The 124,383-nt window shown below is 32.8% G+C and overlaps 1 protein-coding gene across 18 annotated transcripts; it reads left to right on the forward strand.

Annotated features, from left to right (window-relative positions):
• The first annotated feature begins 5,580 nt into the window (after positions 1-5,580).
• LOC143258664 (protein PALS2-like) lies at positions 5,581-119,362 on the forward strand. 18 transcript variants are annotated; one of them, XM_076518012.1, is made up of 17 exons: positions 5,582-5,869; positions 25,180-25,353; positions 32,451-32,551; positions 81,849-81,970; positions 82,441-82,593; positions 83,398-83,553; positions 85,315-85,390; positions 88,148-88,296; positions 89,470-89,601; positions 100,112-100,220; positions 105,153-105,218; positions 108,031-108,192; positions 109,710-109,912; positions 110,614-110,745; positions 111,530-111,571; positions 112,214-112,285; positions 117,054-119,362. In XM_076518012.1, exons 3-17 carry the CDS (start codon positions 32,530-32,532, stop codon positions 117,228-117,230), a joined length of 1,773 nt encoding a protein of 590 aa, XP_076374127.1. In that variant the 5' UTR covers positions 5,582-5,869; positions 25,180-25,353; positions 32,451-32,529; the 3' UTR covers positions 117,231-119,362. The 18 variants fall into 18 exon arrangements, 17 of the variants coding, with proteins under 17 accessions (XP_076374141.1, XP_076374139.1, XP_076374127.1 ...); XM_076518026.1 differs by lacking the exon at positions 81,849-81,970 and having other exon boundaries at positions 5,581-5,869; XM_076518011.1 differs by lacking the exon at positions 25,180-25,353.
• The last annotated feature ends 5,021 nt before the right edge of the window (positions 119,363-124,383 follow it).

The following is a 124,383-nucleotide window of genomic DNA, read 5'->3' on the forward strand; positions in this document are numbered from 1 at the left end:
CATATTATCCTAAAGGCAAATATAGTTATGACTCTAAATGTTTTTACTTTGGTGGATATTATTGTTTTATTGGGATAGCAGTGCAGGATTTTCATAACAAGTGGACTGTTTTTGATATTGCCACACTATAAATCAACGTCACAAAACTATTTGTATAAGTTGTAGGAAGTGAGAAATTAATACATAGAACTTCAACATGCTGCAACAACCGAGTTATATAACATAACAGAAAGGTAGATATGATATACGGTACTGTGTAAAAGCGTAAGGACAAAGTAAAAAATTATATTTTAGGCTACTTTCATAGAACAACGGAAGGTAAATTACAGGTCAAACATAAAATGTTATTATTCTTCATATTTAGTTCAACAGAAACTCAGTGAATTCAGCAAACAGTTGGTATTTTGTGTCCCCCTTTTGCTTTAATAACTGCAGATAGTCTTTCAGGCATTGCTGCAATATATTTAATCAAAGTGTACTTTGGGATTTTACTCCAAATATCTCTAATACACCCCTATAACTTTTTGGAAGTTTTTTTTTATTTTTCAAGTATTTTATCTATCAAATCTCAGATCTACTCAGTCGGGTTGAAATCAGGGCTTTGTGGGAGTCAATGCATCATTTAAATGATTCCAGAAGCTTTTTTTCTCAGCTAGGTACTTTTTTCATAGATAGAATGAACGTTTGAGCGTCATTATCTTCTTTACTAATAATACGCAAACCACGGATCAGTATCTGATGGTTCTTGAACTGGTCCATTATTCCATCTAGTTTGCAAATATCTCCTTTCTCCTCAGCAGAAAAACACCCCAACCACCACCATACTGCTTCTCCCACGCTTCATTGTAGGTGCTACTATAAATTGAGATAAATATTTTTTACCTTTCTTTCATTGGATGTACAACTTACGATTTGAATCAAATATTTCAGTCTCTTGACAACACTTTGAGATCGAAGTAAAGGTTTCTGAACTGCTACACCACCAAATATTTCATTCTCGTTGAGCCTTCTTGATACTGTAGATCTGGACACTTTTCTGTCATTTGATACGTATTTGATTATATCAAAGGCTGCATGAATGAAGATACTTAACATCAGTATCATTGAGTTTAAGTGTTCTGCCTCTTCCTTTCTTATTTTCAAATTTATCTATCTCTTGACAGTATTTGGGAAGTATTTATCTGCATCAATCTGTCGGCCTCCCGCTAGTACAGCGGTATGTCTCAGGATTTACAACGCTAAAATCAGGGGTTCGATTCCCCTCGGTGGGCTGAGCAGATAGCCCTTTGTGGCTTTGTTATAAGAAAAACGCACAAACACACATCAATATGTCGGAGAGTCCAACCAGCATTATGTATAGTATTTATTAAATTCTCTGCTCTACTCTTAAATCTCTACGTTTTTTTGGGCCATGGTATGAAAACAAAACTTAATGTATATAGCATTAAATACTGTTTTTGTCAAGGTTTTTTTGTGGAGTGCTATTAAATTAATTTCTTCTAGCATATACTGGTACCATATGCTAGCTCCTTGTTAGCTTCTTTATACATAGTTAAGACACTGCATGAGGTACCAAGATATTATTTCAGACCATAAATTTGATCAGAATGTTCATTCAAGCAGAACTCCTATGACATGCTTTTGATACAAGTATATGGGTATTCTAAAGAATGATAAGTATCCTCATTCTGACTTATTCAGTTGTCAACAAGGATCAATAAAGCATTACCATTGTGTTGAAATTTATATTCTGTAATGGCATGGAAGAATTAGCCACCTAAAATGGGACAAATGAAAAAAATCCATTTTATTTCCTTTTGTTTTAGATAGTACCTTCTTTTATACCCCAGTTTATTGAAAGTCCTCCTCCCGTGCACTTTTGAAACGAAAGATTCGCTATTGATTGAAACTGTGAATTAAAGAATAATCGATCGAGAACTATTACATTCCTACACTCAATTACACAACCATCTTAAAACATGTGATCAGCTATCAGTCAGTAACCTTTCCTTTCTTTGTAAATCTGACGATGACCGAAGAAGATCGAAACGTTGTTCGCACCTCTACATGGTGCTTTCTCTATCCATACCACCCGTTTTTACATATATAATTTTCAAGAATGGTTTTCTATTAATGTTAAGATTGTTTACCTGGTTCTATCATATGTTGCTTTTTTGCGTTTTTAAACATTTGTCGGAAATATAAGGAAATGTAAAATATTTCTTAGAAGACACAGCCAAGACATTAATGGCTCACCAGATAAAATTAACGACGAATTAGACAAAATAAAACAATACTTCATCAACATCAAAAAGTGTTCTTCACAAACCTTAGAAAACATTACACACACACACCTAGACAAAAAGCAAAATCAACTAACAAAAGTAAATATACCCCATGATTTAAAAAATCACGAAACCATATACTGCTGCATACCATATATTCCCGACATCAGCAGAAAAATAACCAACATTTGGCAAAAACTAGTAACAAAATATGACATTCCAGTTAACAACAAATTTATTCAAAAACCATGCACAAAACTAAGGTCTATATTATGTAAAAACTACCCTGGCAAACACAACACTAACATTATTTATAAAATACAATGTGATAATGACTTCTATATTAGACAAACAAGTAGAAAAATGGAAACCATATTCACAGAACACAAAAAGTCACCTTCACACGTTTTCGAAAACTGCAAATCAGATAAACACAACATAACAGTAGAAAACAACCAAACACTAAATAAAGAAACAAACATAATAAAACGCAAAATTAAAGAAGCCTTACTTATACAACAACTCAAGCTCACAATAAATCAATACAGAAAAACACCTTTATACGTTTATTAATAAATATAATCCAACATCTAAGCACGCCTTCTACTTTCCTGTACTCAGTTACACAACCGCTTTCTAACAGTCAGTTACTTCTTTCTTTCTTTGCGAACCTGAGGATGACCAAAGGAGGTCGAAACGTTGTTCGCTCCTCTACATGGTGCTCTCCTTACCCATACCAGCGGTTTTACATATATAATTTTCAAGAATGGTTTTCTGTTAATATTAAGATGGTTTACCTGGTTCTGTTGTGTGTTATTTTTTTGCGTTTTTAAACATTTATCGGAAATATAAGGTAATCTGAAATATTTCTTAGAAGACACAGCCAAGACATTAATGGCTCACCAGATAAAATTAACGACGAATTAGACAAAATAAAACAATACTTCATCAACATCAACAAGTTTTCTTCACAAACCTTAGAAAACATTACACGCATACACCTAGACAAAAAGCAAAATCAACTAACAAAAGTAAATATATCCTCATGATTTAAAAAATCACGAAATCATATACTGCTGCATACCATATATTCCCGACATCAGCAGAAAAATAACCATGATTTGGCAAAAACTCGTAACCAGTTAACAACAAATTTATTCAAACACCATGCACAAAACTAAGGTCTATACTATGTAAAAACTACCCTGGCAAACACAACACTAACATTATTTATAAAATACAATGTGATAATGACTTCTATATTGGACAAACAAGTAGAAAAATGGAAACCATATTCACAGAACACAAAAAGTCACCTTCACACGTTTTCGAAAACTGCAAATCAGATAAATACAACATAACAGTAGAAAACAACCAAACACTAAATAAAGAAACAAACATAAAAAACGTAAAATTAGAGAAGCCTTACTTATACAAGAACTTAAGCTCAAAATAAATCAATACAAAGGAACACCTTTATACCTATATTAATAAATATAATCCAACATCTAAGCACGCCCTCTACATTCTATACTCAGTTACACAACCGCTTTCAAACGGTCAATTACTTCTTTCTTTCTTTGTGAACCTGAGGATGACCGAAGAAGGTCAAAATAAATAACACATTCTGGAGTGGATTTAGGAAGCAACTGGTGAAAAATCACCTTGAAATGTTTTGTTAAAAGCTTTGTGCTTAATAAAAGTCAGTATTAAATGTAGTGATCTGAGAAAGATATACTGACTGGTTCACTCCCATTAATACTTTTTCAAATACTGTAAAACAAGGAACTAAATTTTACAAGTATAACAATAGTTTTCTGGTAGACAAACCACCAGTAAAACTGTTTACATCATGAATTTTCTTAAACGTATGCCATGACATAATATCGTATATCAAAGGCAAGTTTGTGTACAAATGTACTTTTGATAATAATTACTATTTTACTATGTACTACAAATACATTTTAAAAGAAGAAAATGTTTAGGTGTACATACAAGTTACGCAGGTCACTAACTCTGTATAGCAAATACACGTATTTAAATATACTTAATAATTGCTATCTTACTATGCACCACAAACACATTATATAAAAAGAAAATGTTCTGGTGAGCACACAAGTCCCGTAGGTCCCTAACTCTGTATAATAAATTCATGTATTTAAAAGACAAAAACTGAATTTGTGCTTCAGTTTTTTTTCCACGGAGTTAGTATGAAGAGAGTGCATGTTTTCAAACTTTTCTATAGCATCTACTTCAAGAAATAATAATATAAAATATACTTCATTTATAGCTATCATTAAGTTTTATTATTATATATTGTGCCCCTTCCCCCAGAGGCACAGCAGTGTGTCTGCAGACTCATATCACTAAAAACCGGTTTCGAAAACCGTGTTGGGTGGAGCACAGATAATTCATTGTGTAGCTTTGTGCTGACTTCTAAACAAACAAATTGTATGTTGTTTTTTTATTTTGATATACAGTTTATCTTGAAAAATGTACAGACTGACATAGACGTTTGTTATATATTGCACTAATAGAATATTCTGTGAATCTTGACCTTAATAACAGCTGCTGTTTTGTGAAAAGGTTTTTTCAATTAGGCTTACGACGAAACTTGTCTCTATTCTTATTTTAAAGGGATTTTTAATTGTGAAAATTTGCACTAGCTATGTTATGACGTGTGCTGAATTATATAAGTTAGAAAGGCGAGTTATTACATACATTTTTATGCATTTTTAGAGATCTTGTCTGCTTTAGTCTGCTCCCACCTTAGTCTTTAATACTCAGCTAACCGAGGTTACTTCCAAAATGGTGATATGCGCGTTTAATTTTTTTTTAATTTCGCGCAAAGCTATACGAGGGCTATCTGTGCTAGTCGTCCCTAATTTAGCAGTGTAAGACTAGAGGGAAGGCAGCTAGTCATCTTCACCCACTGCTAACTCTTGGGCTACTCTTTTACCAACGAATAGTGGGATTGACCGTCACATTATAACGCCCCAACGGCTGAAAGAGCGAGTATGTTTGGTGTGATGGTGATTCGAACCCGTGGATTACGAGTCGAGTGCCTTAACCACTTGGCCATCCCGAGCACAACGCCTAGACGAGTTCGTTATTTTTTCACAGTCACGAAAGCTGAATGTATTAAAGTGTAAAGGAAACAGAACAGCTATATGCACAACACATACACAATGATGATTAACTGGTGTTTCAACCATGACTACAGTTAAATTGTTTGGAATACAAGTGAAGATGTATATTATGAGTCATCAAAATAAAATCCATATAGTATGTTTCAGGGAACGGTAGTTGGTTCTACCTTGTACTTACTTGTTTCATCGAAAGCAAAGCGTGCTTAGTTAGCACTACATTTGACGGGTGGATTTTGAAAGAGTGACACGAAAAGTAACCTTTCGTATGTTTTGAATGTGAAATACGTTGTTCTTTGAAGAATGAGTGTTATAGCGTGTACCGTAACTGGTCAGAAATCTACGTAAGGAGACACCTGTTAACAGATAAAAACTTTGTTATCTTACAGTTATCGGTGACTGAAAGACTTTATTAAGAAAACACATTTTGTGAAATAGGTAAGCTTTGTTTGTTTGTTTTGGAATTTCGCACAAAGCTACTCGAGGGCTATCTGTGCTAGCCGTCCCTAATTTAGTAGTGTAAAACTAGAGGGAAGGCAGCTAGTCATCACCACCCACCGCCAACTCTTGGGCTACTCTTTTACCAACGAATAGTGGGATTGACCGTAACATTATAACGCCCCCACGGCTGGGAGGACGAGCATGTTTGGCGCGACTCGGGCGCGAACCCGCAGATTACGAAGCGCACGCCTTAACGCGCTAGGCCATGCCAGGCCCAAATAGGTAAGCATTAAGTGAAAACTATCTTTCCACTTGGTGGTTCTCCGTAGTAAAAGGTCGTTAATTAATTGTATTACGCTATTAGATTTATTTTTCAATGTAAATACTGCTCTAAATGTGCATGTTTAACGAGATTAGATGAAACTGAAGGCGATTTTGTAATTATTGATGAAAACGCATTTCCCAGCGATAAATGTATAATGTTTTAAAATATTTATATCGTTGTAAAATGTAAATAACGTTTAATATACATTAAGTTACTTTACTGATTTGAAGAGTTCTGGAGTGTATAAAACATTCTGAATATTAACACATAGAAAACAACAATGAAAAACTACTGCAATTTCTCATAAGTAACTGTACATATCTAACTATTTAATCTAAACATATTTATATGGGTATATATATATACAGTATTTAGAAAGAGACTATTTCTATATTATGAGGACAAAGCGAAATAGCCACAAAATATAATACTTAAAATTTAGTTTGTTGGCTATCTTGCATAGTAATGCAGTGTTAATAATGTATCACACAAAGAACGTAAACAGCGAAGTGGAATTACAGAAGAAAGTCGTATACTACGTATATATCATGTAAGTACGTACGATATATACACAGGATGTATAATTATTGCACATTTAACCTAAAAAAGTTACCTCAGGAACTGCTTCGTTGCAATTATGAGAGAGTGAGTGACGAAATGAAGACATAGTTGCAAAAAACAGAGACTACGCGAACTTTGGAATAGAAAGACCACAACTGAAATGTCTTAGAAATCATCGTGGACTCTTGGATCTCGCTAAATATTTAACATGAGAAGTTTAGACTATCCAGTCAGTTTCAAACAACAAGTACACTTAAAATAAATCTCCTAATGGAATAGGATTTATGAAAAGTAAATTTATGCAGTCTTGTAAGAGTCAACCATTTTCAACGTACTGTCTTTAAGAGTACTGCGATGGAAATGAATATATGGTCTTCTACGTCTTCCGAAACTGCAGCAAAATAAAACATTGTAGCGCACATTACATGTCAAGAAGACAGTGTCTGAACGTCTGCTTGATAGAGATATAATATGTCTATCAGGTTAAATGCCCTAAAATTCAGTTATCGGATGCTTACAACTTATGATTGTCATACTGGATTAGACCAGAATGTGTATGTAGAAAAGTTAATTCAAAACGTATATTAGCACCATTCTCATTCCCAATTACGATTAGGGACATAGGACATTAAATGACATATAGATGCTACAAGGGACAGCACACAGAGCACATACCCTACCAATAAATAATTGGACTACAGGAAGAATGCTGTTTTATTAAATTTAGTATTACAAAACAAACTTTTGATTCACAGAAACTTTGTAACAAGAACAGTCGCGATGGGATATATTTCTAAGTTAAATTACATGATGGTGATCTAATAATGATGTTATACACATTAGGTCAAAGTTATCTTTGTGACATATCAATGTTTAAATAAATCGTCAACTTATAATGCTGAGTGAGCCCTTAACTTTTATATGATCACACTCTCTTACTCATCATATTTGGGTTGAGTGACATCCAAAGCGTTTCCCGTTATAAACTCAAAAACAGACTAATTCGTCCGAAGCAAACTGCAAACTGTTCAGTTCACCATTCTACTGTTTTTTCACTCAAAGTTTTGCACCCAAAGCGAAATATTATTGTGCACTTTGATTTCACTTTATGTGGTGGAGACTGCTAGTGAAATGTAGCAGAGTAAGACTTGCAGTGGGATAATTAGTTTGTAGTTCTAAAAAATCGATTTAATACTTGATGTAGACTTTTATTTTTCAACACCTTTCAAAGTTTATATGGATCAAGAAATAATGACTATGGTTGAAAGGACAGTAATCTACGTTACCACGGTTAGAGGTATTCCATGTTTGTAGCACACGAGTAATTGAAGATTGAAATGTTAGCATAGGTGGGCTAGTATTTCTCCCACACTCATGTAACCAGTGCCGAATTCAGTAATTATTACTTCTGCAGGTTTAGGTTTGTGGGTTACTTTCTTGTTGGTATCTTGATTACAATTACTGTCGCTTCCCCCACGACTTAGAAACAAGTGTGATAGCATATTAGGCTAAAAGTAGGGTTTCTACAGTCGTGGTGAGCACAGCACAGATATCTCATTGTGTGACTTTGTGTTAAACAACAAATAAACAAAAACCAACTGTTTTCTGAGGCAATTATTGATGTTTATAAGTTGTACCTAACAGAGCACTTTGAAATTAGCTTATGACAAAGACTGTAGCGGAATGTCGTGCATCATGATTCAGGAAACTGTAAAATGTCGTGTATGTTATATTAAAATGATTTTGTAGCCTCACCATGTTATTGCACTCCATGGTGCTACGTCCAGTCATGTTTCATTTGACGACCGTGCATGTCTTCATCAGCCAACTACTGTACAAGGATGACGGTTTACCAGCGCCTGTATCAACAGGAATTCACAGACATTGCATTCGCCGACTTGATTGTTAGTTATTCGTATGGAATAGGCGTGAATACATGTTTTAATATCCAACTGCTTGAGGCATGTGACGACTGATGAATGTGTATCATGAAAACAACTTGTGTACATGTGACTTGCTTCGCTTTGCCAACTTGAAATCCTTCTTAATTATGTTGTGCACAGTACTTAGAGCCATATGGACAGCATTTCCTACTTAACTTTATGTTCAGAGGTTCTCATTTGTTAAAAGAACTCACTCCTTGCTTACCATAGCTACACCCTTGTGCAAATTAATTGAAACAAATGGTCATTTTACAATATTTTCAGCATGGCGGCCGGTGTAGGTTCGCTGGAACCGCTGATTTCCTTTAATAGTCATTTTTTCACACACACGGCATCATTAGCTGTGTTTTGCAATACGGTCGATCTATTTTTGGGATATATGACAAAATTTTGAGGAATATTACGTCATTCGAAATTGCGTTAGTAGGGCAAGGAGACCAGTCAAAAATCTACTTCTTACAAACTCAATAAAGAAAAAACGGTATCATTGGGGTCTGAAATACAAGAACTGGACGCAAGAACAATGGAGGAAGGTGTTATTTAGTGACGAGACTCATTTTTTTTTGTACAGGGTCAAAGAAGTCTGCATGTTCGAAGATCTCCAGGTGAGAAACTTCGAAAATCTCACATCAATCAGTTCGTAAAACATTCCTTGAAGAAGATGTTTTGTGGCTTTTTTAGCTACTTTGGCGTCGGAGGCTTACATATCGTAGAAGGTATGATGCGAGGACCACAGTACATCGAAGTTTTGCAGAGAAGAGGCGTTCCAGAATTGAAAAAGAGATTTCCAGATGGATCTGGAATTTTTCAGCAAGAACTGGCTCTGTGTCACACATCGAAACTTGTGAAGAATTTTATGACTACGACACGAATAAATGTGCTGGACTGGCCTGGAAACTCTCCAGTCTTAAATCCTATTCAAAATCTTTGGGCGATTTGTAAAGAAAGGCTTCAGGGTAAAAACTGTACTACAAAAGATATGCTAATTGAGGCCATAATTGAGGTGTGGTACCGCGATCCAAAAATTAGTAAAGATTGCAGTCAACTCGTGAACTGGATGCCAAAGCGGATTAATTATTTTCTGAAAAATAAAGGCGGTCATATCATGTATTAATTTGTGAGTAATTTTTGGATTCTCAGAAATAAAACGCAAAAAATTGAAAAAAACGTAATTTTCCGTCTTGTTTCAATTAATTTGCACAATGGTGTAGGATATGACTTGTTACAAGTTTCCCTATGCTCCAAGGTTATCTACGTTCGTTTTTTCAATGCCATTAAGTTTAACGAATATCCTTGTTTCAAAATTATTAAATCCTCAGACTGAACGTATCGACAGAATCTGAGTGTAAGAATATTTTGCATTGGAAAGAGGTATTACATATCATCCCCAAAAACACTCAATTTTAAATGTCATTACACTACTAACGTAACGATCAAGCATGCATGTTAAGGGTTTCGTACACTATTTTAAAAACGTGAAATGTATTATTTTGTAATGACCTACGTTTTGAAACTGTCTTCAGGGACTTCAGTTATAACTAATTTCTTACCTGTTATTAGTATATCCTGCTTTCAGTTTCAAATTATCGTATTTGGCATTTCACTTTAGCAAATTAGAGTGGAAATGAGTGGTATATTGAAAGTACCACAAACGTTCATATGCTAGAATATAACTCAGGTAATACGAAACGGGATGCGTGTTCGTCAGATGCACGAATATTGTTTAAAGTTTTCTCTATTTATTGTATTAACTTTATTAAATACACTGAGAATCTTTTTGTCACATGAATTTAAAAGAATACTGTGTAAGCTAACAATGTTTACATTCTTTATTGTTAAGTTTACGCCATTTTTACTAGTAACAGTACAAACTTAGGAACCTTCAATACTCCAGTAAATATCGACGATTGTGGGCATAATATATAACATAGCTTTTCCTCACATTGGCAACTTTTAATATATTAAGTGTTCTCAAATAAATAAAAACAAAATCTTTATAATTACTGTTTATTACATAACTAACTGATTGTGTCTAATCTAACATGTAACAACATCTTTCAAACATATATCAAATAACAATACTGACTACGTTTTAACTAGTACAAATGACAGCTCCATCATAATTTTAAAATATTTACATATCGTGTTGATAAAAGTATCGAATCCAAGCTCTATCTTACAAGACGTTAAACCGCCAGTTGTTGCAATATGTTTTGGTTTGTTTTCTTTATTTGAAGCATAAATTTGTTGCTCGCTTAAAACGTCTTATTTTTCTCAGTTTTTAGACAGGACAAAAACCTTCAAAATCTGTGGGTGACGTTGGTACTTTACTGGTCATTCATCGGGCGTAGATAACTTAAAATAAGCACGAGCAAAATTATCATTTTAAAAACATACATCAGGCCAACGCAATCATAATTTAATGTTACCCAATAGTTGAAATGCGATTATTTTATGATAATATTTTATGAAATGAATAAATATTTTTAGTGAAGCTATAAAATAGTATGTAAATGCAGTGAATTTGATTAGATTTTATCCTCATGGTAGTTAGAACCCTTCAAAATAATAAGAAGAATAAAGTGGAGAAATACTAGATGTTTTATACAAGGTTAACGATTGTCCTTTCAGCCATGTTGGCGCTAGTGTGACGGTCAATCCCACTATTCGTAGGTAAAAGAGTAGCCCAAGAGTTGACGATGGGTGGTGATAATCTGCCTTTACTCTAGTATTACATTGCTAAATTAGGGACAGCTAGCGCAGATAGCCCTTGTGTAACTTTGCGCGAAATTAAAAAAAATATATATCAATGGAAGAAAAGAAAAAATAAACAAAGATGCTAAATTTCTGAGGGAAAAGAAAACGAAGACTAATAAGTATTTTGATATGAATGTTTGGTATTATCAGGTGAACTGGTTTCTCCAAAGTATCAGATAGTTAAACCAGTTAATAAAAGAAGATTCGATCAGCAAATAAGAGAAATCTGTATTTGATAACTTGATGAGCTCCATATTGCGTAAGAAATAAGCAGTTTGTATACGTTTGGAGGATAGTGAAAATAAATTTTATCTGTACAAAACAACAAAAAAAGTTTGCATACCTGCGTAAACAAGTAGACGATCGCCTTTAATGGTAGCGAAATCTTGCCAGCTTTCTGTACCTCAAGATAAACTAGTCACGATGAAAACCAACTAGAAATGAACCAAGTACCCCAGTACTTGTTTTCTTTGTCCAGTTGGCAGCGTCACCTCGTGATCTTTGTTATCTTACAGCAGTTCTCTGTAACATTCAGACAATGTCAACTCGACAAGCAAAGGGTATTGCTCTCATTAATTCTTTCACACTATGTTACTGTTTTAGGACAGAATTGAGATTTTCTATAACAGTGAACAAAGAAACAAAGCAACTAGAATAAGAAAGTCTTAACGACTTCCAAGGTAACGCGTTCATACTAAAACTGCATAACAACTAAATAAAAGAAAACAACTAAAAAATTCCCATGCAACTAAAACATATGCAAAACATATCATGTTCCCTCTTATCACAAATATACTAAAGTTTAATTTTGTACATCTTATTTACATAATAGAAATGTTCATAAATTAAATTAAAATCAACCAAACAACTTTACGTAGAAAATGTTTTGAAATGATTTCTTAAAAATAATCGGATATCAACGACCTGATAAACATTAATTAGAAAACTTTTTATGGTCATAAACAAAATTTGGAACTAAGTTTGAGGAATAGTTTTTTTAGTTTTGAATTTTGCGCAAAGCTTCACGAGGGCTATCTGCGCAAGCTGTCCCTACCATAACAGTGTAAGACTGGAGAAAAGGTAGTTAGTCATCACAATCCACCGCCAATTCTTGAGCTACCTTTTTACCAACGAATAGTGGGATTGACAGCAACATTATAACACCGCTACAACTGAAAGGGCGAACATGTTTGGTGTCACTGGTATTCGAACCCGCAACCCTCAGATTTGGGGTCGAGCTCCTTAACCATCTAAACATGCCAGGCTTTAGGAATGGCAAAAACCACACAAGGCTTGTAATAGATTGAAATGACTTTGATCATTATGTCATTTCTAAAAGAGGACTAAGATAAGAATTTTGCTGTGTTTCAATTAATAAAGAATGTTCAGTTAATCAATTTTAATTATTCCATGGTTTAGTTTTCTAGCAAAATTTGATATGCAAAAGTTCAATAAAACTTCTCGCTACAATCACACGTTAAGTTTACAAAATTAACCTCAAAATTCAGGATTTGACAGAACGAAGAAGCCGAATGAGTGGCTTTGTGCCACAAAACAAACGACTACCTTTGCACATTTACATCACTGTGCAATAGCGATATGAAAGAGTATCAAACTAAATAATACTAAAAGTATGGAATTGGAGTAGAAATGGAATACACTGATATTAAAAATTAAATCAGACAAAAACATTATTATCTTAACAATTATTTAAATTTTCATAGATAAACTTCCATAAACGAAAACAGTTGACTTTTTAAGAGTCACTAACGTTTAATTATACACAATTAAATATAATAATCATTGGCAGTTTCCTGTGTATAGATCTGTATACAACGAAGATTTGGAAAACTGTACTTTATATTATTGCAGGAAGATCTGGGATGATGTAAATATTAAATATGATAATAACTATTATGAATGTAGCGTCAAGTTGTTTGTGGTAGTGAACACATTGATTGTTTGTTTACAGAAAATTACCAGTGGTTAACTATAATTTTGTGAAACGAGTGATATTTATGAATAACACGTACTTTGTATACGCTTTACAATTATATTATCATATTTGAAGCAAGGGAATGAACGGTTTAACGATCCTACTTTTGATATAATGTAAATATTTTATGAAAATGAAATGCCAGAAATTAGAATAAATGAGCTCAAGTTTATACACAACCTAATAACATTAACTTGTAACACCAACTGGCATTTATAGAATTTCAAATCTCAGAAAGATACGACACGATAAAATAAAGATTTTGGATTTAATACAGGATGCATGATTGAATTTTCAGTTTCAGAATAAATATTGTTGTGATCTCTCATCTTTGTATAAGGCCGAACAGAGAATGTAAAGAATGAGAAATATAAGAGTAAATGTAAATAAGATACGTGTATGTATTATTATAAAGTGTTAGCAGAAACGATACCCTACGGGGGCTGTTTCTACTTATAATTACCAATCGTAGTATTCACGTTTCATTGAAGAAAATGTAGAAAAAGTGAACATTTTCAAAGAAAATGTTTTCGTAGCAATAGTACTCAAAGAAAGTGTTCGGGTTGTGTTGATTTAAACTGAAATGTTTTTATTTATTAAAAATGGTTCTCTTTATTGATAAGTTTTAAGAATTCCACTTTTAAGTACTATATTTAGAAATCACATTAATAGAGTTATAATCAAACTCTCACGTAGAATTCTAGTGAAAGTCGTGTTCTTGTTGTAACGAGAATATTTTTATTTAAAATTATGTTCTATATGTTTGTTTTGTTTTTTGGAATTTCGCACAAAGCAACTCGAGGGCTATCTGTGCTAGCCGTCCCTAATTTAGCAGTGTAAGACTAGAGGGAAGGCAGCTAGTCATCACCACCCACCGCCAACTCTTGGGCTACTCTTTTACCAACGAATAGTGGGATTGACCGTCACATTATAACGCCCCCACGGCTGGGAGGGCGAGCATGTTTTGGCGCGACTCGGGCGCGAACCCGCGACCCTCAGATTACGAAGCGCACGCCTTAACGCGCTAGGCCATGCCAGGCCTAGTTCTATATGAAAGAAGGTGTTGCGCATACATAATATATATGTAAAAACGGTTTTTATGGATAGAGAAAGCTCTATGTAGAGGAGCGAAAGTTTCGACCTTCTTCAGTCATTGTCAGGTTCACAAAGAAAGAAAGAGGTAACTGACCGATAGCTGACCACATGTTTGAAGGCGGTTGGGTAGCTGAGTATAGGAATTTCAAATCTAACCTTAATCAACTAAATCATAAAACCTTAATGGCCAGTTCGATGTCATATCTCTCTTTACAGAAGTCTCAATCGCTGAAGCTTGCAAGATAGCTTTAGAACTCTATACCCGAGACCCTAACCCATCAATAGACATTCCCAGCAACCAATTAGCAACCCTAATAGAATTCACCCCGATAAAGACAAACTTCATGTTCAACAACCACAATTATATACAAACAAATGGCCTAAGTATGGGGAATCCAGTATCATCAGTTCTAGCCAATAATTTTATGACACAAGTTGAAACACAAGCAATTAACACAGAATTACATCCACCACTATACTGGTACAGATATGTTTTGTTTGTTTGCTTGTTTGTTTTGGAATTTCGCACAAAGCTACTCGAGGGCTATCTGTGCTAGTCGTCCCTAATTTAGCAGTGTAAGACTAGAGGGAAGGCAGCTAGTCATCACCACCCACCGCCAACTCTTGAGCTACTCTTTTACCAACGAATAGTGGGATTGATCGTAACATTATGACGCCCCAACGGCTGAAAGGGCGAGCATGTTTGGCGCGATGGGGATGCGAACCCGCGACCCTCAGATTACGAGTCGCACGCCTTAACACGCTTGGCCATGCCGGGCCTATACAGATATGTAGACGACACAATTGCGGGATTTACATCTACAACACACACACTTAAATTTTTTCAATCACATTAACTCTATACATCCCAACATTAACTTCACATGTGAACAGGAAGGGAGCAATCAAATATCATTTCTTAACCTCAGAATTAAGGAACCGATACACAATGTAAAACAGAAATCCACTGAAAAATCACCCATACTGGACTGTATATTCCTTGGGACTCAGCACATGAAACAAAACAGAACCTCAACCTACTAAATAAACCAAATAAACACAGCCGTAAAACTATGCTCACCAGATAAAATTAACGACGAATTAGACAAAATAAAACAATATTTCATCAATATCAATAAGTTTCCTCCACAAACCGTAGAAAACATTATACGCACACACCTAGACAAAAAGCAAAATCAACTAACAAAGGTAAATATACCCCAAGATTTAAAAAATCATGAAACCATATACTGCTGCATACCATATATTCCCGACATCAGCAGAAAAGTAACCAACATTTGGCAAAAACTAATAAAATATGACATTCCAGTTAATACCAAATTTATTCAAAAACCAGGTACAAAACTAAAATCTATACTATGTAAAAACTGCACTGACAACACAACACCAACATTATTTATAAAATACAATGTGATAACTGCCACGACTTCTATATTGTAGAAACAAGTAGAAAAATGGAAACCAGATTCATAGAACACAAAAAGTCACCTTCACACGTTTTCAAACACTGAAAGTTAAATAAACACAACATAACCATAGAAAACACCCAAATACTAAATAAAGAAACAAACATAAACAAAGTTAAAGAACCCTTACTTATACAACAACTCAATCCCAAAATAAATCAATGCAAAGGAACATCTTTATACCTATATTAATAAATATAATCCAACACTAAGCACGCCCTCTACATTTCTATACTCAGTTACACAACCGCCTTCAAAAATGTGGTCAGGTATCCGGTCAGTTACCTCTTTCTTTCTTTGTGAACCTGAGGATGATCGAAGAAGGTCAAAACGTTGTTCGCTCCGCTACATAGAGCTTTCTCTACCCATACAAGCTGTTTTTATACATATATTTTTCTCTACAAGTGGGTTTTCTCGTCATTACGGATGCACATACCACAGTTATTTTTCTAATTGTTTGTATCTTGAATATCAAAGAATGTCGGTCTTTTTATGGTGTTTTGTTTGTGATGCCATTCAATGGATGGCAAAAGTGTTTTGGTTACATACATAAATAATGACATACATGCTTTGCCCATTACAGTAAGATTATGTAATATCTTAACACTGGGGCTACTTTATAATGAAATCTTTATAACAAGTTAACTGATATTATTTGGTGACGGCAATGTTTTGTTATTATAATGAAAAAATTAACTTTAAAGAGTCATGGAAAATTGATACATAACGTTCTGAGCTTTTACAATATTTTTAAGGTACATATATAATTCTACTTTTCTTGATGAACACTTTTATACCTGTACTAATTAATAACCTAACATCAAACTGCAACGCCCCCTACAATCCCGTACTCGTTTATACTCTCGTCCCTAAGACACGTGTCCACTAACGGTCACTTGAAAATTCTCTTTGTTAACCTGAAGATGACCTAGGAAGATCGAAACGCTGTCCTCTCCTTATCAATAAAAGTGTTAATACCCATACCAGCCGTTCTGAGATAAAATAGTATTCTACCTTTGTTTTTCATGGCTTTTGATACTGTGTTCATAATGACCTGAATGCTAAGATTAAACTCCACTTTTTAAAATTAAAATATGATTTTTATCTACTTGTAACGTTAATTTTAATGAGATTATTTTCAAAACACTTGTAGCCAAAAATATATATAGTATGCAATAACAATTACAATATTATTTCATCTACAACAGTCATTTAGTCACAATGGCAGTAGATGTTCTGTCTTTCGGCGATAATTAAATGTATTTTCCGTGTGTTTGATTAGGTACGACAGATATCTCCAGAATGTAATAGTTGCAACATCTAGACGTGGTAGGTGTTTGTATACTTTATTAATGTAATAAAATATTGTCGAGCATTTTCTTTCACGCGAAAGTGCGTTTAGAACTACGTTGTAAGAGATAAAAAATGTTCAGTTACTGCATCACATTATTAGTTGTGTCAGTTAAAAGTAGTAAAGTATTATGAACTTATGTTTCAAATAGTAGTATTCATACTTTTAACATATGAAAGTTGAGGGTATAGAATTCGTAAAAATGTATTACTGCAAGAAATTGCTTTGTTATTTGTCATATTTTCATGCCAAAGAGTAGTTCATATTCAGCGATGTTGACAAGTGTTATAACTCAGTTGCTGCGTCCTATATCAACTTTCAGTTGAAGAATAAAGGAACTGATTTTTTAGCGGTTTTCGCAATGGCCATGCCGATAAGATTAGTACTAGCACGTAACTTCTCGTATTATGGAATTTAAAAGTGTATTTCCGTTCCACTGACTTAGGGTTTGATATTTAATATATATATCATTTTTTTAAGCTACTTATTTCCTGTATATACTCATGTAGGCAGACTTGATGCGTCACCATACTTTTAAAAAGATAATTCTAGTGTCTACTGGGTAAATTTTATCTATTCTTTTGTCTTCATATATTTAAAAGGCGCGACTTAATTTAATATAAAATGCCAAAAAGTATACTTTGATTTTTCCTTTTTCGTAATTTGTGGGAGAATTCTCGAACTTCTTGTTATAATGATGTTTCAATCAGGACAAACAACTACGAATCAGACAACTTGTCCTACGCACCTGCTGATTTTCTTAAGACGTGACGGTATGAAGATATGTTTAATCTCTACCGAATGTTACAGTGTTTGTTTTCATCATCGCGATGTAATCCGCTCCTACTCATGTTGAACCTTCCTCGTGTTTTCATATCGAACACATTCTCTTCACAGTTGGATTTATCAGAAGATAGAACTATTACGTATTGCTTTAAAGTAATATTCTCCTTTTCGATATGAACCGTAACGTAACGTTCTTTATACATAACTGTTAAGCACCGTAATGTATAAATAAAGAAGACCTTTAGTTATCTGTTACTGTCTTCAAGAAGACCTTTAGTTATCTGTTACTGTCTTCAAGAAGACCTTTAGCTATCTGTTGCACTCTTCAAATTAGTTACAATAAAGGTTTCATTTTTCATTGGTAAGTTAAGAGTTTCATGGCTTTTAGTCCTAAAAGTGTAGAATAGATATCAATCAATTCAGATTTTTGGTTCAAAAATGAGAACAAGTTATATGTGGTTGTCGTTATTACATTTACTTTATTATTCATATATCATTACAGAGGTTTATGTCAAAAATAATTATATCTAATTTGTTTATATAAATAACTATTTACTTCAATGAGGAACATTTATCGTATTTCGATTTTTGCTCTGTTACTACAAAGATGTTTTGTTTATATCCTATTCACTTCGGAAAACGGTGACGTAATTTGGTATTTATTATTGTGAATTAATCAAGGAACATGACAAAAGAAAGAAGCATTAAAATTCATTAGAATAAATAAAAATTAGAGTCACCAAGTGCAAAGTTAGATTTCTCAATTTTTTTTGAGAGACTGTGTTATAAGAATTAGTGAAATACGGTTATTTTGTCAAATTATTCCAAGAAGGACCTGAGATTGACCTCTTATTAAGAATATGACAGGAGGGTGTATTGTGTTTTATAAATAACACAAATAAACGTTTACTTCATATTTGTAAAATTATTTAATGAAGGATTACATGATAATTCTAGACCTTGTATTTGTTGTAAATTCTTTTATTTTGAAACGAATGTATAAAATTATCTTACACAGTTGATCGTAGTAGTATTTGTAATTTTACATTTTCTTGTGGCAGTTCCAATTTTTTATTTGCCTCTTTCGAGTAGGATTTGTACGCGGAACTGTCAGATGAATGTTTACTAGAGCTGCAGTTTTAATTTAATTTATTACTGCATGAATTTATCTAACCATAGATATCAAAATAAACAAACAATCCGACTTTCACTAATATAACATTTATATAAAAAAAAAGCCTCAAGCAGTTTAAAATGACATACAATATTAAACAGTTTAAGCAAAGTATTTTATCTCCTGTTACGTATTATAATTTATCTCGAACGACTATCCAATTTGCCATGTTACGCATGTTAGTGTTGCGATTTCAAATAGCTGGAACTTTTAGTTTTAATTAAGAAGTTAATTGAATGAGGATATGTATCAACAAGATTGATTCACAGAATTTTATTTCTCAAGACATATGTATTTTAACATTCAAACAACAATACAATTTATAATAACAGTTAGTACAAATAATTGCTTGTATACAAGAGTTTTACAAACTTACAAATAATAGTGAGTCTTCTATCTGGTCTGGAACCGAATCTTTTATCGACGGTTTACGGAGAGCGAATTAATTCCATGATGATACACAGATACACACCTCTTGACGGGAAAGCTAGCTAGCTTTGTTCTTGGCTCGCCTCACGTGGTTTATAAACACACTTTCCACCGAGTGAGATATTTACTGTCCTCGTAAAAATATTAACGTCCGAAGTTAATTCACTAAAGTTAAACGGTCTTTTATGTTCGAAATCTATAAACATTCCTGGTCAAATATCTGTAGTTTTCCAATTAATAAGCGTTTATCACAATTATAGCGTCCGAGATTTATAGTATACTGAATGCAACAAACCATCTACATTATTAAACTGTCTCCCCACGTTGCGATGATTACCTTTTATAAGCTTAAGAGGAGACTCTCTAGGAATTTCAGCTAAGGCAACAATGCTGGTATTTATTTATTTATGTTAATTTTTTATTTAATTTATTTAATTTTTAATTAATTTATTCATATTAATTCTCTTATTTGAACAAAGTACAAACGTTAACTTATTTGAAATAATAGCTTGTCAGTACATGAGGGTCGGGCATGGCTTAATGTTTAATATGACACTACTATAGATATATGTTGTTTAAGTACGCTCTAAACTTTTCGTTTTGGGTTGTTATAACTGTGACAGTCAATTTCGTTATTCGATTGAAAGTAGACAATTATATTAAAACGATTTTTAATATGTAAATTAGCAAGTCACCTGACAACAACATATGTCATCAAAGCAATCGCCAGATAAATACTTAGGAACCCACTCACATTTTACCTGAATTAATATTTATCCCCTTCATTTTACTTTAAATAAGCTAATTTAACCTTATCTAAAAAACTTGTCTTTATTATCACGGGTTTGAAACATTATCTGGAATAAAACTGCCTTTTTTTTTAATACAAGTCTTACCTGTTGACGACTGGATACTATGGGTCAGATATTGTAATTATTCTATTTTCCTACTGTAAAAGTTGCTGTTGTATCTTTGAAGTAAAGAAACAGAATAATGTATTATTTACCAAGGAGTTAATGAAAGAAAATTGACTTAACATTAAAGTAAAGTTTCAGTGCTAGATTTATGTTTATCTTCTTCATTCGACCTTGGGCCCGGCATGGCCAAGCGTGTTAAGGCGTGTGACTCGTAATCTGGGGCTCGCGGGATCGCATCCCCGTCGCGCCAAACATGCTCGCCCTTTCAGCCGTGGGGGCGTTATACCGTGACGGTCAATCCCACTATTCGTTGATAAAAGAGTAGCCCAAGAGTTGGCGGTGGGTGGTGATGACTAGCTGCCTTCCCTCTAGTCTTACACTGCTAAATTAGGGACAGCTAGCACAGATAGCCCTCGAGTAGCTTTGTGCGAAATTCCAAAAACAAAACAAAAAAACAACAACAAATCATTCGACCTTAATCCCATCGCGTTTAGAGGTTGGGAGCTCAACTATTTAGTATTAGGTTTTTGGTTTTTTTACACTTTAGTTGCTGGCCCCGACAGCAATCCAAAGGGAGAACACGTTCGATGATAATGAGGATTCAAACCGCGACTCTCAGACTGTAACTCGAGAGCTCTAAAGATCTACCCATACCATACCTGGTTAACTCATATCACATCGAGAGTTTGCTTATAGAAGTATACAAATATTCCTTAACTGATACCAGTTAGTTTAGTTTACAGTTACAGTTGACGTTGTTTTCTAGAAATGTATTGTAAAGTAAGAAAGTTCCTTAATATTAACAGAAAGGACGTTGGTTATCACGAGTGATTAATTTTAATAAAACAATTACAAGACGCAATAAACGTATTTCGTTAGAGAATCATAATGTTTGCAATTAAGCAATTATATGGGATGAAGTATTTTTTAAAACTGTATGCAACGTAAAACAATAGGAGCGTCAGCAGTAACTAAAACCTAAATTATTTAAACACATCACATGAGTTCTCAACACAAAAAGGTTTATATTATGTGGAACCTATTTAGTGTGTTATATATTTTAAGGAACATTCATGCAATGAAACGAAATTTTAGTTATGTTATTTAGATAAAAGATAAACTTAAATGTTCGCATCTAAAAGTGGAATTCCCAGAAAATTTCTTTCTCTTTTTTTTTTTTTTTCGAAAAACAGACGCCAGGGTGTGTAGCTATAATTCTAATGGTTTACTTATTGGCTCGAGTATGGCCAAGTGGTGATGTATCAAACTAATGATCTAGATGTCTTATTGTAAATGGGTGAGTTATAAGAGTGATAGTCAATCCTACTATTCTCAGTTAAGAATAACCGCTTCAGGATAATTATTTTTCTCAATTTGGACACGTTTTAGGTTTTTAGCTGCACGATACCCTTTTCTAACACGTTCGTTATGTCAAAATGGCATTTATTTTCTACTTAATGTAATTGTTTTCCATATAAAATTACAAACAAAGTTATATATATCTTTGGTGGATTTAATAGAATCATTGCATGCTCTAAGTACCAAAATGATGCAGCCAGATTCGAAGAATTTATTTTAACTCAAGAAATATCGAATTTTTATGTAAACTAAAAAAGAAGCTAGAGGTGAGAAAATTGATTAATATTATAATATGAAAAAATAACAAACATTTTAAGTTAATAAGTCATTAACATGAGGTAATGCTTAATGAAAAATTTGGCAAGCATTAGAATTAGTTTAATTCTTTGCTGTTAAACACAAACTATATGTTGGATAGTGCTCAGAAAGTATATTTCCTGAAATATAATGAAAAGAAGAAATATGCCAAAAAGATTTTGGTAAATGTATATGAAGAAGGACATGTTTCAGAAGTTTCCAACAATAACCTTTTTCTTTTTTTAAGTTGAAAGTTAAAATGTAAGAAAATATGACGGAACAAAACCTTATAATGTATAGGTAAATATCCAAATAATTAACGGATAACGTATTTTGTTGGTAAAATACAACATAGTTTATTGTTTTTTAATTTATTTAATCTTGTTAGGCATCTTTATCATGTATAACAGTGAATACAAATGAATATTTGGTTTGTACCCAATAAAGCCAATATCATCATTCAGAAAAGCCTCAGGATAATTAATTATATTGGTTGATACATCCGTTTAAATAGGTTCAGAATGGTTTCATCTTGTGTTATTAGTCTAATATATTAAATGGGTATATCAAAACTGTTGGAGAGGGTAGAAATATGAACTCGTAGACGTATTAAGCTCGTAGATTAAACTGCCGAGTATTGTCGTTGAAGTATATGATAGAAGGTCAGAAATACCTCACATGTGACTTTCCTAGAAAATCAATCATTATTTATTGTGACATAAATTGTTCTGTGTTTGAAGAATGCCGGCTCACTGAGGTAGGGGTCGCCAAGCGGGAATCGGGCAGTGGGAGAAGGGTTAGAGGCAATGACAATATCGTTCCACGAAGTGGAACCAGAGAACGCTGGCACACTAATAGGCAGAAATTATCCAGAGAAGGCGTTGCTATAATGATCTCATCATAGAGTGTTTCAACATGTGATTAAATCTTTGGTGTATTTTTTTAACCACATGTAAAATTATTATTGGTTTAATATAACGATAAAATGTTCTCAATATAATATTACTTTCGATAACATTATTTTCACAATAAAGACTTTGTAATCTGATCTACATAAAAATACATATTTGTTAAGAACGTATTTATATGAAAGTTTTTCATATCATCAACATATTTGTGGAATCCAAATTTAAACAACAGTTTTTTCGACACTTTTCGATAATAATAGTAAGTATAATAAACACAATTTCGTCCACAAACAGATAATTGAGTTCCTTGTAGTACGTTTTGGTTGTAAGTCCACGTATGACATATCTTATTGATTAATTTTCTTATGAGGAGTCAGTCTTAATGGATCAAAATATTTTTCTTGTTCTTCCCGACTAAACTAAGTATAGATCCAGTGGATACGAGATTTATATAGCTTGAATCATTATTGACAATGCATGGTTATTTTCCTATGCAGTCAGGTCGCCAGTTACTTGCTAAAACACCTTTAAGCTTCTTTGTTACACATAAATATTGAGAGGGTATCAAATCAATTTTTATAGTCTTCACAGCTTTTGAGATATCAGTTATGATGTTTCTAGATTAATTGATTTCTAAAATTGACTGGAATTCTGCATAAGCCAAATCATTTATAGTGTTAATTAAAGCACTACCAAAACGTATTTAAATTCGTAAGTTTCCCTGTTTCACCTAGTTAAAGTGAGAATCTCCAGCAGATAGGTCAAGTGCCAAATGAAATGTAAAGAGTCTGTGTTAATCCGAGCATTCATCATGTCAATTTCTTGATTTTGAAAATGTTTTCCTGTTTCAATGTCTCAGAGCTTGATGTATATAATTCAACAGTAAAATTGAATTGTAAAGGTCGAGCAGGAGTCTGCCGTGAAATTGATAGTGTAATATATAAAACTGCAGAAATAACGTGACGTTTACAGCAGGCTATATTAAATTTTATACCGCTCAGTATATTACTAAGCTTAAAAGGCTGATAGCAGACAATTGACAAATGAATAAATAATAAAATGTTACTTTGTTAAAAATGAACTCATTTAGATATAGTACATTTAGATCTTTTAATATTTATATTATGAAACATTATTTAGTGGAACTGGTATAGGATATGATGAATACTTAGGATGATACAGAATCTTTGCCTTTGATCTGACATGTGATCTATATGCTGGTGATTCACAGTTTAACGTAGTAAAACAGGGAAATTTGTTAAATCAAATACGTTTCGATAGTGCTTTACTAAATATTATAAAGGTTTTTTGCCTAAGCAGAATTCCAGTCAGTTTTAGAAATAAATAAGTCTAAAACGTCATAACTGATAGTCAAAAAGCTATGAAAACTATATAAGCTGACTCAATGCTCTCACAAGATTTAGGTATGTGAGAAGCTTGAGTGTGTATGAGCAAGAAACAAACTACTTGACCGCAAAGAAAAACAACCATACTTTATGAATTTAGAATCAAGTTATATAAACCTTGTAGCCATTGGATCTATATTTACTCCAGTCGAGATGAACACGGAAATTATTTTGATCCATAAGTAAATTCATCAATAAGAACTGTCGAATGTGGACTTACAACAAAAGGTGCTGCAAGGATCATATTCGTCTGTTTGTACACAACATTGTATATATTATGATTTTTTCATTGTCGACACGTGTTGAAAGGAAAACTTATTTAAATTTGGATCCTACAAAGATTTTTTGGTATATTTGTTTTCATGTAAATATATCCTTAATAGATATGCCATTTTATATAGACCAGATTGCAAATTTTTTGTTGGGAAAATAATAAAGAGATGAAAGAGATATATTATGTTCAGAGGGTTTTTGCTATGTTAAACCAATAATACTTTTACATGTAATTCAATGTAGACACTGAGGACGTATTCACATGTTGAGACACTCTATGATGAGATCATAATCGCGGCCTAACAACGCACCTTCTGGTTCCACATTGTAGAATATGTCGTTACTTGCTCTAACCGTCCTCCTATCGCCATGGGACAATCAACTGAGGCGGAATCCTTTGGACACCGAACAATCAGGGTAATTAATATCGTCTCAAAGGAAACGAAAGATATGTTTTATAGAAGTTAGATACGCCCGGGTTTTTTAGTAAAGAAAATTTACTTAAAAACTGTAACTCAGTGGTAAATCTGCGAAATCATCTACTCTTTCCTAATAACGATAATTAGAGTGCTCATAACCTCCAATACATTAAGTTGAAATTTAGTAACTATAAAATGATAGAATGTCAGTTTATACGCTAAGTGTTTTCATTGATTAAGAAAATCTTGCAGATTCACAGGTTAGCATACATTATTAATAAGGAACTTATATACGTGTATAGGATCTTAACACATAAAGTTCTTACAGCTACAGACTAGTAGTTTACGAAATTAAATCCTTTCTAAGTTTATCTCAGGCAATTAACACATCCATTATTATGTGTCAATTTTATGGCTATATAATGTTTCAATATTTTAAAAATGAGAATTAATAGCACCATTTCTTTAGTCTTAAGTTTACTGCCATTAGCTCGACGGTAAGCCTGAAGAGTTATAACGCTAAAAGTCTTTGCTTTAAGCTTAACAATAAACAAAAGTTTCAAATTTCTTTTGTTATTGGTTTTATTATAAGCTTGTCATCATCAATATTTGTTTTTATCAGCAAATGTTTCTTTTTTGAAGGTATTAAATTTAAGATGCAATTTTCATTATGAAACAGTCTACGAATAAAATAGTCCCCCGCTGGTACAGCGGTAAGTCTACGGATTTACAGCGCTAAAATCAGGGTTTCGATTCCTCTTGGTGGACTCAGTAGACAGCCCCATGTGGCTTTGCTGTAAGAAACACACACACACGAAGAACGTAAAATATCAACTAATTTACATTCTTATAAAATTAAAATAGCCTTACACAAACTTCTGTTATATATGTGTAAATATATCAGCAAAATACGACTGAACTGTGCTATAGCTGTTGATTTGTTTGATATTTACAGCATATTTGTAATTTAGTACCTTCCGTATTTACCAAGTATATCGTACAGTTAAGGAAATATTTAAAAGTTTGAAAAGCTTAAGTTTAAAATGGCCGCGTTCTTCTTTCTGAGTAGAGTTAAGAAGTTTACTGTTTAAACGACCGATTGTGAACTCAGAGTAACCCCGGTTCTAGAGCGATAACCATCGTGGACGAATATTCAACTTTAAGTGACCGAAAAAAGCAAAGTCGCTAACCTCGAAGTAATTCGTGTTGCTTACCTAATTGGTATCGCTAACAAGTAGAATAAATTAATGTTACCTAGATATAATTTCAACCAGATTTTTTGAATGTTCATTACAGAAACTTTACAAATGAGAAAATAAATGTAGCTATTAGTGATACAATAAAATCTACACGTTTGGGGAAACACTTGAATATAACAGATTTGGAATCATATTTTATTACAACTGTTACATATTCAGTAATGGGAATGATGTAACGTTTGAAAGATATATTTAGTGTTTTTAGTTGTTGGTGTTGTTGTTCAGTCTGAACGATACCTTGTGCTAATATGAGCTCAAGAGCTCCTCAGAAATTCCTGAGGTTCAGGAGTAACCGTCCCTAATATTGGACTGTTGACCATCATGAGCGAAACTAGTCAGTAGCACACAGCGCCCCAAGGGATGATAAAATCGAAAAATATAATTAACTGCTACTTTTGTAATGCTTCTGCAGTTGAAGGAACGGAGTGTTTTAATTGGAATCACGGCTTGAATCTCAGATCTTTCATTTCATTTGTTTACCAATAATGAAAAGGGTATAAAACCAAAGCAACTTTTTTAATGTTTTTATATTTAGTCAATAATAAAAGTTACTATGAAACGGACAGATACAAATCATTTTATAGTTTATAATAAAATGGGTTGAAATTTGGGTGGTATATTTGTTTTAGTTCATTAACCTGCAGAGAGCATTAGAAGGACAGAGACTCACAGAAAAAAGGGGTACTTTTCAAACATCGCAAGGCAAGTCATTTTTTGGGATGGAGATTTGGGGGAGACTGTGTGAACTGTGGTTTGTCTCTGGTACTCAAAGTGTACTTACAGGTGTCTTTTAGTAGTTGTATACATTTCTACAACTGATAAAAAAGGAACTTTTGGAGCATATAAGCAGAAAGGCGAGGGCTTGAGACCACCCAATTACTTCACCTCTTACTTGTTAGTCAGTGTTTTACTTAGCAATTAAAATAATATAGTATCTGATATGTTTGTTTAGTTTTTTTTTCATTGTAAACACAGCTATGAAAATGGCAGGACATTAGGGACTTTTGTTTATTACAGAGAACGTTCTTAACTAACCGTAATGTTTAGTTAAGTCATTTTTGTCGAATACATTAAAGTTGCAGGCATTCTGTTCTTCTGAGGTTTATTTATTTGTTCTAAAAAATCTCACTCCATAAAGATATTTTTAAATAACATGTTTTAGTACACTTATAACATTTAATACACCTGTAACATTCTTTTTTGTTGGAAAGTAAAATAAGTTCTGATATCTGTGATATATTAATTTTACTTACCAATGAAGTGGTATTTCTATATTTGTGTTTGTTTGATGGCTTAGCACATTAAAAATAAGTCATTTCAAATATCTTGGATAAAGTGTAAACGGTATTAAAAGGAGCTACATGGTGAGTATAAGAGACTTCCAAAGCTTCTGTGTTTCACCACTAGAAAGTACTGAAGCTTAAATATTTTTAGTCGTTTTCTTCAATATTAAGACAACTTAAAATACAGGTTAACAATATGCTTTTAAAGCAGCATGTACTGATTAAGTGTAGTTATTGTAATGTAAGACTTCCTATGATCACTACACTATCAAAGCAGCCTCGCTTTTACAAGCTCGGTTATCAATCAAGGGGAAGGGTTGTATAGAAATTCGAAACTATTGAATATATAACCTTCTTAATAAATGCGGAATACAAAGAATATCATTGATAAAGTGGTTTGCATGATTGTGAGTTGAAAGGTTTCTTTGAATCTATAACTTATGCTGAACTTTCTAAGAGTTCCCTTTGTCCAATGTACTAAAGCATGGTTTAAGTGACGCAGACATTTTATTCAGACAAAGTACCAGAGCATATTGTAAAAACAAAAACACTTTGAGTTATATATAGAAAATAACTTCATAATTGAATCATGTTTTTGATTTTACAAGAAAAATTCATAATATCCTTTTGTATTTTAATATTATGAAAATACAAATACTTATAGTTTAATTTCTGGGAAAATATATTTCAGCTAAACAAAAATGTATTTATCGTTCTTCTTTTTTGCGTCGTAAAAATAAAGTCAGTTCTTGTACATGGAAAAGTAAAATTAAGTAAGAAAAGGGGCATATATATGTACAGAAGAAAAAAAAAACGGCAAAAATATGTATATCGTGCACCGTAGTAAGAAAAGGGATTATATAAACCTACGATAGTTTTATTGTCCTTAAATTGTTTACATATCTATAATAATTTCTTTATGCTGAATCCGAAAATGATATATATTTTTCTCCATTACATATAATTTTTTTCACAAAATGCAATACGTATTTTTATATAAGTGAATCATTTTCAATAAAATTGGGTCACATTTTGCTATGCTTAGGATGGTGACAACCAATGGCTATAGATTTCTCTAGACCTATCACGACGTGAGAGTCTTATCGATCATTCTAGAATCCACAAAAAAACATACCACTAGTATATAAACGGTTAACAGGTCACATAACGTGTCATGTATAGATTTGGTGAGAGATTTGGGCATTTTAAAAGATTCTTCAGATATTTCTGGGTCCAGACTTTGGGCAAAGAACCTAATTTCTACAGGGATATTATTTTACTGGTACGTAAATCGTGACAAAGAGTTTATACAATACTTTTTGAAAGAAGGTTCACTGGTTTATTAAAACAATATTGCTGAATTAATACCAGTGCAAAGAGTCGCATTATATGACGAAAGAGAGTGTTCATTGTTTATTGATTCCTTCAAAAGAAAAATAAAAGGTGTTCTCCTTCACAATGGTAATATATATGCATGTGTTCCTATTGTTTATTCGATTCACTTGAAGAAAACGCACTACAGTCTTGAACTTCTAAATAAGTTCAAATACAAAGAACTTGGTTGGTTACTTTATGGAGACTTAAAAGTCCTTTTATGTTGTTGGGTCAATAATCTGGTTACACAAAGTTACTATTTTTGTGTGTGAATTGGACAACAAAGCACGAAATCAGCACTGGATAAAGAAAAATGTAAACACACAGTCAGTCTGATACCAGGATGTGAAAATTTGGTTGACAGGAAGAAAGACCTATTATATCTACTTCACATATAATTGGGGTTAATGAAATAATTTGTAAAGGTATTAGAGAAAGATGGCGACTGTTTCAAGTATCTATGTGGGCAATTCCCAGCTCTTTCAAAAGCGAAACTTAAAGAAGGGATTTTTATTGGGCCTCAAATTAGGAAATTGACTTTGAATGAAGAGTTCAAAAGGACAGTGTGGAAACTTCAAAAAGAAGCGTGGATTTACTTTAAAGATGTTATTCACAATTTTTTAGAAAATAATAAGGACTCAAGTTACAAAAATACTGTTAATAACATGCTAGATAAATTCAAAGAGTTAGGTTGTGTAACGGATTTATTGCTATACATTTATTTTAATATCTGCTGTTGTTTCAGTTTGATGCATGCGACGTATATCCCGCCTGTTCTCTAAATTTGTAGAAGCTTTTCGCTTGCAAAAATCAACAATATATGTTTTGTTTGTTTGTTTTGAATTTCGCACTAAGCTACTCGAGGGCTATCTTTGCTAGCCGTCCCTAATTTAGCAGTGTAAGACTAGAGGGAAGGCAGCTAGTCATCACCAACCATCGCCAACTCTTGGGCTACTCTTTTACCAACGAATAGTCGGATTGACCGTCACATTATAACGCCCCCACGGCTGGGAGGGCGAGCATATTTGGTGCGACCGGGATTCGAACCCACGACCCTCGGATTACGAGTCAAACGCCTTAACACACTTGGTCATGCCAATATATGTTTTACAAAAACACTAGTGTATCTTCAAATATTATTGAATGTTCGAGAATCTCGCCTTATTGGTATAAATGCTAGCCTAGATACAGAAATAGAACATTGTTTGGGCGCTACAGTCAGCATACTGTAAGCTTCGTAAGTTAAAGTTGTGATTAACATTTATTAATCGAAAAGCTATAGAATTTGAACAGGAACGTTTGAAAAGTTCGAGCATTGCAAACTGTTCAATTTCAGGTAATTAACTTTGGACGTTAGTATTTCTACGAGGACATTAAATATTTTTGTCGGTAAAAAAAAAACAGCTTGTAAGCGGTATGAGACCAGTCAAGAAAATACCGTTAGATAGCTTAAACGAGGTGTAACGATATAAAAGTCAAAATTAATTTGCTAGTCGTAGATCTTATTCGTCCATAAAATATTCAGTTCTAGACCGGATAGAGGACTCAGTATAATTTCCCTTGTATATAAACGAATATTTGTAATAACCGTTATTATAAATTGTATTGCTTTTCCTATAGTAAAATATATTTGTGTTAAGAAATAAAATTGTGTATATCATTCTTGTTGGCAAATATCACAAAATTGATACATATCGAAATTAAATTAACTTCTAAGTTTAAATTTAAATTTCCGACTATTTGAAATCGTAATATGTAATGTACGTAATATAATAAATTGGGATAAATTATAATACGTAACAGTTGTGATACTAGCTTGAAAGTTCATTTCTTACGCTCACATGTTGACTATTTCCTTAAAAATCTCTCTACATTCAGCGAAGAGCAAGGGGAAAGGTTTCGTCAAGACTTCAGAGAAATGGAGAGGTGGTATCAAGGAAGGTGGAACAACAGCATGATGGCTGATTACTGCTGGTCATTGAAACAAGATGCTCCAGACGCAATACAAAAAGAAAAGAAAGACCACAACACGTAGTTTGAGACTAAAAGACGTAGATTTTACAAACAAGATCAAGATGATAGTGATGCGTGTTTTCTTATAGCAAAACCACATTTGGCTATTTGCTGAGTCCACCGAGGGTAATCTAACCCCTGATTTTAACGTGGTAAATCCGTAGACTTACCGCTATACTAGCGGGGGAAGAATAGGGATGCATATCCCTATTTGACATCAATGTTTTCCCATTTTCATCAGTTTGTTCGTATTTTTGTTGAGCAACATAATAATAAAACATATTCATTGTGGTAAACAAAATAAGAATTTGATCCAACCAAGAGTTCTTTTATTTCCAATTTGTATAAAATCCTTACGTCACAGAAGAAAATGTATATTAGTTTCGAAATCCACGTAGCTTAAATATAGAAAATAATTTATTAAAACCCAAACGTATATTATGAATTCTAAATTTGCAGGTCTGTGTTATCAACGAGGGAAAGTGGTTATCATGTATGCTTTAAAAGCAGAATAAATACCAACAACAAAAAAGGTATTTATTACCAACTTTAGTAAGAAAAAACGTATTATTAGTTAGGGAAAGTCGTCATCTCGTGTACTTTAATAATGAAAAATACCATCTACCCCTTTTTAATGGTTACTTTAAATGATTTCATAGGGAACTTCATTAAATATTCATTTAATGCTTTCGTAGTAGTTACACCATTTTTCTGCACTGATGTTTACTAAAGAAAGCTGTCTTCTGCCATGTAATCTTTCTTCGACCAATCAGTTAAGGAGGTATTTTAAAAGAGTCTACTAATGGTGTATATATACATAGTAAATAACGTGGGAGATAACGCTCCATGGACATACTAATGTCTGCTGAAGGCCTAGTAGGCCCCCCAGTAGCTCAGCGGTATGTCTGCGGACTTACAACGCTAAAAACCGGGTTTCGATCCCCGTGGTGGGCAGAGCACAGATAGCCCATTGTGTAGCTTTGTGCTTAATTCAAAACAACAAGACCTAGTAGTCTTATACTGATATAGTGTCATAACTAAATTTCAAGTAGCTACTGTGGAGGCTATGGCTACCAATTTGCCATTAGTTTAATAACTCGAGCTACAGCTTATTTTGTAATTAGTATTGACATAGTTTTGTAACATATATATATTTTTATTTTTAGAGTCCAAAATAATATTCGAGAGAATACTCAAAAACATCTCCCTGAAAGTATAAGTAGCTGAGGTGAAACAGCTAAGAATATGGATGAAGATAGCGGTCATGGTAAGGTGCGATTCTTGTTTTATCCAACGTTACATGACAAATAATAGTAGTACGTGATATAACATAGGAGTAAAGGAGATAGATTTCACACATAATTTTCTAAAATGGTAAAAGAGAGATATAATAAAGTAATTCAGATATTAACTCTACACATCAGCATGAAGTTTAAGATGAACGCAATACTTTTATCAAGTAAAACTTCAACAAGTTGTTGTGTTTGATTTACATATTTTTAAACCAATGAGCTTTTAGCAATTAATTATTTACATTTATTCTGTAACTCATATTTATTTCTCATGAAATTTGTGAGTCGTCCATTTAACCACAAAAACGTATACTTTAAAATCTGCTGCAAAACAATCTATATCCCACAAACGGAGCCATTTTAATTTTTTTTAGCAATAAAAATACCACTGAATCGCTAGTTTATACATATAATACAAGTTAGACTAGATATTTTACAATATTCGAAGCGACAACTGTAACACAAAAAAGAACTCGTAATATATATATGTATAGAAATACAAGAAAGAAGTGGATTTTGTAAGCCTATTGAATTAATAAGGCACGTAAGCTATAGTTAAAACACAACCAAGTACATTTCTCGATATTAGAAAAAGTTGTAGCGATAGTATTTAAACAGAATATGGCCAGGTGGTTAAGGCGCTCGACTCGTAATCTGAGGGTCGCGGGTTCGAATCCACATCGAACTAATCATGCTCGCCCTTTCAGCCATGGAAGCATTATAATGTGACGGTCAATCCCACTATTCGTTAGTAAAAGAGTAGCCCAAGAGTTGGCGGTGGGTGGTGATGACTAGCTGCCTTCTCTCTAATCTTACATTGCTAAATTAGGGACGGCTAGCGGATATAGTCCTCGGGTAGCTTTGCCCGAAGTTCAAAACAAAACAATACATTCTTGTTTATCAGAACTTTCTCAAATACCCAATATATAGGTGTATTCCACATTTTCTAAAGCTTCCTTCGAATGAGCTAATTCTTCCTGAATTAAAATAATGTGAAAACAAAACGCAAACCATGACATGCTCATTTCTATGTTGCTGTATTATCATTTTCTACTTGATAATTAAACATTAGCGTTGCAACACGAAAAGATATTTAAAAAATTTACACACTAGAAATACCACATATATCAATTAATAGTCACGACTTAAAGAACAGTTTTCTATTCGCACTTTTTAATATTGCGCTTATATTAAACGTAGCATATATTTTTTTAAACACTAAATCTCATTGGTATGTGACTTTTTGGGCGAACATGTTTAGCGCGACGCGGGCGCGAACCCGCGACAAACATAAATGGAAACGTTAGTTTAAGAATTGACAAACTTTCCTTACAAGGCAATAGATGGCGATTTTATAGAAAAGATTATTTATTTATCTCTCAAAAATATAACAGTGTTTATTATTTTTGCATAAATAAAGTTAGGTGGTTTTATCAACTGAAGTATATCTTTTACAGACATGAAAATCACGACTAACAAAATGTATCAGACATTTTGTCTGACAATCAAACAGTGTAGATTTTAGGATGTAATTCGTTTCCATCAGGCCCGTATAAGCTGAATGGTTTGAAACTTTATATTGATAAAAAGCCACAGGTATATCAAACAATTTTCTAAGTGAAATTGTTTCTTTAAGTGCATAATAATTCGCATTCCATTACCTTTAAAATCGCTCTATTCACTTTGGAGCCGTAGGTGTGTTATAAGAATAATGACCAAATCCCATTACTTGGTTTGAAAAAAGTAGTCCAAAAAACTGGAGGTACGTGATTTTGTTTAGTTTTCTTCCCTCTAGTCTATCACTTTAAAATTAATTACGACTAGCACAGATAGCTCTTAAGTACCTTTGCGTTAAATTATACAAACAAACAAACTTACTTAAATCAGAAAAAAAACAAGTAAACCGTCGTTCCGTTAGTTTGATTTTAAATTGCGAACAAATCTTCAGCTAACTTACTTGCTATAAACAAAATTTCATGAAGTTAAAAATCAGAGATAGACCACTACTAGTTTCTTTTGTTTTATAACAAAGCCACATTGGACTATCTACTGTGTCTACCGCAGGGAATAAAACCCAAATTGTTGTAAGTTCGTAAAATTCTTGTTGGCTTTCCGGGTAACGCCACTACACCTGATAAGAGTAGTAAGTAAATTAAGCACCACAATAATAAAAAAATTCCAATGAAATTTTTGCTTAGAAAGAAAGAGAGAGACTAGATAAAATGTTTGAAGACTATCAATAAATCAAATTCGATTTAAATGAAGAAGAACAGAGACTGTCAGAGTTGTTTCATAAAAGGTTTTGTTTAGTTTGAATTTCGCACAAAGGTACACAAAGGATATCTGCGCTAGCCGTCCCTAATTTAGTAGTGTTAGACTAGAGGGAAGGGAACTAGTCGTCACCACCCACTGCCAATTCTTGTGCTACTCTTTTACTAACGGATTGAGGATCACACGGCTGAAAGGTCAAGCATGTTAGGCGACGGGGATTCGAACCCGCGACCTTTTGAGTGCGAGTTGAACGTCCTAAAAATAATATTACACACTGGATAATTCATAATTGGGTACGTTCAATTCATGAAGAATGTCTAACTAATTACAGTAATGAAAATATGTCTGCTTACACACAAAACTATACCTCTCTATGGTGTTAGTTTAGACATTACCATACAAAACTACACCTCACTATGGTGTTAGTTTAGACATTACCATACAAAACTACACCTCACTATGGTGTTAGTTTAGACATTACCATACAAAACTACACCTCTCTATGGTGTTAGTTTAGACATTACCATACAAAACTACACCTCAATATGGTGTTAGTTTAGACATTACCATACAAAACTACACCTCTCTATGGTGTTAGTTTAGACATTACCATACAAAACTACACCTCACTATGGTGTTAGTTTAGACATTACCATACAAAACTACACCTCTCTATGGTGTTAGTTTAGACATTACCATACAAAACTACACCTCACTATGGTGTTAGTTTAGACATTACCATACATTATTATACTTTATACTTCTTTTTTATTATTTGAAACTTAAAGTTCATTGTATCAACTCTAAACATAACCATGGTCCATTTCTCAGGCTAAACTGCATCTATCTTCTGATTAGTTGGTTAGGTTTTGGTGATTGTATATTAACTCCGAGAGTTAAAGGGAAAGATAGATGCACTTCACAAACCAATCTTCACTGTTCGACTGGCTTTAGTAAGATATGTCACGCCGCTTATCATGTCCGTTTTGTTTTTGAAAATATTTCTGACCTAGTCTTTCGTGTGTCCAGCGTGGCCTGAGAGTAGTTCTGCAAACTTGTTAATTTTCTTTATTGTTATATCATTGTTTTTACTTTTACACGTCTAACAATTACAAATCATTTAATATAAATTCTACTTCGTTTCATTAATCAGTTATTTTTAGTTACATTTCCTTAACTTATTTTTCATTTTACTTAAAAAGTTCTTATCTTCAAATTCCTCAAATAAACAATAAATTAATAAGGCCTATTTTTGTTTGTTTTCATACCTCCTGTTTTGTGAAGATAAAGTCATATGCGTGTTAATGATCTCTAACTGGCAGTACCACAGAACAGAGATTAACTGCTCTGTGGTATTACCAATTACAGATTATGGCCAGGATCTTGTTTATGTGGAATGGCGGCTTTCTTCTTTTTCCAATTATTATTGATTTTGTATGGAAATGAAGAAGAGGAACAGAGTGAGGCCAAGTTCAAAGAAGGCGTGATGATTTCAGATTGATTCACTCTTTGATATGGTGAGCCTGATAGCTTTCTGCTAACTCCTCTAAATAGATAATTAACTGACCATTGATTGACAGCACTGATTTGCTACATAGGCTACCTAGGGCAACTGTTACTAATAAGAACTTAGAACTTAACATAGAAGCAGGTTTTTACTAATTAACAGTGTGAACTAACCAAATCTAAGAGGTCATAAGAGAAAATTCTTTAGCGTGCTTTTGTTATCAACTTGCAACACCTTTGAACGTCATCAGTATAGTATTTTATTGGTTACACACCAGGAAGAGTTGCAGAAGTTAATGACTACTGTTGGCCAAAGCTAGCATATTGCCATCTGGACTCAATAAAATATGGCTTATTTGTAAGTCCTCTAGAATAAAGATACATGTCCACTACATCAAAGTTAGATCATGAACGTGGCTACAAAAATGGCTGGAGATGAGGGCATTTTCTATAGGAATATACTGCTTTGCTGACTCGGTTTATATATATCATGCTCAACTGACTAAATATCTCGTGTCAAATAGAGTTGATGACCTTGTCTTTCCAAGAAAATTGACAAAAAGCATATTGGCTTATAATATTTTAATGACGTGGTGACAAAAACGCTCCAAGTAAGCTGCTAATTATCTGTACTCAGAAATTGGTATTGCTGAAACTAGGTATTCTTATCTTGACTCTGTAAAACATCTGAAAGAAGAAATAGCGAGTGTTTGGCTACAGGAAGTTCAGGAGCTCAGTCAGAATATAAAGTTGTAAGTGACCACAGGTAAGAACAGGATGAACACCTAAAGTCAGCTTCTGAGACCACTTTATTTGCTGTGTTTGAAGGCTGATCATAAATTTAAAAGAAAACGCCTGCGCTGTTGCGACACTAATTTACAGTACATTATCTCAACATTCAATGACTAAGGTGGTTTTTCAAACCAAATGAAACCAGTATCAGTAGTGCTTCACATAGGCACTAAAGCTACTATAAAGTATCAAGTAGAATTAAAAGTTTGATTACTCCAACGTAAGCAATGTTACGAAAACTAAAAGTAATCACAGATGCATGTACAAATAGCTAACTATCGCAATTATCATTCATCTAGATCACATTTCTTGTATTCTGCTGTAAAATACGAGCACACACAGTACCCGTTATAATACATGTACAAGGAACAACAGCAAAATAACTTTTGTCATCATGACACAGAGTAAGTCAATGTCATGACGTCTCTCCTATTACTATTGCCATTTAGGGGTTCGTGAAAAATTACCTACATCAGATAAATATGAAGAACATGGTACACATTTCAACTGATTAATATATTCTTTGTTAAATTCTCATGTTTTGTTAAAGCAGAACTTCATTACTTCAAAAAGACTAGTACAGTCTTACAAAATCGCCAGGCACAATCTTATTTGGCAACATAAAATTGAAAGTCACAACGATTTGCATAAAAAATTATTGCCAGTTTACAGGAAAGTTTTTACCCTGTTTATAGCATTTGACACAGAACATAACCTGGATGGTCACAATATATAAAGTTTATTTTTAGCATGTTCATTTGTCATAAATCCCAGTTGTCAACAAAATGTGAACCATAAGTCATTTTCCTAAAATTTAACTTTACAGCCTGAGCTGTTTTAGGTGTCTTTCTATCAGGTTTTGCATAGTCTACTCGAAAATTATTCTGCTATTATTTAACTAGATAGATTTAAAACTTATTGAAAAGTGTCGAACCAACATTTCGCTGCCAAATATAATTCAAAGGTCAAACTTAAGCGTTGTAATGCGCTTTTAGCTGCCAATCATTCAACTAGTCAACTGCCTTAACTGTGTGAACATCAAGTTGTTAGCATCCGACAACAACTTAATCACAAGGTACCCCTAAATGGATTAGAATGAAAATAATGTTTGTTTATCTATAATTAAACACAAAGCTACACCGCAAGTATCGAAACCCAATTTATAGCGTTGTAAGTCTGCAGACATACCGTTGTGCCACTGGGAGGCAACAAGAAGAACCAGTTCTTCTTAGACATTGATCTTTCAAAGAATTAGTCATCCTAATTCTGTTCAACTAATTAATCCCAGTCATAATGATTTCATTATCGATTGTTTCGCTACTTATAATCTAATTCCTTACCTACAGCCAAATTTATAACTACAAATGTCATCCTCATCGTAGGCTGAGATTAAATCATATGATACACTACTCTAATTGTCAAAGCTAACCTGTTCATCCATTTATGACTTCTAGGATAACTAGTTCTCTAAGACAGCATTTCTTAATATGAGAAACTGGTTTGCTGGTTCTATGAACTATCGATGAATTCGAAAATGCAATTACAACGAAAAACCATTACGATATACATATGAATATTTTGTATTTTATTTGTTGTTTACTTTCACGAAATCCCATGGAATGCCAAGGTGATTGCGGTGGTCTGACGCTGGTCTGTGGACTTGTTGACAAACACTACTCTAAGCATCAAGAGTGATGCAGAGTTTGAGTTTGATGGCATGTTCAAAGTACATACCTGTGTCATAAAACTGTTGCGACTCATAATTAAGCTGTTAGCTGGACCAGTCCAGCTAGGATTGATTTATTTATTTTCAGCTAAGCGTACTATAGTAATCCGGCTCGAAATTTCATTTGATTCCTGTTTTCTCATAGTGTTTCTTTGATGCATGGTGGCATTACCTATATTTATATGTGTCAACTATAGCAATTTCACCCATCCCACATGTGTTCATAGACTTACTGACATAGTTGTACTGGCGAGAGAGCCATACATCTGATCCACAAAAAATTGTTCTTATTATCTTAAGATCAGGAGATTCGGAGAACAACCAATTGACTGTTGCACAATGTACCATCATGATATATAGTAGATTATCATCTCAGTCAGATTAGTCAAATTTAATAAAAATAAGAAGCATACACTTAACAGTTTGAAATACTCTTTCAGCTAAATTATTAGACTGTAGATGAATTATATGTTAAAGTTTGTATTTTAATCCAATCTAGCACTTGCCATTTGTCAGCAATCAAATGACTGTTGATCCACATGAATCTCGTTAGATGTCCTAAAACATTATATCCACGGAATTTTATACAAAGATCCAATAGTAACTTAGAAGTTCTCTTGAAGGGAGAATCTACAATTTTCCGCAGAGTTTTCCGTAACACGTTTGTTTTGCTATATGTTTGTTTGTTTTTGAATTTAGCACAAAGCTACACGAGGGTTATCTGCTCTAGCCGTCCCTAATTTTGCTGTGTAAAACTAGAGGAAAGGCAGCTAGTCATCATCACCCACTGCAAACTCTTGGACTACTCTTTTACTAAAGAATAGTGGGAATGACCGTAACTCCATAACCCCTTACGGCTGAAAGGATGAGCGTGTTTGGTGTGACGGGGATTCTAACCCGCAACCCTCAGATTACGAGTCGAGCACCTTAACCACATGGCCATGCCGGGCCTTTTCATTTGTGCCAGATATTGAATATAGTACAATGTTTACACCATTTCTCTATATCTTTGCGTAAATGCAACAAATACCAAATAAGCAAATAAACACAAACTACCAAACTTTGTGCAGTAATACTGCAGTTTCTGACGGTTTGTGACGCTTCACTTCCTGCCTGACAACTACAATCTTAGCTACGTATAATTTTAAGTCCTTCAGTTGAACACTCTAACGGTTTTAACTGATAATTTAAAGTATTTGTTCACTTGCAACATGTTCAACACTGTTATGGTTCATTGTTACTGCTATTATATTGGCTTTCACTCTTAAGTATCCAGGATCTGAAAAATTAATCATTGGACATACGTTTCGTTGTCTGGCGAGATAATCTGTTGGAATTTCTATACTGTTAACCTGGTTATTGTACAGAGAAGTTTAAGTCTTATAACTTCATTGTCAAAAGTGTAATTTGTGAAATGTATTAATTACTTTATTTGTGTATGACACATTCAAATGCTGAACTCTTTCCCTATAAGTAGTGATAGTGGTCTCGTTTAACAAATATTGCAGCTGCAAATATTTTGTTAAATATATACGACTGTTTCATTTAAATCTATTAAGAGAGTATCAGTTAGTTTACTCAATGCGGACATTAAAGTAAGATGTTTTTGGAAATGATATTTATAGGAAGCTCAACTGTTGTGAATTTACGTCATGTTACTCGAATTTTCTGAAATTTTATCGTTGCTTTAAAGTGTATTACATCCCAAAGTCTCTTTTTCAACAAGTTCTAGGTCTCAGTCGAGCAATTTATACAGACGACCAAGTTAATGTAGGTTAAGTTAATGATAGTGAGGTTAAAAGTGAAATTAGATTGTGTGTGGTTTAAAACAAACAAACAAACAGTTAATTGTTTTTCATTGAAAGTTGATTAACGTTGTTATAAATACTTAATAGATGTGATGTTGTTCTGAGAAACTGCTTTTGTATTCGATGCGTATTAACGTGTATTTACGCGAATTATAGACATAAAGTCACCTGGCTCAGTATATAATTATTTAAGTGATATAAAGTTTTATTTAAAATTATGTTTCAGATCTATTTACTTTATTTGAAAAGGCTGATTTTTCTTGGTAAGATACAACCATCACTAAGCATATATATTTACTCAAACATTTAAAACCAACATACAAGCAAATTGAAAAATTGAGAATTTAAAATCTATAAATATGAATTGTAAAAAGTAAGCAAACAAGGCTGGAGATCTACAGCTGACAGTTAACTCAAACTGTAAGCCAATATTATTATAACAGTTTTAAATCAACATGTCGATGCAATAAGTGTATTTAGAGTAGGTGACGAGAGTACAACCTCATGTAATAATAAATTTACATATTCTTCTGCTGCATTAATGGTATTTGTACTTCACCGCTGGGAATGCTGGTGTCAGTTTTATCACACACACACACATACATATGTACTCAAAATACAAATAATTATGTAGAAGGTGAACGAATGTCTTAATACAACTAAAAATTCAGCGATAAACTAAATGATAAATAAAAGGAAACACTAAGTAAACAACAAACAGAACCATATTCATAACAAAAATATAGTTTACTATCTCACATTCCTTCACTTTTGAAAAAAAGAAACGATGACATTTACCATTTCGTATAAAATATCTCAGTTTTCGTATCCTTACTTTTAAGCAAAAATGCATTTGCTATCATGTATCCGAACCTTTCATCATCCATCGCCCCAGTGCCACATTGCCCTGAGATCCCTGTACCCACTCCGCCAGAGTGATAGCAGCCATCTCGGAAAACTACTCACTATTAAACATTTTTTGCATTTTTATATAGCTTTATTATAAATACATGTAAATCTTGATTCATATTTTGTTTTATTCAGACTTTATGTAAATGAAAATGTGCAAATTTGCCCGTGTTTACATATAAAATAGGTTAATTTCTAAATTTCATTATCCAGGTCACAAAAGCAAAGTTTGAAGGGAATAATGACCATTTTCTGTACTTTTACGATATAAGAAATTAAGAAATAACACATACTATCCAGGAACAAAATTTGTGTTAGATAGTGTAATTCTTGACTTTCTGAGTGCTCTTCTAATATGAATATCCTGTCTTGATTGTTTTTGAATCTTGAAAGCTGCTCGAGAGCTATTTTTGGTAACCGTTTCTAATTTTGAAATAATAGCCTACCACCTACTTCCAGACTAAATAATTGGAGTTGATCATTACCAATATAACACACCTACGGCTCATTCTAAGTTTTATAACCTTCAGTCTTTTTTGTTTACAGAGTTATAAATTATATAGTCAGACCCACTTGTCACAGTCTACCCTTCACAAATTGTCAATATTCCTCTCTTATGTTTGCTATTACATCTATCCCCAGTGAATAAGTTTATATATTTATAATGCTAAAATCCAGGGTTAGTTCCATACGATGGACACGTCAGATAGTCCGGTGTGACTTTGCTCTAAAAGAAAGAACAGCTATTATATAATTTATAATCAATAGAAAGATAAAGTTTCAATTTACTGAATGGTGTGTAATGCTACCTTGTTATTTGTATATATATTTTAGCTATTTTGTGATACAGTTTTGTACAATTTTTCGACTTCATTTTTATAAATATCTTGTCAACATAATAGCTTAAGTATAGCCTAGTTACTTGGATAAGCAAACTCATGTAGTCTTTTAATAAACGTTCATTAATATTTAACATTTAGTATTTGTTGTTTTCCTTATATAAAGTTAGATATTTTATCAGTATTCTTTTCATTGTTCCTCAACATATTGTAAGAACATCGATTCTACTTATCTAAATTATATAATTGGTGGAAATTCTTATTAATAATATAGATTATATTGATTAGTTGATAAGATTATACAAATGGAGAAAAGTCTTACTTATACAATAGATTATATTTGTTTGTTGATAAGATAACTTCATAAATATTAATGGTGTTGAAAACAAACGAATATGAATCAACTTGATTACTAGGAATATAGAGAAACAGACCTGGAACAACTCGTATTCTGGCTACTGTAACTGAATATTCGAATTCAATTTTTTTTCAATACACGAATTCTGTGCAGTCTTTCCAACTTCAGAATCTAGGAACATTTATATTTAGTCTATTCTACAACGTATTTGATTGCCCTCTACCCTTTTTGCTTTATTTTCAGCCAAATAACATTATTATTTCTTATACCTAGAACCAAATAATTTTTCAATGATCACGCATATGTATAATACATTTCATACTACACTATTTCTCTGTCTAGATCCAAACAATGTTAATTTATGATAGATTTTAGGTAATTAATACACTCACACACACATATACATTTAATTGCATATATATATAGTAGTGTAATATTAGTAATTATATGTAGCATTCACGTTACATAAAATTTTCAACAGAACAGTCATAAATATTTTAAAATTCTCACTTACACAAGTCACTCACAGCAGGAATCCAGTACCAGTTATAAAGGGCATTAGCTTTCAAAATACAGCAGTAGTAATTAAGTTAGATATGATACTGCCAGAACACATGCAAAGTCTCTAACTATCTATAACAGAGGCATTGTCACTCATCATTGTTGGTACACAACAGTTTTATTAACTGGCGTGTTTTGGGCTTATCTTCCCACGTATTGCGAACAGTTCCAAGCATTGTAACTCATGGAAACAGTTTATGGGCTTTTTTGTTGAGCTCTCCAAATGATCCTTTTCCTAGCTTTGCTAACTTATACGTGTTTCCTCTCTTAATAATTAATGGTATACATTAATAATTTATCTCTTAATTTAATTTCACAATTTTTCTTAATCTTATCTGCATGTTTGTCTCTGCTCCTGGCTATTTTATTCAAATGATCACTTGACATCCCAAATGCTATCGTTATTCTCTATAGCATTTATGGTCTTATAGTCTTCTCCTATAACATGATTAACTTTCCTTAGCACTAATACTGATAACATTACATCTTTTCCATATAATAAAATTGAATTACTATTGTTTGTTGCACTTCCATAAACTAATAACAACAATAGAACCTGCTTATTACTCGTCTTCTGACCTTTTCTCACAGTATTTTGGTATCATATCGAATGAAGTACTTCTACGTCTCGCTGTTAATCCATTAACAGTCGTCCCAATTTTTACTACGTTTAAGAGTTTGTAGAGTTTTTCATTAATTTTGAAATAATGTTTGTATTTACACCTGCCTTACATCTTACTTATGTAATAAATAAAACAGTGTTACTGAATAAAAATCAACACTGGAGTATTTTTAAATGTGTAAAAGGACGACTATAAATTTGTTTTCTATATTTGTTTGAAAAAGTAAATGGTGAAACTGTGCACTTGAAGCAGAATATATCCATCTGTTGTGGTGAAGATAAAGAGGCTTCTACTGTGAGTTCGTCAGTTTTCTTGTTTAATCAGTGATGTCATGTGGTTCATGAGTGTGCTCTATAGCTTTCACTTTAATCCTTGGCTCCACATGGGAAACATGAATGCCACACCACGTCACGGAAAATGTTTTTGTTCCAAGAGATGAGAAACGTCCAAACAGCTATATTGCTATCTTTGAAGTAGGAGTTACCTGTAGCTATGCTGATAGGTGACTGTCCATCATCCTTTTTTTAGTCTTCAAATAGGTGGTGATAGACATCTAAGATTTAGTGGTGATCGATTACCATAGGATCTGTTATATAGCACCTGTACATCCATAACTGTGCTCTTTTAGACAATCCTTTATTTGGTCGGTGTCTTTGGGGTCGTTATAGGGTTTTTGTTTCTCAATATAAAAAATAGCATGACTATATAATGGTACATATGGACTTTACACTGCAAGATACTAATGCAGAATAATACTTGTAAATTCTGCTACTGTTCTGCTACTTAGACTTGTGAGATTATAATATAACTTTGATGGTATGGCTAAAGTACGTCTCTTGATCAGTCTTAAACAAGTTTTTGTTATTGTGTTTTTAACATTATGCATCTGTGTGGTTCTCATATTATTTATTAGTAGTGCATATTCCAGGATGAAAACAAAAGACTAGAAGTGTATATGTTGGTTACCTTAGTAGGCTTAGTAACATGGCTGGTAGATTTGAATTGTCTGTCAAAAGTCATCTCTGAATATATCAGTGTTTTTTTCGAGAGGAATAACCCTTCCCTCAAAGATCTTCTCACAGCACACAGCATCTGGTTGGAAATGAACAGACAAAGGTAACGATCATTGTTGTCTCTTTAGGCCTAGCTGTGTCCACAATAATAGTCTGGAAATCTAATTATATGAATTTTACTAACTGATAAATGATAGGTAAATAAGTAAAATATTAATCCGTAACAAATGTATGTATGTGTGAATGATAATAAATAAAAAAGTGAAAGAAATTCCATAGCGTTCTAACGTTCCTTAATATTACGGATTTCTTACTTTGGTATTTACATTCTCAGAAAAAAATTTGTCAAAATAATATGAACTAAGTAATAAACATACTCTTCACAAGAAATTAGTCTTTATGAACATAAATAGTATTAAATGGAATATTAACCCAAATGTTTGAATAAGGTCGTAGAATATGTCTTGTTTGAATTTAAAAGACCTGTAAATTAAAATCAGTAACCTTAAGGAAAATATCTACTAGTTGAGTTTTTAGTAATCTTCCATATGGATATCTAGGAGGTATAACACAGTAATGTTCATCAAGTTTATCCCAGAGTTAACGCAGAACTCATTTTCAGTTTTACAATGTAAACAGCAGTGCTGTAGCATATAATATTAAAATAGTACTGCAACTGAACAGTTTATGATAGGTTTGTGTGTGTGTGTGACTAAGATGAGCAAATTAAGTTATTGTTTGTAATCAAGCACAAAGCTACATCTTGGGGCTATTTGTTTTCTGCCCATCACGGGTATCCAAACCCGGATGATAGCGCTGTAAGTCCGCAGACGTGCTGTTTGCCAGTGAAAGGGGGGCAGGCAAATGAAGACAATGTTAAACAATATTCTCTTGCTGGTATATGTTATTATCCTGTCACTTAGGTTGGTGTATCAAATAGAATTGCAAAAAGTGTCTCCAAATTTAAATGTAACACAATAATGTAAGTCCTCGGTTAAGCGTCCGAGAAATCCAAATTTCTACTTGGATTTCATTAAATAGTAATAATATATATTTTAAATATAAACCTATACTCCACAATTTACTGTTGAGCTTAAAGAACATTTTAATTGAATTAAGGATGAAAGCCGAATATCACTAGGACAAATGAAAATGGAAGTTAACTCTAAATATTTAACAGAACTTTAGGAGCTCGCGGATAATAAAAACTACACAAAATACATAAATCTTTTACCACCAGTTGAAAATAAGACTATTAGAATTATCGTATAGATGAAGTTACAGAAATGCTAAGAAAACATTGTTTGAGGCAAAAAGAAACTAAGTACGTTATTCTACGTAACGATCTACACTAATCCTTTTAAATTCTGCATGGGTGAAAAATCTTTTTAAAATTTGTGCAAAATCTCCTGAGAATCTTTGTCAAATTTACTCTCTCAGACCCCAACACTGTGTTTGGTGTTCAGATCAGTTAGCCAATGAACATCATTGATAATTCCACCAAAAAACTACTGCCCGGTTTGTCTACAAGAATAGTTCGGTGTTCTAATTAAAAAGCATGTTGTTATTTGTGTAAGAGAATGAGACAAGAAGATGCCATTTGGCCGAATTAGCTCCTAAGAAAAGTTAGAGTTAAAAACTCACTTGAGCAATGCTATTTACCAACCTTGAAACTTATACTGATAAGTTAAAATTTAGTAGACCTAATTTTTAAATCAAAAGAGAGGAAGACAAGTAGTACAGCACAGTAGTACTAGGTTTTATATCCAAAGAATGACAAGGAACAAAGGCATCTAGAATAAACTTAATTTAACTCTTTTCTGCATATATTCAGATTAAACAAAACACTTTAAAAATTTACGTTAAAATAAAAAGCAGATAATAACAGGGTTACCTGAAAACCAAATTTTAACTGTATTAATAGATTAGAGGCCAAGATTTGCTGGTCAGCGCAAAATGCTCCCATCCACATTCCAAACATAATACATTTTGACACCAAAAGAATCGTGAAAAACACGGGAAAATCCAAGACTGTCTAATAACTGCTTGGGACCTGCAAGAAGGTATCCGTACCAAAATTCATGTAAGTTGGTTGACATACAGGCGAATAGTACACGAAAAACCCAACCTGTGCTTTTCTCACTGAAAAATTGAGCACAAGACAGAAATTCCATAATTGTTTATATATCTTTCTTGGGACTTGCAAATATTAGCTTTGTACTAAATACCATGGCCTAAATACGGTGAAATAATTTTAAAAGCCCTAAATTTATTTTCTTTTGTAGCATCTTGACCCTCCTATATTACAGACCTATGAATTTAAACTCCTTAAAAGTTGTTTTGGTTTTAAAAACGGATTTTCCATAATTCAACGACGAAGATTTCGAAAATATTATAAGCAAGAATTTTGTACAAATCGGGAAGTAAAAAGAACTCTTACGTAGATCAAATTAGTATTTCGTTTACGACAATGAATAAAAATACAAACAAATTGAAGAAAAGGGGAGAATATTGATGTCAAACGAATGTGTATATTCATTTATCCTGATTTTTGTGTGTGTGAAATCTACGTCTCTTAGTCTCAGAACTATATGTTTTGATATTTCTCTTCTTTGTATTGCATCTGAAGCATTTTGTTTCAATGACCAGCAGTCATCAGCAATCTTGATGATGTTCCATCTTCCCTGATACCTTCTCTCCGTTTTCCTAATGTTTTGATGAAACCTTTCCGTTTGTTCTTCATTGACGGTACAGATATTTTCAGGGAAATAGTCAGTATATGAGAGTAAGAAATGAACTTTCAAGTTCATATTAAAATCTAACTCTGTGAATTTATTAACCATGTTATTGACAATATTTACGTAATTTGGTTCCTTTTTTGTATCCTTAAAAAATTGTGAATAACAACTTTAAAGGCAATCCACGTTTATTATTCAACTTTCTTCATTATCCTTTAGAATAAAGGAAGTTTATTTGAAGTCTTTTTTTTGTTTTTTTTAATTTCGCACAAAGCTGCTCGAGGGCTATCTGTGCTAGCCATCCCTAATTTAGCAGTGTAAGACTAGAGGGAAGGCAGCTAGTCATCACCACCCACCGCCAACTCTTGAGCTACTCTTTTACCAACGAATAGTGGGATTGACTGAAACATTATAACGCCCCCACGGCTGAAAGGGTGAACATGTTTGGCGCGACGGGGATGCGAACCCGCGACCCTCAGATTACGAGTCGCACGCCTTAACACGCTTGGCCATGCCGGGCCTTCATCTGCAGTCAATATTCTAATATGAAGCCCAACAAAACGTAACCGCAAATATAACAGAATATGTTTAGATCATTTACACAACCTCTTGTTGCCACAGTGACGAATAAATAATATTGAAAAGAAACAATAATGTCAAATTGCATGCATAAACAAATACTATTAAGAAATGACACGTCATGCGGCCTGTTAACTGTTTATATACTAACGGTGTGTTTTTTGTGGTTTATAGAACGATCGATAAGACCCTCACATTGTGATTGGTTCAGAAAAATTGTTAGTCAGTGATAGTCAACATTTTAGTTTGGATTGCTTTGTTTTGAATTTCGCGCAAAGCTACACGAGGGCTATCTGCGCTAGCCGTCTCTAATATAGCAGTGTAAAACTAGAGGGAAGGAAGCTAGCCATCACCACCCACCGCCAACTCTTTCACCAACGGATAGTGGGATTGACCGTCACATTATAACGCCCCCACGGCTGAAAAGGCAAGTATATTTGGTGCGACGGGGATTCGAACCTGCGAACCTGAGATTACGAGTCGAGTACATTAAGTGAAAATAATTCACTTATATAAAATTACAAATTACATTTTGTAAAAAAATATGTACGTGAGAAAGAAAAATGAATATCACTTTTGGATTTAGCGTACAGAAATTACCGTAGAACTTTTAAGACAAGAAAACCATCGTAGGTATGTGAATTACTAAAAATGGACAAGCCCAAAAATTTTGTTTGTCAATATGCGTTGCCCGTAGAATTAATTCCATGTAAAACATGTTCAAACAAAGCTACATAACTGACCAAAACTCCTAAAGTTATGTGTTTTTAAATCTTTTGTCCATCCCACTCTATAATGAACAAAAATGGGCATATCCCAAATTTTTATCTGTATTTATTTGGGACCTGTGAAAAGTGTGTTTGTACTAACTCCCATATAAATTAGCCGAAATACGGCGGAATAATTGTCAAAAAACGCTAAAATTATACTTCTGTGACATCTTGACCCATCTATAATTACTAAAAATAAGGAAGTCCACCATTTTTGTCTGTGAATGTGTAAAACTTGTAGAAATCATCTCTGTAACAAACCCCATATAAATTGATCAAAGTACAACTTGAAAATTGTGCTTTAAGTTAGCTCTGAACCCTAAAAACACTCGAAATGGGCAAATACGTATTTTTAAAATCAATGTGTTCCACGCATGAAAACTTACGTTTGTGCCATTTTTCATCTTGATTGCTCTAAATATGACCGCACAGGAGCCCATAATAAACAAAACTGGGTTATTTTACCTTTCACCTCATAACACCTTTAAAAAGGTCTAAAGATGAGAAAGATTTTGGGGCGTATTGGACCTAGATATGAGTCTACCAAGTTTCAAGTCAATTCGTCGATAAATGAAGGATAGGCGGTCAAATGGAAAGTGTTTTAAAGAAAAAAAAGTGCCGCAGGGCGTCTCTGCCAGGGTTCTATTGTACAATGCTCCGAAATCCTGCTGGTGTCTTGGAAAGTCATGATATAAAACCATGATCGATATTAAACTGAAATGACGAAAATTCCCGAGCTTATAGCCTCATGCCCCGCATCTTTTAAACACTTAGCGATGCCTCTGGATCAAACAGCATATCTACGTGCGGAGACATATCAGGGTAAAAGTATATTTAGACTATTATAAATAAAAGGAGTTAAGAGAGTATATTTCATTTGTGGTTTCTGAATCAGTTTCTTAGCAATATAAGAAAATAACTTGGTTTACGATATTACGTGGTTTCACTAAGAATACCATGTTAAAATGTTTGTGGCACCTAATTTCTACTGAAAGAATGTAATCCACTGGATAACTGAACTGAGTTCTGTTTACTAATATTACTGTTACGTTCGTAAACAGAGACAGTCAAATAAATGTTTTGATTGCAATTTATATTCTGTTGGTATACTCTAACAAGTTTATAAACACTTGTTGTTCTTATTATGCATGTATGACAAAATTTAATATTTATTCGTTTGGAACTGACTTTATTTTTATAGTCAGTCGTCGTTTGTTTGGCAGTCAATTTGACCTTACTTTTGTACCTGTTTTTCTACATAACATGCTGCAACTTTCTGACAGCTTCACTCACACTTTTCCGTATAAGTGTGTCTACTTAGTCACATTCGTAAAATACCGGCAATTAAGGATATTCTGGACACGAACCGAGATGAGGCCACGTGCTTTTTATTTTACTATCTGATCCGTAAATAAATTATAGGAACACAAATTTAATATAAACAAAACTGCTTTTGTTAAGCGCTTTGAGTCGATAATAAACAATTTTGTTAAACAATATCATATGTATAGTTGTACTAGGCGGGTGGATGAAGGCCGTAACCCCTTCCCCCCAAGCTTGCAATATAGACGGCAAATCGAGGAGAATTAGAAGCAGAAGATAAAACCTTATTCGGCACAGCCCACTTTGAACAATCCTCTATACGCCTATGATCCTATAAACTCTAACTTACTTGTGGGCAAGCGCGAAAGAGGAGAGGCTAGTGACGACACACTAAGATCGAACAAAGAGTACTACCTGGAATACACAAGGCGAAGCGTGAGCAGCTGTCACCATGGTGATCTGTGGCAGCCAACGCAGTGGAGACGACGATCGGAGGCTACTGCATAGTATGGAACAATTTAACAAGGAAAAAGAAGGCAGTAAGTCGTTTCTTGTAAGCACATTTTTTAACGCTAAGTTTTAAATATTTTACTGTTTTTTTCACAATGCAGAGGAACGGCAAAGTTTAAGCAAGTTTTCAATAAATTTTCTGTGGGTTTACTAGCTAGCAGTGGCAGCCATTTTTTACAATTGTAGATGGTTAGTGATGGTAAACATAGAAGCCTTCTGAAAGAGACTCAAGCTGAAACGAATATTAACATTTCTTAAATTGGCGAAAATATTAATCATGATTGTTTTATTCTAGTTACTATAACAGCATTATATTAATGTTTTCAATTTTATACTAGCTACTATAACAACCTTATAAAAGCATTTTGATATGCACTGGACAATTAAATTATGGCAAGAAAAGCTTTAACAGTTAACACAAATATGGTTTCAGGTGCTTGGACTAACAAACATGGTATTCAGTAAAATTAAGTCTTCTTTTAATCATCAACTTTTTTTGGAGGGATTGTCCCTTTTTGTTTTTCTTTTCCAGGTAAAGCTGATATTTACAATTACTTGAGCATGAACCACACGTCCGTGAAGAACGCTTTAGTGATTATTTTGTGAGGCCTAGGGAAATGTGCGTTGTTTGTATATAAACTGAAAACTGTTTCCTGACATACAGGAATTTATTCACCATGGGAAGTCTAACTGTGAAAGTGTTTGATTTTAGGGTGTAGGAAAGAAAACTTATGCATACGGAAAACTTTGTACATGTTTGTTCAATATTGAATACTTATTTTACAATAACATCCCAATAGACTAATTTAAATCATTTAAAACTCAAGATACATGTGATCTTAAAAATAGGTAAAACATTTAAAGATAAAGGAAAAAAAAAACGAATGCAGATTCTTATATCTTTCTGCATTCGGTCGAAAATGGCAAAGTCACTAGCTATCGCTATTGGATGATTTTTTTTTTCAACGCTTTTCAATTGAAATTGCTACAATCACTCCAATCACTTAAATAGCTCTTGTCATTCGAGTACTATTGCATGTCATATTAGAAATAAATGCCATAACATTCACAGATATCGTCAAATGCTGAAAATATTTGCAGCTACGGCCCATTGGTCCAGAAACTTTCGGAATTTTAGTATGATATCCATCATTATTTTCTATTCTATTTTTCAAGACACAAACTGTGGATTCAGGGCCTGTGTGCCAGTTCCAAGTGACTCTATTGATAAAGTTTAAAATCTACTTGAATATAATACAAGTATTCATCGTACAGATTTTTATAGCATGAAATAATTGAATTACTTAATTTTGATATTGATATTATTTTAAAATAACCATTAATAGATCAAATTATTTAATAAGATTTGAAACAGTCAATAACAAAAAAATGTTAAAACTTTTTTAAAATATAAGCAGAAAGAAGTTTCAGAAACTGAAATTTTAATTTTGTAACCAATTTAAGTGTATGACAGCCTTATATTACATTTTATTCATAAACAGAATGGCTTGCTAACTTATTAAATTTGGTTCGAAAAGGTTTTACATATTCGTTTCAAATAATATAAAGTAAAGAAATTGTAAGTTGGAGAAAAAATAAATATTTTGTGAAGTTACAGAAGAAACATTTTGTCGATAGTTTGAATTTTAAGTCAATGTAACTTGTCACAACCAAAAGGCTCAAGCTTGACGTGTCAATAAACAATTAATCGTGTTAGTCATTTCTATCAATTGTTTATTTTTATGCACAAGATATTTTTTCTGTATATAAGTATTTGTGCGACTTTTTATTTGATTTTTTTTACTCGATTTGGGTGATCGAGAAACATCTGTTGTTATATATAGTTTAGAAAGAAGTTTCTTGAAGGTAAAGGGTCAAGCTTGCAAAACTGTAATTATACATACACAGTGCATGATAAATGGCATTTACACACTGTATCATTAGAGGGTTCTTATCGTAACACTTTTCGAGCTTTAGTTTTATTGGAACTGTCAATAATGTACTCGAAGTTAATTGGTCATCCTAAGTTATTTCAAAGCAAGAAAGACGATTTATGTGAAATTATTGTCCTCTTCTCGTTGTTCGTCTTTCCTCTGAAGTACTGGCGATTGGCAATGTTAAGTAAAGGTGAGATGCAGTTTCAATATCTGGAAATATGACTTGAAATTCATGTTTCTTAATACAGAGTTGCAATTAAAGGACTTCGCCCGTTGACGTAAATCGTAGATACCTTTCAGCAAAAGTTTCATTCTGATAGTAACAAAAACTTCCCCAAGTTTTTCAGCAGGTTAGCGAGGCTCACTAGTTGGTTGTTTCTGTGTGCTCGTGCAAGTGAAAACGTCAAACCTGAACCTAACTTTTTCTATCTTTCATTTCTCTTCTTTGTATCAAATGTATCATTAATAATTTTTTGTCGTGCAGATAGCTGTTGTATAATAGTATCTTCTTTTCATCGCTTACTTTTTACTGCATACTTACTGTGTTGATTCACATGTTTTTCCTCAGATTCATACCTGTCAAACAAATCCTTCGTCTTTTCTACATAACCAGTTAAGGAGTAATATAAATCAATAACTTCATTAAGGGGAATATAGACTTTCTATGACGTTTTATTTATAGCATTCAGCCTCTCCAGGATGAAGTGATCGGTTTTAGCATAGTCTGCTACGTGATGAATGTTTATTTGATGCTGGCCATCTTTCTTTTGTTCTTTTGACCTTCTGGCACAGCTGAATATCACTTTATTGGCATCAGTTCGATCCGGCCATCTCGTACCTGATAATAACCTCAGTGTAAATGTCTGTTTTGCACTTATTAACTGTTTAGGAGTATTCCTATAGTTGAAAAATATGTAAAGAATTTAAAGAAATCTAAAGAAAGGTATAGCTTAAAGTTCAGCGAATGAGATAAACGTGCTACGTACCCTTGTTTGTAGCTCGCTTTATTTTCCCGCCATGTAATTTGTGTTATTACAACTTTGGCAATTTTTAAATGTCAGTGTTTTACTTCTAGAGCATTGAGAGGACTTTTACTTCAAAGTGTTCGCTTGTGAGTGTGAACGAATCCTATTACTCTCTTAACGGGTTCTTATTTTGTAACTAGATGTTAATTGGTCGATATTACTACGGTCTTGTGTTGAATTAACAATAATTTTGATTTTGATATACACCTGTTTATACGACTGTTTCTATTGTAATACTGATACACTTTTACATTTGTTGAAGGTAAATATTTGATATTACCCTATCATGACTCACCACATTTATTAATATGATCTGTCGAAAACATACGGCCAGGTGGTTAAAGCGCACGATTCGTAATTCGAGGGTCAACAGGTTCGAATCCCCGTCACACCAAATATGCTCGTCCTTTCAGCCGTAGGTGCGTTATAATGTTTCGGTCAATCCTACTATTCGCAAGTAAAAGAGAAGCCCAAAAGTTGGCGGTGGGTGGTGATGACTAGCTGCCGCATTCTCTTTTGTTGGACACTGAAGGAAACACAAAATACGCTACTAGCTGATTATAAGTAAACCAGCCATTTATGTTTAATACGTTTACCAATCTGTTGTTGTTGAAATAGACTTTGTGTTAGAAGTCATTTCTTATTTTTCATACTTTCCAATGAAGACTGAGAAGTCCGATAATGCGCATTTCATAGGACTGTTTGTGTCCTTCTCAGAAAAATCAACGTTAAGAGATAATCCGCATTACGTAGATACAACGGTCTTATTTGATTCTCCAGTTGTTAATCTGACTCTACTTGTTTGGGCCCGGCATGGCCAGGTGGGTTAAGGCGTTCTACTCGTAATCACCACCCACTGCCAACTCTTGGGCTACTCTTTTACCAACAAATAATGAGATTGATCATCACATTATAACACCCCCACAACTGAAAGAGCAAGCATGTTTGATGTGATCGTGATTCGAACCCGCGACCCTCAGATTACGAGTAGAACGCCTTAAACCAACCTGGCCATGCCGGGCCGACAGAATGTTATATAAGATAATAAATATTAAAAACACGTTTAGTAAATATCATTGTTTAGAGAAACTACTGTTGGAAAAGGCTTAAATATAAATACTAACACTGCATTTTCGAAATAATAACACATCATACAAAAACACTGTATCTTTAAAATAATAACAAATAGTAATTATATTAATGACAACAGGGAGTCGATGTTATTATTTAGTTTTAAGTGATAATTTAAAAATCAATAAAAGGTTTGTAAGCTGTGGCTCCGGAGTCGAGAATTTTAAGGTTTTTTTAGAAGCTTGGGGCGGTTGTTATTTTCACTATGTAATAGGATGCAAGATTCAGGTGGATTGGTCAGCTTAAGGAGGGCCCGGCATGGCCAAGCGCGTTAGGCGTGCGACTCGTAATCCGAGGGTCGCGGGTTCGCGCCCGCGTCGCGCTCAACATGCTCGCCCTCCCAGCCGTGGGGGCGTATAATGTGACGGTCAATCCCACTATTCGTTGGTAAAAGAGTAGCCCTAGAGTTGGCGGTGGGTGGTGATGACTAGCTGCCTTCCCTCTAGTCTTACACTGCTAAATTAGGGACGGCTAGCACAGATAGCCCTCGAGTAGCTTTGTGCGAAATTCCAAAACAAACAAACAAACAAAAGCTTCAGGAGATAACCATTACTTTGTAATATGTTATGAATTTTCGAAATTTCTCACTACATATGTTTTCACTCAGACATTTCAAAAATTCATAACATATTAGAAAATAGTGGTTACCACCTCTTACACGAAAAATTTTAATAAATAAAATAGAGCCTATCAAAAAGACACTCGCTGTTTCGAAATATGCACTAGTTTTTATCACTCCTTTAATTAGCAAACCAAGTATTAAACTCAAATATCAAATTCAAAAAATAACCAAAACATGTTATCCACAAATTAAGCTATAAATGTAATCCCATTGACAAATAAGGAATGAACTAATATTATCGTCATTCCATAAAAGTTAGTAATAAATGTAATTTGATAATGTAACACAAAATATTTCATATAACAAATTGTTTTAGTAATGATATATTTAACTTTTACAGATGGTTGAGTAAGTTATATTAAAATGATTTTGAATATATAAATCAGTCATTCATGTGACAACTACAGCCGATATCAAGACGTGGTTGAAGAGAATGTATCTGAACTACAGTTTGGCACTGTTCAGTGTTGCGTAGGTAATGTGATGCAACCGAAAATTAATCACTTTTTGGGAAGGGCTTGTAAAACCTCTTTCTACCACAAGATATTCATACAATAAAATCAAAAAGATATGTTAAGGTTAGTAGTTTCAAAGAAGAAGATACCTCTCGTACTTAATGGCTTTGGAAAAGAAAGGAATATAGGTCAACTTGGGGTATCAAAGTCTTGATACCAAGGTCTTGATACCTTGATATCAAGGTCCATAGAAGTCTGCAACAAGTCGTACCTCAACTGTAGTAAAAAAGTGTAGTGTCTTGTAATGGTGACAATACACGAACACAAAGGTCAATGAAAAAAGTCTAAAAATGACCCATAATGCATCATAATTAAGAATAATTCTCGTTCAAGAAAGTGAAACAAATACCGTATATATAATAAATTACTTCGTGAAGTATCCGGGAAAAAATGGTAACTGTAGAAAATTCTATAAATGGTAACTAATATAAGAAAAACGAGCGTTACGTGGTGACATTCGATGAATTTTATGTGTATCTTGATAACTGTAGCAAGCTTTATGCCATTTACTATCAGCCGGTGTGTGTAAGAAAATTTCAAAAATGGTACATAGCATGTCATGAAACTTTTTTGAAGGGACTCATTATCATCACTGAATACTGTGCCAAGGGCAAAGTTATTAAACAAGAGAGTGGATACAAAGGCCAAGATGAACTATGTTTATTATCAAACCAATGTTCTGAACACCTTATAATACAAAGAAATACTTACTAGATTGGTACAGACACTAGAGCAATTGGGTATTAGTTCTTCAAGATGAGACTTCAAATGTCACATACCTCAAGCAGCTGAATAATGAAACAGGCATTTTTTCTATTCCACACAAAGGCATATATACTGCCAAGTCGACAGACGCAAAAACTTATGGATTTTTGTGAAATTGGCATTGGTAACTTGATCGATTACAGAAAGCCAGCATGAAGGAGTAGTGTGCTTTGGATATGACAGCATTACGACGGCGCCTTTTGCACTGGAAGCTACGTTACATGGTTATTGTAAAAATGCATAGTCGTAATGTATAGTAGATTGTTATTGGATGTAACAATGTGGTCAATAATGACACGATGAAATTATCGGTAGTGGGAATGAAGTCACATTATTGTAAAAAATGGCAAAGTATGGCTGACTAATTACATGGGATATTTTGCGCATAATATTAAATCATTGAACTCAAAACAACGAATTGTAGAGCCCACATAGCCGTGGTTACACCTAAGACATAAATTTATAGATGACGTAACAGTGATGCATTTTGGAAATCTGTTTGTCAATTTAAAGTTATTACTTCAATGAACGTTTAGCTTAAAAGTAACATCAGGGTTAATTTATGGATAAATAAACCTCATTCTTTGAGACAGTTTCAATCTTTTTCTTTAATTCTGTAGCATTTTTGTTGATATAGAGTAAAAAAATGTGCAAAAATGTTAGAATAAAGTCAAAAAATAGATTTCAGGCTACTTTGAAAGAACAATGTAAGGTAAATCACAAATGAAACATTAAAATTTTATTAATTTTCATATTTAGTACAACAAAAACTCAATGGAAGTGCTTTGGTTCAACAAACAGCTAATATATTATGTGTCCCCTTTTACTTTAATAACTGCACACAGTCTTTTAGCCATTGTTGCAACATATTTAGTCAAAGTGTCCTTTGGGATTTTATTTCAAATGTCTCTAATACACTCCAATAAAGTTTCTTTTGAAGTAATTTTTGATTTGTCAATTTTTTGTTCTATCGAATCCCAGATCTGCTCCGTTGGGTTAAGAGAGGGGCTCTCTGCAGGCCATTGCATCATTTGAATGATTCCAGTAGCTACTTTCTTATCTAAGTAATTTCTAAATAGGTTAGATGAGTGTTTGGGATCATTTTCTCTTTGGTAGTAGAATCATTTACCGATATTACACAAATCACTGTATATACCATGATGAACCAGTATCTGGTTCATTATTCCATCTATTTTACAAATATCTCCTGTCGCTTCATCAGAAAAACACCCCCAAGCCATCATACTGCCTCCCACATGTTTCATGGTAGGCGCTATGCTTTGAGGTACCTTTCACTTTTCTTCTGCCGAACGTATAACCTGTGATTTGAACCAAATATTTCAAACTTGGACTTATTCACCAATAAAAACCTTTCCAAAATATTAACAGTCCAGACTTTGTACGTTTATTTTGCAAATTTCATTCTCTCAACAACATTTGGAGAACGAAGTAAAGTTTTTTAAGTGTTACACAATCAGATATGCTATTCTCATTTATCTTCTTGATACTGTAGATCCGTACACTTTTCTGTAGTTTGGTATATTGTCGTTTATCTCATGCTACTGTCCCAAACGCTGCGTAAAGGAAGATACTTAGCATCAGTATCATTGGGTTTAGACTATCTTCCTTTACCTTTCCTTTTTTTACAAATTTATCTATCTCGGTATCGCAATTTATGGTATACTTAACAGTATTTGTGGGACATTTCAAGTCTGCAGAAATTTGTCGGATAATCCAACCAGCATCACGTAAAGTTTTTGTGCTAACTCTCTGCTCTACTGACAATTCTCTACGCTTTTTGGTCTGTGACATGACAACAAAATTTGATATTTTGTGTTAAACTTTGTTTTTGTCAAGGTTTATTTGTGGAGTTTTATTATATTTATTTATTCTAGCTTATGCTGGTACCATATGCTAGCTTCTTCCATGCAGTTATTTCAGACCCTAACTTTGATCAGTATGCTCATTCAAACAGAACTCTTATGAGATGCCCTGGATAAAATATATGAGAATTCTAAAGAACGATAAGTATTCTCACCTTGGCTTATTTATTGTCAACTGGTTGATATAATTATCTAAGTAATCAAAGTGAAGTAGACTCGTTTATCATACGTTAGAAAAATGAAGGATGCAGTATTCCGGGACCACTATTGATCGATCGCCTTGTCAGTTCTATGTGAGAGTCAACGAAGTCAGTTACACACTTGACTGGAAAAAGCGATAGACGTACGCTTCAAGCTGCAGAGATAAAATTAGGAGAATATGTATTGTTTGTTTTGGAATTTCGCACAAAGCTACTCGAGGGCTATCTGTGCTAGCCGTCCCTAATTTAGCAGTGTAAGACTAGAGGGAAGGCAGCTAGTCATCACCACCCACCGCCAACTTTTGGCCTACTCTTTTACCAACGAATAGTAGGATTGACCGTCACATTATAACGCCCCCACGGCTGGGAGGGCGAGCATGTTTGGGCGCGAGTCGGGCGCGAACCCGCGACCCTCAGATTACGAAGCGCACGCCTTAACGCGTTAGGCCATGCCTGGCCCCGAGAATATGTATACTATACGCATTTGTGATTTCAAGACTTTTGTGTAATGAATGACTTATTTATGTTCTTAACTCAGCACAGTAACGGAGACTACATCTATCAAGGATGACTAAAACCTTAGAAACTTTATCTCATATATATATATAAATCAGGGTCCAAAATTCAAGTCGTTTAGTCGGCTCTAACCAGCAAGGAGACCTACATAATAGAAAGTTTTATGATGTCTGGAATGAAAAGGAGGTTCCTTGAACATATGAAAATTAATACCTCAGTGGACAAATATCTTACTTACAAATTCGTATTACAGTGGCCTGGCATGGCCAAGCGCGTAAGGCGTGCGACTCGTAATCCGAGGGTCGCGGGTTCGCGCCCGAGTCGCGCTAAACATGCTCGCCCTCCCAGCCGTGGGGGCGTATAATGTGACGATCAATCCCACTATTCGTTGGTAAAAGAGTAGCCCAAGAGTTGGCGGTGGGTGGTGATGACTAGCTGCCTTCCCTCTAGTCTTACACTGCTAAATTAGGGACGGCTAGCACAGATAGCCCTCGAGTAGCTTTGTGCGAAATTCCAAAAAACAAACAAACAAACGTATTACAGTAGTAATCTCAAGTCGCATTTTTCTGCCCGTCTGGATTAATATAAATATTATGTACAATCTGTTATGAATTACAATTTATCTCGGATGAGTGTGTGTGTGTGTTTTCTTATAGCAAAGCCACATCGGGCTATCTGCTGAGCCACCGAGGGGAATCGAGCCCCTGATATTAGCGTTGTAAATCCGTAGACGTACCGCTGTATCTCGGACGAGCCTCCAAAATTATTATATAACGTATTACGATTTTAAGTGGCCTGAAATTTTAATTTTAATTTAGGAGTTAATTGAATGTTGATATGTATCAAGTTCATGTTGTTTACCAATAAGGTTGTTTCACACATTTTTTTCTATCTTAACACAAATATAATATGCAGACAATAATAAAATTTAGAATAACGGTTATTACGAATAATGATTTACATACAAAAGTTTTACAAAGTTACAAACAATACTAAGTTGTTGTTTTTTATGTGATTTGGAACTGAATATTTTATCGACGATTCACTTAACGGGAATCTAGCTATCTCTGTATTCTTCACTGGTCTCTCGCCGTTTACAAGCTGAAGTTATTTATTTTTTTCGTAGAAATACTAAAGTCCAAAGTTAATTCTTTGAAGTTAAAGAGTTTGTTAAGTTCGAAATCAAATCGTAGTCAAATTTCTGTAGTTTCACGACTGATACGCGTTTATCACCGTTATAGCTTTCGAGGTTTATAGTATACTGTCTGTAGCAAACCAACAATATAAAACTGTCTACCCCCGCTGCACTGGTTATCTTTTATAACATTGAGAAAAGATTTGCTAGAAAAACCAGTTAAGGCAACAATTCTGGTATTTACGTAGATAAATACATTGTTGGTTCTTACGTTCCAGAATCTTCTACAAATGTAGCAAATGGGCGGAAATTCCGCAATACGAATTTAACTGTATATGTTACATGCATTTTTAACTATATATTTAATTAAAACAGACATCGATACAAAAATAAATATATAATAGTAAATCCGTTAAATTTTAAGAACGATTTAATGAAAAACTGTCTTCCAGTTTTTGTTGGATGTTATACATGTGTAGACACATACATACCTGTCTGTAATTATCTCTTTCTTTAAAAATTCACATCTGTATTTTTTAAATGGAATTAAAACACACACACATAAATATACATGTTTGTGGAATGGACTAGTTGTAATCCTTGGAGGACCAATCAGAATTTTTGTAAAAGACTGGCTAGAAATTTAAAGAACTTTCAACCCTGATTTAAATATACATGTATATAATATACCGCAGAAATTGACCCATAAACTATAGACTACGTAATTGCTTATTGCCAGTTGAGTTTACAAACAAAATGTAAGTAGTTTGACTGTGTGGGTATTTGGGTATTGATGTTGTTAAATACCCAGGAGGGTCAGGTACATTTGACCTCTTCCTCCCTCCCGAACGATTATAGCGTCTGTCTTTAGGGTTTTTTTTTTTTGTTTTTTTTTTAAGCTTTGGGCCAGAGTAAAAGTATAACATCATACTCAGGTCCATTTCAGGGCTCAGTCCATGCATGGACGAACAAGTTTTTTTTTTTTTCCATTTAATTTTTTTTTTTTGTATTTTCATATATATATATTTTTTTTTGTATTTTTTTCTCCTTTTTCTCGATTGAGAGAATGCTACTACTACTTGTAGTAAGACAAACACTCACACAGAAAAGAAAGTAATAATAATTATTATTCAATACTTGAATAATAATTCAAAAGAGAAGAGAAAAAATAATAATAATAATAATGATTAAAAAAAGAAAATAATAATTATAAAAATAAAAAGAAACAAGGACTAAGTGTCTAGTGGGATAGTGGCCAGCTTGTGTTACATTTCTTAAATATATGTTAAAAGGGAGAGGTATTTAGGACCATTTACATCATGTACGTGATATCTGTCGAGATCACACATTAAGTCATTTTGTGCCAATTCTTATTGAAATATTTTAGAGAATTATGCAAGAGTCTTTCAGCTATTGTATCTATGTTTGCATACTTGTGCATGAATGTGGTTGAGGTGCTACGTGGTACTTTGTATGCTGAAGTTAGTACAGAATTTTGTATACGTTGAAGTTTCTGTACATGTGTGGGTGCTATGTTAATCCAGGCAGGCGATGCATATTCTATTGTTGGTCTAATGTACGTTTTGTAGATTTTAAGTATGTTGTCTGGTGATGTTCCTTGGATTTTACCTGAAAGACTTCTTGCATAGTTTGCTCTTTCCAGATTCTTATCAGTACATTTTAATATGTGGTAGCCACGTTAATTTTGAGTCATAGGTTAGACCTAGAAATTTAGCAGAAGTAGCAGTCAGTAAAAGTGATCCATTCATATAGAGTTTTGGTGGATCTTTTTCAGCTTATTCAGTCTGCTGAATACTATGACTTGGGTTTTGGAATATTAATTTTGATTCTGTATTTCTGGCAGTATTCTTCGATGTTATTTAGGACTGGTTGTAGGTTCGTTGCTGCTATTGACGGAGTGGGGCACTTTTCCAGACTGCTACATCGTCAGCGAACTGCGATGCATAACCTAAATTTAGGTCCGACAGAGGCATATTACTCACGTACATGATAAATAATATAGGGCTAACAACCCCTCCTGCGGGACTCCTGCTTCGGGTGAAAAGGACCCTGAGTGGGCCCCATTTACATTTACTTTACACATTCTGTTATCCAGGAAGTTGGACAGCCAGCGAATAGTTTCCTGGGTAATGCCATTTCAAGCAATCTATGTCTTAAGCCGTTATGCCACACTGTGTCAAATGCTTTCTCAATGTCGAGAAAGCAAGCTACAGTGCATTCTTTTTGTTGAAGCTGTCGGTAATTGATTCTGTAAGTCGAATCAGGTGGTCTGTAGTTTGGCGGTTTTTTCGAAATCCGTTTTGAATTTCTGGTAATTTTGAATTTTCTTCTAAGTAAACTGACAGACGATTACTAATTATCCTCTCTAATACTTTGCCAATACAACTGGTTAAGCTAATCGGGCGGTAGTTGTTTGGTTTATTCGCTGACTTTCCTTCTTTCTGGAACATTAATACTATTGCTTCCTTCCAAGAAACGGGGATATATCCAGCTGATAGTGAGAGATTAAATAACGCTGTTAGGTGTTCATATAATCTCTGAGTGCCTTGTTTTAGGAGGATAGCTTGAATACCATCTTCTCCAGGAGCTTTGTTTTTTGTGTTTTAATAGCAGTTACTACTTCTGTAACAGTGATATGTTTTACCAGTTGATGAGTGCTCCAGTCTTTTGTTTTTTCTTGGTGTGTAATAGTGTTGACTGGAAATTTAGGTGTAAAAATGCTTCTATTTTGGTCAATAAAGTTTGTGACTGTATTATAAAAGTATCTGTTCATGTCTGGTTCATGATGTGTTTTGAACGTGTTTTCTAGGTGTTTTGTAATAATAAATGCGACTTACAAACATTCAGAATAGCGTAAACATTGTGACATATTGGAAATCTATTAATCGAGACTGCGGCTTTTACAGGATATACAGTTCAAAAAGTGCACAGAAGATTAATAACACTTTATACAAATAGCTTGTCTATGCTAATACAGTAGCTTAGAACTGCAGGTGAGAGCCCTGGAACCACAGACGACCTGCTAAATGTATAGGAAAGTATCGGGAAGGGGGGAGGGCAGAAAATGCACAAGATGTGGAATTATGTAATGTTCCAGGAACGAGGTGGGAGAGATTATACTAAGAAAGTTTTGGAATCCATGGGCTAGAGTAAGTTAAAAAAAAAAAAAGAAAGAAAATACGCAGATATAATATTGTGCTAAGCAACAACCTCAGTTATAGTTGTAAAAATTTGTCCCAGTAAAACATCAAATTTAAAAATTAAAATCAACTGTAAGTCTAAATCGAAACAGTCTTAGACTTAGTGAAGACAAAGAGACGTCAGCAGAGATACTAAACTGATTTTTGAAATACAACTTAGTACTTTATGCATTTTCATTATATTTCTGAAGATGTATAAAACGATACCTACAGAGGCAGCCACGAGTCAGGAGTGTACGTCGCACAGACAGAATGTACGCAGCGTGAACTGAAGCACTTTTCTCAACCATGCACATTTTTTTTTTGTTTATCCCATATCGTGACACCTCCCTTTGTGATTAAAGTAAGTCGAACATTGGTGATTTATTATTCAGCTAAACATAGGCGTTGCCATCAAAAGTTTTAATTATATTCCCAGTCTTTCATTCTGTTGGTATATGATACGAACCACTATTGTTGTGTCAGACATTGTTATAAAAGTTATTTTATGGACAAGTCTGGGAAGTTTATTACAAAAGTATTCTTATAGGCGTTGTCTCCATTAACGCTTCACTTAATGTAAAACGTAAAGTGTCCTTGGTGTATTACCAATGAAACTCCTGCGATGTTTCTTTTTTCTACCCATCTGCTTATAAAGATTCAAAGAGAAGAATGAACGTGGAATTCTTAATTGTTTGTCTTATCGTCTTTAGAGGGCGAAGATCGGGGTAGGGATTTGCCTGGCTTGTATGAATATGTATGCATACAAACGTATTTTTGTTCGGTCTTGACGTTGTATTCACTTGTATAATTTTCACTCTAGTGAAGATTATTTAGTTCTGCTTTTGTCGGCTTTTGATTAATTAATTTATTACTAATTTTATTTAACGTCAAATATAGTATTTCGTATTTATACGAATGATCAACTTATACGAGTTTTAAGTTGATAAAGCCAAATATATATATATTTCGCACAAATTGAAATTCGCATAAAGCTACTCGCGGGCTGTCTGTGTTAGCCGTCCCTAATTTAGCAGTGTAAGACTAGAGGGAAAACAGCTAGTCATCACCACCCACCGCCAACTCTTGGGCTACTCTTCTACCAACGAATAGTGAGATTGACCGTCACATTATAACGCCCCACGACTGAAAGGGCGAGCATGTTTGGCGCGATGGGGATGCGAACCCGCGACCCTTAGATTACGAGTCGCACGCCTTAACACGCTTGGCCATGCCGGGCCCTTTATTTTGTGTGAACTGTGATAATAAAGTGACATACTTAGTGAACACTAATTCAATAATGGTTTATATGAAATAATTTTAAAGTATTTTGGACAGTTCTTGTTAATGCTGTTTTAGTATAAATCTACACAATAGGCTATCTGCGATATGTTCGCGAGCAATCGAACCCAGAATTTTAACATCTTAAGGGTGACATTTTAATCAGGCAGCTATGAAGCTTCCGAATCGAAAACATTTAATCTGAACGGAATAATACATACAAATTTAGCGAATTCAGGACGTAGTCTCGCCGAACGATGTTTCCATTGTAGGTAATTGTTGGCGTTACTTGAATTGAATCATGATGTGTATTTGTATTTTTGTGTTCAGACAACTTTTTTCATGTCTTTTATATTTCTCATTCATCTTGTATTCGACAGTCAATTTTAAGTAACAAAGTGCCAAATTTTTGCAACAATGTGTAATTTCTCATCTTGAAAAACACGAGCTATAACTACCAAATTACCTACGTAATTAGATTCTCACTTTGAAACAAACTTTCAATATGCCTTTCAAAAGAGTAACAAAAAGTAAATAAAAAGGTAGCCTATATAAAAAAAATATTTAACTGATACATTGTTCGTATCCCAAATTCTACATTTTTGTTATTACTGGTGCTGTATTTACACAAGATTTATTTCCGTAGATTCCTTATAGAAAGTGAGCGGTTGTTTATTTAGCGTTTATGTCAAGTGAGTATAGAAAACCAGTTGCTTGACGTCACTGGGAAAAATGTGTGTACTAGTTCGAAAAACCGAACACTCAAGCAAGAATATTTAAAAAAAAAATGTATTTAAGTTTATGAACTTAAAGATAAAGCCCATTTTCTTACGTTGACAACAACGTTTACTCTCTGTTAAATAATTTAAGTAGACATACGTAGGTGATACTGAAAAACAAACACGTACAAAAGTAAATTTAGCTTTTTACCTCTTAAGCCTCCTTAAATGACTATTAAATACTAAACAGAGAACCCCATAAATCGATGTGATGTAACAATTAAAAATGCACAAGAAAATAGTTATAAATGTTGTGCACCCACACTTTCATATAAAATCTATTTAATTATGCAGATACATTCATATGACGTAAAATGATACGTGAAGATAAACTATTTCAAAAATTGACCATTCTGGTTTAAGGAAGAATCCAAAGATGTTATTTAAGATTTTAAGTAAGAAACTAATAAGAGAAAATATTTTATTTGTACTATTATTTTTTGATAATTTCGAGGCTGGTGTTATGACAATACAGACTTTCTAAGCAAAATTATCCCACTATAAGATCCTCCTTAGGAAAACTTGTATTATCATTTAGAGAGCTGTTTTTTATTTTAATTTTAATCATCGATTTTTTAGCATACCTTCTTGTTTGTATTGATAGCACGAGCTTGTATAAGTTTAGTAACTGACATGTAATTGTGTTTCGTGGTATGGAATTTTTGAAAATATGATCATAGGCGGGTATATAAATGAATTATGTACTGTTTACAAACAGTAAAGTATATTATAGATATATTATCATCTTGATAGCAGCTTGGCTATAATTATATAAAAACTTTGTCAACTGGGCGTATTACAATTTATACACAGGTTGTGTTGTTTTTAGTAATTTTTAAGTACTCTTAAATTGCGAAATAGTAACTCTGAAATCATAGACTGTCATTTCTACTAGGCTATTGTTCGGGGCCCCAAACATGGAAGGGCCCTCGATACTATGCCTTTTAATTTACTTCTGAGTTTCCTTATCATTATGGGGCCCCGTTTATTGAATTTTGCACAAGGCTCCAAAATGACTGAGACCGTCCCTATCTAAAATAATGTGCTGAAAACAGTGATGATTTCGAATAGAAGGATGATGAATCAAAGTTTAAACCTTTTTAAATAGCAGGAATGTTGTAAGTAGCATCGTCAATTGATGATGGCTGCTGTTTAAGAGTTAAGGAATATCATTGAATAACTGCCCAAGAAGTATGTCATAAGCAGAGTAACGTTAAAACACAGTGTCGGTGAAATAATATGCTAATTCAGTACCTGGAAAGAAAACATGGATATAAGAATAATAATAAAAAAAACAGTTTGATTTAAACGCGCAGGGGCCCGGCATGGCCAGATGGTTAAGATGTGCGAGGATCGCGGGGTTGAATCCCCGTTACATCAAACTTGCTCGCCCTTTCAATTGTGGGGCGTTATAAAGTGACGGTCAGTCCCAGTATTCGTTGGTAAAGGAGTAGCCCAAGAGTTGGCGGTGGGTGGTGATGGCTAGCTGCCTTCCCTTTAGTCTTACACTGCTAAATTAGGGACAGCTAGCGCAGATACCCCTCGTATAGCTTTGCGCGAAATAAAAAAAAAAAAGTTAAACGCGCATATCACCATTTTGGAAGTAACCTCGGTTAGCTGAGTATTAAAGGTGGGAGCAGACTAAAGCAGACATATGTAGCAGATTTTAGTAGTTTTCAAAATATTTTGGTAATAATGTATGAAATTATTCGAACACAAATTAGCTTTATAACATTCAGCTCTCTCAGATTCCATGTCTGTTCCGAATCCACATTCTTCTGTAGTTTAGATGTTTTATTTTATGATTTTTTTAAATGTATATTTCAATACAGGAAGCTGTATTAGATTTAAAGATATATGCCAATCTTGAAGAGTTGTTATGAAGGCCCGTGGGCTTATCAGTTACATGGTGGAACTCTAATTGTCAAGTTTTTCTTGATTCTTTACAGTAGATGTTTGTTTGTGATTGAAAAGTCCATTATTGTGATGATAAAGCATTCCTGGCCAGAGCTTGAGTCAGTTCACTCCCAATCACATATAACAAGGAACAGCAGCTGTGATTATTGTCTTTTTAGTTCAACTGCACATAAAAGCTGGCCTGAAAGAGATAAGTGTCGTAAGGAATATGTAAAATAAAACTGAATTTATAAGGAAAGACAACTGTGACAACAACGGTAAGATATATATATGTATACACCATTTCTTTAGAACGTATAAAAGATGTAATTAAAAAAAGTTCGTGGGTGAAAACTGAGTGTTTTGTTGTTGTAGCAATTAAGTGTTTAATTATCAATAACTATTTCTACTTTGACTTCATAAATAATATCATTTTTATTACATTATTAATATTTGAATGTCAGTGAGCGGTGGTAGGGTTTGGGAAGTTATGGGTGTTAGCACCTAATACATGCCACTCATTTGATCTTCTTTGATAGCTGTTTTGCATCTGCATTTTTAGAGGTATTATGGGATATCTTCATCACTTTTGGAAACTATTGCCAAAATATTTTAGTTTAGAATCATACCTCTTATACATCCGGAACAAATTGCATGATATTTTGTTCATTTTGACGTAATTACATATCCATAATGATTTGGATTTGTTTTGTTATGGTTATTTATCACTGTTATATACAGCTGAATATGTGCTTACTTTTCATGCAGGAAGTTGATTATCATCATTTATAAATAGTTCAACTTACGTACCAGTCTTGTGTCAGTTTTGCTGTTTTATGTTTTAACAATCTATTTAATTCTATTTGAACATCGTATTAGCTTCTTCAATTTTGAGTCTGGCTAATGTTAATAAATTATGCTCAGCAAACTCCGAATATTATTGTAATATATGGGCATAGTATAGGTTTTTTAAATCGTTAGCTTCCATACAGTATTTTGTATCTTAGGTATGTTTTAGGGTTTATTCTTAATTGTAGGCTTCCATTAGCACAGCAGTATGTCTGCGGATTTACAACGCTATAAATCGAGTTTGGATACCTGTCGCGGGAATAGCTTAGATAGCACATGCATAGCTTTGAATTGATGCAGTGATCTGCCCTGATAGTGAACCATGTAATTGTTCTAGGGTGTGACACCTTTGTTGACATCATTGTGGCCCTCTGTAATGTGGATGGTATGTGCATCTTAGAAGAGAAAATTTTAAACATTTTTACTAGTGGAGTTTGGTTTAATTTGAATTTCGCGTAAAGCTACTCGAGAATTACCTGCGATAGCCATACCTAATTTAGCAGTGTAACTAGGCAACTAGTCATCATCACCCACCACCAAATTTTGGGCTGTTGTTTTACCAATGAACAATGGAATCGATATTCACATTATAACGCTCCTTCTACTGAAAACTCAAGCATGTTTGGTGCGACGGGGATCCGAACTCGCAACTTTCAAATCGGGAGTTGAATGTCCTAACCACCTTGACATGCCGGGCCTATAATGTAGTATGGACTCATGGTAAAATGTATAATAAGGAAAACAGTATTGCTTATTGAATCGATTGCGCGTGCTTTGAGAATAGTTGGAATTGATGTAAGCACTTAATAATTAGGGCATCACGAAATGTATAAACTATTTAAAAGATTGTTCCATACTTTCGAAAGTTGAAAGAATTGTCCCTCTTCGCACGTGCTAACTTTGATTTGCCAGACTTTAAACAAAATAGTAATGGTGTGCACATCTGTATGTTGAGCAGTAAATTAGTGAGCCTTTGTACTTAAGTGAATCAGATCCAATCAACCTATGTTTGATTGCATTGCAATAGATCCTAAAATATTAAAGAAATAAAGTAAGAAACAAATTAGAAGTTTAATTTTTATTATAGGGGGACAGAAATACTATTAGTTTATGTTGTCTTTCCAACAAGTTATGCAAAACGAACCCAATGTGAAATGACACAAATAGCCTCATGTGACGTTAGGGATGTCATAGTGAAAGTGTTTATAAGTAGTTAAAAGATGGCGGCGATCTTCGTCAATCTAAGCGTAGCTACAGAAGTACGATATAAATAAACCACTTTAGTGTAAATAACTTTAACTTCCAATGGTTAAACATGCATATTCATGCCATTCAAAAGATGTATAGGAAATATAGGGACAATGCCTTCAGAATCAACATAGCCTTTACATGTACAGTTCCATATTATAATATCAATGTTTCTTTGTTTGAGAAATATTAGAAGTAGTTTCCTTATTACATGATTATTAACACGTGTTTATAAATTTTTTAGATTCTATCACAGACAAGATTTATTAACCATAGATTGCCGTAAAGATTGATACTGATTGTTTTACAGACTTGTATGTTCTACGATAAGTCTACGGACTTACAATGGTAAAATCAGGGATTCGATTCCTCTCGGTGGATCAGCAGATAGCCGGGTGTAGCTTTGCTATAATAAAACGCAAACACACAGACATCATAGCATTTTACTTCAGTCTGGTGAGAGGGGCTGCATAGTGCTCCTTTTCTCTTCTCAACAACAAGCACCCGATCGTGTTCAACATGGGCCTTTCATAATAAATATAATTATTCTTTAGACAACTGTGTCCAATCTCTTTCTTACGAGTTCTTCCATTTTTGCAGTTCCTGCAGACTACTTTGAGGGAAGTTAAGGTGGTCTGGAAATACCACAATCATCTGATTACTATGGTGATTTGCCTTTGTAGAAATATTAATAACCAGGATACTTCAGTGTACATTAGTCTATTGTCAGGACCCTTATGAAAATAGAGAATTCGCATATGACAGGAAAGCTAACAATAAGCTACATAAACTCATAAATCAGACAACATAAGTTGTCTAAGTTGTCTGATTTATGGTGTAATTGTAAGATTATGTTATTCAAATATATAATAACAATGGCTTAAATACCTATCGCACTGCTTTCTCTAAGTCTAAGTTAATAATCAGAAATAAATGTGTATTAAAGTATCTAGGTATTTATAAGTACTGCAATTTCAGGTGTATCGAATAAATAAATCCCAGAGTAATTTTCCTTGAATTTCTTAATCTTTTTTTGTACTTGAGTATTTGGGAATTACTGTCAAGAGTGTCTGTTCTTGTCGCTGTACGCTATGTTTATCATGCATTTAATTAAATGTGGTTTTTAAGAGGTAAGCCTGAATTTATTTGAAGGTAAATTATACGATAATAACATTCAAAGTTTGAGGTATTAGAAACGATGTAATACGATATGTGTTATACTTTAACTTGACACTAGCCAATTCAGAGGAGGGGGTGCAGCTGTTTCTTCTGTTAATAATTTTGCACTCTTACGCGCTAAGGGTGTCCATCTTAACAATTAAAAAAAAAGTTCCTGCTTCTCCTAGCTACAGGCCAATAACTTACAATAATGTATTTAAGTTTCACATATTTTCTGGCTGCGTCGACATAAGTGGACTATGCTGTAGTTATATGCCGCCCATCACTTTGTTTTAAAATCTAGAGCTCACGGTTATCTCTAACGTCACCGCAAGACATTATTTGTTAATCTTACTCAGTTCATGAAATAGATTCCAAATACTTGTTTATTTGGTATTGAAATTTATTGTCGTTGTTTAGCTGTTATTATCCAAGTAACTACAATCTATAACTGAAAAGATACGAGTGACATATAGTTGAAAAAACGCTATGAGAGAGTTGGTCAATATTAATATTTGTTTATACCTGTGTTTATTGTATTAGCAAATTTTTTTTACTAAATTATATTGTGAGCACTAATCCGGAATTTATTAAATAAAAGTACGAAAGTTTATAATGCTTATAGTATGTATTTAAAACGTATGTTGCGTTTCTATTTGTGGTGTGAAACGATTTGCTACTCATTGGATTTATTGATTTACGTAAGATTCTAATATTCTCTTATTTCATATCCGTGAAGTGATAGGATTTGACCTACCGCTCATACAAGAACTTGTAATTAGTGTAGAAGTTGTACATTATATCATAGAACATAGAGTGAATGAGTAGCATTCAGTTACCCAAATAGAAATGCTAGCTTATGGTAATATATATTAAAATCATTGTTGGTTTTCAACTCACTAAGATTTACCATGAATATGAAAATTAGCTATTCTATGTTCAGATTTTTTTTCTTTAGGAAAAAGGTGTTCGTTCCTTAAACACCTTTGTGTGGGTAGTTATTACGCAGCTGTTTGAGATGCGTGCAAAACAACTATGCGCATGATATATATTAACAGTAATGTGTGTGGTAGACAGTAAACAACAGTGTATGTGTGTTAGGCCTTAGACAACAGTGTGTGTATGCTAGACCTTAGACAAGAGTATGTGTATGTTAGACCTTAGACAACAGTGTGTGTGAATGATGGACGTTAGACAACAGTGTGTTTATGTGGTGGACGTTAGACAACAGTGTGTGTATGTGGTGGACGATAGACAACACTGTGTATGTGTTTGTGGTGGACGTTAGAGAACAGTGTGTGACAGAGGCCAGCAGTTATGTGTGACTAAACATTTTTCCCTGTTATATAATTCTAGCTATTGCATAAACCGTTTCCTTATATCCAGTCCTGCGCAATGAAAATCATAAAAACGGTCTTATTAAAGTAAGAGTTATAGTATAAACAAACACAAAAAGCGATACTTCTGTAGAATTAGGCATGCGCAATAACAGGTAATTAATATATAAACGACTGCTCGTCTGTTTCATTGTTCCGATGTCAGTAAACCAAGAAATGATATTTCAGTAACAGATGTGTTAAAAACTAGATGCACTCTCGCAGGATCCCTAAAAATGTTCTGTTTCAAGAGTAAATAGATCCAAAATTAAGAGGTCTGGTTTGTTCTGAATTTCGCGCAAAGCTACACGAGGGCCATCTACGCAAGCCGTCCCTAATTTAGCAGTGTAAGACTACAGGGAAGTCATCACCACCCACCGCCAACTTTTGGGCAACTCTTTTACTAACAAACAGTGGGATTGATTGTAACATTATAACGTCCCACGGCTGAAAGGGAGCGAATGTTTGGTATGACGGGGATTCGAACCCGCGACCCTCAGATTACGAGTCGCACGCCTTAACACGCTTGGCCCGCCCTAGAGGGAAAGAAGCTAATCATCACCACCCACTGCCGACTATTGACTACTCTTTTATCAACAAATAGTGGGATTGACTCTAACATCATTATAACGCCCCCACGGTTGAAAGGGCAAGCATGTTTGGTGTAACAGGGATTCGAACTCGCGACCCTCAGTGTGTGAGGGCCCTAACCACCTGGCCATGCCGGGGCAAATTAAGAGTAATAAATAATTTTATTTCTTGCTTTTGAAGTTCATATGCCATGCTGTTTTGTTGTCTACATAGTGCTTGATTCTTCTCGGGATTCATGGCATGTGCATGTCTCAACATTGCAAATTGCAACGTTAATTGTCTCTTATGTGACGCCATTTTAGTGTCTACTTACTGAATAACAGACAACACTAATGTATAGAAGGGGAGTGATTAAAACAGGTGATCACTTCCAAGAGGCCTTCGACCCCGTTCAGGGAAACAAACTGATCAAGATTAGTTTTATTAGAATTTTTTAAACTCACACCTCTTTCCTGTTACTACTGCGTGAGTGCAACGGACGATATAGAAAAGAGCAATCAATTTATTGAACCAAATCTGTTCATAACTGATTATAATACAGAAAACATATTCTTTTAATCGAGTCCAGTCTTATGTATATGATTATGTATACACAGAACTTTCTTTTAATTAAATTTGATATATATTTTTATAGTTGATTATACAGAAAGAGAATATTCTTTAAAATTAATCAGATATTTTAATTGTTTGTATAGGCGTTCTGCTTTTTTCAGTATTGACTATTCAATAAGAGAACCTTGTCAAATTGAATCTGATCTTTTCATACTTGGTTGAGAATTTGAATTTGAATCGAGTCTAATATTTTGTGTGCTATATAGAGAGTTCGATGAACGGGATAACACTTCTCACCTTTTCAATTTTCAATAAAATTGAAGATAGTTGGTTTGAATGTGACTAGAATTATTAGGCCTACACTGTATCTCGTATCATTGACAATCTGATCAAAATTTTATCGATTTGTTAACGGCGTAGAATATAGTATTGTTAAGAAACAAAGTGTGCATTTTCTTATGTTTTTTTTCATTTTTCATGTTTTCTTTTACCAGTTTGTATTTATAATATTACAAGTACATCTACATGTTTTATTTGTTTATTGAAAACTGTATTCATATAAATAATAAAAATATGGTTGAAATCGATTCTGATTGTTTCTGTGTGTGTATTCTTGGAAATATTCGACCTTCGGTTCTTTTTTTGCCTTGGTGTTTCTTAAACACCTGTGTATGGTAGTTTGTTAGCAGCTGTTTGATGTACATGTCAGACCTTTGTGTGGAACAGATGTATAACAGCTCTGTTTGATGTATCAGACAACAATATATGGTAGATGCTAGCAGAAGCAAAACAGTTTGAAACACATTTTAGTCTGTACAAAAAAGAAAAATAATATACTCTTGTTGTTACAGAAAATAATATTTTATTATACAGATATAAAGATGTAAATGATATAATTTATTTCAAGCCAAAATCTACAGTAGTTCAATTGTAAACCAAAATAAAAAATAAAAAATTAAAGATAGAAAGTAATAAGTTATACCATGGAAACTGTAGCACTTATCAAATGCACCTCTGCCAATACCTGTTTATTTTTCTTCGTTAATACAGTGGTATAGCGTTAGTAGTACAAAACATTGAGTCAAGGACAACATATTTAGCACCTATATGTTTATATCTTGATATATTCTTGAACATTTGACAGTTCATGAAGAGATTTGTGACTAAATTAGTCGTATAAAGGGAATATTAAACAAAATGGAGGCAAAAATATGCGGCATCTTAGTGTTTCTTTTGGAAGCAGAAAAGCTTTCAACACAGAGTGTTTTAGAACCACACCCCAGATCAATGTTCAAATTCAAAAATAAAGACTAACTGTAAAAGACAACACTCTTGACTCCAAAACATCCAGATAATGAAACTGGATGTATCTTTTAGCACCATTAACAAGACATAGAAAGTTTTAAAAGTTCACAAGTTTCCAGCCACACTTCACAAAATAAACAGCTGTTTTTATTTTTAAAATGTCTGAAGGAACTGGAGTCATAATAAAACATTCGGTTTCTTGCTTGCCATCTCCCCTATGCAATCTTAACCAATGTTTATGGCTTTGACCTCGTTAAATATAGTTTTGGAAGCTGATATCCATGTTTAGATAAGGGTTTGTGGAACATTTGTCACAATGTCTGGACTAAGATTGATCTTGCTGTCTTTTGTTTAAGTTTTTACAGTGTTTGTCATGATATTATGCAATAGTACGTACTCCGGGACATCATTTTGACTATCTCGAAAATGAAGGAAATGGCACCAAGGGTATCAGGGATGTACAGACACACTTGACTATCATAAAGTAGTGTTATCTTCATTGGTTACTGGTGGATAAACAAAGCTGTTCATTGCAGGCGTATTGGCCCGGCATGGCCTAGCGCGTAAGGCGTGCGACTCGTAATCCGAGGGGCGCGGGTTCGCGCCCGCGTCGCGCTAAACATGCTCGCCCTCCCAGCCGTGGGGGTGTATAATGTTACGGTCAATCCCACTATTCGTTGGTAAAAGAGTAGCCCAAGAGTTGGCGGTGGGTGGTGATGACTAGCTGCCTTCCCTCTAGTCTTACACTGCTAAATTAGGGACGGCTAGCACAGATAGCCCTCGAGTAGCTTTCTGCGAAATTCCAAAACAAACAAACGTAGGCGTATTATTTAATTTATTTTGTGAGTTGATATTTAGTAATTGTTTATTTTTTCATAACACAAGAGTTAAAAGTATATCAATTTAAAGAAGATATTTATAAGAAGTTTGATTATGTAACTCGGTAAGAGTCGTATGTTGTATTTGCAATTACATTGTGGTTATTGTTTTATTGTTTTTTGAATTTTGCGCAAAGCTACTTGAGGGCTATCTGCGCTAGCCGTCCCTAATTTAGCAGTGTAAGACTAGAGGGAAGGCAGCTAGTTATCACCACCCACCACCAACTCTTGGGCTACTCTTTTACCAACGAATAATGTGATTGACCGTCACATTATAACGCCCCCACGGCTGAAAGGGCGAGCATGTTTGGTGCGACGGGGATGCGAACCCGCGACACTCGTATTACGAGTCGCACGCCTTAACCCACCTGGCCATGCTGGGCCAACATTATGGTCGAGGCATTACAAATATTGTTGACGTCACGTTACTCAAACCTTTGCTATTTCTTGTTACCTTAGTTGAGTATCGTTAAATCAGTACCGATTGCGTACTTCCCAGAAAGTTCGATCAGTGTATAAATACTAAGGGAGTACAAGTTAAGAAGTAAAGAAAAAATCTAGCGCAGTTTATTCAGGAAATTACTTGATGAAAGAAAACATGAAGTTAGCGGTCATGTGATTAATCATAAAGGGTGATATTTCAAAGTGAGTTTCACAGTTTGATATACATACGAATAATAATTTGTCTTGTTAAAGGGTGTTTTAAAGTAACTGAACTCGTGTATGTTAACTTTGGTGAAAAGGAGACAATTATTTACTGTTCAGGAGACAACTGTGGTAACTCATGGAGTAGTCTAAGTGAATTATTCACTGATATAAAGATAAGAGTACAGAAAAATAGTTACTATTGTCAATTGGATTCTAAAATAATTGAATCGGTGGACTTTTGACAAGAAAGGATAATTATTTATAGTTTGAGATACAACTGTGATGATATCTATAGTGTAAATAATTTCCGCTTTGTGTTTATTATTCGAATTTATGGTCAAGAAGTCACAGACACCAACTATACAAGAATTCTCTGTCCACTTTTGCATAAACCTCCGACATTTGTGTTTATAGTGCTTAGGTAGTCACGTGATATATCACGTGCTTACTTTATTTTATGTAAGAAGTTTTCACTAAATAGGCGTGCCATGTATCTGGTTCCCTAATAATATACAGTACTGTGCCAAAGTGATAGGACGAGATAATATTTTGTCATTCTTTCAATTTCACGGGGCTAATTCTTTTAGGTCATTACAGAATGTAAATTTCAACACTGTGGTGGTGCTTCACTGATCCCTGTTGACAAGTGAATGAGTCAGGGTGAGAATACTTATCACTCTTAGAATTTCCATAAACTTCTGCCAAGGGAATATCATAAGAGTTCTGCAGTACATTATACAGGGTGTGCACTTGTATATTTATTAACAGACAAAACAAACAGTGACTTTCCAAACACCCTGTACAATAAATCAGTTTAGTAGCACTTTAAAAATAAATCTAGATAAAAAGAGTGTTTAACATTTTATATTAAGTTTTATAGTCATGCCACAACCTAAAAAAGCAGAGGATTGTCAGTAGAGCATAGAGTTCACATAAAAGCTATACATGATTGTAGTTGCACTCTGACAAACTGCTGCAAACTTGAAATGCTCCACAAACACTCTTTAAGTACATCATAAATTGTCAGATCAAAACAGATAAATTTGAAAATAGGAAAGGATAGAGCAAAACATCTAAATTCATTGGTACTGATGTTAAATATCTTTGTTTATGCATCTTTCAGGATAGAAGGAAGACTATCACTGATTTTAACCAAAGAGCCCCGATCTCAGATTAATTGAGCAGATCTGAGACTTGGTCAATTATAAACTTGATAAATTAAAAGTTACTTCTAAATAAACTTTATGGGAGTGTATTAGAGACACTTAGGGTAAAATTCCAAAGTACAGTTTCATTAAATGTGGTGCAACAATGCCTGAAAGATTATCTGCATTTATTAAAACAAAAGGGAACACACACAAAATATTAACTGCTTGCTTAACCCAAGCACTTTTGCTGAGTGTTTGTTGTATTAAATTTGAAGATTGATAAAATTTTCATGTTTTACCAATGATTTACTTTCCATTGTTCTTTAAAAGTAGTCTGAAATCTAATTTTGCATGATACTGTATCTACTTATTGTAATTTTAATATCCATTTAATATCTTATATTTCTTTATAAACTCAGCACAAAGGTTATCAAACTAATTACACTGTTTAATTTACATAAATGAAAGTACGAAAGATATTTTGTGTTAGTCATGGAACCTTAGGGTCCAAGAAAATATACTTCCATGGATTTGAAAGTGTTTTTAATTTTTATAATTATCACAGTTAGCTATTTTATATATTATTTTTTTAGTGCCTGTTGTTGTTGTATACTTTAATACCAACGATTATTATCTGGGAGTATTCTTATCTTTTTCAGTATTATTAAGTTAAGTATTGTGCATACTGTTCTATTGCATCTGTTTTACTTACACAATTTACTACTAGCTTGTTTCTAACTTAGGTTTTGTACCAACAGCTTAATGCTTTAATTGATTGATTTGATTCTTACCTTTAACTGTTAGTTTGTGAAAAATATATTACAGTTTCACAAAGGAAAAATTACACACAAAGTAAAAGTTGCTTACTACTACTGTTTTGGCTGTAAGTTTTGTAACCAAGAAAATATTGGCCTTCCTATGTATGTTGTGCAGTTTTCACATCTCTTCTGACACAGTATCTGAATAAAAAGAGAAAAAGTAATAAGTATCCCATTTACAGTTCCCATGAACTATCATCTAAGTGACTAATTTTTGCATAACAAATGTTTCTGGACATTCAGGCAAAATTCAACAGTACAATGAATATCCAGATAATGTATCTGCAGTGAAATCAGTACCTCATGGGATGGTCTTCTAGTGCCACATTCATCATTGAACTGGGACAGAGAAGATTTTTTTGTGAAGAAGACAATGAAGTATTTTAATCCTCTTCATTTAGTAATTATATTCCTGTGGAACTTTAATGTAAACTGCCTCATCTGATAACACAAAAAGATCTAAATGATCTGACTTGTGACTTGTCTCTATCAAAGAATCATGGGGGACTTGCTGGCTTTTGTTACAGATTCTAGATATTTTGTTATAGCATATAGATTATACATTCTTAAATGCAATTTGTAATAAATAAATAAAGCTATTAAAGAAAAAGTTATTTTCATGATACATAAGAATATATATGATATATAAGATATATAAGAATATAAATGTATCATAACTCAAAAATTAGAGGTGATCAGTAATTTTGAAAATTATTTGTAGAATCAGTATCAAAAGATTACTTAGGAACAGTTGAATATTTTCTAGTAGCAAAAAATTTTTTTTTGTTGCCCAGTATTATGTGTATTTGAAAAGACTTATTTGATATCTTTCAAAATACAATATTGTGATACTTGCAAGAATATCACATTTTATTTCTCTTTCAGTTTAGAAATATGAACTGTTTAACTTAACAAAATTTTCAAATATCTTAGGTGACAAGCTTTTGTGTTTATATACTTTTACATATAGGAAATCTGCCTTATGCAGTACTGAGCTTATTTTATGGGCTAGTTACAGCCCAAGACATGTTTCCCACCTAGAAATTTTAGTAGTTTTTCAGGGATGACAAATATAGAGACCTATTTCTGATTTTCTATCAGATTTTTGTGGGAACAATGCTATGTTTAAATTTAGAAATGCTTGGATGCTAAACTTTTTTTACTTTAATTTAGGTTAACCAATGATATCAGAAGTGCCAGGATATTGCTAATATTTTTTGTTTATATAATGTCATACATTCACAATCTGGATATAGAGATGCACACAGAGACATATTGAGATTTTCAGAACAAGTTCCATCTATCTTTCTGTACACTCATTTGCTTTGATTGTTTTTGATCAAATAAATATTTAGCTTCACTTTTCCTTAACATCATGTTCAGTTTCCTTTCTGATTGAAATTCTGTCTGAGAAATTTAGTTTAACTTTGTGATAAATTCTCTGACCATGCCTCTTGTTATTTGTAGTTTCTACCTAATAGGTGAATCAATACTTTCAAGAACATTACAGTGTGATTATTTTGACTCTAAATACATGCATACAATCATGATAGTGATTATACTTAATTTTAAGAACAAGCATTTTTCTTTCTCTTACATTAATATCTTGTGTAAAAGCCAAGATACAACTGGTTTTGTCTAAAACGTGCTCAGCTTCTTACAAGTCAAGAATTTTTATTTTAAGCACCTTTGTACAAACATAGGTGAAATAGAATGAGTTTGGATTGACACATTAGTAAGAAATACTATTTGAATAGAAATGAAAACGTTCTCTATTTACATTTATATTATTCTGGCTCATTTAAAATATTAATAAACAATATATTTGTTGTGTATATTTTACTAAAATGTAAATGTACTATTTATTTGGACTCTGCTGTTTGGATACTTTGTAATAAGCGTGAGTAAAATGACAGCAATAAAAAATGTTTTAAACTTTTACTCATGACTCATGACAAGATATTTCTATTAAGTATGTGTTAACTTGTGAGGAAGGTTAGACAGAAGCCATATATATATATAAACACAAAACCATGGTAATTTGTTTTGGGAGTGAGGATAGGGAGTGTTCTCCACAAATCCTTCCTTTGAAACAGGTGTTTTTCCAACTGAGTTATCAGGGTTACAGATTCCTCACCCACTTAACAAAGAGTAACCTTGAGCTTTCAACTCAACAAACATCTAAACTAATTATACAACACTTGAGCTGCACATTTGGCTTCAAATTTAACTGACAGTTTTTACAGAAATAGTATTCTATCCTGACCAAAGCTTAAACACAGGACCTAGAGTTTGTGAAAGCTTTCTGGACTTACTGCTCTGCCATCTGATCTATAAAATGGCTATAGTCCCAGGGTAGACAAATTCTTTCTGAATCATTATTATAAAAAACAAAACAAAAACTATGGCCACTCAGCCAAAAGCTGTGTCTTATCCTTTTGATTTAAATCATGGAGATGATTTTAAATATGTTTTATGGGACTAGGTATTAACTTTGAAGAGGCCAGGTTAAGCCATTAATATAACTTCTTTGAAATCAGGCATGGATATTGTTGGAATAAATGTTTGACAAATAAAAACCAAGAAAACTACAATACAGTTCATGAAAGTTGTTTATTATATCTACAGATCCTGTGTTCATACAAAGTTTGCACTCCTACCATAAAAGCCTCAACAGTGACATTCACTATTGGCAAGTAAAGTTAGTATTCACCTCATACCTTTGGTGTGTAGTTTCCTATTCAACCATCAGACAAAGAACAAATAAAGAGTCTATTAGCACTCTTCGAATTAATCACTCATCATCAAAATGTATTGAATACTTGAATCTTCTAAGCAGTCTTGGGGCTCAATGTGTATTTCAGTTCTTTTGTTTGAACAATGAGGTTCAAATATGTTACTTTTTCACTTAAGACTACATTGAATTTGTTGCAGTGCTGACATTTTGGTACTTGTTATTCACAGTTGAGCTTTAAAAAATCATATTTATGTTTCAACTACATTTTTGCTAATCTGAAGTTTTGTTCTTTGCCATAGTCTGGAGTTTGCTACTCCACTAAATGGACTCAGATAAATCATGTTATTAAACACTGTAACAATTCTACAAATTGATGTTTTACACTTTCAGCAATCTATGATCTACTTCATATTCATTAATTAATACCATCCTGCATCCTTGCAGTTACTTTAACTGTACTAATATACTTATCTGACATGTCTCTATTTTTATGCTAACTGGTGGATCCTGTTAGGTGAGCTTTGTTATGTTTTTAAGGGATGTTCTGATACTGTTGGCAGAACAGTAATAAATATATTTCTTCATTATAATCTGTTCAATTCTGTGGTAGTTAAACAACTTTGAATTAAAATGATTTTAGAGCTCTTTGAAATATAATGAAGTTTTGAACTTATAACAAAAATGTGTTCTTAATTTAAAAGTTAGTTAATATTTGAAACAATTTTTCTTCTGTTATTTTATTTGCTGATGCAGCGGCTTTTCAACATGTTAAGAATAACATTGAAGGTCTTAATGGCCGATGTGGAGTACAAGACACAGACTTGATCTTTCTGAAAGGCTTAATGAGTTCAGCAGTTATGAGTTCTCTTGTAAAAGTAAGTTGAAAACAAATTTATAGTAATTATCATAACTGACAGTAGGAACATGAATCTTTTGAAAATGCAGCTCAAGACATCTATATTCAAATTGTTTTATCAATTCAAACACTCTTAAAATAATTTTTAACGTTTATGTATTACAAAAGATACTTATACAGTGCAAAACAACGTAGCTTGTAGTTTCTATGTAAAAAATCGCCTCACCCGCATGTTTTTTCTTTTTTGTTTTATTTAAGTAAAATATTATTAATTTTCATTAACTTAATAACATTAGTATTTTATAAAATAAGAAGTTTAATGGTTGAATCCTTACAGTTTTAACTGAGCAGTAATTTTAGAAGATATAAGAGAGAAAGGGAGTATGAGAGAAACAATTAGGCTTAGTGATGCAAAAGAATAAAGAAAATATTAAACAAAAAATTAGATGAAATTTAAATAAGAAGTGTTTTTTTTTTCTAATATTGAAGATGCAAGACAGGTTGGAGGAAACTGGTGGAGTTGCTGAGCCCATGGGAACAGAAAACATTGATCTTTTACATGTTGTCAGTGGCATATGTAGAGAGTTGGGTAGTAATCCTGCCCAGGAGTTGGCTGATATTCTGCATAGTCCACATATACAGGTAATATGTTGATGTGTAGAGTATCAATGTTTTTGAATGAAACATTTCTCACAATAAAGTTCAAATACAAATTATGACACTGCTGTAAAGAAACATTGAATTTTAATTCATTAAAGGCTCATTTACTGAAGTAAGAAGGATTGTATTTGATTATAGAAAAAAAAAAGATATAATATTTGTTCATAGTTATAAAATATATCAAAACATTTGATACTAAGATATAAAAACATCAAAGGTGGTTCACTGACTAAAAGTACGTTATAAACAAATATAAGCATATTTTAACATTGGGGTAAGAAACAGATTGGTAAGTAGCTGTAAAATGTTCAATGCCAAAGATATCTAAATGGAATAAAAAGATTAAAGTCTCAAAACAACTTGTTTGCCAATGTGATTTTTTTCATTATAGAGAAAAATAAATTGTTTGTTTGTTTGTAGTTAAGTACAAAGCTATACAGTAGGCTGTCTGTGCTCTGCTCATCACAAGTGTTGAAACCTGGTTTCTAGTCTTGTGTGTCTGCAGACATACTGCTGTGCCATTGAGAAGTAATATTGTAAATAAAGTATCTAGTATTAGTAGTTGTTACAAATTATGAGGGAGATTTATATTTCTGTATCAAGTTAGCTACCTCATTTGCATCTTGTAGTGTACATGAAACAAACATTGTTTTGCATGTACTTGGTTTTCATTTTAAAATTTCTAACTTGAAGCTATTTTATATCTGTGTAGTTTAGGTATTTTTATTTCTTGATGACAGGATATGCAAAGTATGTATTGTGTATTTGATTTTCATTTATTTTCAGGCATTGATAGAAGCCCATGACAGCATTGCCACCAAAAGTTATAAAGCACAAGTTCCTACTGAAACCTTGCCATTTCTTCTTCCACCAGCTGCTAATGGAATGACAGGAGAGGCCATCCGCATGGTTGGGATAAGTAAGCAACTGAATGAACCATTGGTAAGTTATGAACAGCACGAAAACTATGTCTCAATTGGTTTTATGTGGTAAATGTCTGATGCTGTTAGTTTCAAAGACTGTAACATTGCTTATGAATCATTCAGTGTCATTTTTTCTTATTATAATGAGGTAATCAACAGATAGAATCACAAAGCTCATTTATTTTGTTAATAAAAGTTATGTGCAAGCCAGGTCTGGACAAATCTTGGGTGCCAGGCTACCATGGCAACTTAAAGTTTCATCATAGTGCCTAGTATTTTCATCCATTTTATTCATGCATAGAGTTGTGCTAAATAGAACTTGAGTTTAGATCATTTCTGGATTCTTGGAGTTCTGGAACTGTTTTCTCATTTGTTAAGTCCTAAATTGAACTTTGTTTCTACATTTTAATGGCAAATTTAGCACTTCTTCATGTTTGTTAAGGAATGAAGCTCTGCACTTGCACAACATGTTACTAATTTCATGCCATTTTGTTTTTCTTTTTTATCTCAATTCAACTGATCATCGCATATGCTTAGACTCAGGTAGGTCTAAAGGCAGTTAGTTTAAGCAATACTATCAAGTAGTTGTTTATATCATGTGAGTGTGAGCATGCATTTATTGCTGTAAATGTAAATAAACATCTGCAGCTCCCATTTTCCACTACAAACAGTAGTGGAGTTAGGTTAGGCACACCTGGTTACTGAGTTTTTGTGTTGGTTTCTAGATCTAAAAATATTTGTTGAGACTTGGTATTAACAGAACATGGTGAATTATTGAATAAAACATAAAAATGTCCAACAATACAAAAGATTTCATAGTTAGGAAAAGAATGCCAACACTCTGTCATTAAATGAATGTTATGTTTATTATTATTGGAAAAGTAGATTTCAAAATTTCAAACCTATTTCTAATTGCATTGGACCACAAGGATTATCATTGATTTACTATTGGATGAGCAAGTTTGAGGACTGCAATTCACTTTTATGTTATTGCACAGGTTACTAATTTTCATAATAAAACATTTTTTATTTAACTGATTGGTTAAAAGATATCAGAACTTGCAGCAAACTTTTGAGTTTTAATAGTGGATCAGCAGTTTGTAAAACCCCAATTTATAAATGGATTAATTTCATTCTTGTCATAAATAGTAAATTTTATTAATATAAGTTGATTTAAATATTGAAATAAATGTCTTAAGAAATGTAAATAAAAAATGTCTTTGTTATCACTGAATTAAATTCTTTTTTAAACCCTGAATTAGCATATTTGGAAAACGATTTTTTTATCACTGACTTATTATACTTTAGAATTGAAAGTATTCTCAGCAGAATCTATATATTCTATAACTTTGCAATCTGTCTTGTTATGGAGATTTTAATTAGAGTGTATTCTCATATATAATAAAAGTTGCATATATATATATTGCAATGTCTTTGTGATATTAAATGATAATTTGGGATAATATGTGATTAAATCATTTCAAAAATAGTGCCTAATGAAATGAATATGAAGCATTATGTACACATACATTGTTTTTAATGCACATTAAATGAGCATATATAAATTATTTACAGATTTTAAGCTCTTTATATTGTAGGTACATTGCAAAAACAAAGTAAATTTGCACTAAAGTAATGAAATACACTTAATTTCTTTAGTTTTTAATTCCATTAGGCCATAGAAACATGTACTTCTAATATGTGTACATTTTCTTCACTGTCTGTGTTGTAATTTGCCTGAGATTACATTATGTTTGCTGGTGAATTTATATTTTGGCAGGGTGTTACTGTTAAAAGTGAAGGTGATAATCTTGTAATAGCAAGAATTCTTTCAGAAGGCATAATTGATCGGCAAGGTAGGTGAAAAAATGTTTATATAAAATATATGTTTTCACAGTGGTCACTATTCAAGCGTTTGATATTTTAGTATCTATTCTGAATTTATCTTTTATATGCAAATTGCAATAACTCAAGGTAAGAACCTGTGAAATTGACTTACTTATAGCTACCTGTTTATTTCCTGAATGGTATTACTTAAACACCATGTTGTGTAAGTACATCAATGACAATATTCTTTAATGGTTGATCACATGATATTTTGAGAATACAGCTTCACCTCTGATAGAATGAGATTAACAGTTTATATGGGTATTGTTAGTCACTCAGGTTAAATATGAAACTTCTTGTGAAAGTATACTGGATTTAGTCAGTTTAGTACTTAGATTTAGCTTAAGCAGCTGAAAATAGAAGAACTAATACAAGTAATCATTCCATGTCAATAATGCAGATACACACAATGCAGTATTTCATGGGTGTCAGAGGTCTTCTTACTCTTACAAAGGCAGTTTCTGTCACAGTACTGTACAAAGTGAAAACTTCAGACCAGCAGTTGCAGTGACTTCACCTTAAAAAAACAAAACATACTACCCAGGCATCTACATTATACTGCCAGTTTTCCAATGACCTATCCATCTCAGCATGTGATGCAGTTACATTTGTAGCTAGTAAATGCATAAAGCTATCCCAGCCCTTCCATGGTTTATATGTCAATGTCACAACTTACGCAACTGATGCCTTTGCTAGGACATTACTTTGGAAGAGAGATGCATATCGTCTGCTTGGTATGTGGAACATTGAGTCAGTTTTGAGCAAACTACTTATACTGTATCAAATGGCAGTGTAGATAAAGCTATAAGGTTTAACCAATGGTACAGAATAGTTAACAGCAAGCAGTTAATATGTTGCTAAAACTCCAGGAAACTAGAGGAGCAAGTTAGGCCTAGCTACCAACTTGTAGGAGGGAAATAAACAAGTTTCACCAAATAGTGTGGTTGTCAGCCAGTCCTCTCTGGACTGGTTGACTTTTGGTGTGCACCTGTTCAAGTACGAGATAGAGTTCTTAGTCAACATAAGAATGATCATGATACTGTTACATCTCAAGATATATCGGGTGATCTGAGCACTACCACCACTTGAGCCATTTAAGACTTTTTTTTTTCTCTTTTTTTGGCAAGTGGAAATAAACTAGATGTTAATAGAGAGGTCATACTTCAATTATGTCTAGGATATTTTGTTTACAAAATGAAGATAGTCATTGCTAATTATGATTCTGACATCAGCATCCTTAGGATGGATATATTGTAGAGCTATTATCATTTAGTTTTGCTTATGCAACTGGTGAACTAATGTTCCGTGGCATAGTTATCCATTTTTGACAAGATTAACCTCAGGATCAGTGGGTTACACAGGTTTACACCTGTTAACAGGAATGGTGTTCTGTGGTTTACTTAAAATTTGGTCTAATGCATTGGTGTCATGTAACACAGTGATAGATCCAGTATATGAAATTTGTTGTTTCCTGTCCATAATGGAGGTAGTTTAGCTCAGACCATGATCTCACTGAACAAGGATGAAGTCTCAGAGGTGTCCTGCAACTCTGTATAATTAGTTATCCTGCTATATGCTGAGAAGTTCATCTGCATAGTAAGCAAATTGGAAGTAACTTATGGTAATTGAAATGATATGGTTGTATCCACTCACTGTAGCATATCCAAAATCATATACATAGTTACAAACAAATTTGAGATTGCTAGTTAAGGATGTTTCAAACAGTCTAGACTGAATGCAGCTGCAGTATCTCATTAATTTGTTAGGTAATGTACTAATGTATTTATAGAACTTGGCCAACTGGGTTGAATAATAGTCACACAACATCACATAAATACATGTGATGCACGTCCAATTAAAAAGCCATCATGCAGCTTTTTTTGTAGCATAAGAGATGTAGTCAGTACTGAAGTACAACATATGTTTAACAATGGAATCATACAACTTTGTTCCCTAGTAGGACAGCACTAAGTGTTCAGATATATAATGCTAAAATTAGGGGTTTGATTACCCTTGGTGGACACACCAGATAGCCAGATGTGACTTTGCTATAAAAAAACAGAAGCATACATATACTGTGTTATTCTTACTCAAGAGAAGAAACTCTTCAAAACTGAACGATACTAGAAAGGAGAGGAAGAACTGCCTGCTGTCTTGTTTGTTAGTTGAAAATTTCTCCAGCCTGTTTATTTACTCAGTTGAAGTGTCTTGGTCATCAGAATTGAAGTAAATCTTCTCAGTGAACTCCACAGTTATTGCAAAAGATTCTTTTTGATACTTGCCAGTAAAATAGTTTTTAACTAAAAATACTACAATAACTTAAAGTATCAACTAATGTAAATTGCATTGCATAAATTCCCTTTATCAAAACTAAATAAAGTGATGCTAATTTTCATAGTTGTAGTGTCAATGCAAAAATATTTAGAAGGTGTAGTTTTTTAAAAATGAGATATTCTCTTTTTCCTAACACTATTTAACTCTTTAACTAAAAATTGCAGTGTGTTTTACAATCATGGTTCATGATTTTTATTTCATAAGATCTCTACACTATAAACCATTGTTAATTGCTAACATAAGTAACATACTGAAACTAATATGAAAAACTTAGCTGTGTAAATGATAGCAATAATTAAGTAATCTTAAAACAGTTATGTATAATGAAACAGAATTTATATTAACTCCTTTAATTTTGTTTTTGTTTTAAAATGTATGTCTTACACTTTTAGGTCTTCTTCATGTTGGTGATATTATAATGGAAGTTAATGGGGTTGAAGTCCACACCCCTCAACAACTTCAGGAACAGCTTAAGGATATTAATGGAAGTATAACATTTAAAATTATGTCAACATACCAAAACAATTTTCCTTCTGCACGTGTAAGTTGTTCTCAGTATCTATAATGATATTGTATATTCTAATTTCGTTTTTAAGCTTCTTCAAAAAACTTGGAAATAACCTTAAAAGGATCTCTTAACTTCTGTACTTTCATACTCCTTATTAAATTTTTAATATTTAATTTTTGCATATTTTCAAGCTTTTAAAGCATCTGTAAACGTTAGTACTTAATTATATATATATATATATTTTGAAAGTGTTAAACTTTTGAAAATTAGATACTTTTCAGAAGTGATATGTCTTTTTAAATTAGTAATACTATTATTATCTTTGAGAAGCAAGTCCATGCAAACATAGTGAAATACATCTGCAAGATTAACAGTAGGTATAAAAATATTTCCTACTGGTGTATGTATCTTACACTTTTTATTACACAATTTATGTAAAATGTTTTTGCTATTGAACAAACTTTAAAACTGCTTAACTGCAGTTAGAGTGATATGCTACTAATTATGTCATGTGTATTTTCCATTTTATGTAAAAATGTTTTGTTTTTCTACTTATACTCATTTATTTCTGGTGAAAAAGAATTTATGTTAATAAACTTTATATATTTCTTACACTTCCCAGATTAGTTTTTTATTGCTGCACAAAATTCTGATTTTATTGTAAGAATAGTTCAATGCTTTTGAATTAAACCTGGTATATTATCTACTACAGTATGTTTAGCATTTATATAGGCATATTTTATGTTATTTGTTTTATCTAAATGTAATTACTAGATTGATTGTAGTTTATTTCAAATTAAATATTTTATACAACGTTCACTTTCCTATACTTAAAGAATTGTTTTAGTCCTATGAACTTTATGGAGTCATGTGCTTAAATTCATTGAAGCCTGAAATGCAATATACTGTTCTCATTGCTCATTTCTATTTATTTTGTAGTCCTATTTGTGTTAGAAATTGAAATTAATATCATAATAGCAGTAACTACATCCTCAAGATAGCATGTGTATGTGGAAAAAGTGTATTTTAAAACATGTAAAAACATCACTTATGTGCTCATGATTTCAGTCGATCATAGTTCAATTTTGCTTAAAAATTTATAAACCTTTGTTTTTGGTAGCTAATACTACCTACACAGATAGGTAACAGGGTATTTTTAACTATATATGGAATCCTGTTTCAAAATATAACTTTGTTTTGTTACAGTGCTATTTCAAAGCTTTATATAACTATGATCCCAGTAAGGACAACCTTTTGCCATGTAAAGAAATAGGACTAAGTTTCAAGCAAGGAAATATTTTAGAAATTTTGAATCAACAAGACCCAAACTGGTGGCAGGTAAATATGAAACCTTTATGTTTTCTGTGTGATTTACAGATTTGACCTCTGCTTGTGTATTAAATTACTTAAGAGCTTCAGTGTGATTTTACTTTTAATTCGGTAAATGATATTAGGAAAATAGAAGACAAGTGATACATCCTTCATTAGTAAACATACAGGACAAACCAATTCTGTTGTTTTTGTTTTTGTAATTTTGTTGGTGTTTAATAAGAAAAAAATCATAATTCTTGATTGAAACATTGTGTATTTATTCTGTAGAAGTTAATTTTCCTAAAAAAACAAAAATCATATGATTATGCACTTGTATTATTATGCAGCTCATTATAACAAGTAAAATATGTAGCTATACTAAGAGTTTTCTGCCTTTTTGTTTTAATATAGAATGTTTCAAAAATTGTCGGTTATTCAGGTGTAGTGCATCTTTCATATAACAAATGGTCAAGAAAATTAAGTTGTTTTTGGTTTATACAGCAGTGTCCTTTAATGGTAGATTAGGTGATACCTCAAGGTTAAGACCTCCCTTAAGTTTTAATGGGTATGACCTGTAATGTGGGTAATACTAGTCACTCTGGGTAAATCTTATACCAAAGTCTAATTACTTTACACAGGATTTATTAGGAGAGAAAATAGTTTTGATCCAATAAAAGTGACCATTTCAAGCGAGTACAGGCATTGTGCTTGTGTTTGTAAATAATAAAAACTGTTCATTAAATTTTTATACAAGGTTATCCATTCTCAATTTACTTTCTCATGAATACAGTTACTCAATAAACTTAAAATTACTTTGTAATAAATACTTTGCCCAAATTTTGATTTATTCTGTAGAACTGTCTTATTTATCACTCGAAGAAACTTCAGTTTGATCTGAAAGTATATCTACAAAATGGATAGAAGAGAGAAATTTTAGTGACTCAATCACAAGATATCTTATTGTGGAGTTTTTGGTGATGTATTGCTCTTTTCTGCAACTCTTGAGTCATTAATTTCAGAAAACCTTTATTCTTGAGGAAATGGTATTTTACACAACTTGAATGATTTACAACCAAAATGAAGAGTCATCACTGAAGAAAAGTAGCTACTTGAGAGAGTTTTTGAGCCTGAAGGAAGTTCTCTTCTGTAGAACTTTTACCAAACTTCCCTTCTTTCTAATTACAGCCCACAACTCAGGAAGGAGAGCTTCCAGTGTCTGGTGTACCTGGAATAACTTTTCATGCTTTTTACTGAGGATCAACATCCATATGTGTTAATCTGAGAGTTGTATCACTAGTATGGCATCTGATTATTTCAAGACCAGATGGGACAGCCTTTGTAGCTAGAGTGATTTAATCTTAGCTGTAGTTGAAGCCAACCAAAGAAGACAGGAGAGAGTGGAGATGCCACCAACAGGAACCTCTTGCCAGCACAAGATGGCAAGCATCATATAGTGTTGTTGTGAAAATTCTGAATTGGAATGTTTTTTGCCATGGTGGCCATAGATCATGGATGAAACATCTGCTGATAACAACTAGTTGCTTAGTCACTCTGGACCAGGGATAGATTACAAATTCAAAAGTTGGAGTTCCTAAGCATTCTATACCCACAACATTCAGGACATTTTAGTCATTTTGTAGCTAAGAGCTCATGAGGGATAGTTCTGCTTACAACCACAGGATCGTATGTGCTTTGTAAAACATACCTTGCTTTTGAAATTCAAAGGTGCAGAAAAGGATGACTTTGACAATCTCCTGAAGCAGTTAAAAGAGGTAAACTACTTAGAATGGATGGTCTGTAGAGCAAGCTTACCTTGAATCTGGGCTATCCACCCCTATTACTTGAAAGAGGTATAGCTTTGGGACAGGGAGACAGTCACTGTCGAGTTGCTCTGAAGGTTCCACCAGACGGAAAAGTTGTACAATCTACTGGGTCAAGTTAAAGCCTTGGGAGAAAAGTACCACAGAGAACTTGTCCACTCATAGAAATGATCTTTGCCATTTACATGGTAAAGCATGCTATGAAGTGACTTCAGTGCATCATGAATGCATTCTCATTGATCAGTTTATGGAAAGGCTACCCAGTGAAATGATGAGACACTCTCAGTGTGTGAAATTTTTGTAGTGAAGAGGTGAAGTAGTGATCTCAAACAGACTGTCCTAGCCATACAGCCACATAGTACCAAGATTTAGTCTAACTGAGGCTTAAGCATGTACCAACACATCCAAGTGCTCTGATGCAACCACATTTATATTCAATGAATAGATAGGACTATCCCATTTAGTTAATGGTTTTCTTATTCCAGCCTATGCTGGTGTTACCTTAACTAAACTTCATCCTGAAACAGAAGAGCAAAATGTCTGATTTACCTATGGAGTGTGGACCACTTTTGAGTGAACTTGTAACATGCCAAGTAGCAAGGAAAACAAAAACAAGGCTATTAATTTTGATTAATGGCTTAGCAGATGCAGAGAGTCATCAACGAGTGATAAATATTTCTGCTAGTTCAAGAGAACTAATTGAACTCAAGTCAGGTGTGGTAACTGATATGAGGTTTTAGTGGATAGCTAATATCTAGTTGATAAAGAAGCAACTAGAATGCAGTTAGATCTTGCAATATATCAGACATTACAAACAAAACCATCACTCAGGATAGTTGTTCTATTAGAGAGGTGAATTTCTGATTACGTCTAGGCAGCATTGCTCATAGAATGAAGATTGTTATTACTGACCTCAGTTTTAGCATTAGTATTATTGGGATGGACATGCTGCTTATTGGTCAGTTTTTGCCTGTGCAACTAATGAACTAGTATTCTATGGGAAATATATCTAATTCTTACCAGACCAGACCAAAAAACAGCTAGTAGCTAGATTGCACAAATGTATGTTGTAGAGGAAATCACAGATCTTTGATGTACACAAATGATTTTTGTGGTTTAATATGACAAAGATTTGTGTGTTGGTGATGTGGTAACAAAGCCCTTTTAATTGAATATACTGTTTCCTGCACAAAAAGCAAGTAGCATTTACTTGGCAGTTATCTGCCCAAAGGCAGGTGAAGTCTTGATGGTGTTCTGTAGTTACAAATGATCAGTTATTTAGTTTCATACTGGAATGGTTGTCAGTAGGGAGAGCAAAGTGGAAGTAACCAAGGCTGATGAAAAAGATTACATGGCTACCAACATATTTTTAAACTGTAGTTGAGGATTTTGCAAGCAATCTAGCTTCAGCACAGTGGAAACAACTCAGACTTTTTGGGTAAGTAGGACAATGTATATGAGGGACCATATGGCAAGTTGGGTCAAACAGTCAAACAATATCACATAGATACAGTTGATACACATCCAGTTAAACAACTGTCATGTATGCCTCTCTGATGAACTGTTGAGATAGTGGGTGTTAAAGAATGTAATCATATAGCTTTCAGAGAGTGTTTGGTCATTTCCAGAATTGATTATCAGAAGCAAGGAAAGTATGCTCAAGTTCTGTGTTGATTTAAGATGGGTTAATGTGGTAACTCATGTTGATGCCTTTCCACTTCCATGAACAGATGTGTGTCTAGTTGCACTGTATAGGGCCTGATGGCTCAGCACATTAGAACTGGAGTCTTCTTTCTGACAAATGAATCTTGATGACAAGAGCAGATATAAGACTTCTTTTGGCATGAAAAATTATTAGTGTGAGTTTCACATAATGCCATTTGGTCTGTTTAATGCACCTTCTGTTTTCAGTAAGCTAATGAAATTTACACTGAAGAAACTTCAGTGGAAAAAGTGACTGGTTTATGTAGGCTCTGTTATAGCATTTGGTCACATGTTTTAGTTTATAGCTGAGAACATGAGAATGGTATTCCATTAAATGAAAAGGCAGGCTTTAAAATGAAACCAGGAAATTGTGTATTCATCTGCCAAGATGTGGAATTTCTCTTTTATATTGTGAAACGAGATGGAATCATCATAAATTCTGCTGAAATATCAATGGTGAGAGATTGGCCTTAATCAATACATCATACTAGAAATGTTATGTTGCCAGCTGTTCAAAGATTTCAATACAAGTAGTGATGCTTACTTAAGTTGAGGTAAACTTCAAATGGATTTAGGAACATGAATATTCAGATCCCTTAAAGATGCTTTAGTAGAAGTCCTAGTGCTGTACATCCATGAAAGAACTGTGATTCTTTATTAGTTATAGAGTAGATGGGTAATTTAGTGAGATAGTTATACATTCACAGCTTCCAAGCATAGATACTGTAGAAAAAACAATCTCCTACACTTCTAGTCTTTATAAAATATTAGTGACCCTACTTACTTATTAACAAATTCACAATATGTATGGACCATGCATCAGTGAAATGGTTGATGGGCTATAAATCTTGAAAGAGATTATAGCACATTGGACAATAGCATTGTTGCAGGTGTATGATATAGTCATACAACATTGTCTGTACCTACAAGGTAGAGAGGATGATAGGTTGCCCTGTTGCATGATGAGGATCTGCCCATTCATAGAATCTCAAGATCCTGAATACCATATGGGGATTAAAACCATTTCTGTCAAATTGATGACAAGCTACATAATAGAAGGTGCCACTACTGGATGGATTGATCCCACAGTTAACAATCCAGGATCTCCAGGAAGAGTAACTGAAGAATCTAAATATCACATAAATGGTTCTTGCCATGAATCAAGATATAACCAAACTAGCTGAGGTTGAGGAATGTAGCATGAATGCATGTAATTTTTGACATTTACATAAGGAGGTAGATGTGTTAGACCATTGAGGCATTATTAAGGTATCTGTATTAGTTGACATGCATGAGTTTGCATGTCAACATTTAGTAAAGGCCTCCATAGGATAGAAAGGGTGTTATGATAAAATGATGAATGAACAGCATGGAGACTTGGTGCAACCTTGATAAATGCAAGCAGTATGGAAGAAGTATGCCCTGGCTGGACAGAATCTTACCTTTTACACCAATGAGTCAGTCCATTAATGTATGAATTATAGCAAGTGAGAGTCATGCAAAGGCCTACAGTGCATGCCAGTCAGCTGTTTTCTTTGTCACCACTGATCCTCTTGTGAATTGGTTTGACCACATGTCAGAGGAATAGACTAACAAACCAGAGGTAAACAAGAATGCTATATTTGGTTATGCTGACCCAATATAGGAAGATGGAGAGCTGAGGGTACTTATCTAACTATTTATTATTGAGCCTTTTGGTGATATAAAAAATGAAATACTTTACTACATTGTATGACTATCAGTCGATTACCTAGACTTAGGGAAGATTTGATGATCATAAGATAAGCTGAAATAAAAGGACTTCATATTTATTTGATCTATGAGCAGAGTTTCACAATGAGACATGTTCATATAAAATTGGATGATAAGTGTGTGATTAACAAGTTAAGATGGATTGTGTTAGTAGATTTAATACCTAGAACATCAAAGTTTTGCACACTGTTAGGTAGAAGTTCAAACACTCTATTGAAAGGGTATTGCCATTCTTGCTTTCATAGCTACTGGATGGTTTTATGTAGCACAACGTTTTTCAATGATTTTGTGAGTATAGCTCACCTGATCTAGCAGATTGGTGGGAATTCTGTGGATTGTATAAATTGTCTATATGCAGTGAAAGGGTTGCAAGTCCTCTGAGTGTATTTTGGTTTATACTGTAGAGAGTTGGTTTAAGAGGATTTTAGCTGTACATTCTTGGTATGGTAGAATTATTCCAGTTAATTTTGACTTTATGATGCTTGATGACCATAGAAGGCAGCACATTTTGGGATTACTTAAATAATAATTCGTATGGAATTCTGTTTTAAGTTGCTAGTGTATGTGGCAATATATAGTACATGTGTATAAATAAATAATTATATATATGTATAGTAGTACATAAGTATTGTATTACTTGATTGCATCAATTGTACAAAGAACACAAGTATTACAGTAACATACAAATGGAAGAAAAAATAATTTGATTTTGATTATAAGGCCTTATTATTTAAGAAATTATTTTAAAATGTAGTGCATTTATTATTTTCATGAATACTTCTGAGAGAATATTTTAATTTTAACATTAAAATATTCAGTAAGTTGTAAAATTTCATGCAATAATAAGAGTGTAAGAGCAATGGAAAAACACACAGTTTGAGAGAAAATACTGTTTTCATAGTATTTCTCGTCACAAGTAGTAGAGAATATTTCTTTTGGGTCAAATTGGAATAAATAAGAATAGGTGAAACTATCAGTAGTAAATGAAATGTGTAGATAGTGGCTTGAATATTACATTAAATATAAATTTAATACATCCACTGTTTTATTTGATTATGATGAATTATTTTCAGCCATGAAGATTGGAATAAATATTTTATAATAATCAGTTTTCTGAATAATTTTTAATACTGTTTCAGTAAAAGGACTGTTAAAATGCATGAAAATGCACACTTTAAATATACAGTCAATGACATCAAATTACAAAATCATGGTAAAAGTTTGGAAGTCGTTCTTGGCTAATGTTAAACTTGTACCCAGAAGAAAGTTCCACAGGGCAATAGGATCTTAATGTTTGTAGGTGAGTTATAGTAGCCAAAAATAGAGATTTGTGCTTATACACTGGCTAATCTGAAGTTGATCCTATATGTAGAAACTAGTTCTTTAAAGTTTCAACGTCTTTCCTACCATAGTGAGCCTGGGATTTGTTTATATAACAATCAGACAGTAGTGTAGGTAAGTAAAAAGCTGTTTTGGCTATTGTCGTAAGAATTTACAATGAGGGCTGCACAGCCATAGGTATTTGTTAAGCTGAGACATAATGAATTGTGTAGGATTGAGAAGTTCACAGATGCTAGGGATACAGTTTCTGTGTGTGATACAGGTGTGAGAACATATAAAGCCTTCTTGGCTATAATATAAATTTATTACTTTTTATTTGATGGTAGTTTGAAAATAATGTGGTTGCAAACTGAGCACTTATGACCATCTTTACAATAGACCCACCTGGCTAACTTTCTCACCATTCAAGATTTTCTGATGATACATTTTTAATATGGACTTTTGCTATTTGTGATGAAATTCTTGGTCCCTCTAGCCATCTTGGTATTCAAATAGCCAGTAATGTTTTTAATTCTCATGTGCTGAAGCCATTCTTGATCAAACTGCTCTGGAAGGAAGTTATTACAATTACCATCAATATGCCAAGTATTTCCTATTTGGTAAGGAATTTGATTTTGCAGTCAACAGAAAGTGTCCTGAGTCTGGCCCATCCTTTAACCTAGTATATTTTGTGGATGAAAATGTACTGCTGGCTGCGGTATTTGACATAGGGATCTAGCTGAGTTGGTTTTTGTGCTGGCTTTGAATACTACTTAGGTTGGGAATCCCCAGTCAATTGTAGATCTGCCCTTAGAATTCAGGCTATCACTGGATGAAGTGACCACTGTGACCTCAGAAAGACAGCTGCAGATCCACATGTCTGTGCCAGTTGAACTGAGTGTGTAGTTGACACAGCTACTAATACCAGTAAAGCAAGAGACAAGGGAGAACTTAAAGGGCTAAGAGTATTATCAAGTGTGCCATCAGGAATGTCTTAATAGTGCTTGGAGAGGACATCAGATGTGTGCTCACCTCCAGAAAAAACACTGCATTCAGAAAACTAACAAGATGAAAGGACAAAGGAGATATATGCTAACACTTAGTAAGTATCACCAAAAGCATCAATGGAAACTCTGATGGCCCCACCACCACTGGTAACAGAACCACTATCATGCCAGCTTTGAAGGTTTCCTAGTGAGCCATACCAATGCCACTGCTGATGGTAAGAACCAATAGTGTAAATGAAGGGACCTTTACTTCAGTAACTAGTCAGGTATCAGCCTGATAGTGTTCAAATAGATTGAGATATTGCCTATATATGACCAGGAATAGGACCAGCTACACAGGTGCTCAAGAACACCTTTTAACTTGGAAGAAGAGAGTCAGCTACAAGCAGAACTACTAAATGAGTCTTTTCCCAACCTGGTGAGATTATTAGGGCCACTAAAACAAACAAGCTAGTCTATGATTCATTAGTGCTTTAGAGAATCTGCTGTCAAAAAGAAGGTGAGGTTGAGGAGATTCAAATCTCATTGCAGGTGTTGAAGTAGATGTATATATTTTTAAGTTATTCTGTTTTCTCCTTCATTCTTTATGTTTTACTTGTTTTTATTTTGGTCTGTTATTATTATTGTTGTACATTAAGGTGTGAATTTCATTTACATGAAAATGTATATTTATTCTGTATGTATATATATATATATATGTGTGTGTGTGTTAATTTTTGAATTTGTATTCATTATTATAATTATTTAAGTGATTTTCTTTTGTTCAAATGGGGTGTGTAATAATTTTGGTTTTCTGTTGTTTTCTATGATTTTATGATGAAATATTTCTTATTGCACTATTGTAAAAGATTTTTAAGCTATATCATTGTTAAAGGGTTAACATTTGAATTATACTTTAACATTCTTGTGATATTTTTCACGTTCTGTATTTAAAGGGCTGATTTGATGTCCTAAATTTAATTTTACATTCATGAGTATTTGAAGGTCTTATTTTATTTAATTTCGTGCATTTATGGTGAAAGTTTTCTTAATATGTTTTCCTATGTTTCAGTGTGGTTTGTAATGGCAACCTTTTTTAATATACATACATTTTATTTTTGTTGTAGTGAATTGCCGTAATTGGTTTACCCATTATTCTACTACATAAAGTGTAGTGCTTATATATGTACAAAGAATCAAGTATGTTTACTGACTTTGTAATCCTTATTAAAATTTTTAAACATGTATCACTTTTCATTGTTTAAAGATATTATTATATAAAATTATTCATTAATAAGTTGCATCTTTGTTTACAGGGGATACAAAAAGTTACATTGCTTTTTGAACAGTGAGCATGTATAGGTTTATTGTTTTTAAAATATAAGATTAATTGTTGGCTTGTTGAGAGCCAGAAGTAAGAGGAAGGAGAGAGAAAATGTGTTGCATAAATAATGACATACCAGGCATTTTTTACCTTCTTCTTTTGAAATTAATCAGTTACTTAGGTGCGTGTGCACTTTTCACATAACATGTTTTCTGGAAAGCTGTTATGCTGCTTACATTCTAGCTTTCTTTGTTCTTTTGAGATAATACTTAGTCTGTGTGTGGTGGTAAAGCTGCATTTTACAGTCGTTGGTCAAGTGATATTTGAGTGGGAATGACCAATCATGTGGTAGTGCCTGATATTACCATGTAATGAAAGAATTTATAATTTAGTCAGTCTAGAATACTATCTCAGCCAAGGTAGTTTGGAAAATAGTTTTAATTCAATAAAAGTGTCTATCTGCCATTCCAAGCAAATATACACACTGTGTTTGTGTTTGTAAATGTTAAAGATTGTTTACTTTACTGAATTTTTATATCAGTTTATGTTGAGTCTGTTTATTTTTTCAAGAACAGAGTTACTCAAAGAACACACATTCATTTATAGCTATGTTGTACTCAGGTCTTTTCACAGTTCAACTATCAAAAGCTATTTACATTTAGTAATAACATAATGAAAACATAAATGTATTGTATAAAAGAAATTTAAGTCCATGTACTGCTTTTGTTGTTTGCCAGCAAGGTGCTGTTATCAAAGGGATAAAAATCCTAGTTACTTAGAACATTCTGTAGCAGCTAAAAATCTTAAACTGGTATTGTAAGTTCCAGCTGATAAATGTCACATTTAACATCTGATTGTATGTTTGGTGATTTTAAAGTAAATCAAAATATATTTATATATGCTTTATTTTAACTTTGGTGTGTCGATTACTATTCCACAAATTTAATTAAGTTTTTAACTTCCATTAAAGAGTATTAAATTGCATGTAATTTTGAATGTAATTCCATTTTGATATTTTTTCAAAATATCTGAAGTAAAAAATAGTATCTTTAAACAATTATTTTGCAAGAAGGTGAATTGTGAAATAAAGCACATTACTCATCCTTTGGAGGAAAATATACACAGATGAAATGTTATTTTGTGTCTTAAGCAAATTGTAAAAAAAGTAAACATGAGATTTCCTGAATAAATTGTTTTTTGTTCATCTTTAGTTTGCTCCCTAGTGGTACAACAGTATATCTGTGATCTTAAAACACTAGAAACCAGGTTTTGATACCAATGGTGGGCAGAGCACAGATAGGCTTTTATGTAGCTTTATGCTTAACTACAAACAAACAATTCTTTAGTTTTAATATATAAGATATATATATGTATTAAATTTTACAATACTGTAGTTTGAGAATACTTCTTTGTAACGTGTCAGAAATTAAACTGTTACCTTATATTTTAAAAACATGAATATATTCCATGGCATATGAAGAATATTATCTTCCAGTGAAGCAATGTCTTTAGTTTCTCAAATGTGTAATTTTCAGGTTAGTGTATTCATCTGACCACGTAATATTTATTCTTTATACCAATGAAGCAGTTTTATCAGTTGTTTTCATGTTTTGCCTGTCTTTATGCTAAAGGCCAGGATTGTGGATTCTAAGGGTCCAACTGGATTAATTCCATCCCAGGAGCTAGAAGAAAGAAGAAGAGCTTTTGTACGGCCAGAATTTAACTTCACCACTAAATCAAGTGAGTTATGGCTATTTTAGAAACAGCTGAACTTGGCATAATGCCCATATAAATAAAATACTGAAATATTTTACCTCTAGTTGTCTGTGAAATTGGAATTTTTAATCTGAGCAGCAACTTGTATAAACAAATGTGGTCTAAATCGGCCAAGTCAGAAAAATTCAAGGTTCAGGTTTATCTGTTTCTAATTTTGAACTGCTAATCAGACAAAGAGCAGTTAATTAGCAGAACTTGCTCCCTTAAAGAGTTTGAAAAACTCTTTGAGCCAAGTAGCAATGAAAGAAACCATCACTTTTATAATGTGCACACAGCTGAAAGTGTACAGTACGTTTAGAGGCATTGTGTACCTAAAATATTGGAGTGTGTGATTGGCAGCGTGGCACACAGAGTTGTATTAAAGGAGCAAATACCCAAGGGTCCTGGATCAAAGAACCTCCTCAATTTAGAAAAAAAAAAAGATTAATGAAAAAAACAAATATCTCATTGAAATATGTAAGCAGCTGTGTCACTATGACAGCAGTCATATTAGTTATTTTGTATAAACCTGTTATTGGTAATTTTTCATTAACACATTTTTCAGCTTCATTTTTTCCATAAATATTTGCTTGGCCATTTCATGAAAATTCTTTGTAGTTATTGTATATTCATTATATAGATATATTAGAATAAATCAAATACAATTCAACACTATTTATTTATTACAGTTTGAGCAATATACAAACATTAGGAATAGGTAAATACTATATAAAATGCTAATTCTAATATATAGTGTTGAATTGTATTTGACTTATTAACTGAGATTATTTCTAAGGGGGCTCAATATTTGCCTCAGTATCTGTAAGTCTTTAATTCAGCTTTCTTGACATATTAACCAGATGTAAATAATTACTTGTCAATTTTAATTAAATGTGTAAAGTCATGGTAGTACCTACAAAACACTAATTTGGATGAACAAATACCATGGATATGAATTGTTTGTTTATTAATACTAATATTTGTTTATTGTAAGCTTTAAAAGAGAGTAATTTTAGTCTAATTAATTATACTGTTGTATACAGGGGAATAAATTATATTTATTTTATTGAAATACGTAAACTAGCAAGAAATAATAATTTGATAGTAAGGCCCAAATTTGGCACATCTAAGTTGTTTGTTCGTACATAAATTTAGCCTTCATACCAAAGAACATGAGGTAATTTATAGAATAATGTTGCAATATATTTTCACATTTGTTATCCTATATGTGACTCTCAGATTTCAATGTGTTTTCTTTTATCTCATAGAAACGTTTTTTTACAGTCAAATTTTATTCATTAATTTAAATAAATATCCTAGAATATGTGTATGTGCTACTAAATACCAAGAGCTGTTTAGCATTACACATTACAGATGAAATTTTGAAATAATAAGTATTTAAAAATATTTATAATAATGTTGACAATTTTCATTTTCTTTTATCTTACACAATTTAAGCATAAACAGCTTAAATTCATTTAAAGTGATGTCATTCAGTGGAACATTTTTTTAAATTGTTTGTTCTGCATCAACCTAAAATGCAAATTTAAAATATTATCACATTTAAATGAACTGTTTTTTTTTAAATAAAAAAAGAGATGAATGGTTTATGAGCTCTCTTTAAAGTAGTGTTAAAAAATTGAAAATTTGAAGCTTTATAGAAGCCTATAAATTAACATTAAGACAACACTTGTGCAAATTTTCAATACTGCAAATGTTTAAAGAGAAAACCCAGTGTTTGTTGATACACTTTTTGTTTTTTAATTTGACAATTCAATGTGTAAAGATAAAGTACTATGATACTGGGCATTCAGCCTCATACACTACTGATTTTGAAGTCAGCATCAGGAGGAAATGTTTTTCAAGAGTTAATATTTACTTATTTATTATCTTAAGATTATTTTTATTAAATTTAATTATTTCAGTATATGCATAGTAATGGAGATACAGAAGTCATAGCTAAACATTTATTCTCTTTATAAATTTTTACTCTTCATTTGAACTAATAGATTTTTAACATGTTTCTGCAAGATTAATCATGTCAATTATTTCTTAAAGCTAAAAATTCTTATTTTTTTTAATTTATTCTCAAAACATGTAATGTTTTTTTTTTTCATGGGTACCTCAGTGAACAATGAAATAATATTAAAAGGTTGTAAAATAACATTTTGACATAGTGTTACGTGTTTAATGTCACATGAAATTCTTTTAAGTTAAATTTGTAAGTACATTTGATCAAGTAGGTTAAATGTCAATAGGTGATTAAAACAGCACTATAAAACAAACATTACAATAGAATTAAAATTCTGTGGTCATAGCACCCACATACATTGGAGAAATTTCATGTATTAGATAAAACCAGAAGCAGATATTAAACTACCCAGCAACTATTGCAAATCAGTTAAGGGCAAAATATTGAATGCTTACATGCACATTGTCTCAACTCTTGTTGCCTGTTCTCCATTGGTACAGTGATAAGTCTATGGATTTACAATGCTAAAATCAGGGGTTTGATTCCTCTTGGTGGACTTGGCAGATAGTCCGATGTGGCTTTGCTATAAGGAAAACATACACACACTCTTGCTGCTTTTTGCATTTTAACTTTTACAAAATTTTGTATACCTCATGATGTTGTAGTAAGACTTCAAAACATACAGAGTGTATGAGATTGTTCCTGGTCTTACAGTATTTGATATTTTTGCAGGAAATTATTAAGCAAAAAAACAAAATGTTTTTATTGTACAAAGTGGTGCAAAATTATCTTTCCTATTTTAAAATTTAATAATTAAATAACTGAGTAAATACAACCATGCAGTTTTCACTATCTTGTAGCCCAGATTGAACAGTTTTTATTGTCATGTTTTTTGTTTCTTACTCCAGTAAGTAGTTCTTGATGACAAGAAACCCATTTGAAGTAAAAAATGTATCTCAAAATGGCTGGTATGGTTTAACCTGAAGATGACCTAAGAAGGCTGAAACATTGTTCTCTATTTTAATAAAAGTTTTAATACCCATACCAGCCATCTTGAGATGCATTTCCAATAAGTACCATTCCCACCATAAAATGGCAAAAGTGCAAGTAAAGACTTCATATATCATTTGGCTTGCGAAGACCAAGTTAGTAACTGGTGCAGGATAATTACAGTCACAAGTACAAGAAAAAAACAGATGACTAGATGATTTTTATCATCTAGTCAGGAGTGGATGAAGAGGTTATTGGAAATAGTGTGTTACAACAATAAGAAGATGGAAGACCCTCAGTCAGTTGTTAATGTATTTGAACATCTGTGAAAATTGTTTCAATGTAGCCCATGAAAATTGCTTAGAACTTAACATGCCAAAATATCTCTGCTTCATTCACAAATGAGTTCATCTACCTGCCTACAAACTTAGTTTGTACAAGCACTGCAACCAGAAAACAGGCATTTGTGGTGGACCTCCTTAACCACATGGCCTAGCGCGTAAGGCGTGCGACTCGTAATCCAAGGGTCGCGGGTTCGCGTCCCCGTCGCGCTAAACATGCTCGCCCTCCCAGCCGTGGGGGTGTATAATGTGACGGTCAATCCCACTATTCGTTGGTAAAAGAGTAGCCCAAGAGTTGGCGGTGGGTGGTGATGACTAGCTGCCTTCCCTCTAGTCTTACACTGCTAAATTAGGGACGGCTAGCACAGATAGCCCTCGAGTAGCTTTGTGCGAAATTCCAAAACAAACAAACAAACAAATCCTTAACCACATATGTGAAGAAAACACATTTCTTTTTCATGTACTGTTTAGCAATGAAGCTATGTTTCATACCATAGGTAAAGTAAATTGTCATAATATCTACATTTAGAGATCAAAAAATGCTATTACAATTTTGAAGTCATGCATGATAGCCCAAAGGTGAACATGTGACAAAATTGTTGGTCCTAACTGTTATGCTGGGAGCACTGTAAGTAAAAGTGTGTGCCTTGAAACACTGGAACAGTTTGTGTTCCCATAACCAGAGGAAATGCAAACACAGATAACCTTTCAACAGGATGGTGATCCACTTTACTGGAATTTACTGGTCAAATACTTAGTAGATCAGATGTTTCCAACAAAATGGATTGGTCACAGTGGGCTGATTCCGTGGTCTCTGCATTGAAGCAAATGGATTTTTTAACATGTTTCAGCAAGATTAATCATATCAGTTATTTCCAAATACTTTGGGGGGTATGTTAAAGATATCACATATTTATAGCTAAAGGTTAGAACAATGGATGTCATCATATACTGTAACTGTAAACATGGTGCAATGATCACTAATGGTGCACACATAGAAGTCTGCTTGTTTGTTTTAAGTTACACGATGTTGAAAACTACATGTTTATATTTCCTTAGTTATTTGATTATTAAATTTTAAAATAGGAAAGATAATTTTGGACAACTCTATATTATGAGACTGGGACATTATCATTAAACTTATTACATATCATACAGTATTATGTTTTGCTTTAAATGTGTGTTACTTACCTGCATGTATAAAAGGAACAACAGATATTTAGCACCAGAAGTCATTTGGTCAATGGGAATGTCATAAATGTAAGAACAGTATGGAAATTAATAAAATATTATGTAAATGTACCTGATTAAGATATATTCTATACCAGTTACAGAATGGTGAAATACATGATTATTTTAGTCATTAGATTATCAACAGATGTCATAAAAATCAGGAACAGAACTCAAACATTTGAAAGAAATCACCATCTTTAGTCCAAGTATAATATTAAATGAGGAATTAACATTACAAATAAAATTGAATAACAAACATGTGAAGCATAATCTTCCTTGAAGAAAATCATTTTATTCAACGTACATTGAAATATCAAATTCTATTCCCAGTGAAATGAACTATGACTTATGATTTGTAAAAGAAGTTCTGATATTTTACAGGTATGTGTGGTACAAGGATATCTAAGAAGAAGAGGAAAAGGTTTTATGAAACAAAAACTAATGGAGGTAGTTGAAAATGCAACTTGTGTTCTTTTTAAAATAATGTAACAGTGTATGTAGAAATTTAATTTATTGGCTACATATTTTCAGATGGAAATAATTTATAAATTATTAAAACTGTGAGGATCAAGATTAGGTATTTTACTTCAACCAATTAAAACCAAATTGTTTATTTATTATGTTCAAGTTTTGGCATTCTACTTGTGTTTCATAAACATAATGAGAATATTGACATTGATCGATCTTAAAGAATAAGGATGATTCATATAATGATTACAGTTATTTCTCTATTTTTTTGTACTTATGAAACTTACCAGAAGAGTAATACCTATCTGAACTTCTAGTAAGTTACTCAAGGCTCACATATATAACTAATTTTTTTAATTGCTATTTTATAAAAACTGCAATTAGGTAAGTAGGATTCTATGAAACCATACTTTTTAGTATCCTTCAAACAAAACTCCTTATATTCTAAAATTTGTTACCAACTTCTAACAATCTTGTGCAGCAATAGATGATTAATTGCATCATTTATATAAGTTTGGCTGTAGCAAAGGAAATAAAAATCTTCTTTTACTTTAATGAACATGTTTTTCCTTTACTTGTATGTAGTATTTATTAAATAGCTTTTTTTTCTAGCTTTACAGCAAAATATTTGCTTTTAAATATCTGAGACATTTATAGATAATTAGCATTGTTATATCTTAATTATTATATATATTAGGGGAAAATAATTTGCAAAGAATAGAATCAGTTGATAACAGCTTTCATGCACTAAATTCCAAAACTGTGAAAGTTTATTCTAATCTGTAGGAAAATCAACTACTTGTAGAACGTGAATAATAATTGTCACTATTTGAATGTATTACCACTTAACCTGAGGATGGAGAAGTTTATTAAGTAATCTTAGGGAATAATGTTAAATATTATTCAGTGCTAGATAAATTTTCCCAAAAAAAAGGAAATATACGAGGGCTGTTCAAAAAATACGCGGACTGACGTCAAAGTACTCTCCTCCCCAACACACACACTTGTCCCAACGGTGTTTCCACTTGTTGAAACAGTCCTGGTATGCTTCTTTTGTAATGTCCTCCAGCTCTTTCGTCGCATTTGCCTTAATCTCGGGAATCGTCTCAAATCTTCTTCCTTTCAAGGGTCTTTTGAGTTTGGGGAACAAGAAAAAATCGCAAGGAGCAAGGTCAAGTGAGTAGGGGGGTGGGGAAGAAGAGTGATCGAGTGTTTGGCCAAAAACTCACGAGTTCTGAGGGCTGAATTTCGCAGCAACGTGGTGCATCTTCAATTTTTCGGTCAAAATCTCGTAACAAGATCCAACTGATATCCCACACTCTTCAGCAAGCTCCTTGACAGTCAGACGTCGATTTGCCCGCACCAGGGTGTTGATTTTGTCGACGTGTGGGTCGTCAGTTGACGTAAAAGGACGTCCAGGACGCTCATCATCTTCAATGGACTGTCGACCATCCTTAAAGCGTTCATGCCTCTTGAAACATGCTGTACGCTTCATAGCAACATCACCGTAAGCCGTGTTAAGCATAGCAAAAGTTTCAGTCGCAGATTTTCCAAGTTTAACACAAAATTTCACAGCAAGTCGTTGTTCCTTCAGGTCATTCATTCTGAAATCCGCCAAACGAAAAAATCGCACTTCACTTAAAACCGCATAGCTAATACACAAATGAAGATATCTGCAATCGGGAAATGGCGTCGTAGTCAGCTGATCTGTACGAACCTAGCGACACCAAGCGAATTCCCCTGGAACCAACTGGAGCCGCACAATTCAAACAGTCCGCATATTTTTTGAACAGACCTCGTATAGTGAGGTCGTGCATGACATAGTTTATGTAAACTAAACAGAATCAAAATAACAAAATACAGAGGATGTTTCTGATTACTAATTACACAAATAGAAATAAGACAACAAAAATGCCATACATAAAAACAGACAATTACAACTGAATAATTACTGTCCAGAGTACAGTCAACTATTATGATTGTAATTGTCTGTGTTTTTAAGTATTGCATTTTTTGTCTTATTTCTGTTTGTTTAATTGATAATCAGAAACATCATCTGTATTTTGTTATTTTGATTCTTCTCGGGTTGCAATAATAGAATTTAGGTAATAAAAATAAGGGTAAAAAAAGGCAATAGAAAAAAGTCAATCAGAAAAAAGACAAAGAAAATTACACAAGCAAGTAAAGTCAAAAACATATTGTGGAAAACAGTATTAATAACAACTAAGCCAAGCCTAAACCAATTATTGAAACCACGTAGACCATTTTAATTAATAATTAAGTTCTTATTAATATAGTTTTCTAACTAAAGACTTCCCATTGTTGGTTTTTCCGTTACAGGTATCCTATTATTGTTCAACACATTCTATTAACCCTACTTTGTTGTTTATTCTTTTTTATAATTTAATTGTTTTGTACATGTACATTTTTACTTTTTTCAACTGTTTATGTAACTTTATTTATTTTTTACCTTTCTCTTTTTCCCATTGTCTTATTTTTTTGTTTTTTTTATCTTGTCTTTATTACTGCTACTGACAATAATGTGGGTTCCTCAGCTTGGAAAATTAAACATTTTATTGATTAGTTCAAAAACTAAAGTAAACAGTTTAATATCATTACTGAATATATGTGTTCTTTTAACAGAATTAAATGATTAACACCATTAATGTAATTGAGTATTTTTACATTTCTTTTGAATACTTTTATAGTGCATGTTAATTAATTATTTAAAATTCTTGAATAATCATTTTACTGTTTCTTGAAATCTTACTGTTTCATTACATCTATGAAGATTTTGACAAGACAGAACTTCTGTTGTATGAAGAGGTTGCTCGAATGCCTCCATTCAAACGAAAGACATTAGTCCTTCTTGGTGCTCAGGGCGTTGGACGCCGATCTCTTAAAACTCGACTAATTAGTACAGCCCCAGACAAATTTTCTTCTCCTCTGCCTCGTAAGTCGCATATCAATACTAGTGATGCATCAGCATATGATATTTTATTATCATCTGAAATATATAGCTATTCTGCAACCTCTATATTTCATTTATGAGAAAATGTAAACACTCTATAATGTTGAGGTATAAAGGAGCATTTCATATGGTGGAGGTTAGTTAAGAATTTTACTAAATGGAGTGTCAACTACATATTTAGTGTTGCAAAATATTTTAACATTTTTTATGAAAGTAGTAATTTTGTATTTAACAGGAGAATCAAGCTTATGATCTAGTTTGAAACATTTGGTATTCATCATTTTTAGCTAAGGAATAATAGCTCATAGAATTGATCTGAGTTTTTTTTTTTAAGTACAAATATTATAACTCTTAGGCCCATCACCTCTTGACTGATTTACGGTTTAATTTCAGTTTTATACATGGGAGCATTGATGTATTTGACCATACCTAAGATCTCATACATTAATTTATTTACTCTAATTTTGCCTAAAAGAATTTAAGTTTGAGGGTAAGCTGGTAGGGATCCAGAATAAGTAATAAAGTTTAATCAGGTATACACACATCCCATGCTTGGTATCACTGGTGCACAAAATTATAAATCTAAAAAAGATAAAAATATCTCATAAATTAATTTACTCTAATCCTGCCTAAAATAATTTCAAGTGTCACAATTATTCAGGATTCCCTCTTGTTTAAAATAAACCTTTGATATAAAAGTAAGATGGTGGTATATGTTTATATTCTGAAACAGTGGTTCCAAACCTTTTTGATGCCCTGCACCCCTCACAGTAATTATTTATTTAAGAATAAAGGTGAAGGTGGCCAAAACAAATTGTTATCTCGCACTTCTTAGAATGCTAGCTCGCACCCCTGGTTGGGAACCACTGTTATAAAACATTATTAGAAGTGTGAAGGTTCATATGCTTCTAACTACCTAAAAAATTTTCAGTTTATTATAACAATAATAAACCTTTATGATGTTAGTGTATTATGTCATTAGATATCTTTACTGTTAAAACTTGCTAGATTATCATTCTAGCATCAAAGGACTATCCTCTGTGAATCTTTCAACTCATGCAAGCTATTATAAAAGATTATTTCATAAAACAATAACATAAATAATTACAGATTGTAAAATAATTTTGTGCTTGTCCAGTTATTCAAAAGTACACTGTAAACAAAACAAATTTATAAAATTCCAATGATACAGCTTTGGAGTTGAATGTTTATTTTTATTTCTAGTGGCCATCTTCAGTAGACAACAGTTACAATGATGGCCCCATGAGCAGTCAAAACATTGGAATAAAGTTAAACAAAACATAAGCAATCTATTTAAAAGCTGTACTGTACTTTTCAGTAAATAACAGTTACCTAATGATATTCCCTGAGTGGTTAAAACATTGGAATAAAGTTAAACAAAACATGAACAATCTATTCAAAAGCTGTAGCTCTGAACATTACTTTAAATATATAGTGGATTTCCTCTCCTCACAATAAAAGAAGTTTATGTTGCTTAGACACTTCTCGACCAATCAGAGAGGGTGAGGTAAATGGTAAAACATACCACTTCATGTCAAGGGAGGCAATAGAAGCAGACATTGCAGAAAACAAATACTTGGAATGGGGTGAACATGGGGGGCATCTATATGGAACTAATCTTGACAGCATTCGTGGAATTATTAATTCAGGAAAAATGTGCGTGTTGGATTGCAATCCTCAGGTAAAGTTGACAGATGTTTGTATTTCATAGTATGTAGCTGTATAATGCAACTAGGTTTATTTCATAGTATGTAACTGTATAATACAATTAGTTTCATTTTGTAGTATATAGCTATAGAATGTAACTATTTTTATCTCATAGTATGTAATTTTAGTTGTATAACATAATTAGTTATATTTTACAGCATGTAACTGTATAATGTAACTTCAGTTTTGTTGCATGATATATAACTGTAGAATGTAATTTTAGTTTTGTTTTATAACATCTAACTGTATAATATGGCCTATGTTTTTATAAATGTATCTAGTTCATTGAAATTATTTTGAATTTTGTGAAAGATGCACTTGTTAAATCATAATGCTCACATGCTACAGATCTAATAATTATAAGGTGTTAGGTAGCTACAGAAAACAAATGGTTAAGGAATCACCTTCATTGAAAAAAAAAGTTATTTTCTATTTTAAAGGTTGTTTTGCAGCATTCTGTTTTGTTTTTATTATAAATATGATTTATTTTGAAATAAAAAAGGCTTACACAGAGGAAACTTTATCTTATATAGACGTTACATATGTGCTTATATTTATAGTTTCATATGTTTGTATTCCAGGTACTCTTTTAAGTTACTTTAGTTGTAGCTTGCACCACAAGAAAATAATTTTATTAGATTATGTACAAGTGTATTACTTACAATTTCTTAACAGTCTCTGAAGATGCTGAAAACTCCAGAGTTTATGCCTTATGTTGTGTTTATTTCTGCACCTCAAGTGGAGCTTTTAAGACAGATGCATGAGAACGGTCGTCACCATGGGTACACTAGTATGAGAAGTCTAACGGTAATTTCACTGCTAAAGAAAGTTTGTTATCTTTCACAGCCTCTTTCAATAAACAGTAAAACTAGTGTACCTATATTATTATATAACAAAAAATAAATTTAATATTTTCATACAAATGAATTTTCAAAATACCTATATGTGTTGTAGTTTCATGGAGCTGCTGTTGTAAACTTTACATATAAAAGTTTGAGGTTTTATCCTACTTCTTTTGCAAGGCTTAAATATTAATGTGCATAAAATATGTTTTTGTTTTATGACTTTTATAACTAAATTTAACCTTTCCCTATTATCTTTCCATGTGTAAGTTTACATATCTTACACATGTAAATACTCTTTTTTATTATGTACTGGCATCTTCTACTAACAGTATTATCAATCATTTAATATTTAGTTTGTAAATATTGAAGTATTCAGTCTAGTAGATTATCTGTTTCACTACAACCTTCACTTCAGTTATTCATTGACAGTGTACGTATCATTATTAACATTTTACAATGTTGTATTCAAACATTAATTAAACAACTTTGTTATCAACGTATGCCAATAACACTGGTATGAAAGCATAGTTTATAACTCATATGTTGATATTACCTAAGTTTTAACTACTTAATTTCAAAAATAAGCATTAAAAATTCTCAAGGTTGGATGCATCCAGTACATTAACTGGTCTGCACTTGACATCACCAATGCTTTTTATGTAATTTAGAAATTCAAAGATGCAAAAACAGTTACTTTATAAATATTTGACTTTATAAACTAACTTATATGTTCTTTATCAGTGCAGCAGACTTCACAGTCCTCCTACTTTTTTGATGTTAGTATGCAGGTATGCATGTTTTTAAGAGTGCATTTATACTGTAGAAGTTGAACATGATTTTAGATATTCATAGTAGGAAAGAAACTTTTATTTTGTGCATGTGTGTTTTTCAATAAATATATTTCTAAAATCTGATCGAGAGACTGAAAATAATTGCTTAATTGTAATCCACATAATCTTGATGGAATTAAAGGCATGGCACTGCAATACAATATCTTTGAACAGCAATGCATGCTTGTGTATGGGGAATATGATTTTAGTTTTATTTGATTTAAAATCAGTTAATATTTGATAGCAAAGTCATTAGATGCTGCATTTTTTAATGTTCAGCATCATGGAAAGTTTAATCAGTTGGCTTTCAGTAAGTCAAAAATACACTTATTTTTGTATTTGTTCATGATAATGCTGTTTTATCTAAAATATAATTTGAAATACACTTTACATTGTTTTAAATTATATTGTAATTGATCATCAAAATTGGTAGTTCTGTCATTTGATTTATGTACATTTTATATTTTATTTTAATTTAATATGTCTATTGTTCAGAACTTTTTTTTTGTATTTAAAAGTGAACCTGCATGTAGCTTCTTCAAACTGAATTTTGCATGAACACAATTTTTTGTTTGTTTTGTTTGTTTTCATCCCTTATAGTTTGAGAAAGCTATGGGGCGTCATGGGTCTCGTCGTGCCCGAACCCTTGAAAGCTTAGCATCCTTGTATGAGGTAGGAAATAAAATCTTGCTCTGCTGTGGTTTCTTTTAAGTTATAGTTATAAAACTGGACAATAAACTTGAACTCTCAGACAAAAGTATACTTGTAGCTGTAGGTTAGAGCAATCTCCTGTAGAAGTACTATGTCAATATTTTTTAAAGCCTAGAATTATTATTATTTTAATATATTTGATTTAAAGTCATAGGGATTGCCCTCTTTTAAGTTCTGTTATTACAGGTACAGTTAAGCTTAAAGTTCTGACAGTAGGCTTAATATTAGATTGTAGGCTTTTTCTTTCATATTACTTTTTAGATAACTACTAGTACTGGTTTATAGGATGAAAAAGTTTGTAAGTGTTTTTTCCCAGGCTACAATGGTAAAAAAGTAGTGTAAGTGTTAAGTGCTCACAGTTTTGACAGGCAATAGGTGCATGGAGTAAGTTTTATTTGAAAATTCAAATCTGATATAGGCACATTTAAAGGAGGTAGTAGTGAAGTTAGGTTTAAAGAGAAATTAGAAACTGTTATAAATAGGGCAGAGACCATGGAATTATGGGATATGGTGGCAAGATTTAAAGAGGAAATTAAGCTTTTGTGTGTGCAGAATACAGTGGGTAATAATAACTTTCAAGAAACGAAAACACTACTAATAAGGCTGTAGTGACAGATTTAATTATAAAGTAATTAAGTAATTATATTAAGTAACAGATTTCAGTCTTTAGCTTGTACAGATGAACTTGAGGAGTGAGGGATAACAAAAGTACCTGATAGGGATGGGAATGAAAAATGTAATTGTTATAGAAGATTATTTAGTACAGCAGATGGGTAGGATAGATTGTGGGGTGAATAGGGAGAAAAGAATTAAAATATGCTGTCCATGGGTAGAGGTAGAGGATATAAGTGACAGAGCAAGTGATATAGTAAAGAGTGCTAATTGTGCAGTCTTTGTTATGCACATTGAGGGTAATGATGTAGAGAAGGGTAGGTAAAAGGAGCTTATTGTTAAGCACAAAGCATTAATCAGGGCATTCAAAGGAAAGGGTTATAATAACTTAATTCTGTCAGTGATACTGCTAAGACATAACTGTGAGGATAAAATTATAAAATGTATATAAGGCTTAATGCTAGTCTTAGGTATTGTAGAATAAGGTTGGCAGGTTTAACTTGTGGAATCATTTCAGTGAAGTAAAAAAAGCCTTTTCAAATGGATATGTATATATATATATATATATATCTAAATAAAATAGGGATGGCTTGTTTTGGAAGGGCTGTTAAATTTAAGGACGATTTTAAAATAAGATTAGACAGTGAAAAGGACCTGATTAATGGAAAAAGAAATATAGGAAGGGGTTATAGTGTGACAACAAGGTACAGAGATAGTTTTAATGATATGTTAAGCCATACTGTTATTATTGTACCCTAAAAATGCAAGAAGTAAAATGGATGACCTTAGAGAAGTGGTCAGAACAGAGAAATTTGATACAATGAGAATAACTGAAAGCTAAATTTTTATGATAGGAATTTCTTGAAAATGTAGAGTACTAAATGGAAGGATAGGAGCGGTTTGATATGTAAAATCTGAATTAATACTGTTCTGGGTAAGGATATTAGAGCTAATCAGTAATGTCACAGGGGAATGGCAGGGTAGGCTAAAACCCCTGCCTTTTTGCTCTTATGCCTAAAATGTGTCTTTTATTTCATTTTTAAAACTTGCCCATACATACTAAAAAGCATCTAATTTTTCACACTTTGCTTGCTGTGAGTTATTAGGGAAAAAAAAAATATTTCACCCTTTTAAGTGAGTGCCATATAGGAACTTGTAAATCTTTACAATAAACAAGTAGTATGATATGTTGTCAAGTGTTAATATGCAAGAATTTACAATTTGATTTTATATCTTGATAAGTACTTTTAAGACCAAATGAAAAGGAGTACTTGTTATTGTTTTTTATCCTATGTATATCAAAGGCAACTCATAGTTTTCCCTAACACACACATACCCCCCACCACCGAAAAAAAAAAGTGTCTTGCATTATGGTGCTAAATGGGTTCTTTCTTGTCAATGATTCCCTTTCCTTTGAATGTCTTCTGCTTGTTATTGAAGCTGATAGCAATGAGATTGACTATTTGTGTTAGTAGTTATAAGGGCAGAAGGTTTTTATTGGAATTTATTACAAACCAACAGATGAAACTGATGAAATTAATGAGAAATGCCAGAGTGAGATGAAGAATTCAGCTGTTAATGACATTATAATTATGGAAATTTTCATTTTTTGCATATAAAATGAGAAATATTAAAGTCAAATCATGAGAGGGACGAGGTTTTAAAAACTATTCAGGATAGCTTTGTTCAACAATTAGTTTGAAACCTACAAGGAACAGTGCTATTTTATATTTGCTATTAACTTATAATAAAGCAATGATTGATGTGATGGAGGTTGTTGACCATCTGGATGTAGGTAATCATTGCTCAATTAGATTTTAAGTTTTACTCCATATGTAAATAAAGAATAATGAGGTTTCAGTTTTCAATTCTAAAAAAAGCAAATTTTGAAAACATAAGAATTACCTGCATTGAATTGGTCAACTGAATTAGTTAAAGGTAATGATCAACTGTGGAAAACTTTTTAAATAAGTTATTAAATATTCAATGTTAGCATGTTCTCATAGACAAAAATGGGTGGTTGCAGGTAAAGGCCAGGTTAGCATATAGAGAGTGGGTATAAAGATGGAATTAACAAAGAGTTTTTGCAAATATAAGAAATTTAAGTTGACTACACTGATGATAGATTTGGAAGATTATAGAAAAACGAGAGTTGACCAAATGGGAAATTAAGAAACAAAAATGTATATGAAAAATGGTTGGTTAAAAATGTAAAAAGTAATATTGAAGATTTTTTTAATACATTAAGGGTAAGCAAAGTGTTAGGATGGGAGTAAGACCTTTGAGGGATAATACAGAAAATCTGATATATGATGATTATGGGATAGCTAAGTTCCTAAACTTTATTTTTTTTCAGTTTTTAAAAACAAATATTTAAGCAATATCCATCATACCGAACAGTTGCCAGATGAAAATAAGGTTGAATGTGATTATCACTTTGATTCTCAGTTTCTTTAAAAAACAATAGGAGTTTAAAGAATGATATGTAAGACTGGTGCAGATAATATTTACCCAAAGGTTTTGAAAGAGGTACAGGAACTTGTGAAGTTGTATGATGTTATTCATGTTTTTGAGGGAGGTGATAAAATGGGTCCCAGTATTTAAAGGGTTATCAGTTTTACATCAGTGATGGGAAAAGGTTTTGAAAGTCTGATAAAAGATGTATTTCCAAATTAACAAAATTCAAACTCTCTGTTGGATAGTCAGTATTATTTCACTAGGGGAAATCTTGTTTCACTAATCTTTTGACATTCTTTGAAATGGTCACTGCTTATATAGGTGATGGTACTAGTGGATTTTCAGAACACATTTGACAAGGTGCCATATAAATGGCTTGTTAAAAATGTTATGTTTATGGGTGTGGGTGTGAATATGCTAGTTAATTGAATATAAAACTGGTTATATGAAAGAAAGCAGATGACTGTTGTAAACAGACTTCAGTCAAACTCTGTATCATGATTGGGGTATCTAAGGGTCCAGCTTTAGGTTTTTCTCTATTTGATTTACATCAGTAATATAGATGAAGAAATGGTCAATATATTATTTAAGTTTTGGGTGTTTGCAGCTGTGAGGAGGATACTGCTGCTTTGAAAAAGAATTTGGATTATTTGGTGAGTTGGACAAAGAAATGGCAAATACCTTATAAGTATAATAAATGCAAGGTAGAGCATATAAGATATCACAGTTTAAACTATAAGTTTCTCAAGCTATCCAAGTAATCTGCTGTTGCTAGTGGTAGGACAAATAGTAATTTAGGTTGTATCTCTAGAAATATTGAATAAAAGTCTAAGACGTTATAATGTCATTGGTTAGGCTCATTTGGAGAATCTTCTTCAGTTTTAGGATCTTACCTAAGAAATGACAATGAATTGTTGGAGAGGGTTCAGTACTGGATAGAACTTTATCAAATTTTGTATGAGATATTTAAACAAAAATATCAAAACCTTTATAAATCTAGGAGCAAAAATTACATAATTTTTAAATTTATTTGATTATGTAACAGTTTTTGTAAATTGTGCATGAGATAATACATATATTGAGGTGCCAAGAAAAATTATACTAACTTCATAATGCCCAATGACATATGATCAAACACATTATAATCATACAAACATCAGTTGTGTTTAATTTATAAAAAAATAAGTTTTCATCTGTATGTCCCTGAATATAGGAAGTGAGGTATGCATGAGATTGAAGACTAAAAATCCATCACAGAATATATTTTCCATGGTTTTGACAGGACAAGTGCAGTAGAAACAAAAATCATCATTTAAAAAAATTTTCTTATATGCATGGATATTATCAGCGAGAAACTCATAAATATATGTATTTTCTAACTGTGTTTTATAGTAATATTTAGGCGTGTTAGTGTTGTAGATATCTCAAATTACCTTAGAGGAACTCTAGTGATTTTGAAAGAAGGTATTATTGTAATTGAACACCACCTATTTAATCATTTGTTGCATACATATGTGTATTTGTTTCTAAATGTGTATGGTTTTACTTTTTTAGTATTTTGAATAATGTTTTAGGATATATCATCACTAATTAGAAGGGACTAATACTTGTAGAATTTACTACTGTTCACAAAATTGCACATTAATTTCTTTCTATGTAGGATGAAGAGCTTAAGTCTACAATTGAGGAGAGTGGACGATTACAGCGGGCATATGAGAAGTATTTCGATCTAATGTTAGTAAACAACAATTTTGATAAAACTTTTGAGCTTTTAGAAGAAGCAATTAACTCCTTGAGCACAGAGGATCAGTGGATTCCAGTGTCATGGGTGTACTAGAATTCCACAGACTCTGGTATCCAGGATGATACGAATACAAGTATTCCTGATGTAATTTTTATCTCATTGTTAAAGCCTAAAACTCAAGCAGTTTATCCTTCACTTATAGATGGATGGTATTTTCCATGTTTAGATGTTTACTGATGTGGAAAGCAGGTAAACTTTGATGTGTTTCTCATCACTAGCATTCATTATGTGTTGAGGATTGTGCAATGCAGATTTGCCATACTTGAACTGTTAGATCATTCAGTGAAACAGTGTAAAAATTAACTTTTTTATCTGAACTAAAACAATCTCTTTGGGTTGGAGCTGTACCTTTTTTAAGTTCTTAATTTAGAAATAATACCTTTTTTCCTGTTTACTTTTCTGTGATTGAGAAAAATGATATTAATATTGTTTTATTCTGTTAACACCAAGTTCTTAATTATGCAAGATCCTGGGTTATATATGGTGCACTTTCCATGATTTATCAGTTAATTGCATTTATTGTTAACAAATATATTAGTATTTAACAGGTGTGTATAGTTAATGACAGATTTGCTACAGTTAGACAAATAAGACATTTGGTTTATAACATGTTTTAGAATTGTTTGAAATTAGAACAGTTTTAATATACTATGATTTGTGCAAGTCAATTAAATATATAGAATAAATTTCGCATTCTGAAGTAAGAGAAAAATACTTTGGTAAATTTTTTCCTGGAAATAGTTGTTAAGGATTCTATTGTACTCCTCATCTGATATGATTTATAAACTGTACTGATGATAAAGTGTGTGGCAACTAATAAAATTTTGGATTTGCCATAAATTATTCTTGGAAACTGCATTGGTAAATTCAGTTTCTGCCATGGGTAAAATAAAAATCTTGCTACTGGGTGCTTAGAACTGTTATTAATATGACATTTACATCTGAAATTTTTCAATAATTGGTAAACTTTTTTTTTTTCAACATTTGCATATCTTTTGTAAAAATCTCTTTGACTAAGAAAAATAGTTTAAATAAAGTGTTGGTATTGTAGTCTTGTATAAACAGAATAATATATCATATAATAAATTAAAGAAACATTCCTGAAAGCTTAAATATAATATTTTTGTAGTTATAAAAATGTTAACATCGTGTAGATTTTAAGATTATTTAACAAAGTCTAATTAAGTATATTGGTCGGTTTTATGTTCTTCAACACAAATAAAAACTTTTTTCTCCACAATTTCGTTCGTAGTGATATATACGCAAACGAAATAGAAATCTGTATGTGTTATTTAGAACTACAGTTGTTTTGTGGTACTATAAAGTATTAAGATGGAGTAAGATGTAATTCGTTTTATAGAGTTATTTATTTAAATAGGGCAGTTTTGACACTGAAGAATTACAATGTCTTTTTAAATTTTATTTCTATTTGTTTTGTGGAGAAATTTGTGAATGTAACAGAAATTAACCTTAGTAATTGATTAAAAGTTTATTTTAATAAATATACTTTGAGACTGATATTCATATTTCTTGCTGGTTTTTATTTTGATTTAATTCAAATGTTTAAAAGATGTAATAGTTTTATACTTCTGTTTTTATTGTAATACAAATATATTAAAAGTTTCTTTTTCATTAGTATAGTATTAAAAGGGTTTTCTTGTTGTGTCTTTCTCTAATTATTGTAACAAAATACTTTTTCAATTTCCTTTTACAAGTACTTGTTTATATAGCTGAAAATTAGTAGTACAAGCAAAGAAACAGTTAAAATTCCTCATTTATGAACTGTTTCATTGTGTTTTTTTTCTTTTCTTGTTTTTCCTAATTTTATCTCTGTACATTGATTTATATCCTACATGAACTGTGTTTTAATTTTAATGAAGTGTCACTTTTAACTAAGTACTCTGATCTTCTTTATGATAAATGTGAGAAAATAAAAATGGCTTATTTTCAATCAGGGTTTACAATTGCTCAATAATCAACAGCTTTATGTTTGTTTTCATTCTATAGTTATCATGAGAGGTTTCAGAAAACATCCAAAAACCAAGTCTTCTTATGACAGGATAGATTTTTATACGTTATAAACTATGTTTACAGTATTTAATAATTTACTGTTCTTGTTTGTAAATTTTGTAGTTAAATTTACAAATAAATAGTTTGCAAAAGGATTGGGAGTGAAGAGATATTTATTTTTTCTGTTACACAGGATATATATACCCAAAGCTCTGTTAAAGTTTCAAAACAGACCAACTAAGACTCAGTTATCCTAGTTTCCCCTGTGGGGCAGCAGTAAGTCTAGGGATTTACAACGCTAAAATCAGGGATTCGATACCCTCAGTGGACACAGCAGATAGCCCGATGTAGCTTTGCTGTGAAAAAACAACAACAAAAACACAGTAATTCTAGATTTGGAGTAGTAAACTGTTATGAATGCATATTCAACACTCACTGGTCGAAACATCAGTGCCAGTAATCATGGGATAACTTGGGTTACTAATTCCATTATATTATTTTATGAAGAAATAAAAATTTAAATTGAGAAGGAATCGAACTAATGACCTTAGTAATCGACTAAGTTGTCATGCCTCTGGCATCATCTGTAGTTATTAACCTAAAATAACTTTGGTAACAATTAGTGTTGGTCAATGTAATGTGTTACTGTATAAGAGGTATCTTCAATGAGAGAAAGATTGTCGATCCAATGTGAACATTCTGTCTTGTTCTGTTACAAGTTCTTACAACTTTGGTATTTGAAAACAGTGATCCTAACAACGAATGCACACAAGATACCTAGTTGTAAATATCACAAGACTATTAAACTTAAGTAAATTATTTGTTTACTTATTAATATTTGTCATGAAATATTAGTATGAGGCCTATTATATTTTAACACTAATTTTTTTTTTATCTAGTCTCTTTCGCGATTTCCAAGGATTAGAAAAATGTATGATAATAGTATTCTAATCACACCATGTTCACAATGTTGATTGCTGACGACGCGTTTTGCTCAATTCGGGTCGGCTGGTACACAGTGAATACAGTTGTGGTGACAACATTATTTACACAAGCTATTTGTTACAAAAACAATTGTTATGGTATGAAATAAAGTTTTTACAAACTATAAAGCATAATTATAATTATTTTGAAACAACTAAAAATTAATGTTGTTATATACCCAGACAATGTTTTCAAATACTGTAAGTTGAGATAATTGACAACTAAATGACAAAGGGCATTTCTGAGTTGACCAACTCTATTTCGCGAAACACGCCGACTTTAAAAGTCAGTAAACATAGAAAACACTTAATATGCATTCAATATTTGACGCAACTTTCAGTTAGCATGTAAATTCTGTATACTTTCTATTTATTTAGACTTTATAAACTGATTATTTACATTTCAAACAAATCTATGTAAGTAAAATCACAAATTCTACCACATAGCCTTTCTTTTACAATTTATAAATCTATTCTGTTTACTGTCTATCACTGTAGAATATACTTTACAACCAAACCAAACTGTATGTTGACAGTCATTAACACAAATTATCTATTTCCACACTTTAATATTCATAAAGAAGGCTAATTGTACAATCATGAAGTTCTCAATATTTAATGGTATAACAGCAAATTATTTTCTTTTTCTAAGCCACTACTTTCTGTTTCAGATTGAGAACTTATATAACTGTGTTTAAATATAACTTTGGAAAGATATCTCGCCAATATCTATACATAGTCTAACTTCTTCAAGGTATAATTGCTTACATATAATAGAATTTCAGTTTTTATATCTTAATCATCAACGAAATTATTATCATTGTTTACGAAAATTTAGTTAACTTTATTGTAGTAACAGGAATAAGTTAATGTCGTAACACGTTATCACATGGTTCTCCTTAAGTTACAGTTCCTAAGTTTTTATAACATGCTCGCCCTTTCAGCCGTGGGTGTGTTATAATGTTGCGGTAAATCCCACTATTCGTTGGTAAAAGAGTAGCCCAAGAGTTGGCGGTGGGTGGTGATGACTAGCTACCTTCTCTCTAGTCTTACACTGCTAAATTAGGGACGGAGCACAGACAGTGCTCGTGTAGCTTTGCGCGAAATTCAAAAACAAACAGTTTTTTTATATTAAAGAATAAATGGTGTCTCGCAAAGATAAAAGAATGTTATTTACTTTTAAAGTAGTTTGTAATATTCAATAAAAAACAATCTTTTGATGGTAAATAGGTGTACAATGTGAAAAGAAAACGTTTTAGGTACTTAGGTTTAATAGCAATCTGGAGGTCGCATGCCAAAACTGTATTGGTAAAATTGCAGACAAACACTGAAATGTTGGAGTTCACTTTGTAAAGAGATGCAAAAAACGTATATTCCATCTACACTAAAAGTACGACGACTTTCTTGAATTAAAGGAATGGTCTGAATGCACACCTATAAGTCTGTTGCCAATGGTGGACGAATATTATATTTCAGTCATTACTGCCACATAATTTAGTAAGGTATTTGACTTTAGGTGTGGCATTTTCAGTCAACCTACGAGCTCACGTTCTTGGTAATAGGTGTCATCTGTCATTTTTATTGTAATCCTTTAAACTTTAGCAATCGATTTAAATTAAACCAAGTGTGATAAATAAGCATCCTTTTCATGATTAATAGAAATAAAAAATATCAAGAAAGGTTACTTTGGTTATGAACGCTAGGTTAAACTAAAGTTGAAGGGATAATTTTATCAGAAAAGTTAAAACCTGGAGCAGGAGACGCTGTTTCACTTTAAGAGGTTATTCATATCGTTTACTGATACCTAAAGATGATTATTGCAAATTAGTTTCACAGGATAACTTTACCTTTACAACGTGTATTCCAATAATTAGTAATAAACTAATGTTAACACACCATAAAATTTAGCATAGTTTATGACGTCACTAAACTGAAGATATGATAATACAATAATTTAGTTAAATATTGTAATTTTTGAAACGTTTAAAACTATTTTCGAGAGAAAATTTAATCTAAAAAATATATCAATAATATCTTCTTAAGACGTATAAGTAAAGCAATGACAATTTTTTCCTGTGTTTTGTATAAGCTACAACAGAAAATTACTTTTTAAAAATCATTTAAAAATATCTCACTGTTAAGATTAGTCTTTACCATTGCTATTTTTATGTTAATTGTGAAAAAAAATGATTCAATAATTACCACCACATAGAAGAGTAATATTTTATTTCGTTAAATTGTTCAACTGGAATATTATAGTACCTCATTCAAAAACTTACACAATTTTCAACAATTGTATGTCAAAGCGAAAACAAGTGCTATTTTTACTGTTATTATTTTGTAAAGTAATTGTTCTATTGCGTTAAAATGTCTCAGTTTTATATAGTTTCATTTGTTTGTATGAAATTTGATACCTTATAAAGCGAAGATAATGAGAATAGAACGCATCAGTTATTTATATTGAAGTTTTTAGACATTTATTTTTAAAAGTTGTAGTCCCCAATGGCACAGCGGCATGTCTACAGATATTACAACGCTAAAAATCCGAGTTTCGATACATGTGGTGAGCAGAGCACATATAACCAATTGTGTAGCTTTGTTTTTAATTCAAACAACAACAATTAAAAGTTGCAAACTGAAATAATGCTATTTCGTATGTATACTACTGCTGTCACGTGGTGTGTTTCATGTGTATAATGTATTAAATATTATACGCTGTGAGTGATTATGAAACTATTCCATTATGAATAAGATGAATATTATTAAAGATATAATGTTATTGTTTGTTGTTAAACACACAGCTACACAAACAGCTATCTGTGCTTTGCCCACCACTGATAGCGAATCCCAGTTTCAATAAGTCTGCAGACACACCCTACTGCCCCCGCTAGTACAGCGGTAAGTTTACGGATTTGCAACGCTAAAATCAGGGATTCAATTCCCCTCAGTGGGCTCAACAGATAGTGGCAAGTAAAATAAGATAATATTTTTCTACTGAGTAAAACCCCTTAACTTTAAACCAAGGTATCACTGAAGTTTCATTCTGAAACTTAAGACATCTCATGTGATTTAACCTACATCCAATAAAACTTTCGTATCTGAAATCTTCCGTCGAAACGATTCACTTATCTCATAAGTTTAATTACTGGAAATTCTGCAAGTGTGAAATATCTTGATAAAATCCTGTACACGTGCTTTAAAATATATATTTTGAAAATTTTACCAATTTACGTACGGTTGTTTGTTTGAAGTTAAGTACAAAGCTAAACATTGCATTATCTATGCTATATCTATCACGGGTATTGAAACGCGGTTTCTAGTATTGTGAGTCTGCAGATATACGCTGTACCATCAGGGGTATGTTTATTTACAATTATTGACCTTAAATGTTTGTTACAAAATTTGTCCCATAATTTAATTTTAGGTTTTGTGTCGTCATGTATCTACGCGAAGTTATGTATTGGATAGCTCAGAATACACGCACGGCACCCTTAGACGAAAGAAGCGGTAACGAGAGTATCGTAAAACATAAAACGAAACTTCTTTATTATTCATAATTCACAACACGTGACAAAAGTACGTATATGTATTAGAGAGACGTATTTACTTTCCACTTTCCACTTTCATATCTCTAAACAAAAGTAGAAATGGTATATTTTTATGTGTTCAATGAAATGCAGCCCTTCTTATGCAGCAGGTGCAATACGATAATTGCAAAACATATACACTCTAATACTATTATTCATAAAGTCACGTTTTTATTTTTAATCAGCATTATAAATTAATCTAGTCTGCTTTAAAGCATTTAAGTGTACTGTAGACAATGTAGGTCTTTTATAGAACATATGGATCTAGCTGTAGAACATATAGTCTTGCTATAAAACATATCAGTAGGATCAATATAATCCGCACACTATAATAAGGAACACATAATTACCGTCAACTTACAACCATATGTATACTATATATCAATAATCTGCTAAATTTCTGCTTTTATCTTTTATAGAACTCATAATTGTAAACTGGAAATAAGAGATTCACGGGTATTTTGTAACAATGTCAAATAGCTAGATAGAAGATATTAAAATTTGATAGTGTCTTTTAATTTCTGATTAATTATCAAATTTTGTAAAATTATATCAAACGTAAGGTGGCAACACTTAACTCGGTATAACCTTAAAGATTAGTTACTG

The sequence above is a fragment of the Tachypleus tridentatus genome, chromosome 8, assembly GCF_004210375.1.
Source record: "Tachypleus tridentatus isolate NWPU-2018 chromosome 8, ASM421037v1, whole genome shotgun sequence".
NCBI classification, from domain to species: Eukaryota; Metazoa; Arthropoda; class Merostomata; order Xiphosura; family Limulidae; genus Tachypleus; species Tachypleus tridentatus.

Bases quoted from the DNA above. Each gene is read 5' to 3' on its own strand.
- LOC143258664 (XM_076518009.1), top strand. From the start codon at position 50,844: ATGGTGATCTGTGGCAGCCAACGCAGTGGAGACGACGATCGGAGGCTA. The intron at 82,594-83,397 runs GTAATATGTTGA...ATTTATTTTCAG, and splicing joins TGCATAGTCCACATATACAG to GCATTGATAGAAGCCCATGA. The intron at 109,913-110,613 runs GTAAAGTTGACA...ATTTCTTAACAG, and splicing joins TGTTGGATTGCAATCCTCAG to TCTCTGAAGATGCTGAAAAC.